General features: G+C 38.0%; 2 protein-coding genes across 14 annotated transcripts in view; both read right to left on the bottom strand.

Moving 5' to 3' along the window:
• Nucleotides 1-33,875, bottom strand: part of FREM1 (FRAS1 related extracellular matrix 1) — a 64,708-nt gene extending 30,833 nt beyond the window's left edge. For 2 of the 3 annotated variants that reach the window (XM_031507351.3, XM_085565995.1), the window contains exons 1-22: nucleotides 33,461-33,875; nucleotides 28,228-28,735; nucleotides 23,666-23,760; nucleotides 22,827-23,128; nucleotides 22,138-22,334; nucleotides 21,148-21,471; nucleotides 19,712-19,820; nucleotides 17,792-17,923; nucleotides 15,940-16,284; nucleotides 15,130-15,272; nucleotides 14,351-14,547; nucleotides 13,133-13,223; nucleotides 11,950-12,117; nucleotides 11,203-11,411; nucleotides 10,301-10,394; nucleotides 9,662-9,914; nucleotides 7,744-7,938; nucleotides 6,386-6,571; nucleotides 5,226-5,422; nucleotides 4,201-4,429; nucleotides 2,481-2,625; nucleotides 1-64 (exon numbers count right to left, since the gene is read on the bottom strand). The exon at nucleotides 1-64 is cut by the window's left edge and continues 78 nt beyond it. In XM_031507351.3, the coding sequence (XP_031363211.3) occupies nucleotides 1-64; nucleotides 2,481-2,625; nucleotides 4,201-4,429; nucleotides 5,226-5,422; nucleotides 6,386-6,571; nucleotides 7,744-7,938; nucleotides 9,662-9,914; nucleotides 10,301-10,394; nucleotides 11,203-11,411; nucleotides 11,950-12,117; nucleotides 13,133-13,223; nucleotides 14,351-14,547; nucleotides 15,130-15,272; nucleotides 15,940-16,284; nucleotides 17,792-17,923; nucleotides 19,712-19,820; nucleotides 21,148-21,471; nucleotides 22,138-22,334; nucleotides 22,827-23,128; nucleotides 23,666-23,760; nucleotides 28,228-28,542 (3,990 nt within the window). In that variant the 5' untranslated portion in view covers nucleotides 28,543-28,735; nucleotides 33,461-33,875. The other variant, XM_085565994.1, reaches the window with a different exon arrangement.
• A 31,157-nt stretch (nucleotides 33,876-65,032) lies between these two features.
• On the bottom strand, nucleotides 65,033-139,659 carry TTC39B (tetratricopeptide repeat domain 39B). Of its 11 annotated transcripts, XM_085566000.1 has the most exons (23): nucleotides 139,503-139,641; nucleotides 137,322-137,436; nucleotides 115,979-116,013; nucleotides 96,773-97,424; nucleotides 95,072-95,192; nucleotides 94,620-94,708; nucleotides 89,897-90,001; nucleotides 88,505-88,636; nucleotides 86,583-86,659; nucleotides 85,377-85,444; nucleotides 83,363-83,427; nucleotides 83,109-83,214; nucleotides 81,706-81,771; nucleotides 80,053-80,161; nucleotides 79,149-79,216; nucleotides 79,002-79,061; nucleotides 78,526-78,687; nucleotides 77,373-77,464; nucleotides 76,957-77,077; nucleotides 75,011-75,122; nucleotides 71,599-71,716; nucleotides 70,341-70,457; nucleotides 65,033-69,411 (listed from the first exon to the last, which is right to left on the bottom strand). In XM_085566000.1, exons 4-23 carry the CDS (start codon nucleotides 96,778-96,780, stop codon nucleotides 69,315-69,317), a joined length of 1,893 nt encoding a protein of 630 aa, XP_085422126.1. In that variant the 5' UTR covers nucleotides 96,781-97,424; nucleotides 115,979-116,013; nucleotides 137,322-137,436; nucleotides 139,503-139,641; the 3' UTR covers nucleotides 65,033-69,314. The 11 variants fall into 11 exon arrangements, with proteins under 11 accessions (XP_085422126.1, XP_085422122.1, XP_085422127.1 ...); XM_085565996.1 differs by having other exon boundaries at nucleotides 95,072-97,424; nucleotides 139,503-139,642; XM_085566001.1 differs by lacking the exon at nucleotides 94,620-94,708 and having other exon boundaries at nucleotides 139,503-139,640.
• Between the last annotated feature and the right edge of the window lie 4,520 nt (nucleotides 139,660-144,179).

Here is a 144,179-nt window from a genome sequence, read left to right as displayed (position 1 = left end):
TGCTGACAGAACAGCACTAGAAATTATTTGAGCTTCACCTATGTTCACCTCTATATCGTTCTTCCTGAAAAAAATAAAGTCATGTATTGACGCAATAAAATAACCTTTTCAACATGTAATTTCTCTGCCAGAAATAGAGATTAACCAAATGCTGACAGAAATTACAGTTTCAGAGAGAATAGAAGAAGGATGCCTATTTCAGTTCAAAGGAGTAAAAACAGCAAGCAGTGCAGACAAGTTTCTCCTTACAATGGTAAGAGGCAAAAGATACCTAAAGCAAACTGATTAAACACATCTCTTTTATTCCCTGTGCCCTATTCTGCTTACCTTCATACAATTTATAGGAAGAAGACAATGAAAACCAGTAGATTGCACTATAACTGCTAATATAGAGCACAGCAACACTGGCTCTAATGAACTGATTGTTTATTTAGGAAACAACTGTCTTTCAAACAACTAGTCTTCAAGGCTTTATCTGTGAGAGACACAACCATATCTAACTGGTTTCTCTATGCTCCTTCTAGCACCCACACCTCATTTGGGGAAGAAGCTCTCAAGAGGAATGTGTGACAGCTTTACATTCCCCAAGGGCACTCTCTGCTGCAGGACACAATCCAAGAGGTGACAGATTGAGGTTTTGGCAATCACTCTGAATAAGAGGCACTGTTTGCCAGCCAAAAACATCCCATCACAGGTTCTTCAGTCTGTTGACCATAAATAATGGGGATGAGGGCTAAAAATCCCTGGGGTGGAAAGTGCCCCAAGATCAAAAGGTTAAGAAAAGCTTTCAAGTACTGCCCAATATTCTCCTGTAAAACTGCATTAGCATAAGGAACTCTGTACCCTACAGTGAAGATGTAGTAACTGAATGTGGCAGCTAAATCACCTCAGTGCCAAACTGAAGATTTTCTTAAAGCACTACTGCTTAAATACTGGCAGTACACCTCATCTAAGTGGAGGGGAAATAGGCAAGAGGCAGTAACTTCATCTAAAGAAATAGCTTTTATTTACTCCCAAAATAGACATTTTGGGAGTAAATGTCTCAATCTATGAAATTGTTCACCACAGGAATGGCAAGTAGTGAGACCTAATATTGCCAGACAAGGAAGCAATATTCTGGATCTAGCTGGGCAAAGCTAAAAACACTTGACTTCTTGCACTTCATCATCTTCTTTCACAGAGAGGGGGTGGAAAATGGCAGATCAAGCTGTAGCATGTGAGGAACAAATATCTGTGCATGATATATGCATATATAAATTATACTCTTTATTTCCAACTGAAATTTGACGTTCTCTCATGTGAGCATTATGTGGTCATTGAAAATCTTTTAACTAAGAAACTGACCTTTTTTATTGCAGGAAGCTCTGTCTGGTAAAAAAAATAATATCTCTTATCTGAAAGTAGGCCAAATATCCCGAGGGATCAGAAAATCCCTCCTTAGTGGCAGTCTGCTTAACATGTTGTGAGTCTGAAATGCAAACTTTCTGAGCTATACCTGCAAAACCTTTGGTCTCTTAGCTTCCTGTCTGTCAGTCTGGGGCTAGGAAAAAAGTATGGAGGTCCTGATGCTCTGTGACAAGTCATCAGAAATGATGGAGATCCCAAGGGATGAGCTCCTTTTTAAATGCCCAGGAGGTTTGGCTCTCTTGCAGCCAGCTGCCTATCTATAAATGGTTTGCCAGGCAATTTCTGATCATGTCTAATTCATTTATGACTCCTAGCTATGAAGTGTAAAGGAAGCTAGTGTGTGCTTTCGCAGCAGTTAAATTATGGCAGAGAAAAAGAATTTTAGACTATAAAAGAAGAGAATTATAATTGGAAAGCCATTCTCCTGCTTCAGCCTTGTGGATCTTCTCATTCCAAAATCCAGAGCTGCTTTCAGAGAGGTGCTTTAGACAGGTCTTTGTCTCAGGGAAGAGAAAAGCAGTTCCATGGTGGTCAGTGTTCAGCAGAGGTACAACACCTGGCAAACACCTTGAAGCAACTTATGAAAGAAAGAACTAAAATTTTTCTCCACACACTTTTATTTTTCCTCTATTTCCTTAATACTTAGCATGCTCTCCTTTCAGTATTTTTTTTTTTTTTTGTTAAACAGGCTGATAGAGAGAGACCTATATAGAAACATTTTACTGACATTAGTCTGTTACTAGTTATGGCTTCCTCTTTGCATCAGACACCAAAGACATGGTTTAATGGTAAACATGGTAGGATGCTAGACTGATGGTTGGATTTTATTATCTTAAAGGCCTTTTCCAACCTTAACAATGATAAGATTCTATGAAGCTCATAATGATATGATACGATATGATACCTTAACAACAATATGATTCTATGAATCTCGTAATGGGGATGCCAGGACAGCTGACATACTCTATTTGTCCACATACCAAAACATTTGTCCATGTTTTGGTGTTTTGTTCTCTTTTCCATCATTTTGTCTAAACACATTCCACTGTCAGGAACAGGAACATATGACTTACTTGCTCAGCACTGGTTTCTCATCATTAACTGGAATGACCTTTACTGAAATGGTTCTAAGGACTTTATGTTTTCCATCTGATAGCTGGATTTTAAAGCTGTCAGTGAGATTTTCAGAGTTGTCATGCATGTACATCAGCTTCAGTCCTATGTGAGGCAAAAAGAGGGAGAAAAATAAGAGAGAAAGAGAGGGAGAGGGAGAATGGGTGAGAGAAATGGAAAAAAACAACTTAATCTGACTCCTACAAAATCCCTCTCATAATTTCATTCTGCTTCAATCACCTTTCTTCCATCTCCCTTCCTTGTATGCTAGGGTAACAATAAACTTGCTTTAGCTATCAGAAGGTGAGTTTGATAAGCCACTGCTGATCAGTACACTGATCAAGGTCACCAGCCTGACCTAAGTAAGGAGTGACTCTCCAAAAAAGGAGTCTCTGTCAATCTGAAAAAATTACATTTCTTCTCCTCTCCTTATTCCAAATCACTTTGATGGAAATCATAGAGAGGATGAGACTGTCAGGCAATACTTTTCTGTGCTTTAAATAATCCTCAGGGAACTTTGAGGAAGCCTTAGGAAGGACAGATAGCCTTGTATCTATGACCATAGACAATCAGAAGTTCTAGGCCAAAGATGGCTTGTTCACCATTGTGTATAACAACAGGAAAAAGCCAAGAAAGAAGTCAAAACAAAGACTTGGGAAGGCAGAAGAATTTGGGGTGGACACCTGATATTTCTGGAGGTTCATATTAGGCAGATAGAGAAACAAACAATCTTTCCTCAATTTTTGAGGGCTGAACTGAAATTTGAGTGACAGTATTGATTCCATGCCCCTCTTTATACTGATAGATTCCTTGTTTTACTAAATAGCCACAGCCAGGAGGGATGCACTGTATTCCTTGCACTGCAAAATACACTTTTTTATTACATGTACTTGAAACAGATTTGCTGCTTTAATGCAGGCTTCCTGCTCATGCTAAGCTGTGGAGTCCAAATTTGGTATATTGCTATATAGACATATGCTGCTTTTCAATGCCTAAAGAAGGTTTATAGGGGAGATTTTTGACAATGCCTGTAAGTGACATAACAAGGGGCAAGAGTAGGTTTAGGTTGGAAATAAGGACAAAACATTTTACGGCTAGAGTGGTGAGACACTGGAACAACTTGTCTAGAGTGGTTGTGGAATGCTGGAAGTGTTCAAGGTCAGGTTGAATGGGGCTTCAGGCAACTTAGTCCAGTGCAAGTTGTGCCTGCTCATGGCAGGGGAGGTGGACTAGTTGAACTCTAAAGGTCCCTTTCAACCGAAAATGTTTTAGGATTCTATGATCATTTGAAGAAATACTTAACCCCACGATTACTTAATGTGTTTTTAAATCAGTCTTGTTTTCTCTCTAGTCTAAGTACTGTAAAACATTTACAAATATATTTGATGATGTTATATTATGTTACATCTCCCCCCTTTTTTTCAGGACAGAGAGTTTTCCTACTAATTTTACTACACTTTTTGATACAGAGGTCTCTCAGGATGATTTTATAGACAATTCCTAAAATCAAAAGATAAAAATAGCATTAAATAGGACAACTTCCATTGCTAAACATTGTCTTGAAAAAAAACCATAAGGCAAGTGAATGAAGAATTAGGCAAATTATGAAGATTTCTTTTAGTGTGCCACTTGTTTCATTTAAATAATGAAAAAGCATTGTCAGAAGAATGCTGCACCTACCATTCCTCAGTAACTCCATGGAAAAGCCATGAACAATCAACCCATGGCTGTGGTGATCATGGTTAATTAACTCTTTATAGTGTAGAACATCACTGCCATGAACACCATTAATAAGGAACCCATATGAGGGCCTCTGCACAACCCCAAATACCAGAGGGTCTTGAGGCACATCCAAATCAACAGCATTGATAACAGATAGATCCAGCTGTTTCATCTCCCCTTCTTGAACCTGAATGTGAAAGAAAAGACATCAAATTCTTTTACATAAAAATAAATAATAGAATTCTAGCATGTTTTTTTGAATGTTTTTGTGTAGAAGCGCATCTCTTGATTCATCCACCCCTTACCCAGTAGCTTTTTAACCAGCTACTGATTTCAACCAGTTTAAGCGACAGAGAAAGTAAGTAGTTACAGTGATGAAGAGAGAAATTGTGAAAAGGAGTTCATATTTGCCCAAATTAATAGAAAATGCATAAAGTAAGTCAAGGCCAAATCGAGCGCTCAGAAATGCACAAAGGAGAAAGTCTTTTGTAAAAGTATCCAAAGGTATAAACATATCCAAAAATGTGGATGTATATAAATTCATGCATCCACTTTTTACTTTACAGTAAGAGTAAGTTTACATTCTGCTCATGAAATTATTCATATTAAAAACAGTCTACAGAGAGGGGAGAAGCAATGCTAGAAATATAAAAAGATATTGTATTAAAAATGTGAAAGCTCTTAGGAATGCAGAAAGAGAAAAAGGATTTCTCTGCTTTCTAGATCACATATCTGTTTGTAGATTTTATCCCTTCTTTTTACTTAAATGCAAATTTCCAGGAGCTATGCACTGCTCCCATCCCACTCAAGTTCTGTCTTATAGGTTTACGTGGGATTTCATTGGGCTGTTTCCTGAAGTAGGCTAAACTACACAAAGTAAGGGAAATATGCAAAAGAACAGTATCAGGATAATGTTCTTATTTATATTAGAGTGGTTCCTGGTTAAAGTAGTTCTATGGTATGCATTTTGCTTATTTCCTTACAGTAATATTCCTAGCTATGAATTCTGGAGCTTCATCATTGGTTGGGCTGATTAGCACAAAAAATGGAGTCTCTGCTGAGCGATGTAGCCCATCAGTGACATAAAGTACAAACTTGTCTTCCGTTGGCTCCATTCCCAAGTGCCTGGCTTGAACATAGTTTACACTCATGGCTTTCAGGTGCTTCACCTTAAATGAACCTACAGATTTTTAAAAGAAAATTAGTTAGCACAATACTTTCATGCCTTCTAGTCTTACCCATTACTTTTAAAATTGAAACTATATCTTTTTTCAAAGAATAAAGAATTTTTTGACTGTAAGAGTTACATTGTGCATGTTGCTCCAGTACACAAGCCTTTCCCCCCGCAGAAATGCAATATTTTGCTTCAGGTGGGACTCTGAAGCTTCTCACTTTTCAATTCAAACTAAAAAACTGAGCTCACATAAAAGCAACTCAAATAAGAGGTAGGAGTAAATATCAAAGGTCCAAGATTCCTTGATAGTGCTAGGCTAATCACTGGACTCGATGCTTCTTCCAAGCTAAATGATTCTATGATTATATTATTCTAATTACACTTTGACTGACAGACTACAAAAATGAGAATTTAAAGATTCAGGTATCCAGCTGAAGATACTGATAAAAGCTGGTAGCATTACAAAGCATGTCACAATCTGGTCTGCTGAGGGTGAAACTGCCTTACACAGTTTGAAAGTGGACAAGAAAAGTCACCATTTAAGTCAAACACCACTTCTATCACTTTTGTAACTTTGCCTTGGAAACTAAGGTCGGACCCAGGCTATTGTATTTAATTGACAGATGTCTAGGTGAAGAGACACTGGAGCCTTTTGTGGGGGACTGAAGAGGAAGGCAGGGAGAGAAGATTAATATCTCATATAGTGACTCCTAATATATCTCAGCTGGTTGCATAACACAAGGATTGCCTTATTTGCTTTAAGAGACAGTTCTTCACATTTGCATTGCTTCAGTCTCCCTTTGAACTCCTCCACAAAGTCCCACTGCTCTTCATTTGTCAGCACCTGTGATCCTCAATAAGCCCATATTAATGCCCACATCTGCATCTGCTCCACCAGAGCCCACTGCAGAGCTTTCCACAAGCCTCCAGACCTAATCTGCTTGATTATCCTGAATTGTTAATACTCACCTATGCTTATTCCAATGTTGCTCTTCTCAAACCCAGGAGAAGGCAGTATGTTTTCAATGTAACCAAACTGGGGAGGAGAAACCAACACAAACTCTAAGTCATCTGCAGTGGTGTCAGGGTCAGTGGCAAATAAATGTTCGGCAGTAAGGGCTGCTGAGGAGCCCTCCTCCACCACAAAGCTTGCACCTGTGCACAAAAAGCATGTTAAGTATTATTGGTCATGAGCTGATTTTACTGTTGTTTTTGTTAATAACAATGGAAATAGTAACTAAGGGGGGGAATATAACAAATACTGAATTACTGAGGGGTTTTGGGTTAACATTTTCTTCTTTGCTTTCACCAACATCTCTGCTTTTTCCATCACAGAGGTAGAGAAGAAGGGGATCATGAAATTATTTTACCAGTTAAGTTATTAGCTAAGGTTTATATACTGTTCAAAAACAGTTGTTACCTCTGTTTGTCAGAGGATTAATTACATGAGAGCTGTTAAGAATTGCTCATAATGAACAATTCTTCATGCATCACTGCTTAATTTCCCTGCTGGGACAATGCTTCATTTCCACAACATTACTTGGGTGAGTGCCTGCAAATTACAAAACTACTCATACATATGCTTAAATATTCTCTGAGATACATACCATATACCTGATACTTACAAACAAATGACAGTGAAAGACACAAGCATATAGAAAATATACTTTTAATATGTATACTACAAACCACACTAAAAAACCCAGGAAACTGATGGAAATTTCACATAATGGGCTGCAGTTGGACTAGATGTACATTATGAACTCTATTTCCATTTGAAATGGATTTCTTAGATTCTAAAGAATTACGTGTATTAATGTATAGCTTTTGTCTTTATTTGCTAACATAATTAAATATAATGATGCTGTTCCTTCATGTAAGGCCGAAATTTCTGTTTCATGCTCTACATACAAAGATAAATAAACATCTCTATGTTTATGCTTTTGCCCTGTATAAACCTGATGCCATTAGTTCAAAGACAAGATATAGATCACTTTTACCTAGAAATGCTTACATATGCAGCAATCAGCATGTAGACATGGTAGGGAGCAGATCTGAGTGCTCTCATCTCTAACTGCATACTTTAAACATGCAGCTGAAGAGCAACAAATTCATACTTGCAGTGGCAGCTGGATTAGGTGTTTGCACTGTACAAGTAAATGAAAATAAAATTGACAAAAATTCTGATACAAAACTTTTGTATGCTGATCTCAACTAACTATTTCTAATTCTAAAAATCAAACAACAAAAAAAGCCACCCTAAGTCTTTAGCCATTACAGTACTGGGTAGCCCACTTTGTACTCCTATAGTGAGAGGAAGCTTTTACCAGTTACAATAGATGGAGGCTGGTTGTCCACTGGAAGTACAGTGATGTTGAGGTCATAGACAGGAAATGGATCACGTGAAAGTGGGGGAGAAGGAGGTCCATCATAGCAGCAGTCTTTCACATCTAGGCCAGCCTCACCATCTGAGACAATCAAGGTTAATATCTCAGTTGAAGGAGTCAGGCCAATCTCACCACCTGTGAAAAAATATTTAGAAGAAATTACTGACCAAAATTTCATGATGACTTATTTTTATCCTGCAAGGACAGTCTCCAGTATCAAGTCAGAATCAAAAGAAAGAAGCAGTAAAATTACTGGAATTCTTAATTCTGACTGGTGGGGTGATGCTTGATTAGAGATTTCGTTTGTTGTTCATAATTAATTTTAACCAGCTCACTTCTATGATATAATAAGAGGGTGTAGAAAAGAGTCTTAGCATTGTTATAATAATTATAATGTTATGATATTATGTTACATTGTAATAAAAAGGCTAATAGTCCTCAAGATTCTGTTCTTTGTGTACTAATGTATGTACAAAATTTATATTGTGTGGGAAAAGTGGTTTTTTCTGCATTCTTTCTCAAGGAATGTAGGAAAAATCTTTCTTTTATATGTGTGCTCCTCTATGACAAGTAGTAATATCCATGCTCTTTCAAAATAAAGCTCTTTAGTATAGCAAGTAATCAATCTATTCCTAGATGCTTCTTATCCTTACAAAATGGACTATAACAAGGGCTGTATTTTATTGCTGTTCTTTATTACTCTACTGTATATTATGCCTATAGGCAATCACATTTAAAATGTGGGCTGATACAGGACTGGGAACAGCCACCTCTTGCAAGAAGCATCTGTGGACTCAGAGTATTCCAGCTGTCAGCACTTCTGGCAGCCTGTGTCTTGCATTGCTGCAAGATCTCATTAATAAGCAGCCTGCAAAGGAAAGGCAGTGACTCCCAGACTTCTCTTGTGATATCTCAGGGATAGCTACAGACATCACATTTAATGTTAGAAATTTGGAAATAAAAACCACAAATGCTACACCCTTGAAAGTAAAACTTCATTGCCCCTGCAAAATATTGTCATTGAAATACAGTTTGTGATATCTTTAGAACGTAGAAGAGAAGTTTGTTGGTGGTCACAATTAAGTACTTCCTTTTCAAATACCAGCTGTTCATTTTAGACAGTGCCAAGCTTGAAAATATCACATCTATTCTCCATGCTAACACAGAATTACAGAATAATTAAATAGAAAACCAGAATGTTTAGGGAAAAAAAAAAAAAAAACTAAAGCTGTTATTCAGAGATGTAGAACCTCTTTAATCCAAACGGAAGGATCAATTTAAGCAAGAAAGGGAGCTAACCAGCCCTTGATTTCTGCCAGTCATTAAAAAAAAAATACACTAACAATAAAATGACAAAATAAAACCTTTTTAAACATTTTGTTTCTCATTAAGAAAGTCAGAACTTCCTTTATCTTGTGGTATGAAAAGACTACAAGCTTTCCAAAGTAGATAGCCTTCTAGATTGGAGAGGCAAGCAAGAAGTAAAAATGGGGTTTTTTACTGTCATAAAACACATCAAAATACTCTAGTTTGTACTTAATAATAATTTTGTCCTAAAAGCCCAAGATATTTTGTCAGCAACAGGGACAGAGTTCCTCCTGGATTATGATGTTTTCATATACTTGTCTGAATATAATTTTCAGTTCAAGCAGGGATTTGGAGAACATATTAAAACATTTGGTAATTGTCTAACAGACAACTCTTTTTTAAAGCAAATTTATCTTTTTCCCTAGTCAAAACACATGGTTTCTAAAATGTTCCTACTGAAATTCTGCAAAGGCATGGATTCAGGTTAAGATTTTTTTACTATTACTTGTCTGACCACCTTTCATTTTAATTCTGTCCTTAGCTCACTTACTAGTGTGCTTGTATGTGACTAAACCAGCAATGACATCAGCTTGGGAGAAACTATCCACGGCAAGGCCAGCTTTCCTCACTACCCCATGGTAGGGCTGGCGGGCCAGCATGAATATCAGTTCCATGTCATCGCTGTCCACATCTGTGGCATAAATGAACTCCGAGGAGAGGACTACTTCTTCACCCTCCAGGCAGTGAAGCACGGGAACACGGCCTGTTTGCATAACAGGTAGCTCATCATTCACAGGCAACACCTAATCAGAAAAATAATTTAAGATTTTCTTAATGTTCATTTCAGTGGAAGCTTGGTGTTTCAGTGCACTTCTTTGCAGCTCAAACTAACAGTTTGACACCACTGTCAGAGTACACTGAGCTTTCTCTATGAGCAAAAAGAAACCATCTGAATTAAGAATAAAAGACAAAAGTAAACCAAACTAGATAATTATAGTTTAAGTACAAAGTGCAAGTCAAAGTTCCTCTTAAATTTGCCACATGAACCTGAAACCTAGGGGTGAAATGGAAGCCTAACATATCCATTATCTTCCTATTTCCAAGGTAATGCAAGGACTTTCATAAGCCAAACTTTGAATCATTTGCCTCCACACAGACAACTGCTCTCAGAAACACTCAACACACTGACCTTGACCTGCAGAATGAACTCTACAAAATGGATGCCATCTGTGGCTGCAAAGAAAACATCATCAATGAGAGTCTCAGAGTCGTCATGACGATATCTGTGGAGAAAAGATCATAATAGAGCTACACAATTTTTTCACAGATAGAAAGAATCCATGATTTCTGGTCATGCCCTACAATGTGTATCCCTCCCAGTATAAAAAGCTGCTCTATGTGTAAGGATGTCCACTTAACACTGCTGATTCTGAATCAGAGTTTCTCCAAAGGGCTTTTGGGGTCACCTACAAGAAGAAAACTCCCAAAGCAAACCATTTCATCAGTCAGGAAAAAGGTTTCATTAAGGATTTGTCATCTACATCTTGGATGCTTTTGAGGTGTTTACTAAAACATGTATTTCAGGACTGTGGTTATTGCCTCCTTTCTAATAGATGGAAAAAGAGACAGGGAGCTCTAACCCTGCATGCATTTGTCATGTCTTGTTCTTGCCACAAATAAAGAAGCAAAATTTTCTTCTCAACATTAATTAATGTTAACAAAAGTTTTCTTGTAAACAAACCAAGCTCAATAAACACACACCTTCCTTAAAAGAAAAAAGCAGGCACCAGTGCCTTCTTCACAGGAACTGCATGGCTGAATATAGAATTTGTCTCCTCGCCTGCATGGAGCAGCACTTTTATACAGAAATCTACTTCAAGCAGGCATGCTGACTCCCATTTCCTGGCCACTCAACAGCTCATCTCATGGTGACATTGCAATCCTAAGGTTCAGCCAGCAATCTTGTCCTGGAGCAGCTCTGCCAGAGCTCTGGTGAGCACTGCAAACCTCTACACCCTGCACCACTTCAGGCTTTAGCTCATTCAACTGAAAGCCTCAGCCACTGCAAAAGACAGCCACCACTCTTCTAACCTGACTGCCAGGGTACGCAGGTCCTCACAGGAAATCCTGTCACCTCCATTCATGGGAATGTTATCCAGCTCCACTACTCCATGCTGTGGCTGCCTCTGCAGGAGCAGGAAGAGATGCTCTCGTTTCGTGTCTGTATCAGAGATGAGAATGTGTCCCTCTGTAATAGGGGTCATTCCACCCTCTTGCACTCTCACATGGGTTGTAAAAACCTGCAGGGAGGAGAAATGCTGAGCTTTCTGTGCTGCTGCACCTCTAAACACACACCAAACAGAGTTATTCCCATTTGTTGTGCTATAAAGATGTGTGACATATTAAAAAAATATGACAAAGGATATACTCTTTTCTGCTGTTTTAGAAAAGCTAAGGAAATCACCAACAGTGGGCTATAATATATGCATCCTAATTCTCATTCCATTCCTGAAGTCTTCTGACTTCCATAGGTAATAAGAACACAAAATATAGGAATGCAGTTTTGCTAACCAAAATGCAACATACATGTTTTTGTAAAGATATATCAATGCTAAAGATCATCCTCAGCTTAGTACAAAAAAATGACATTGCACACTCGCAAGACTTTACCTTCTACTTCTATCCCAATGCAAGCTGTGTGCAAGATCTGAAACCCTGATCCCATGGAAAATTCATTTTTTATCTCAGCAAAATCAGAACATTTCTCTGATTTTGTTTCTACCCAAACCAATTTCCAAGGCCTTCCTTCTCATGTTCTTACCCTACCCACCACCCTACCTCTGGGGCTTGATTGTCCACAGGAAGAATTGTAATATTGAAGCAGATCCCATACAATGTGCCTCCATGCTGATTGCTGACGGAAAAAATAAACTGGACTTGCTGAGGTTCAGGTCCGATGTCCTGCAGGGGTGGCATGTAAGCAACTTTCATATAGTTCACAGCATGCTACAAAAAGAGAAGAGGGGTGCATTTAAGAGGAGTTAATGGGGTATCCATAATCCATTACATTAGGGATCTTTATCATCTTGTCTTTAGGTGTTATCCAGCCATCAAAATAAATTTTAGAAATTTTTCATATACTCTTTATCTACCAGCCATACCTTGATTAAATGCATCTTTAGGTACAAATTAGGTAAGTACAGGTTGGAGTACTCAAACCTGTAGCAAAAAATACAGATACAGTTTAGAAGCGATCACAGAGGTGATGGCCTGAACTTCTTTATGGATGCCTTTCAAAATGCTGGTCCAAGGACCTTTTCTAACTGTGACTTTTAAATAAACAATTCATAAAAGCTAACACCTCCCATAGCATCTGAAGTTTGCACTCATCTGTATGAATAGTAACTGCATGCCCTGTGTTTAACGGTGAGGACAGGCTGGTGATAGGAACATCAAAATCATGCATTCAGATACCCATATTAGGCACATGGTTTAGGATCTGTAGGGTCAGAGCTCTCATGATGGTACTGCAATGATCATTATGCAAGTTTATCCATACAAGCAGGATATAAAACAGAACACTTCAGTGATGCTTATTTGTCAAATTACAAAAGCATGAAAATTGAACTACAAAATCCTGGAAAAGTCTCTTCCAGCCTGTTCTATCCTGTACTACATCTACTGATGAGACACTGAAATGAAGCAAAAAAATGTTCAAGATCTCATTTCCACATTTTGCATACTTTTTCATTCCTCTTTCATCATGTGAAGCCAAATTCAGCCTACCCAAGCAACTGTATCCCCTGCTGGCTTTTAGGACATATTGGAAAACTGAAACATTATAGAAATTAGTTTTAAAATCTTATATTGGAATAGTAGAGTTTTGAGCTTCTTAAGCAGAGATTGTGATAGTACTGCTCCTCAGTTTTCACCTCCTGTTTTCCTGTCAAATAAAAGCTGCACACTTGTAACTTTTGAAAATTATTTGAAACTCCTTATGGTATCAGGTAACATAACTCACCTGAGTAAATGACCGAAGTGCAAGAGCAGCAGGATCCTTGACCAGTTTGGGGATGGTGTCCACCATAAACAGCTTCCCAGCATCTGAGTAGCTACACAAAAAATATGTGTCACATCTTGGCTAGCAAAACCAAGGAACAAGAAAAATAGCTCAATCTTGCATTTCAAATTAGCTTTGCATTTCCAACTGCATTGAAAGGAAAAATATTTTCCTTTCTTCCATTCTTGTTATCCATTTTAACATTACCACAAAAGACTTACCAAAAGAAATACTTTTCAGGATGATCATGAAAAATCATCTCTTAACCAAGCTCTAGAATTACTGCAAGTGTCTCTACAGACCCCAGATACTATTTACACCATCTGCAAGTCTAGTCAATCACAGTGTTATTATTACTTGTACACTTGCATTTATCTTTAAGGGGAAAAATTAATTATTTCTAGTTTCATGCATCTTATAAACTCTGAAATTAACCCGTTTCCAGCAACCCAGTACAACAGCAGTAACCAGCAAACTGGATAACCATGTGGCTATTTGACTGATTAGAAAACAGCCTTCTTCCCCAGCTATATAATGATCCTTTGCTGCTTGAGGTCAAAATTGAAAGTGTTGTTCTTCAGCTTAAACCATGCAATTTCTGGATTTAAAACTTTTCATTTAGCAAATTGTTGCTGATGCTCTAATGAGATTACAGCAATTGATGTAGACTGCCACTGCACCCATTCAGTCCATACCTCCCTTGCTCACACAGTGTGTTTTGTCTGCTCTCTGCTCCACATCTTCCTAGTCCACAATCAGGAGTGTCTGATACAAATTCTTGAAAAAGCTGCAGCACCTCCTGGTCCCAGTCTGGGGCAGGTCAGCCCCATTCTAACAGGAGACGTGCTGTGACTTGTGCTTGAGGCTGTACATGATCCCACAAGCCAGTAAAATTCATATCAAACAGAAGTAAAGGAAGTACTTCACAAAATTTACTGATTCTTATTTCTTGTTCAACTATGAATTACATATTTTTTATTACTCTGTGTATTACTGTTGCTTCAGGCTCTAGCTTACCCTTAATCATCAACAGGAGAGCTGCATCCAGCTATTGTCACCTGCACTTTCAACAAACAGAGGAAGAACTTGAGGGACAAATATGTTACTGCCACTCAGGCTGCTCCTCTTACATGGGTTATTCCCCTGTCCCATCTGAGAGGTATGTCAGGTTGCACCTACCCATGGGTGCAAGAGAAAAAAGGGGAAGTGGTTATGGTGTATGTGAGTTCCCTGTCTTGCTCTTCCACATCTATGAAGTGGAGATGTTTCTTAGTTAGGTGAGAAATCTCAGTCTCCTTAACAACCAGGTGACGGGTCACTCCTGGAGCTTCTCTGGGTAGCTGATCATCCACAGGGATAATGTGAACCATCATCACCTGGAATTGGGGAGACAGTAGAATCGTCAGGTCATTGCTCTCAATAAGAGAGTGTCCCAAGCAGCTGTTTACCAACATGCATGTGCAGAAGGGGATCACTGGACTGTGAGATACAGGATGTAACTGTTGTGCCATACCATCAACACATGAGTAATGGAGGTATATAACAGTTAAAGGCAAAGCTTTTGAATCTTAGAGGTTTCCCTTTAAATTAAATGCGCAGTTAAATTCAGTATGTTGGGCTCTTGCATTAAAAAAAAAATAGTCTATTCTCAGTTGACTTCAGATGGGTTGTTTAATTTTTTTATGCTGTACCCAAATGCTATATGTTCTCAACATTTCATTTTATAACATAGGAAGATTTTTCAATTAACTTGTCTCTATTCAGCCAGGGAGGGAATTACCCCATTAAAAGTAAGAACAAGAAATAGCCCTGAAAAGAAATAGCACCATTGTTTGTGGTGATGACAGTCATCAGAAAAAATCTATACCAGTTCTACTTGAAAGCCTGTCAGAACATGTAAGATATCATGCATTTGAAGAAAAAAATCAGAAGACTGCAAAGCTGCTTCCATTCCGTACCTGTGGCTCTGAGAGATTTGGAGGATCATGGCTATCACATAGCACAAACTCAAGGGAATCTTCAAATACTTCTCCTCCCAAATGATGATAATAAATCATTCCATTAAATAGATCCCTCTGAAGAAAACTGTTGACAGAATACCCTGTTGAAATGAAGAATTCATCTCCTATTGAACACTCCATGATTTTAATACTACATTAAAGTTTTACATTAGCTGTCCAAGTAACTGGAGAAGTATAATGTCCTCTTTTTCACCCTAACTGGAGCAAGGCCTTCTAAATATTCTGCCATTGTCTTCCATATTGTCTGAAGATCACCATCAACTTCTTTTCTGTGTCACTTGAAGATCATTTAAAAAATGAAGCAACACAGCAAACAGGCTGAAAGCCGTGTTCAAAAGCCAGAAGAGAATTTGCAGGACTAGCAGCCTCTATAGCCTGTGTTGTTATATGGAAGAAGAGTTTTCTCATCATTTAGCATAATTAGGATCATGTCTTAGCTGTGACTTTATCACAGATCCTTGCATGTACACTAACTTCTGATTAGCTGAATAGTTTTTCCAGAGTAAAGTACTGCAGGGAAATGGACTCGGAATGGAAGAATTGCAGGATAAATTGTGTACACAGGGACAGTTATTCTAGTACAGAGACCAACATTAATTAATCAAGAGGTTTTACACTACAATGAAAGAAGTCCAAATTTGCCATTATTTGTCCTGAGCCAAAATAAGGCATCTGACTGTAACATTTGCTGCAATTTTTAAAGGAGGGGACAAAGGAAAGTGTGCTTTTGTGAATGTGCTTCATTACCTAACATGTTTGATCCTGGGTTCTTCAAGACTTCTCCAGCCTTTGATGGTTTGGTAATATTGAATAGTATGTAGTCATCACTGGAATCCATGTCCGAAGCATGAAGCATGGAGCGCTGAATCAGGATTGTCTGTCCCTCATGAACTTCAATGACCACGTTGCTGATCAGAAATGGAGGGCTATCATCTTTAGGGAGGATATTTATTGGAAACTTGTGGCGAATACTGTGGGAGCCATCAAAAACTCTAAATACCACAAAATCCTTAGTAGAATCACTGTCATCATGATGGTAGTGGACAACTCCAGCCTGAATGTCAGAGACAGTGAACATGAATCCTTTCCCTCCTGTCAAAATAGTGGAATAAAGCACATAAAAATGTGTGGTTCAGCTGAGAAAAGTATCTTTCCACTAATATGATGATTATTGAAGGAGAGAGATGAACAACTCTTGCTAACTAAAAAAATCAAATGTAACTTCACCTACCAAAAAAGTTTTTAAGACTTGGAATAGCTGATAAGAATGCAGATTTTGTAAGTGTGAGAGCCGAGAAAATCCTCCAAATGTCACTAAAGATAACCAGAGACATCAAGGAATTTTAACTGTGATTGTTTCCAATTTAATTTCAACCTCTATTTTCTTATCAGAGCATTTTACAGTCATTTCAAGCATCAAAGAATATATTAAAATATATTTATAATTGAAGATCAGGATTTCATTTCAAGTAAAATATAATGATGTAGGGATTTTGGCATATTAAGGTTATGATCTGTAGTAAGACAGTTTTATACCTCTGCTTCACTAGAAATGTTATGCGTACAGACAAATATTCAGGCAAGCTAAAGGATTCAAGAACTGCAAGCTGGCACTAAAAGGGCCACCAAGAAAAGAAGCCAAGCATTCCTCTAAAGTTTTACAAAAAAAATAGAGGATTGCCAAAAATTGTGGTTATGTTTTCCTTGGTGTGAGGAGAGACAAAAGAGAACAAGGCACAGTCACTGGAGATAAAATCCCACCTCTGCTTGGTGCATGGTAGGGGCAGGACTGCAACCAGGAGATGGGCCCTGAGTGGCTGCACAGCCTCCCTAATGCTGTCTCTGGGGCTGAACACACCCAGCACTGCTAACAACACAGAGTTCCTGTCTGTAGTTTTGCAGGAGGATGATCTTGCAGATACTGGACTACTTGTCAGGAGTTTCCAGGATTTAAGTTTACTTCTGAGTAGTTTCTATGTTTGCTCTATGCAAAACACCACCTTTTTTGTTCTTTAAATAGTTTCTTCATGTCTTTAGGTTACATGAACACATTCAACTATCAAAAAAACTCAGCATTCATAGTGGCAACATGTTCTCACCCTGCCAAGAGCAGAGTGATTTCCTTTACATGACCTTTTACCCAAGCACTGTGGTGACTGATATGCTGGAGAGAAAACTAGTAATATTTATAATGCAGAAGGCTAATGAGTTAGAAGTCTTATTTAATTTCAACTTTTTTGAAATAAACCTTAAAGCTGCCAGTAACTACTATATCCAAATGTTGTCTGCATTTGCCAACAAAACAAAAGCACTTGATATTCCTTAACATCTGCAAGCAAAAATGTAAGAACTGAAAATTCTTCTGTGATTCTCCCAAATCGTGTTTCTCAATGAAAGCATAGCTAATTTATTTAAAATTTTGCCTTTGGAGTGTAATCATATGTTAGGAAATTAAAGGTTTAAATACTTAACTTTTTGAACATTCTTGTTTTAATACCTACACCTAGTATGGCTGTAGCAGGGGAAGGTGGTCAGCAGAGGGAGCAAAGTTGCTGTTTTATCATAGAGATTTTTCCAGTCTGCAGCTGAAATTACCTACCTCTGACTGACAGTCTCCCATGTTGTAAACCATCAACTGTGACCAAGCGAACATTCTGGATGTCATCATTGTCTACAATTTGGAAGTGCTGCCATGTGATGGGTCGGGATTGCCCCTCTAGAAGGTTGAGGCCTGCAAAGAGCAGAGAGTTACGTCACTGTCAGCACCTAACATTTCTAAAGGTGTTTCCAGCCAGGGAAAAAATCCAGAATATTTAATTCCATTTACTCATCTATGTGTGAAAGACATTCCAGTGAAGGTTTAGATCTTAGGAAAAATTTCTACACGCACAGAGTAATTTAGCTTTGCAACAAGCTCCCCAGGGCAATGGTGGAGTCACCATCACTGGAAGTGTTTAAAAAAAAAGCAGACATGGCACTTCATTATATAGTTTAGTGGGCATGGTGACCTTCAGATGAAGATAATTTTGGAGGTTCTTTTCAACCTTAATACTTCTATAATGCTATTATTCTAAGGCCACCTAAAAATATGATAACAGCTTCTGACATATTTGATTTTTTCATTTTCTTTAAGGAACTTTTTTCAGAGAAATAACCAATTCTGATGTTGTAGAATGCACCTAGTGCAGGTAGCTTCACATTTTGCCCTTGGTCAGGGGGAAATATCTGGAGGCCTAGGCAAAGAACTGTCAATGGGCCCTTTGTTTGAAAGAGGGAATGGGGTGTGGCTGCTCACCCAGAGACTGCAACAAGAACAAATATCAACACTGGAACAAGTACACATAGATTGTGGGGGTATAAAAGTCAAGAATTCCTTTGCTCAGGGTTCCTCCCTGGAGACACCCAGTTTGAGTCAACTTTGTGTTGCTGAACCACATAGAGGAAACAGATAGGTAGGATTCCAATATGAGAAACCCAGGTTGAGCCAGTAACAGAAAGATGTCTGTTTCTATGTGTGTGGTGAGTGTAGGAAGTCAAGCAGGACATCCATCAGGTCACTGGAGCCGCCTGCTGTGAATGGCTTCAGTCCCAGCAGTGAAAGTCTTGGGTAGTGCAATTGTGGCTCACAGAGAGGGATATCGAAAAGGTGAGCAGGAAATTTCATTGACATCTGGTTTCTAATTATCTGATAATCTAAGGAGGCCCATTTCTGGACATTTGCACTGACTGGAGCATTGCACTTGAAATCTCACAATGTCTGTAAGTGGGTATTTGGATTCTTTAGTGAGTCTGCAGTTAAAAACATATGTTGATCTTCCTGTCAGAGGACAGTGCTCCTTCTTAATTAGAGAGCCATTTCAGGTGAGGTTTCTCTGGAGGACATGGGGATACCTTCTTCTCAGCTCCTTTCCTTTTCTACTATAGGAAAACTTCACTTTCCCTGGTGTTAACTTCTAGACATGTTTGATCTTTTGTATTTTTCCTTTTGATGATTAAATATCAATGCACTCTACATGAGAGACTGTTTCCTTTCCAGTGCAGGCATTATAAATCTGTTTGAATTATACCTAACCCTGTAAGTTTTTCAGGCTTTAAATGGCTGGTTGTATATCAACCCTTTTTCCTAGATGTTAATTTTTGCACTTTTACTTTAAACAACACCAACAAGCCTTGGTCTTTCCCACATGCTACCCCACTCTTCCTAGTCCATCATATATTTTTACTTAATATTCATACATTTTATGTACAGTTCATTCTTCAAGAAAATGCTGTATAAATAAATCACAGTTTTCCTGTAACTCCATTTTTATTTTTCATTCCAGCTAAGACATTAGATCTTTTTCAAGTTGTTGTAATATGTTCCCTCCAAAATGGATATAGGGGAAAATAGATTACTGCTCCTTCAGTTTAATTATCTGTAGATTCCATGTGTAAATCTGATTTTTAGAGCTTTGTCGAATACGTGTGTCAAGATATTATTAATTCTGAAGCAAAATTAACTTAGCATAAGAGATCCCACCTGTATTCCATGAAACCCGAGGGGCATTTGTATCTGTGGTTCTGATAGAAAGATGCACAGTGATTGGTAAACTCCTTTCAAAGTAGAAGTCATGCACCTCAAACTCCACCTGTTGTGAAAACAGATAAACTGCTTATTGAAAACTGGAAATCCAAAACACATAGAGTGCATTCTCTCCTGGGAGATCTTACAGGTATCTGATAATATGTTAATACCTGACTTAGTTTCTAAAAGGAGTCATGAAAGCTATGCACGAAACTGAGTATCTACCTTCTTTGCTCTTTGCAGTGAATTCTGTGAAACTTAGTTTGTAGTGTGTGTAATTTTCCGTTTATTTGGCGTTCAATCATCAGCTAATGTAGAGCTTTTTTAAATTAGTAGTAATAAAAAGTGGAGGAGACATTTCCTGCTCTTTTAAGATGATTAGGACCAGAAATAGAAATGACAGAAAATACATTCACTACTACAGAAAAAAATAAAATTTAAAAAAACTCTGGAGTTTTCAGGTTCCAGAACTGTCAATTTTTTTGAAACTGCAATCAGACAATGCTGAAAGCAGAACTAAGATGAGGCACTTAAGGAGCAGATGTTTTTGTAGGATGTCTGGTCCCCACTTTAAGGAAACAGGGAAACGAGGTTCCTGTGACAGCCAAGAAAAAAAAAAAGTGAGACAACTCTTGTGAGCATTAATTGCCAGTTACTGTTGCTGTTGCTCTGCTTTCCAGGTAACCATCTCCTTGCTCTGATTTCCTGTTTATTCAGTTTTATTACTTTAGTACTAACCATTTTGCTTTGATTGGATAATTCCTTAAGTAACTTATCAGACAGTTATTTCATAACTTACTCAAGAACCTGCAGACAGAAGCCTGATCTCATTCACTATTTGCATCATGCTCTCTGTGTTAGTGATATGCTTTTACTACTCACAGCAGGAACTGTTGGGAGCCCCTTTTTGTTATCCCTAAACCACTATTATCACAGCAGGTAGGCTGTAAGGCCAAAGTGCAATGACTTTAAATATGTCACCTCTAAATAGGTCACAGGGATCAGTAACATCATGCAGGGATAAAAGCTGTGTGTAAAAGGCACCACTGATCCTTCCAAAGACTCTTGGGTAGATGTACAAGCACTGTTATTTCACTATTTCTCTTACTAACCAAAAATCCTGTTTAGATATTTCTCAGTCAGAGAGGATAAAAAGTTTTCAGTACAAAGAAATTCTTATGTAGTGAGCAATAAACATCTATTTTGTGTTAGTTAAGATGATGTGTCATAGGAGAAAGTGGTAAAAGATTTTGCCTTTGCTCCTGTATTGCATATAGTTTTAAAAACTTTTTTCCCTGAAAAATATCCATTACATACAATTACATTTATTTCCATTTTACTTAATCTTAAGGAGGTGAAAACTAGCAAATGTTGACAAATCCCACTGTTACCTCATAATTCCTCCTCTCTGTGTGGCTGTTGTTTGGAGGCTGATAAGCAATGAGCATGTCACTGAGATCCTTCCACGTGAAGGAGCCAATAGGTTTTGTGTGGTCAGAGAGGTGAGTGATAAAGCCTTGTGGAGGTGGCTTGGTAATGTTGAATATAAGCAGGGACTTTGGAGTTTCATTGTCTTCAGCATCAATAGTTGTGGTTGTAATAGGAGTTAAAATAAATTGGTCTACTTCGAGGATGAACTTTGCCATTGGGGCAGCTTTGGGTATTTGGTTGGGAACAGCACCTCTAATCTGAACAGGGAGCCATGCATACTCCGTCTACAAAAGGAAAAAATGAGACAACTGAAAAGGCAAAGTAAAGTGAAAAAATAAATCAAATTTCTTCTATCTTCACATAGCAAATCAGGTTACATATTGAAACAATAATTAATTTTAAAAGAAAAACTAAAATATTTTAATTAGAAAATGCCTAGACTAAATATTGAGACATTATGAATATGACTTTCAGGTTTACTAGTCTTATTTGTGTCCTTAATTTGGGTCTGAAACTACTTACTTAATTTGATGTGAGTTTAATGAATAACTTTATCTGACGGAAACATGCACAAGCTATTAATTATTATTAACTGAATATGTTCACAGAGCTCTTAACTTTAATTACTGTGTATGCTGAAGTCAGTGCCGATCATGCTGTAAAAAAATGTGGAATTATGCCAGAATTAATTTTTCTCTTAGGATAAACTACTTACGTCTGACAGTAATCAACCAGAGGTGTTTCTCTGTGGCCATAATGGTCTAATCATAGAGGCATGAAGATAATGCCTATCATTAGCTTAGCTGGTACATTTCTAAGAACTGAAAAAATTTAAGGGCTCCCTTTCTCTCTTCAAACAGGACAAGGAGAAAAAAAATACTAAAAGAGAAACAACAATGACAGAAACACAGGATGACAATCAGACATTTTAAACTTGCATAAAAACCTACCTTGTGCAGAGTTTTGCTTCTTCTGTCTGAGAGATCCAACCTCACAGGAATATAATCAGTGTGAGGTGAGGGGGGGTCAAGGTGTCGGTACTGAATTCCCATCCTCAGAAATTCTTCACAACTCATCTTTTTGTTGTTAATGTCTCCTTGGCCCAGTGTACAGCTCCCGTTTCTGCACTCTTGGCCCAGGCTGTGCTCTGTAACACAAAAGCAATAGTGAAAGTTACCAGAGCAGAAACCACCATGGGGAACCTGCCCATGTAGTTAAAGTAACCATGAGAGAGACAGTGTGATGAGGCTCCTTTCCTGACTTAATTTCTCCTAGAGGATTTTGTTTTCATCTGATGTTTTCCAGATACATCCTACCTTGGTGTTTTGGTTAGGTGCTGCTTCCAGCAACTACCTGTGCTGTTTCTACTGAGCCTTGGCACACACAAAGCTATCACATTGGCCCACATATCTGTGGGCCAGAAACACAATCCAGTCAAGGAATTATTGACTCAGATCTGTGATCTACATGGTATCTTACAAAAACTTCATGTCCCTTTCACGCCCACAATAGCTGAAGATGTTCATTAAACTTCTCATGACCCACTGTTACACAGCATGTCTGAAACAACCCACTGCTGCAGACTTATCTGCTGTGTCTCTTTGGAGGTGCTAATGCAAACAACAAAAGCACGTCATACTAGTGCCAGGGAAGAAGCTCCATGACTGATCTCCATGAAACTGCCCTTGCTGCACTTTCCTGGTGATAAGCTGGCCATGAGCAGGCAGGTGAGTTTCTGAAGAGATTATGGAAATGGTGCAATCCAGGTTTATCTTCCTGTCATAATCAAAGGTGAGGACATTCTTGTCAATCACCCTAGACAGACCGTAGTATTCAGGGACCTCCAAAGCATGGGAGCGCATTTTTATGATGTTACAGTCTGGCTCAAGTAGCTGCACAAGAAAGGTGAATGTTTCTACAAACGTTTCAGTTTCTGTAAACCTGCAAGGGACACAAGAAAATTAGTTATGCTTCTTCATGCCATATTCTGTTGTTTTGTGATTTGGGCATTGTCCGTCTTCATCTTCAAAATGGAATTACTTGAACTGATTTCTCTCGTGTTCTCAAGCCTTAAATCACCATAACCCAGATCTTGCTGCCCAAATTCCCCTACTTATAATGGTGTGTGTGAAGGAAGAGGTTATTCTCTGTGTGTATATGAGAGTTCTGTCAGCAGGACAGCAGGGGACATGCAGTACTCTGAAAGTTCTATTGCCACTTTCCATAGCATAATGAAAAATCACTGGTTTTTCAGCAATACATAATGAACATTAAATGAGTGTATCTGCAATACATGGTGAGAAATATTTCTGTAAACAGATGGTCACTTTTTGACTAATGATGCAGCTACTGAATCTAAATAGTTACAACATGTACAGCAGAACATGCTTTAACTGTAAAAAATGGACTGCTTACTCTTCCTAAGGTCATCTGGGCTCCTGGTAAAGGAGTGAACTGTGATCTGCTGCTGCTGCTTACCTGTACAGCCTAAGCATGACCATGTCTTCATCTAGAATCGGACATCCATTGTGGGTATATTTGACTTCATTAGGAAGGAAGTGACAGTCAAAAACCTATGAAGGAGAAAGAATAGATTGGCACCACATTGCCAAAGATGTTAACTTCACAGAGTTATTCCAGAGTGCCTGGAATACATCAGACTGACAAAATGTTTAATATGTAATTCATTTTTATGAATAGGTACTGTATTACCTGTAATATCTACTGGGAGATTACCTGTACTGTAATCTCCCAGTGAGAGTTAGAGCAACTACTTAACATGGGGCTGCCCACACTCCACAATTAGAAGGGCAAAGTCATTGTGATTGTTTCATACTGCCAAGGCCCTCCCTAATACAACAAATAATTTGACCTCACCTTCTCTACTACTGCAGCCTGTGGAGTTAAGGGTGTAGATATATCCAGCAGTACATACAACTGCAGTGGTACTGAAAAGCCAGCAGCTCCAGCATTATAATTTGAGATTTATTGGCTTTTAAAGTTGCTCATGACAATAGCTTGATTATATAATAAATCTTGCTTTATGTCCACTATAATTATACCACAAAAGTACAACAGTGAAATTTCTGTTAGAAACTTTGCTAACTTAGAGTTGTTCCCACTCAGTAAAATGCATTTCACTGTGAATCTAAATGTAGTTTTCATTGCATTTTTCCAGGGCAGTATTCACAAATGGTTCTATGGACTTCCACACACTAAAGTGAAATCTGTTCAACACTCACTCACAGACATAATGAGACCATAACTAATAGCAATTAATATATGTATATGGCCGACTGACTAGCCATTTATTTTTTAAAAAATAAGAGGTAATTTCTTAATGATAGTAATTTTTAAAAATATGACAAAAGAATCATGAAAATTAAGTGCCTTGCATGAATTTTCTTCATTTCCCCAAACACTTTAGATGACAGTGAAATGACTGAGGGACTTTAGTGAGGTTTTAAAATTTTGACTGAAAGTGTAGCTCATAGAGAACATTTCTGGATGCTCTTTCAGTGTAAAATTGATGTAATAATTTAATTCTAAATTAATTGTTAATACTTATTAACTGAAGCACCTCATTACCACCTTGTGGATTTACAGTAAAGGATTTAAGAATTATTGAACTTTGTTTCTTTCTCACTATTGCACAGAATAGAACTTACATTCTTCTATAATGGAAGAATAGTTAGTTTCTCAGTTTTCATTATTAGTGAAAGGGTCTACTTCCACTGAAGGCATTTTCAGGTGCTCAAGCAATGTGATCATTTTTATACATTCCAAGCAGTTTTAAAATTAATTTATTGCCTGCTTTTAACTTTCATCAAGAAGTGCATTGTACAAAGTCTTTCCTTTATTTGGTTGTTTTGGGGTTTTTTTTAAGTGATGAGATGTTTGCTTTTCAGACATATATACATGGATTAACCTCTTGGAATAATCTGTGGTGTTATGGAAAGTACGCTTGGTTTTATTTGTTGGGACTGTTTAGAAAGGAAGGACAAAACAATATGTGAAAAACAAAATTACTCTCATACAATGAAAGTTTTGACTATTTTCTGGCTTTTCTGTTGTGCATTATTTTCAAATGCCATAGAAATATGTGCTCTTTTTTTTTTTTTTCCCAAGGAAAACCAAAAAATGTCTTTTTCTTTGTCTTTTCTATGTCTTTTTCTTAGTTAATGTCCCTTCTTTTTTAGTACAAACTAACATAAAGGACATAATATTTAAGTAATAAATTGGATTACTTATATGATAGTCTGCAAAAACAGAAAATAAAATTAAGAAGAACTTATGTGGTACGCTATCTTAAAGCAAAAAAATATATTTTATACAAAACTCACTAACATTTTCAGAAGCTTAGTGTTGTACAATGAAAGTAAGATTCTTCACTGATGTAAATCAGTGTAGAGCCCTCAGAGTCAATAGGATTTTGGTTACATAAGGGTGTTGTGGTGGACAAGGCCAAAGGGATTACAGAAGTCCAGATAAAAGACATCCGAGCCCTTCCCTTGCCCGCTGATGGAGAAAGCCATCACAGAAAGCCAATGGGTTGATCAGGCAGGACCTGCCCTTGGTGCATCCATACTTGCTGTCCCAAATCACCTCCTTGTTCTCCATGTGCCTTAGCACAGCTTCTAGGAGGATTTTCCCCGGCACAGAGCAGAGGCTGACAGGTCAATAATTCCCAGGAAAGATCTACCCTTTTAAAGGATGTGTACTGTATGTCCCTTTTCCCAATCTGAAAACCAGGATTTCACCTGACTGCCATTACTTTTCAAATATCATGGAACAGCTACATCATCCAGTTCCCTAATGACTCTGGGATGCATCTCACTGGGTCCAATCATATCAAAGAATGAATGTTCTTGTTTTTAAGACATTAGTTCCGCATCTTAATTGGCAACAAGAGATTGGAAAATTTAGAACGTTTTCACAAAGGTTTGGCACCACTGACTGACAGTCAGTTTATATGTGTATAGAGACACAATCTGCTTTGCAGAAAAAAACATCTGTTTTATGTTTCCTGATATGTTCTCCTTTTGTATGAACAGGCAACTCTAATTGTCTATAAATTCACTGGGTGAGACAAAGGAAATCTAAATATTTTCCTAATTACTGTTGAGTTTGAAATTTTTCCACTTCAACTGCTTTTTAATTACAATTTATAATTAAATTGTCATACACTCCTAGAACATTATTTAATGGAAGTGAACCAGAGACATTTTCTGGCTGCAGAATTTCCTGTGGAAAGATCGTGAGTGGCACTAGGAGATCTGGACTCTGGCACCTTTTTTCAGGAATGGTGAAAGCTCAGGCACCACTAGCAGGCCCAGCCATTGTCCAGCCTGGTGCCCTAGAGCCACCTGCCCAGCAGAGCTCTTCCCTCCACATGTGTGCCTGCCACTTCCACACCCAACTGCCTGGGCACATATTCAGGCCATGGAAGAACAGGTGCTCAACAGAAGTGGGGCTCGGAGAGGGGAGGTAGTTTGGAAAATAAGGTGCAGGGAATGCACATCTCCTGCATCTCTTGAAAAGGGCCTCTAGCTACGTGCTTGAAACATGTTGGGTTACACAGGACTAAGTGGTATTTCAAAACACCTGGGTCCTACTGCACATAGAAGCTGAGGCAGAAATTAAAAGCAAAGCCAGACAGATTGCCTACAGAAGAGGTTCGCTGTAGGTTTCACATGCATGTCCCTCTTTTCCTCCTCTCCTTTAGGTTGTATATCATGAAATATTTCTTTACTGAAAAGTTGGTCAGGCATTAAAACAGGTTCCCCAAGGAAATGGTGGAATCACCATACTTGGAAACATTCGAAAATTATATATAGGTAGGTCTTAGGGACATGGTTTGTAGTGCACCTGGCAGTACTGGGTTAATGGTTAAACTCAATGTTCTTCAAGATCTTTCAGTCTTAATGATTCTATGTTTGTATGAATCAAGGGCCAACAATACTGGGAAAGTAGAGGTGGGGTACTATGGTCAGTGTCCCTGCACTGGCAGAAAACAAGCCCTGGGTAGTTTCAGCAGATGCACTACACTACTTACTACCAGTCTCTAAAGATCACACATTGTCTTGTCTATCACCTTCTGTTTTTCCTGATATGTCTCTGCTCCTTAGGAATGCTGATTCAGCTGAAGTACTTGTCAGTGGTTTGCAAAAATAATACTGATAACCAAGTCAGAAGTTTTGAAAAATCTATTGAGATTGGTGGTTCTTCACCTATCTTCACAGAAGCCACCAAAAACCCTGGAAAGGAGGTTAAAAAATAGATTTGTATACAGTCACATGAAAATATATGCTGTGGCACAAACCAGAATTTTTCAATCACCAAAACCTGCTTGGTTATGAACCATTAAAATCATTTATCTTCTGTCTATAACATTACATCTTCATGACAACTGTGTTCAACTCCTTCTTGCTATAACTCAGGTGGGCAATTTGTAAAGCAGATGAGTAGCTGAATGGTAATATGTGAAATATATTTCATTATTACTACAAGCTCAATATTTGAACAGAAGACAGGGGAATTTTAATGTATTTGCCATCTGCTAACAATTTGGCTGTTGCAGAGCAGAACAAACAATGCTGCACAAAATGTGCTTATTGTGTGTGATTATTTTTTTCTTAATTGCTCCTTAAGTAGTGGCTCCGTGACTAAAATTCAAAATGCTGTAGTGGGATATGCATTATTCAAGGGGCACTGGTTACCCTCATGGGAGAAAAATAAGCAGCTGAGAGATTGGAGGATATCTCCTAACTGGAAGTTTTAATACCCATTCTTCACTTGTGAAAGGAGACTCTGACTGCACTGTCTTCTGTGCAGCTGTGCTATTGACCTCAGCTTTTGGATTTCAGGGTTGCAGTTCTCTGCCAGATATCTACTTAAGCAAAGGGCTGAATCCCACACACCTTTCAGTTCCATGCCTTTTAGTCACCACCCAAAGAACAAAAATCAATCAAGAAACTCCTTTTAGTTTCTCCCAGACCTGCACACACTAACACTCAAGGCAGCAAAATAGAGTCAAATACCTGTGGAGTAAGTTTTCCAACCCTCTGTGTTATTGGTTCATTGATTACTTCCACTTTACAGGCATCTTTCTCTCTGGGGATGGAAAAGTTGAGGTCTTCTTCTGATAGAAAGACAGACTGTCCTTTCATCACTTTCACCCCAAGGTTCACACTAATAAAGGAGGAGTACACAATTCTTAACATAACAGGCAGCAGTAGAAACAGCCAGCTTTTCTCAAAGGGCTTCATATTATAAGGGAGTGCCAGCCTTTTACACCAGTGAAAAAATTTCTTAACAAAAGGAGTTTTCTTCCTCCACCAGCAGACTTTCACCATGTAATGAAGGCATTATTAGTCACAGATAAAAAATGTATGACATGTTTTCTATTAATAGACTCTACTTGACTGAAATTTGGGCAGTTATTGGGCAGATATTTTCAAAATATCCTTAGGTATTTTATAAAATCCATTGATTAAGCCTGACAAAATAATGAATGTGTTCTCCAAGTCCTTCCAAGGTTTGTAAATCCTGAAAAAAACAAGAGAAAGGAGATTTCTATAAGTCATCAGGCAACTATAGGGATAAAAACAAAACAACTTACATATATAAAATATTTCCACCATTTCTCACAAATGCAGCTCATTTCAATACCATTCAGTGACACATGATCAGAAAACAGCAGACAACCCCAAACTCTGAGAAAAATTTGATGGAAATGAAGAAGACAAGATAATATGGAAAATAAATTACACAAGTTTCTCATGCCCCTAATTACAGTGACTCTTCATCTTTCATGTTCATAACCTCATAAGAATTTTTTCTGACATTAAACAAGCACTATTGAAATCCTTTTAAAAGCCTAATATCTACAATCCTCTAAAGTAACTGAAGTTACAAAGAATAGGAAGTGATATTGATTTAATTAAATTCGAGATCATAAGAATTCCAAGACAGTAAAGTTTTCGTTTTTGTAAATTTTTAATGCCCTGACTACTTATTTGCTACAACCTTGCAACCAACAGTGAAGTTTCCTGAAAGTGAATTTAAAAAAAAAAAAAATTCCTTGTATGTCTTTATTTTCTTTGTTGTTAATAGGTAAGTGTTCACCCCACTGTTTCTGGCAGAATAACTTTCTGAGCAGCCTGTAACTGAATGCACATATCTACCCAGTTTCAAACTTCACTGAAAAACAACTGGCAGTTCAGAAGTTCTGTAAAATGATTCACTTCCAAAAGTTAAACAAGACAGATCCACTTACTTTATCCCATATTTAAGGTTGAAGACAATGAGTCTCACATACATATAAAGTTAGATGTATGTTGACTATGTAGCTGGAATGCAAATTTTTACTTTAGTTTTCTAGGTATTTATCTGAAAGTCTTTCCATTTTGGTTTAAAATATTGAAATCATACCAGGCTAAAGAAAATCTGAGAGAACATGTAGAATTTTAGCCAGTGGGAATAAAATGAAATCCATGGTAGAAAATTCAAATAAGAAAACAATTAGAAATTTTTATTTCAGACTAGGACTTGGCAAAGAGCTAAGAGGTCGTTAATGACTCTGACACATAGACCTCATAGTTTATATCTCATAACAATGCCACTAACTCTCTGCTCCATAATAGCAGGCTGAAGCATAGAAATATGGTGCAAAATAGCTTTATCCACAGGCATTTTCTTACATGGCACCTCTTCAGAAATTATAAAATTAAAGCCTGGATAGTTTTGAATTTCTCCACTCCAGTGTGGATAGCTATCATAAAACAATGTTAAAGTTGAGAGACAGCTTCATCAACAGGTTGAAAATTACACTCATGCAGAAACATCTGCATCTTGACTATGCTACAGCCCAGGTTCATTTGTTTCTGGCGCCCGCCCCATAAATCCCAGCATGGAATACAGCTGTAAACCTTGGGTGCAGCTAGTGGTTTCTATGTTGCCTTTTCCTGCATTGAAAACAGAACAGAAAGTGTTCAAGAGGAATCAGGAGCATTTTGGTCTATTTAATGGTGGATGTATGAGACATTCTCTGCTACAAATTTGGTCCTGTTGTCACTGTGTATTACAGTCTTGCAGACAGAGCTCCTGTATCACTATATACTTGTCCATTATATTCCAGCCACTGGCCTCTACTTAGATACTGTAGGACTGTCTCTTGAGGTGGCCAAGTAAAGATCTTGGGAAGTACAACCTCACTTCCTTAATTACTTTCACAACCATAGCAAGATGAAATGGCAAGAGATTCTTTTAGGACATAATGACAATAAAAAGGTTTTGAGGTGAGTGCCAAGGTATTAACATCCTCCCTATCTGTGAAGGTCTTTGCTTCAATGAACTCATGTGTGTGCTACATGGTATTTATACTGATTGACAGTGTTCTGCTCTTCAGCAGATAGACAGCTGCTGGTGATGCCACTGTCACATTTTGTGGCTGCTTTGAGCTTCCTTACAATCTTCTTACTTCTCTGCCCTTAATATCACAGCTGAACCTGATTCTCCTCTGCTACTCATTGCCATGCCACCTGTGTATTCAGAATGGACATAGAGCTAAGGGACTATTTAATTCTAAATGTACCAAAATATTTCAGATGTACTTAATGGCCTAAAGAAATAACAGCATTCACAAATGACATAGAAGGAAATTATGCTGAAATTAAGCTGTTTTCTCATCAACTTCCTCAGGGTCTGTCTATAATGCCAAAATAACTGAAACCACTGAACAACTCCAGGTGCATATCTCACAAAAAGCTACCAGCTTTGTTCCCAGAAGCAAAACTGTCATGTCAGTTCCATGATATATCATATGCTAGTTGTTATTTCTCAGTGGGGATGGAGCATATGATTTATGAGGAGTGGCTGACACAGCTGGATTTGTTCAGCCTGAAGAAGAGGCGGTATTGCTTATTTTTAGACTTCTAACAGAGGAGCGCCTGGAGCACAAGGAAGAGACCTACAAACCCAGTAAAATATCAAGGTTTATTTAATAAACAACCAATCAAGGCCTGAGTTGTTTGATCAAACTTTGAAGCCAGATTTGCCATAAAACTGGCTTTTAATGGAGAAAGAAATGGGTACAGTTACCTGCAGAGGTCCTTTTCACCCTAAATCATGTGCTAACTCTAACCTGAAAAGACACAGCCATCTGACTGCTAGGATCTAAATTAATTACCTGGTATATTTCTGCAAAACACAGAGTTATACCTTGCCACCTATCCAGTAATTCCCCTGATATCCAATACCCATACTAGTATAAAAAATTGTGGCAACAATCAAGGAAATCTCCTTTCCCATACTTTTAGGCAATTGGCCAAGCTGGCTCTGAGATTTGGAAGTCTGGAAGGTAAGACCCAAAGATATGCTCAAGGCATTGAAAAAGGGACACTTGGCTAAGGAGCTGCTCATCTGCTGGAACTCCTGCCCACTCAGCAGATGAGGCTGGGGGGAAGGCAGAGGAGAAGGGGCCTCTGAAGAGGTGGTGAATGCGACTCTGCAGAGCTGACAGAGGGACGTACCAAACCAGGGACAATGAAGAGGATGGTTTCTGTTAAAATTTCCTCCAAGTGCCAGAGGTGGTTTTCCCTCAGGGCTGCTGTGCACATGAGAAATGATGCAATGGTGAATTACAAACACAACAAGCTAGTGAGTCTGATTGTGAGCAGAGTTACACTGATGTAAGTTAAAGATTAATACAAATTATTTAGATAGCTATCTACCAACACAAAACAACTGAAAGTAAAATATGGAACAGCACTAGTAAGTCTCAGCTTTAATAACTAAACCTTGACTAAAATACCAGTAATCACAAGTGACTTTGAGCCAAGTCTCAATGATGCCCAAAGCCTTCATTGGGATTTGGATGAGACTTCAAGAGTTTCTCTGTATGTGACAAAATCTCTGGTTGTCTGGGATATTTCCATGAGCAGATAGATCAAAATTGCCCTAATCTTTTGCAAAGCTGGAAGGGGATAATGGAGAATGATTTGCTTTCATAAATACCAGAAAAAGTTTTCAAGAAACAGAAAAACATACATACAATTTTGAGGACAGTTTTAAAGAAAACAAGTAAGAGCTTTCCATGATTTCTAGGAAACAAGATGAATATTATTACAGCAATTAAAATCTAGCCCAGGGCAATGAATCATGAGCTATTAAATTAGGGGGTTATAATTTCTGAATGTGTACTTAACAGATGCATCCCTTGGACTGCTTGCTATTTAATAGTTTTGTTCCATGCACTACAAACAAAAATTACAGGTCACCAAGAAGCTAAGTATTTGGCAAGGTATTTGCTGAGTTAAGGAATGGCAGATAACACTCTGGAAGTAGTTACACCTTGGACGCATGCCAACAGCAGAGATGCATTTTGCCTAAAGTGCAATCCTGAATTAGTTGAGATTGTGACTAGTAAAATTCCCTAACTAGAAAATAAATAACTTGAAAAATCCCCTCTTAGTAACCATTTGAAGAAACAGTGTATAATTATCTGCAGAATTTGTTGGAATATCTCAGCAAAACACAGTAAAAGCAACATATTTTTAAAAGGTGATGATTCCAGATAAATATATAGAAATTAGCAGGAAATATAAAACCTTTTTAAGCACACATGTGTTAGGGGATACATGTAAACTTTTATACATGCATATAACTAATAAGCCTCTGCCTAGTTTAGATGAATCAGCTGTCTGAATGAACATGAAAATGTAAAATTGCTGACAGATTCTTACTGCAAAATAAGTGTATAATTTTAAAACATTCATTTAAAAATAAGTTATCCCAAGTGACTGAATTATATCCTTTTTAGAGACTTATTAATATCAAATGTTTTTAGCATATGTCTCAGTGCTTTTTATCACATTTCTTCTAGTGTGTCTCATTAATGCTATAACTTTAAGCAAATAAATCTTATTTAGCTCTTCCAAGCTTTCAAAGCCACAAAGTTTTATTATATCTGAATAAAAAAAAAAAAAAAACAGCATAATTGAGAAACATATATTGACTTGAATATTAGGATAAAGGAAGATGTTTGGAATCCAAACTTTCAAGTTAACATCTACTAAACCACTGGCAAAACCCAGTGCCTGCTTTCCTCAAAGTTAGAAAGAGCTTTCATCTATCTCGAGCTCAAAAATTACTGCCTGGCTGCTCTACTGCAACATTCAGCAACAAACTGGACTCTGCAAGCGGTTAAGCACTATTACAACCACAAACACCAAGGCATTCAGTGTGTACAACAAACTTGAATAAGATACTTACAGGTAGTAGTGTTTCTGCTGGAGGCTGAACATGAGATCAAACTAGAAAAAGAGGAAAAATGTATGTCACTGACCCAGTAATTTCTGTTTTAAAAGGCTGGCAGAGAAAGAAATCCAATGAGTGAGCGACAGAGAGAAAGCAGAGGGGGGAGGGGAGAGAGATAGATGAAATTCCAGTCTTTCTGGTCAGCTTGGCTGTAGTTTTCTCTGTACTGAAAATCCACAACAAGCACTCCTTGCTTGCAAGACTGCTCCTGACTGGAGAGTCACAAATTACAAATACTTTCAGGCTCCGTATGATAAAAGCACTCAGAGAAGCCTTGTAGTGTTTACACTCAGCAATGTTTCTCTGCTAGCCAGCCCTAGATCTTCTTTTCCCCTTCTGCTAGTTAAGTCTGTTGGGACCAAAAACTAAGCTGCTGTTATTAATGTTCACTCTTTTTTTTTTTTCCCCCTCACTTTTCCTTGTTTATTTCCTTTGAAATCCACACAAACACTCTACCATAGTACTATTCAAATTATAATTTTCTTTTTTCCCATTCAGAAAAGCAAGAAAGATGAAGAGTATGAGCAAAATCCTACCAATTGTTAAATATCTCATAGGATTCAATCTCTCCAGCTTTCTGTCATGAGATTCACATGAGATTTAACTACCTGATGAGATTCTAAGTAAAATTTGTTACCATACAGTGGCTCTTGCAACCTGAGGAGTAAACCTGGCAGCCCTAATTTTCAGAGCACAAAGACTGTATTGCAAAGTCACAATACAAGGACAGACTACCCTACATCCACCTCAGCACAGGGACCCAAAAAGGTTTTTAAGTATCCAGAAAAACATTTTCAGCCCAGCAACAGGGCATTGTGACAATGGCAAGAGGGACACCATGGGGAAGAGCTACTGACTTCCAGGTTGCTTGTATAAACAGGAGTCAAATCTAGCATAACTGTAGTGCTGTAACATTGTCTCCCCTTGTCCTTCTTTGAATAAGCAAGCTGACTTTGACTCTCATATGGAAACAAAACCACAATATAAAAATGCAAAACTGAAGTCAATAGGAAGAAAGAAAAGAACCAGCAGATGTTCCTGTGGCATGACTTATGTACAGATGAAGAAAACAGATGACTGTTAAAAATTAAAACAAACTCAAAGCTACACAATGTGTAATACGATGCAATCTGGTTTATATTTCCCTAGGAAAAAAACACCATGCAAAAAAAATTTCTTTGAGGTACATTACTCATATTAGAGTAATGTACTCTCCTGGATTTCAGACCACACATTTTGTCAGGTTTCAGAAAAACCTGCAATAAATATTTGTCTCCTCTGAGTTGTGTAGATGGCTGTGGGTTAGCCTGTGTGTTTCTAGTTTTGCTTGCTGAAACATAGCTTTTAATTCACTGTGATGAATGGCCTGTCTGTATGGTACAGTGGTCTGATTAGGAGCATCAGCATAACTGTCCTTATAGGCTGATTAAAATAGTGGCAGCTTATTTTAAAGTCTGTGACATATTAATCAATAATATCATTGCAGAACCTGTCTTCAACCAGTTTTATTACTGCAGCAATGAACTGAACATCTCATTTCTTATTGCACTCCTTAACTACAATTAATTTTTGCAAAATATCAAGGTCCTGTTATCTAAAGAATAGAACAAAATTACCCAAGCTTTTCTTGATAAATGCCAGAGCATTGAAGAGAAGATAAGCCTTTTGTACAATGCTCAGTCTTTCCATTTCAAGTTTTGCCCACACAGGAAATAGAGTAGTTCTGTTTCCCATAGATGAAACTTATGCACAGGATATATTTTTTACAAATTTTTAGTAAAATCATGCAGTCCAGATTGTTGGTACGAAGGTAATAAGTTATAGGTTTTCTGCAAGCTTATGTTAACAAGATGCAGTCAAAATCAGCAACTTTTTTCACAGGCTTTTATTTGAAAAATAGTTTAAAAAGAACATACTTGAGGCACAAAGCAGGCAAGAGTACACACACACACCCTGACACCTCACACACAGCCCCATCTCTGCTCTTTCATTTTGACTTACATTGATAAGCAAAGGCCTAAACTCCTGTTGTCTGATATCTGCACATTCAGTCAACACTCCTGTAAGGAGGATGAGGTTCTTAAAGGAGCAAAATAATTGTTCCTGTCCTAATCTGAGGTCTGTACAAGAACGTGATCTTCTGCATTGTGAGGGGAAACAATACAATTCTTTTCCAGGCATTTACTACATGACATAAATTTTATTGTGTGAGGAAAAATACCTGGTAGCATCAGTCCATTCTTCATGCAACTTTTAAAGAAAATGTTCTAATGCATCCATGTCTTACATGTAGTACAGCTGTCAGAAGATCAAATATACTGGGTTATTGCCAGCTGCTTCACTGGCAAATACATGCAGAGAATCTATAATAGCAAAGTTCTTGACCAAAGATAAATCATTCAAACTTTTGACTGCAGAAGGGGCATTAGGCATACAGAATGGCATTATGGAAAATCCAACAAGGCAGCACAAATATATTTGGTTTGTGTCAAGCAGATCAAAAATGTTGCCTGAATATCTGAGACAAATATAAGTGGCATTTCCAGTAAAATGAGTAGCTTCCTTGAGAAATCCATATTTAGTTCTATTATCTCAACTTTTAAAGACATTGATATTTTCCCAGAAGACTTTGTATCTTGGGCTCGACCCTCAGACATTGCAGAGGACAGTGAAAGGACATCTTCAGAGACTTTGGCATCTTGGCAACCCCTGTAGTCCTTTGCCTGAATGTATCTAGAACACGTCACCACTAGTAAGGTTTATTCAAATTATACATCCGTAGTGATTAGCATACATGCTGTAAATCATAAAAATACCTCTTCATGGCCATGGTATACACTAGGCATAGCTGGATAGAAAGCAGCAAAGTCTTCCCTCGATGCCCTCCAGGCCAGCCTCACTGCAGCATGCATGGCCAGGGCTGTGGGACTGTGTGACCAGAGAGGCTTGTCCCCCACTGGACCAGGATAGTAGAGACACATAATAATTTTGTAGGAAGAGAAACTCAGCTATCACCATTCTTCAAGACACTTTCTGCAGCATTAAAAGATGTGTTTGTGTATGTAAGCTTCATCATAGTATTTCAATTCTAGAAATCAGGAGTATTTGTACTTGTGCTCCCAGCACAAGTATATACCTATATAGGTATTAAATCTTTGTCTTCAAAGCTGCTGCCATACCCTTCTCATCTGCAATAAAAAGTTAAAGGTTAGGCTTTTCAAACCTTCAGGTGACATGGTATGAAATAGGTGGCAGCAGCTAAGATGACCATCAGCATTTCTAACTTTTGAGGGTGGCTGGGGTCTGGTCTGCCACACAAATATTACACATGAGGTCACAATAAACCCTTTCTTACCTCTTCCTGGCCAAAGAGATCCTAGACAGGTTGAGCACCAAGAAAAGCATCAATTTGGCACCACTGGAGAGCAGCACTTAATGAAGACCTTGCAGGAATGGGAATGTCTCTGTGGTAGAGGAAATAATTATATTACCTCTTGCAAAGAGCTGGCCTGTTCATTAAGGTACCTAACAAGGGATAGAAAAAGCAATTTTTCACACATCAAGAAGCATAGGAGAAAAAGTATAAACACGATGTGTACAAAATTTAGGCTAAAAAAACCTAACAATAATCCCAAAACACAGGAAGGATTGGCTCATGTTGGCAGTCTGTCAATTTCTTGTAACAGTGCTCACAACCAGGCTTCAAAATGCATATTTAAAATGCCTGTGTTTTCCCTCTGTCTTTAAAGTCTGTTGTTACCTGTCCAATCATTCCACCAAAACCCACAGACCATGTGTCCTCATTATTCAAAGGGGGAATTGTTTCAATTGCAATTTACTTCAAACTGGAAGACTTTTAGGAACATTACCTTATTGCCATTAAAGCAATATGCACTCAGGAAAGGTTCCTTGAGATCAATCAAAGTGAATTTAATGAGACTCTGGAGATTTTTATCCAGTCTTTGAAAACTGAGCCTTTTGTGGGGCAGGGCCTTTATTTTGGCTTTAGACCACATATGGATTTAGACTACAGCTGGTACAAATGGATTTTCATCTCAGTTCATGTTTCTAAAGTTTCACTGACTTTCCTTATTTAGCTCACTCTGGCACTGGCTATGAAAGATTTGCAAAAATAATTTTCCAAACAATGTCACAGATTTTATTTTTCTATTCTACAGAAGGGTGTAAGTTCTGCAAAGGCAGAATATATCTCAGAAGCATAATATGGTAGGTCTAACACATAGTAGATACTGCTCCTGACCTTAGCAGTAGTTCAGAAAACCAATACTTTTTAGAATATTGAAATCATCCTATGCTTATCCTTGTACATCTTATGTAGAGAATGGAGGCTGAAAAGCAGGAACACTGGTTCTGTTCCCTTGCCTCTGAAGTCTATGCGTTTACCTACAGCAGTGCTTTAGGTGTGACAGCATAGTCCCAAAACCACTGCAATCCCTAACTGTTCAGAAGGTATGCAGAAGTCTTTAAGCACAGAATAGTGCTTTAAGCTGATATAATCCTCTAAAAAGATTACTTCTGAAGAATTTTCATATCTTGGCATTTAGCTAAGGTGTTATTAAGATGAGAGGTTAATTAAAGAAAATTGAAAGAGCCTTCTGAGATAGAAGAAGAAAAGAAACTGCACTAGCTGGCACCTGCTGAGGACAGCTTAGGGAATTCTTTGAAGATCTGTTATGTTAATTCCAACAGCACCAGATATGATTCTTGCTTGTAATTAATGAAACATAGCGATGGGAAAAATGGTGACTTGTTCAGAATATCCCCACTTTACATGTGGTTATTCCTGTCATCTTTCTGCTCTAATATCAAAGCCCAGCTGTGGCACAAGCAGGACCCACTGTCATCTGGGCAGATGCAGACCTAAGGAAGGTAGAACAGAATGGGCAACATGAGAGGTTTGGGAGACAAAGCCAAAAAGAAAAGAAGAGGAGGGCAGAACAAATACTGGCTTGGAAAGGAGAGCCTGAAACCCAGACACCAGCTATGGAAAACAGCTTCACCTCACACAGCCCAAGGCACACCTTTGTTTCAACATTCTCACTGAACAGCATGCTAGTGTTAAGACATGATCTTATGAGACCAAGGAAATGCTTTCCCAGCCTGACACAGATCTGTATCTTTATGTGTACAAACAGATACAACTCAGCAAGAATTTTATAAGAAATTATGCAAGTAATGCAATTAAGTTTGGTCACTGGAAGCAAGGAAATATACTTTCCTTTTCAAGAATTTAGGATTATAATTGATAATACAAAGAGAAGGAGAAAATTCTTAAGTAAGAACCTCTAAATGTCTGAGAAAGAATCTCGAATAGATGTTTTGAATTATGGTAACTTCATGAACTTCCATATCTGAAAAAGGAAATGGCAAAAGACATGCTATGAAAAACAGGGAATTTCTAAAAATTCAGCACATAGTCACTGTAGTCAGTAGATTCTTCTTTCATTATAAAAAAGTCAGTTCTACCTTCTCTTCCTCTTTCATTATTTGCACTATTTTTTTAAGTCTTTCTTTTCTAAGTCTTCAAATGACCAAATGTAGCTCCATTTCAGTTTCACCTGGAAGTGCCTAGTTTTTATTCACAGTATATGTTTCTTGCTTGAACCATCCTTCCTGAACTGGCAAAAGGATGAACCCGTAAAAAAAAGCTAAAGGAAGTAAATATACTTCATTTAAAACCACTTTCCAGCTGAGGTCCTTTACAGAGTAATGGTGAATAATAATGTGAGGTGTCTTTTCTCTTGGCAGTTTGTCCAAACAGAATTTTAAATTAGCCAGCCTAGGTCTGAGTGAAAAAGTTTTTGAGGAATGTAGGGTGTTGGCCAAAAAACCGGATGCTTGCAGAAAGAGCTGGGATATTGTGAAAGAACAGAAATATAAATGAGGGACAGAGAAATTTGTCCTGTTTTCTGACTTTCCCAAGCCAAAGGTACCGAAGGTTAAATCCAAACTGTGAGAGCACTAAATCACATATATTGAACCAGCTGCAGTATTTCCAGGCCACCAACAAGCCTCACAGATTTATAGAATGACAGAGTGTTCTGGTTTGGAAGGGGCCTTAAAGATCATCTATCCTATGCCCCCTGCCATGGACAGAAGTGTCTTTTACAAGATCAGGTTGCTCAAAGTCTCATTAAATCTCATCTCATAGGATGGATTGGGGCACATTTCAAGTATTGTTAGACTGAAATATACAATAACTTTATTAGTGCAGACCGAAGAGAAAGCCAAAGAGAGCCTGGGCAGAGCAATTAGAAACCTACTCAACCTTAACAGCATTACAGTGTACATGGCTGTAATTAAGAAAATAAGATATGCACACACCTAAATCTGGATTGCTCACAACTTTGGAAAATGGCATTTTCCAGATTGAGTTAAATGTTAGGTTGAATGATCTGAAAAAAATAATCTACCTTAAATTCAAGAATGCTAAGTTCCTTGAAAACATGTGTGACTGCAAGCCCAAAGGAAACTTCCTGTGGGACACCATCATGCTGAGCAAACACTGCCTGGCTAGTGTGGAAGGGGCTCACTTCACTCCAGCAGATGTGTGGCCATGTCAACATGGACCTTTGTCCTGGAGGATACAGCAGTACTGAGCTAAGGCACTACACGAACAGTCAGGAGAACTTCAGGGGCATCTGTTTGACCCCAGCTCCAGTAGATTGCAATTATATTTGTTCAGAGCTTACTGGGTCTGAAGCAGGGTCACCAGAGGAGCTGGCCTCAGAGCTCCTCAGCAGCTTCAGCACAAGAACTGAGATAGCCACCAGACTCTTCAGCCACCAGCTGAAACAGCTGAGGGTTTAGAAATGTAAACCAACATGAATAAGCCTTTTATTAAAAGCAGATAACTCTACCTGAATCTACAGACAGGGGGTTTTGATCTGACTCTGATTTAACCTCTACCCAAAAAAACCCTAGTATTTTGAGTATATACAGAGTTTTTCAGTGGGTGAATCTTGGTTCATTTTCCAGTGAGATGGAACATTGGAACTGAATTTTTTTATAGCTTTTGAGGAGAGATAATCCCTTCCTCTGCAGATTTAAGAACTGACAGGACCTACTTCCTAGCAGGTTAGACTACCTGCAACAGCATTACTGAATACTTAAGGATATTTCAAAACCTAAAAAAGACATTTTTTAAAATACAACTTGGTTAAAAAAAAAGTGTTAATTTCACAAATTTATAGACTGCACTTCAAATTGTCTGGGAACATAAAGTCTGAAATTGTAAACAGACATATTTAAATATGCATCATAGGGTCACCATTAAAAAGTGTACCAAACTCCTCTTCACTCGTGTTCAAAGTTGAACCAGGACAAGCCAGAAGAGTCACCAGTGGCACTTACTGAGATATTCAATCTTGCAGCAAGTAGCTTTATTTTAACAGGACAATGCACACATCAACAAAAACCCAGTTAAGAACATAGGCAAAAACTGTAGTTTGATCTTTTTAAATCATGTACTCAGGACACATCTGTAATCACACAGAAGGGAGAGGCAGTATCAAGGACCTCTTACCTGTGGTAAAGATTTATGGTCCTTATAATATAAGGAATTTCACTACGTTGAGGCTATTTTATTCTGTTAATTTTTCTTTCATCCTAAGAAAAGGTAGAAACAATGGTTTCAAAAAGACTTATTGATGTAAAAGAGTTTGAAAGCATAACACAAGAGAAGTTTGCCCTATTTTAAAATAAACAAACAAACAAACTTTGATCTCTCTTTCCATGCATGCAACATGAGAAATGAGAGCCTGACTGCTATGTTGAGGAGAGGGGAAGTATTTTCATAAGTGAGGAGATTCCTCAGCTGAAGCCACTTGCATGGCCATGAAGTTTACAGGAAAAGCTGTGCAAACACTGTTCAAGGATCCTTCTCTTACTGACAGTTTAGAGCACATGTGTGCATCTACAGTGTATATCCTCCAACACTGACTTCAGAGGGAAGTAGCACTGTTGGGTCCCAGTGTTGGAAGACACTCTGTGCACTGCTTATATCCTGGAAAAGCCCAGAACATGGCTGCTAGGGGAAATGTTTCAAAGAAATCAGACAGAATTACTCTTCCCACATGTGGTGCATTGGCTCCAGACCAAAATGGGAAATTCACTACTTCTGTGCCCACCAGTTTGGGCACAGAGAGAGCTGGAGGCTCTTGATAAATATGGACATGGTGCCACTGGGTGGGACCTGGTGGAGCTCAAGGTGGAGGAGCAGGATAGTAGCAGAAATCCCAGCTATGGCAGACCTAGCTCCTGTCAATGACTGCAAACAGCATTCCTTCCTCAGGCACAGCTTGGGCTGCTGTGTCTCCCCAGTATGACAAGGAAACCAGTCTCTTGTGAACTGGCAGGTCTAACGGGGTTGAGAGTGGAGTATGAGGAAACAACTAACAGTGAACATTTCTTTCCTTTCACCACGCCTATTCCCTCCATTCACAATACTGCCACAGCATTTCTACAGAAAATTGAGGTGTCAGAAAAACCTCATCCTACAAACATTTAGCACAGATGTACAAGCCATGGAATTATATTCTGCATGTGGCCAAAGAAGGCAATGATTTACATATGCTATTACCTAGCTTGTGCTATGGTCTGAAAAAAATAGTGTAAAAGAGCATGATATTTAGAACCAAATACCAAGACTACTGAATGGAGAAGAGGATCATTAGTACAACTGAGGGATGCATTGATAAACTGGTAAATACATACATTAGCAAATTTTGGAGAGTTTCCATATTTTTACCAAAAATTTATTCTTTACATTTTTGATCTCTCTCTACTACTGCATCTTCCTAATATAGTTGACTTCCTCTCCAAAAGAGGGACTCACAGAAGCAGGAAATTGCTTAGTCAAGCTTTTCTAGCTTCAGGGAAGTATAGCCAATTACATTTATAAGCAATGTTTAAGGGCAGTTCTTGAAGTTTAAGAGCGAGTTCTTGACCAGACCTCAGTGTTTAATTTAAACTATCTGTTGACTTCAATATTCAAAGTAAGTTGAATCTGTTGGCCAGCAGATATCACTCACTTTCCTCACATGCCTTTCCCTTTTTCCTGCCTTTCCCTTTTTTCTCCAGCACTATGCAGGATACTGACCAACAAAACAACTGACAAAAGAAATGATCTGTCTGAGAGAAAACATTATCTTGCCTTTATTCCCAAAGCTGACCTTATCAGGACTGTTATAAACAAGGGTGCAGGAAAGCTACAAAACCACAGAATTCTGGTCAGCTTTGAGATGGAAGGCCATCTCCGCTAAAATAAGTAAGACCTGACAATTATATGAATTGTTTTTTTCCTTTAGGACCAGGCTTTACTCCTTAGAATCCACCAGTTTTTATTGACCATTGAGAAGATAATCATGCAAATAGAAAAAAGACCTTTTATACTTAACCTGTGTTTTTAAAGTCTCTATATAACTGACATTCTCAGCCAAAACACATTTTATACCTCTATTTTTAAAGTATTTATTTGAGTAGACCAAACATGTTGTACCAAAACCAGAAAGTCACTGTGTATCAAACCAAAAAGAGAAGGGGAAGGTCTAACTGAAGTTATTATTTTAAAAAATTGAAAACCCTTACTCCAAACTGATGACCTGTTTCTTCTGTATTAATGTGTCCAGCACATGTTTTCTCCTTCCCAATCTTCATTTAAGTCATGGATGACACCCTCTGGAGCCTCATTCCTCTCAGTCCTGAACCTGTGTCCTGACAATTTTTAACATCTTCCTATTTGCAGAAATCTGTCATAGTGAATCCTGCTCAGTTGTGTCAGTACCAGACTGGGCCAGAAAATTCCCATGAAAACTGGGACATTTGACAATTATATATATGAATATGACAATTGGCTGCCCTGTGTTTGGATGTCCTCCTGCAATACCCTGATATGCAGAGGTGCTGAGCCTCTAGCATCCCCCCTTGCTGATGCCAGGTGTTCAGGTGACAACAGCACACCATCAGAGGCCTGATAGTAAGATCAGATGTTGTATTTTTAACAGTATATTCATTTTAACCATAGTCTATAAATGTGATTCAAAAACAATAAACTTCAGTTATCTTGATTTTAAACACTAGTCAAAAAGCTGCTTACCCTGCAGTCCAAGCATCCAACCTGTAATTCTGCAATGAATTATCATTGTCTAGGTGGATCTTTTTGCTTCCATGGAGCCTCACTGAAATAAATCTTGTTCTCCCTATTCAGAGTTTATCAGGGGATCCAAAATTCATCATTTATCAACAATTCAGTAGAAGCACTATTAGCAAACAAAGCAGAAATCCTGCCAGTGCCAAAAACCCTGCCAAATGATTGCATTTAAAAATTTGACACAACCACACAGCACTGTAAAAGAGAAATGTCTACTTTCATTTTCATGAAGTGTTGAAGGATCCCCTCTATCCTACCTAGCAGTCAGACAGGTCCCAGCAATGCAACAGTGTAGTCACTGCTCTCTCACTTTGCTAGGCTGAGCTGAGGCAGGCAAGAAACTGGAAAGGTCATCGCTTTCTGAGTTTGTTTTACAACAGATGGTTACAATCAACTTTTCCCAGTAAGCACAAATGAAGAATGATGTTTAAAATTTTTGCATCTTCTAGATAACATCTCATGTAAACAGAAGTAAATTGCATATAAGAAATGCCTTTAAATGTATTTAAAGGGACTACTATTATTTCAGTATTCCCCTCTGAAACCAAGACCATGGCTTCTTGAATAGTCACAGTCCAAGGGGCCCCAAGTGTGTTCTGCTGTATTAACCCAACCAGTTCTTGCTAAGAGCACTGCCAAATACTGGAGACAACAGCATATGGAGCAAGTATATCACCCTTCATAAACAAAGTAACTGCCAGAGCTAGTATTCATACTGGATTTGCACTATATAATTTTATTCTTTAATGAGAACACTCTTTTCACTACCCATACCAAATATTCTTAAAATCTGGAGGCCTGTGTTACATTCATATGACTACTTAGCATGCCATTCCCAGCCCTGCTAAAACAGGATAGTAGGATAATGAAAAGCATATTTCTGAAAGATGGGCTGTGGGAGGAGCTGGATAGGAATGTTCCCAAAAATAACAGACTGTTAATAATGGCAAGAGTCAATATACTTGACGCATGTTACATCATGTACAGTTTAACAACAAAATGAACTGTTTCTTTAGGAAATTAAACATAATGCTACTCGCTGCAAACACGTTTCTTTGCTAATGCTGCTTTATAACCTCCTGCTGGCTACACTGCGGAAGCATTTGCTTACTTTGGAAGAAATTTGCTCCTTCCCCGTGACAAAAGTGTTTCCTATAATTTTTGCCAGGAGCAGAGGGAGCTCAGGGGTCAGGGGCCCATCCAGAATATTTTTGTAGGAAAAGCCAAGTAGTATTTTGCCTGCTAGGTTACAGTCTTATTTTCCCTGTCTCTTTGTTCTCATCTTTTCACTCAAATTTCCTTTATGGGAATGTGGGAAAAAAAGGGGAAGTTAATTTCTTTTTTTTTATAATATCCTTTAACTAAAATTGCAAAGATGCATGTGTACAAGAGAGAGAAGTAAGTCTATTGCAGCAGAAACTCTTTTCTTGCTAGATTAGAACATTCAATCACAGTCACTTCAAATATAAGATACAGGGGAAACTGGAAAAATTGTTTTCTCACTGGAGTTAAGAAATGGAAGGCAAACAATATGGCAAAAAGAGCCTGGGGAAATTATCACGTTGGGGGCTTTCTAAGCTTTTGTTCACAGCTTTTTATACTGATTTTAATAGTGGTTGGCTAACACTTTGAAATATCTTCCCATCAGTCAAAGAATACACACAGAAAACACATATATGAGCCTTCTTTTCTGTCAGGACATCCTTCACCTGAACCAGCACTGGGTAGAGCAGCTATTTCTGATGCTTGTCAGGAAAGAAAACAAGCAAAGAGACTATTCTAAAAATCAGAAATTTTAAGGTTGAGTAGAAAGGGTCAGCTCTTTCTAACAGCCAGGAAAGTCAAAAAAGCAGATTTAAAAGCTCTTTTATGGGTTATATTTTGGTCCACCACAAAATAATATCATAATTGTAGTGTCAAGTCTTTTGTTTCCTGTTCAAAACAATTAAATATTTACTAGTCAGATTTCATTGCATAGACTCATTACAGTGCATTTTGTGTTTAAACACACAAAATTCACCTGTCTGGAAGATACTTGTTTTGCAGCAAGAATGTAGGTTAATAAAGTGACATGTTGATAACATATCTCCTTTGTGTTCCTGAACAGTGGATGGATGGATCTCTTCTGCCATAAAATAGGAGGAGTGGTTGCATTAATTCAACACAAATGTGTAGTGTACCCTCTTGAAAAGAAAAAAAAAATGCACACCAAAAACAAAAAAACAAAACAAACAAGCAAACAAAAAACCCACAAACCAGCAAAAAAACACACCAAAATACTTCATAATAAGATATCCAGTTTAAGTGTTGTACCTGTATGGTACATATGTTTTTTTTTTTTTCAAAACCATTAGTAGGTTAAATGAGTCATCATGTTCAATTCATTATTTCTACCAGTAGCCCTGGAAGATTGAGCAAAATAAGCATGAGGAAAAACCTAAATGTAGGTGGAAAAAGCACTTGTATTGCACTTCCAGCAATGCTATTAATTGTTTCATCTTGATTCATCTCCCTGTGACTGGAAATTTCAGGTCCTGCTGAAGAAAAACCCCTCCCATTTTTTCAAATCATGCCCAGTTTGTGTGATGGATGTAGATAGTCCTCCCCAGGACCATGGTCTGTCTCTCTGGACACTGTACTGGTTGTGATATCCACATCTAGATAAATGTCTTCCTAGAAGGTCTTAGCAAGTTTTAGAAGTCTAACCATACATCACAACTTACCTTGCTCAAAGATGAAACTGTGAGAAGTCACCCTATGGTACCCCTGCTACTAAATCTTGTCTGTGATTAGCATAGCCAGAGACAGCTGGAATTGAACAAACTGCTCTGAGACCTGCTCTCACAATAGGCAGGCAGTCACGCATAGTTTTTGTGTTCCCCAGACAATTCAATGAAATACAGATAACCATGGAACATCAAGTATATCTCCCTTAGATCGTACATTAATCTACTTAATTTGTTTTAGTCAAAACTAGCAGTTTTCTCAGTGTGACTGAACACATGATTTCCCTCCATTGTTTTTAACACACTGCTCATTCACCATTTTCTCCACAGGCAAAAGCAAAGATGTGTGTTTGGTAAGAGTGACAAAGAAACGGTGTTACACTTCTGGGGTAACTCAGCATACTGAGTCTGAAGGGAGTGAAAAAAGTTCACATCCTTTATTTCTTCTGACAGGTACTAAAACTCCCAAAATGGTCAGAAAACGTAACGAGGCTCCTTTAATCATTTTCAGTGCATTGAATTTTATTAATAAACTTTTGTCCCAGGCAAGCATTTAAGTGCTGAAAAAATATTCCACATTCTCTAATACTTTACAATATTTGTTCAGAGCTTTGTGCATACAGAAAAAAAAAGCTAAAATAAGGCCCAACACGAATTAAAATAAACCACAAACTGTATTCGCATCTACACATTAAAGAGTTATAATCAGTTTGAACCTTAATCCTATATAAATGAAATACTGAAAGAAAGAAAAAGCCAACAGTGAATAAAAGAATTAGAAATTAACATTTGGCAGACTTACAGAAGACAATTAGGGACACATGTATGCTAATAGAGAACACATATCTGTGTAAAACAATTATGTATTAAAAATAATCCACAGGTAACACAGAGAAGTTAAGGTTGCCAGAAGCTGCCAATACAAGTTCTCTTCAATACATGGTGTGGTGATATCAGCGCTTAGACATGCTCGGAAAGAGGATCCTTAATGATCCTTCATTAGCCTACATGAGCAAATGTCTCTCTTCCCAAACCTCTTGTGGTTAAACAAGTATGGCACAATGGTGTTGATGTGTGTTCTACAAAATCATTGCTGTTTTATTTCTAAAACATTAGAAATTTTTGTATGTTGGATTATTTTTGAGCTCTTAGGACTTTGCTTCAATGGAAGTGGCGAAGGCTACTGGAAATGGCAGGTCCAAGTCATGGAGTTGGGATCTCAGTCTAGTCTTGGAGAAATGCAAAGCTCATGGAGAAAAATTTTGTGTGGTCTCCAGCAGCCTTTGACTTACAGGGCAGAACTTCTGACAGGAGGCTGAACAGGAAAGTAGCTGTCTGCTCTTCTGTCCTTGCGAGCTTCATATCAGTTCCAGAAGAGACAGCTGCTTTCCATGCCAACAGAGAGATCTATTCATGTACAAAGATTTGCTATTTACCTCCATGCATGACCTTTTTAGTCCATGAAAGCTTTAAAGGGGAGGAAAGAAATACAACATTTACTTATCCCTCAGGAATGTATTTGTAAAATATGGCTGCACCAGTACCTAAGCTGTGTTTTTTTAAAGAGCTGATATGTTCCTGCCCTGAGGAGATAACCCCACAGGGGCAAGCATAAGGGCAATATTCCGCCATCAAAACTTCTAATCTACTTTGTTCAGTGTCATCATTGGATCTCCTATTCAAGTGTATTATGTAGTACTACATGATTTCTTACAGAGTTTATGTTTACAGAAATTCAACTTTTCTTTAAAGAAATTAGATGGAATGTTGCCAGTTTTAGTAGTCCAGTTCATTCTAACCCAAAATTATTTTCTTCTACAATGGATGATAAGAAATACTATCCTTTCTAATACTAAAATGCACCACTGCTAAAAAAAAAAAAAAAAAAAAAGAAAAAAGCTGACACAGGCTTCTCATTAATAACAAAAATCCTGAGTAAGCACTCTACCACATTCTATGTTAAATGATCCTGAAAGCCTCTAAATAAATATTGTGAACTGATGCATTTTCTTGTCTTTTGCTCAAATTTATAATTAGAATAAAACATTAGGAATACCAGAGTGAACCAAACCTAATAGTAGTAACTTGTCTAAGGCAGCTGTCTTTTCACTCCCTTTCACCAGAATTGACATACAAACATGAGATATTTCAAGCATGGACTGTGCAAAAGCCTATCAGGCTGACATCTCTGCCCATAACTTGTCTGGTGCAGCCATAAAGCAATTTGTTCTGTGTCAGTAACAGCATTCATAGCTGATAAGGGAGCCTAGGATGTGATTTGTTCCTAGAGCAGCTGAAGATGAAAATCCAGCTGTGTTACATTCTCTTAGTTAAACCAGCTGTAAATTACAGCCAGATCCCTGAAAAAGGGAGAGAAATACTGAAAAGATAAAAAAGGAAAGCATGTCCAGAAATACAGTATCTCACAGGCTCCAGGATATTTGGCAAAAGGTTTGGCTTGGTTGATGGTCTTCTGTGTGACAAGGAACATATGGCTTTCACACTTAAAAAAAAAAGTTTTTGAAAAAGCACCTCAGAGAAGGGAATTTTAAACCTCAAGCAGCTACATTTGGTGAGAGGCAAAGGGGGTCAAGTGCTGTATCTTAGCTGGCAAGAGCTAAAACAACACCAAAAATTCTTACTAGATCTGGAAACTGAAAATTAGAGATAAATTAAATGAAATTTGGGCCATGAATTCCCACCTGGAGAGAAATTCTTCCAAGAGTCATAGAGTTGGTAATAAAAAAACCTCTAACCCTGTGGTGGGTTTTCACACCTTCCCTACATGGTGAACCCAGGTATAAAATGATCGTGTGTTTAGCAAAATTATATGGCCACATTGCCCTTAGGAACTGCTAAATATGAGACAGAATTTGCAGTTGTCAATTGTCCATGGAAGGCTTGGACAGAACAGAGGGCAGGAAGAGGAACAGAAAAGGCTGAAATACATGGTTGCCTCTCTTTTCTACCCTTTTTCCTCATCACCTGCTTTTGGCACTGTTGGAAGTGCAGCTGAGGATGAAGCATTTCACAGATCCAATGCAGATCCATTTGTAAGTTTTTGGAAAATACACATTTAAGATTAGAATGAGAATAAAAATAGCTCCCAATAATGACATTAATAACAACAATTCAGTTCCTTTTTTATTAGGATAAGTGTTTGTTGTTTTGTAGAAAGAGGAACTGTGTCTTTTCTGAATAAGTCTTCTAATTTTTATGGAGATATTTTACATCTGGAAATGTAGCTGCAAAGTCACATAAACAATGTCCAGTTGCAGTAGTTATCCAATAAGAACATACAAACTTTTTTACTCTCCTAAACAAAATATTTCAAACAAAAAAAAAAAAAGAAACAAAACAAAAACCCAACAAACAAACAAAACCAAACTAAGAATGAAACAATAGAAAACCCCAAAATAACCCAAAAAAACAACAATACAAAAAAAAAAAAAAACACCACAAAACTCAAGTAAATTGCAACTGAGTTATTTAAAACACTGCTCTTGGCAGTGTTTAACTGATTATGCCTATTTTCAAGATTCTTTTAGAAAAAAAAACAGAATTTTTTTTCTCAATTTCTTGTTAATCTACTTGCCTCCATTCTCCAAGCCCTATTTAGTTTCAAAAGTTATCTATTGAGGGTAATCACAAGCTGGCAATTAAAGTGACAGAAAATCGCTAAATTGGAACTACAGAAAGATACACTTTTGCATCCCAACCTGAGTACCATTTCTGGTCTCTCAACACATATGACCACAATGAGGACATGAACATTTGCTAGAGTTGGCTGCATTTGACTAAAACTGCTCCTAAACCTGAAAGATGCAAGAATAAAAGGCAAGAGAAGATTCTTGGAATCTCAGCCCCACCGCACCATTCTTGCTCTCTGTTTTGTGGACACACACAGACTCAGTGGTAAATAGATTCCAGTACTCGTTAAGGGTAATATTTTTACTGTAATAGGTTCAAATAACCCCAATGTATGTAATAAGATTCAATGTTACTGCCTCAACTATTTCTGAGTTTCTGCCTTTAAGTATTTTTGAGATTTTCCAGATGGGTATCATTGGCCAGGCTCTGAATAACAGGTATTATGCAAATACCTTGAAAACTCCAATAATCTCAAGCTTGCTCAGAGACAACTAAGAAAAATGGTGTTGTCCTGAAAATTTCTGCATGAAAACTCCAGTTGTCACTTTATCTTCTGAAGTGAACAGTGAAATAAGTGAACACTGAAATATCTGCCATTTAAAAAGCAACCATCTGTGACAGACCTTGGAATGAATACATTATACTTGATACCATAAATTTTGGTAGGCCAAATAAAAACTTCTGTAAAAGCACCTCATTGAAGGGCTAAACTCACTATATAGCACAGATTTCATCAACTGATGAACAAATCCAAACAAAATTATGGTGCAGTTGCAGCACTTCCTAGAGGCATACAGTGAGCAAAGTGAAAAATCCCACAGACAGGGCAGTGATTCCCACTTTACCCTGGAACTGGGAAAATGTGTGAGAGAATAATATCTCCAGGTTGTAATGAAAGAACAATGCCAACAAGAATTCCTCCTCCTCCACTCTGCAGACCAAAAAGCACTTTATTAGCTAATCAGCAAGACGTCCAACCAGTGGGAGCTGAGGGAGTAAAAGCTGCAAAATTACATTGCCAGTCTTCCTGGATGACTGAGCTTGACTGCTTAATAGCAAATGGAATTCTGATTAAAAGGAATGAAAATTTATGGGTAAACAGGTTGAACTTTGGCAAACACAAGGCTTGTTGGCTATAAATTTTGTCTTCATATCAGATTCCAGGAAGTGTTAAGGCATACACAATGACAGGAGGTCAGAAAATCAAAAGGTGTCAAATCTTACAAAGTTGTTATTCTGCATTTCACTATGGCAAACTGGGTGCATGTTGTTTCTTCACAGCAAATTTCAAGTAAAATATACTGGTCAAAATCAGAAAGATGAATAACACAGAAACATTTTATCTCACCAAGGTGCACAGGTTAATAGCTAAAGAAAAGTGTTCATATATTAAGTGTTAATTTGTGAAACTATGATTGTGAAGTTATTTCTTGCAGCAACTTCCCAAACTGAAAGTGAAACTAGGCCAATCAAATCAATACCATAGTGTACTAACACTAGTTTTGCATTTTGTCCCTAAAAAGCACCTGTACAAGTCTGCCTTTTGAGTAGTGGTCCCTAATATACTTCACCCCGATACACCTTTAGTTATAAGTGTAACACTGACTCTATTCCCTAGGTCTTTCCATTCAAACCTACCTATATTTTGAATAATTACTAGTTATAAAATATTTTTTAATTATCTAAATAGTCATAGGGAGGGTCACAAGAATTGATGCAGAGAATTCACAGAAAGGTTAACAGCAAAGAGTGCAACACAGTGGAAAACTGTAGCTTTTTTATCAAATGTGTGCTGAACAAAACCATTCCAGAGAAATGATAAACATTTGCTAGAACACCTCTTCCCAGTGAAGAAATTACTGGTATTCATGGGAAGACATTTCATGATGTTCTTTCTGAATTTATATGTAATTCCTAGTTCCTCTACAGATTTTCTGCAAAGTGACTTTTTCTGGTCTTTGTATGAGCAAATGAAATAATGAAATCCCACAGGCAGCTAAAAATGTTGCTTACAAGCCTTCTATCTTATAAAAGACCAGCCAGGTGCCTTGTGAATAGTTTCATTACTTGAATGATGCATCTCTATCACTAATGGATGAAGAGCAGTCAATTGAGCCATGGATAACAACTGCAACTCACAAGAGAAATTATGACCAGACTAGCAATAAGTTACTTGCAATTGTGCTTGCATGCTTTAAATTCCAGCAATGTAGCCAAATCAGATTTCCAACTGGGAGATGAAACAGGATCATGAAACCCCAAGAATGCCACGGCAAAGAAAAGGAGGCATGCTTGATATTCACAAGGAGAATTGGCAGTCAGTTACTTGCTATTCTGAATTTGCAGACTGCACAGCTAATAGATAAACTAAAGGATGAGGATTAGCTATTAAAAACAAACAAATAACACTAAATACAATAAGCCAGACGAATATATATATATATAGAGAGAGAGAGAGCTTCTGAAAGTCATATAAATTAAAAATACTACTTTGAAATATATTTGAACAAACACCACAGATGGTAAAAGGCAGCCACAGGTATATGAACATATTGATTTCCACTGTTTCTCTCAAACAGTAACACACAGAGTGGAAAAGACGACTTAAATACCTGGGATACCACTGAGACATACATGAAAAGACTATTTACATCAGAGTCAACATTCATTCACCTGTATGTCACATTACACGCTGCCAATCACATGGCCACAATAAGGCAGAAAAAGTCCTCACTGTGCTGCTAGTTGCATTTTCTGTGTTCAACCCTCATGGAGCCAGGACTAAGCTTTCCTTTCCTTCTGCATGGACCCTGTCAGATTGCACAGGATGTCAGTAAATACTCATCAACATTACTCAAATGTTCTTTCCTTCAGTAAACACATTGGCTTCACTAGGCCAGCATGCAGAGGGAGGAGATCCTGGCCTGTGAGATTAACGTATATAGCTTCAATTTCTTCCATCAACAGGCACAGGTTGCATGGAAACCTGTGATGGATGCACACTGTTGATGTCAGCTGTAAAAATTAGCTCAAAGCCTGTGCCACGGTAAAGGGAGGGCCAGTCAAGCCAGTGCTTTGTGAAGCTCTGGTTGTCTTGACCCATCAAGCAGATCATGGTCAGTGGGACAGGAGACATGCCTAGACCCTTGAAGCCTGATATGGCTTCTCATACAGCAGGGAACATGGGACTTTAACTCTGGTGCAGTCTGGGTGGGCTGATGGCTCCTGTATCCACAGGACTATGCCGTGAGGAGCTGGAACTGCAGCCTTGGCACTGTGCGGCTCCCCTTGTTCTCACCACTGCCCCACAGCTGGCCTGTGTGCTGCTCAGTGTAGGTACACGTGGTGATGGTGGCTGAGCTTGGGTAAACATCTAGTCAGCACAGTCCTCTGGTCCTCATCCCAGCCCTCTGAGGGACCTTGGGTTGTGCCTGAAAGGGAAAGAAACCGATTACTTTTGGTTGGATATCAATGGGCCAGTGCGTATACTTCAGCTAAATTCTCAGGTACATGTCCTCTGCCACCATGGTCCCCACCCTATAAATCATATTGTATTTCCCAAGACACGTGCAACTTCCCACAAGACATAGTGCTCTTCAACATGAGCTCCATATTAGATGTGCCTCTTCACCATCTTCTTTCTTAGCATTCAGTTTGACACACGTACCTCAATCTTCTTCCACCCTTCCCTGAAATTTACCCCAAATATTTTTCCAACTCCCTGGCTTTGATGCCCATTTTCCACATACCCCTAAGCATCTGCTTTGTCTTGCCTGACAAACTGACTGCATGTGCTAAATCAGAGCCAGATGGCCCTCCTCCTTTCTTTTTCTAGAGCTGGCTGCAAGGGATAGCCCTGAAAGGACTATCCCTTCTGGCTTGGTGTCTCAGAAGCTTGTGGACATGTCAAGCTTTGATATCCAGGCATCATCTCTTCTTTCCACTTCTTCCCAGGTGATGAGTTATAAAGTTCAAGCTTTCTCATTCTTCTTATAACAACAGTCAGAAGCAGACCTTAAGGACCATGATTGCAGAACCTTTCCACATTTCTGTGCTTTGAATGTCTCTTATTGATTAGGAGAGGAACATTTTCCTTGCAGTAGTATCTTGTAGTTCACATACAATACTGTTTATTCCTTACTGGAATGCAGTCTTCCATTTTAGCCCCAGCAGAGCCAGTGTGCTAGCACAGATCCCTGTGCCTCCTCAGGAAAGCTACGAGCTCTTGCTATTTTCTTTGCTTTGTCAGGGGCTGGTTTTCCCCCAGGACACATAACTCTCACATCCTAAACTGAGGGCAGAGGTGAAAAAATGAGGAGTTAGTTGCATGCAGAAAGTACATGGGGAAAAAGAGGAGGAAATTATAGGGCCAGAATATGAAGAAAAAACCTTACCTTAAACCTTGAGAGATAACATGATTAAGAACAGTAATTCAGACAGGATCAAGAGGTTATATGGGGAATATGCAGCGTATAGAGAGAGCACAAATGAGGAGATAGAAAACAGGGTATTGTATTGTGAATATGCTCACCACAGGTGATTATGTTAATAGATCTACTGAGCCTGCTGGTTAAAGATGAAGAAATACATGGTGGGGAAGAAGGAGGGGGCAGGCGAAGGCTGCAAAGGAGAGTGAAGACTTGATCCAAGGATGAGAAAAGTATTAACAGAGTTCTCCCACAGCAAGCCAATATGCTTTCCTCAGTTTAAATGGATACTGAAAGTTTGGTCCTCCAGCTCAAAAAGTAGATATTAGGTTTTAAAACAACTCCCATCATTGCTTCAGGCTCTCATGGTTGAAAAGCAAATAAACATGCACAGAGTAATGAAATTATCTGCCACCGGATGTATGGCTTGTCATCATTACCACTCAGAAGAGCAAATTCCAGTTTAGACCACAGTTCCTTTCCAACCTGTTTTCAGTTTTTCCCCCACAACACACTTCATTCTTGCTAATGAGGAAGCAATCTCTTTTCACACACCCAGAAACATTCCCACAGAGGAGTTGCTTGCAGTGGAATAGAGGGCCTTTGTTCTTTGTCTAAATTCAATGTCGTTAAAAACAGGCTGAACAGCTGCAACAACAGTTTCAACCAGTCATCCCAGGGACTGAACCTTCCTGGCTCTTTTCAGATCTTCATTAAAATCTCTCTATTACTTCTTGTTTCTTTCCATAATTTTCTTCACTACCTCTTCCTAGTGAAGAAACACCAGAGGAAAAAATATCCACAGAAAAAAAATATACACATTACATGCAAAACATCTTATACTGTGAATGTGACCACAAATATTTCCAGGTTGTTTGAAAAGAGGCAGGTCACAGCCACTTATGCTTTCAGCTCTTTTCTGTGCCCCTGTGCATCAGATATCCACTTTTTTCCTTCCAAATGCTCCCGAGACATAAGGTCCTCTGCAAAGCCCATGGATGGTTAGCAGAAATGCCTCTGGTCCATCCCAAGAGGATGCTCTCTATTTCACCTGCCTACTTACTCTGTCATTGATGGAATTGGATTCCACAGTTTCTGAAACTGGAGTAATTTTTGTTACATGCCAGAGGGACCTCTTAAGTTTCTTGAAGATGACCCTTGTTTCTGTAATATGAAGAATTTCATGTGCTCCCACACACTTAATGATACTAAAAAAAATGGTAGCAACAGAGGATAATTATTATTCAAAAAAGGGAGTTCTTCTTTCTTATTTTAACTAGTGCTTGATCTGTCATATCAACAAACCAACAAACCAGGCCTGTGTTTCATGGATACATTGTTTTTCCTTTTAAATAGCAAAAAGGACATATTTTCCCAGTTGTTTATTCACTGATCTCAAAGAGCAGTACACACAGAGAGTAAATACTTCATTACAGCAGCTATACAATTTTTCACAGATCAGTTCAGAAGAGAAAATGTTTGAATGAGGAGCAATAATGGCTCCTTCTTGGCAAGTGAAAGAAGGCAAATATTATTTGGATGAGGTCCAAGCAAAGCTTTCCAGCACGTTATTTTATCTGAGGTCAAAGGCCTGCAAAAAAAAAATCCACCCAGCTACAGCTTGTGAAGTTTGCCACCTACTGAGGAAAGCACAACACAGCATTACCAGAAAATACAAGGTGAAAAAAATTTAATTGTGCTGAAGATATTAGATATTACAGACATATTTGCTCTCATAGACTGTTTATAAAGGCTTCTCAATACCTCTATACAGTTTCTAAAGGACCAAATAAACAAGAGAAATATGTCTCTTTCTCCTCCTAAAGCTCTCTCCACATAAAGCTCTAAAGGCAGTGTTTTACCCTGAATCAGTCCTAGATTTTGCCTTACAAACCTAGAAATTACTGAAAAAAATTACTCCCAACTTCAGCAAGGAACATAATTTCTCAACCATCTGAGGTGTTGAGATGTCCTTAGTCACAAACTGCTAGGTAATAAAATGTCACGCTGTAGCCATTTCTAGAATTATACTGGTAATTTATATTTACCTCACAGGCCCATTAGAAGTACTGTTAAGAAACTAAGAGTCTGCCTTTACAGCAGGATCATTGAGAAATACTACCTGTTAACAAGTTCAGAAGGATCTGTTGAGGTTTGGAAAGTTCTTTCAGCATGCTTTAGTGTGAAATACATAGAATATAATATGGCCCTGGAGAAAGGCAGAGGGTGCTCACACAGGATGTGGAGACATCACTGAGCATGACAGTGTTGCTTTCATTTCACATTCTCTTAGGTAAAATATGTATAAACACAAAAATGCTATTAATAACCTTAATGGAGACATGGAAATTAAAAATCAGAACATAAAAGGTAGAGAAGACTCAGAGTGCATCTTGGTTTTCCTTAGCATGTGGTCAATGAGGGTAAAAATAAAGCCTCATCAAAATATTACCTCCCTGCTAACAGATGAATTTGCTGCCTGGCACAGCAGAGAGCATCAGCTCCACAACAGATTTCATGTGCCTCCTGGTGGAACAAAAATCATTGGCTCTGGCTGCTCACAGGTGGGTGCTGTCCATGAAGTGGGAGCTTCAGACAAAGTCTATTAAAGAAACCCTGCCACTGAGTCACAAGTTGCCAAAAAATCCCCCTTGCTTTCTTAACTCCACCTCACAGAGGGGAGTCTTGGGATCTCATTGTAGCCTCAGACTGTCAACAGTTTTTTTTTTTTTTTTCATAACTATGAAGCAAAGTTTTAAAGATGGCAAATCAGATATATTTATAAAATATGAGTTATTTGTTTAGAGAAATAAACAGAAGACCTGTATCAGAATTACTTACAGTACAAAAGCTAAAAAACTAGTTATCTATTACATAAAATGGAAAAATGCACTATATTAAAGCAACTATTTATTAAAGCTAGCAAAAGAAACTTTAAGTAGAAGTTTTGATGTATCTCACCACAATTCTCTATGTGGAATACTTCTTCCTCTTTATATCAGTCCCTGGGAAGCAACCATGAAGAGGCATCCCAATCCATGAGAGAAACTCCATATACTTCACATGGAAGAAATGAAAGAAAGTACTCTGGACTTTTATAACATAAAGGATTTGGCTATGAGACATATGCCTTCAGGTCAGTTTAGCATCTTATCTGTCAAATTTTACTTCAAAGGGTTTGAAGATAGTAAGTCAAGTAGGGCTTTTAGGATATCCAACACAAAAAATTACTGGCACCTCCAGTAGCTCACAACAAATAGTTTGCATTGTTTGTATCTTCCGACCGGATTCCAGGCCAAGCAGGTAAGCTTTGTCAGGGTGAAGTATTCTGCCCAAAATGGGCCCCTGTTTGAATCTAGAAATCAGAGCTACCAGGCTCATCCTGCACCAGAAGCAATCACACCTCATCTATAGCAAATGAGTATCTCTGCCTGAGCATGTGACAGTGACCCAACACCCTCTAAATGGAGGGAGTCAGCTGGGCTCACCTCCTTCAATCAACCTCTGTGCTAGTGCCTATGCTGCAGCTGCAGAGCAAGCATTAACACAGGAGAAGTGCTCTCCCAGCACACAGAAATTCATAATCCTAAGGTTGACACTGCTATGTGAAATTACGCCTAAACTGAATAATTACTAATTTATTTTAGATACATTTTAAAATAGCACACATATATATGCATGCATTTTCATATGTATGTCTATATCAGGAATGTGTATTACACAAAATGGCTACCAATGTCAAACAAATACATTTTAATAGAGATGTACTTGAAATACATGTACAATACAACAAAGATGCTGAACAAAGTCCCAGGCTCTGGTAAATGGGTAACGTCATTCAGTCTTCATCTCTGACAGAAGTAATTCTGCAGAATAATATCCACGTGCATAAATATGGAGATAGGATTTCATCCTACATAGATAGAAAATCTCTGTTTATCTGATACAACCTAAAACTCAGAAATACTTCTTGACAAAAAATGTTACTATTGCAAGGCTCTGGGAATGGCATATGCAACTCTACCAATGACTGCACACTCAGTGTGCATTCAGACCCACACAAAGGCTTAATTCTCTACACACTGATCTGGTGTCCACTGCTGTCAACTTCTGTGTCAGCACTTTGAGAGCCCCAGAGTCATCAGGGCTGCACAGAACCCATGGGGCTCTGACACATGCAAGGCAAGAGTACTCTGCTTGCCAGAGCACCACTGGAAAAGGGTAATTGCTGGTCTTACAGCATGTAGATTGAGAAAGTAACTTGTTGAGTGAATGCCTTACTTTTTTGGGAGGCAAATTGAATCCCCTGCTGAGATGTTCCTAGTCAATCAAATTGTAATGCCAGAGCAAAGCTGACATGTTCAGTTCACGCAGTGTTGAAGAGAGCAGTGGCTTCTGGAAAACTTGCTCTAAGAAAATCTTATAATATTGGCCCCTAATATAAAAGTAATTGATTTTAAAAGCATTGTCAAGATTATTATATAGATTTGTACATGCTACATTACTTTGGGTTTCTTTCTGGTTTTCTAACTGGATAATTAAGAGAGAATGTTTTGTTTTTTAAGTGCATTAAAATCTTTATGTACAATTGGAAGTAATTTGCCACAGAATGTCCCATAAAATCAGCTGTATGGCCATCTGGCTCTGGGGCATTTTTAGCTAATATTTCTTACAGGTCTTTATTTCTTCCAAGGCACACAATTTGGTTCTCATAGCAAGAGCAGCAAGGAGTTGTCAGGATAACACCTCTGGTTACTGCTATGCTGCCCTCCATGCTCACAGCATGCACAGCTTTTTTCTCAGTAACCCCTGTTTTACATTCCTTTCTCATTTTCAACATCTATCTGCAATCTCCTACCAGGAAAGTTGCAGATTTGAAGCTTTGCAATGCTTGCTTTCTCTTCTCTGGGTGGAGCAAGACATCCATGCATTAGGAACTCTAAGCCCAGTGACAGCATCAGGCTCAGTCTCTATGTGTCCACCACAGTTGTGCTCTTGCTCTTCTCCAAAATGGGAAAAGACCCCAAGTGTGAATCGCATGAGATCCAAACAGGCAATGCACAAGACTCAGAGTAGTCTGACAACAATAAACATCCATCTGTCTCAACCGCCCCTTCAGATACTTCTTTACCCTTCCCACCCTAAAGGTCTAAAGAAGGTGGTCCAGCCCCCCATAAGAGCTCCATGCTTTGGATCTGTCATGCACTGTACCTATGGGCCTCCAATCCAAAGTGCTCTCTCAGCTAGTATTTTGGCTGTCTACTCTGTCATGTACTCATTCGGGCAAGGCAGCCAAAAAGGCAATGACTGGTTTAACAGTTTCTGGAACACCAAAGCCATGACACTAGTTTTTAAAGAGGTTTTACCACCGTGATACCAATAGTATTTTTTCAGTCTCCATATCTTGCTTTCTGCCTGTACTGCTTTCTGACTACTGTTTCCTTTCTCTATAATCTTCAGATGCCTGTATTCAGTCCTCCAACTGATTCTCCAGCAATTAGATTGTCCTTAGTAACATTGCACACATTTCTCAGCTTCTCCTAATCTTATTACAGGCACAGCTATTTATTTCATATCTTGGAAAATAACTCCCACAGCATTTTGTATTCCCAATTCAATTAGATCCTATAAAGAGCAAGCCCTCTGTTTTTTGGTGTAATTTCAGGATCCTTTGTTTTTTGTATTGTCAAGAGTGAGGTTAGCTTCTGGTAGCCAATGCCCTCCCTGAGGGCAAGAGCCTTTCACTGCTGATCTGGTCATTGAAGTTATTTTCTGGAACAATATAGTAGAGGGGAAGAAAAATTAAGAGGTTGCAAGATCCCATTACAGGTGTTATTCCAGAGTCCTTGTCCAGTCATTGCAATTCTGGGCCAGCACAATAAGCCTGCAGTTTCTGCTGTACTAATATTGAGCAGCATGTTAAGCAGTCTGGAACATCTCAAGCTCAAGGTTCTGTTCTTACACATATGAATGTGCTTATTGCTTTTACCATCAGTTAACATTTTGATTACAACCAGCTCCACCTGCAAATTGTGAGCAGAGGTCAGCAAGGATGAACATTTTGTCATTGAGGACTCTGAAACTGGGACATGCCAGGTTCTGCTGCTGTCTCTCACTATCCTGGACACAGAGGTGGAGGACTGTGACTAGGTTATTCTCACCAATGGTGGCTTGTCTCACCTTCAGCAGAAAATCTCATTTTCTCTGCTGACCTATGGTTCTGGCCACCCTGTATCTTGTGCTCTGCAATTGAGCAAGCTCACAGTGTCATTTTTTGCTATTGCATTCTCATTTTAAATGCTCCAAGTGCGAGAAATGGCTTATGCAATGCACCTCACCTCCAGGCAGGTGCCAAAACAGCAGTTCAAGACTGGAGAGACTGCCAGTCTGGGGTGCTCTGCTTAGAGGAATGTTTCCCCATAGAAACCACTTAGCCCAGTTCCCAGTGTGCACCCTCTGGCCAGCAGAAGTGACTGTGATCCCCCAGCTGCTAGAAGGCTCGCTCCATACTAAGGTTTGCAGATCAGCCCAAGACCTGGTGAGTGTCTAGTCTCTTGCACATGTTCCTGTCAATAACAATGTCTGTGATGGAGAACACAGGGCTCTTGTTTGCTGGGGCTTTTTTCTTTAACAAGAGCACCTTGTGGGGTTTGGCATCTTCTCTGTGTTCTCACTTGTCCTTGCTCATGCTGACCATGTACAGCTGCCATTAACCAGGGTCACTTCCACACATAGAGGCAATGTGAGCCAATGGCAGGCAAAGCCAGGTGCCCAGGATAAGGGCTGCTCCCCTGGCTCTACATGGTACCCCTGGTGCATCTGTCTTCAATACACCGCGCCATTTCCCTGCTCTGTGAGCTGCTGAACTGTGTCACTGTCTGCACCCCCATTCAGCTGGCAAAGAGGGAGAGCTAGGCAGAAACCAGCTGATGCAGGCTTGAGTTTTCAGAGAGCTGGGAGAAGAGAGACAAGATAAACTAGGTCCTGCTAAGGGTGGGCAAAGGCAGTGGGGCAGGGGAGCAGGAAATTTTCTTTGAGCAAGATCACCACCCCTCCCAGCTTCTCTTTTCCAGATCTGAACCCAGTCACAAAAGGAGGGTGAAATCTACAAGTGATGAAGGACCTGTTAGGTACAGAATATGGACAAGATGCCTACAAAATAAGATTGAGCAAACAAAATTTTGTTTTGTAACAATTATTTTCCTGCCAAATATTTCTATCCTCTGTGCATTCTGGTTGGATTGAATTGCATAGTGCTCAAACTTGTGCCTCAAGTCTCAAAAAAGAGGGATTTTATGCCGCATATGTTCATGGTCAGCTACTAGTAAGGTAACTTCACGTTGTAAATAAATAAGAAACAATGAACACTATTTGCACTGCTGTTTTATCTTACTTTGTTTAGAACATACATGCCTTTCTCGCATCTATGAGAGCAAATTTTAGTGGTTTTGAAGGAATCGAAATGCAAGTCTGAGACTTTAATTTGGTCCTGAAAACAGTTCTAATTTGGCCCCTAAAAAGCTCAGACACAGTATCATGATTGTTAATAAACACCTGTTTCCACAAACACTGTTGGAGTCAATCCAATATAAGCAAGCCTTGGATGATGGTATATTGTTTCTTAGGGCCTGACTGACAGCACAGGATCAGACATGTTGCACCAAGCACACGGAAATCCATATGGACACACTGGGTAGAAAATGGTGCATTGTTTGGCACATACAGATTAGGAGTTACAATGCAGAGTCTTCTGTGAGATCCAGCAGGGCTACTGAGCCAGGCTTCTACCACACAATTTGGGCAGCAGCTGCCAATCTTAGTTAGGACAGTTTAAGTGTTCCTTCAATGTTCCCTAAGAAATAGCTAGGAGACAGAGCCTCCAGCTACACTGATCTATTTTCTGACAAGCAATGCTTTTGATTATAATAGTTAACAATACAGTTGTTATAATTTTTCATTTTATTGTCATAGCCATGCTACAAAAACAACATTGTAACTAAGAACTTCCAGATGGAGAAGCTATTTCTGAAATTGTGTAACACCCCGGCAGGTCCTCCCTGTTGCAAAGTGAGCAGTCTGGGGGTTTTTGGTTCGTTGGTTTGGTTTTCTTTTTGGTTTTTGTTTGTGGGTTTTTTGATTTTAATTTGTTTAGGACACCACCACCTCTGGATTACATTGCCTCCATTTAGTTAGCAAGTGAGTACTCTGCACTATAATTTCTCTTTCTAGACACGTTTCTGTCAATCCTTGTGATAACATTTCATATTATTCTATTTGGTCCCACAGTCTAATATGACATCAATTGTTCATGCGCCACAGAAACTCCTACCCAACATATCCTTATCCATCACACATGAATTTCTCTTGCATTTTCTCCCTTTCCTAGTGGGTATCCTCTTTCCCATCTGAGTGGGGGCAAGTGCTACAGCCAGCAAAGACAAGCAGGTATCTCAGCTGCACATTATTCCAGGAGTTAGACATTTGTGAAAAACAAGATTTTTATTTGAAGACTCCTACCAATTTCAGACAGTTTAGCAAAGAGGTGAGAATAGGAATCCAACTTTGCTGTCCTAGGAAAGCAGTAAAAAATTCAAGGAAAAAAAAAATTAAAGGAAAGCTCCTTTTTCAGCTGCAGAATTCTCCAGAAGGAAAACAGATGCTGACAAATTCTCTCTGGGGTTTCATTCAACAGAAATACTGGGGATGTAACAGTTTCCAAAGTCTACCAGGATAAAATTTCCAGATGACACATTAGAGGATATTCAGACTGGTTGACCTAATCATATTTAGTTGCATAGGTAAGATTCCTGAAGAAAATTAAACTGCTTATTTCAGAAGCCAGAATTCCATTTTTTGTTCTGCCAATGTCACTCAGTAAAATTTGAATTCAATTTTGCAGTGAACCCAGTACCAAAACTTTCACAGATTTCCTCAAAAGACTTGTTCAATAAGAAGAACTGTTATTACTCAACAGCATACAGTGTTTTGGGTTGCAGGTTTTATTTTTCAGGCAAAGTTTTTTTTTTTTGTTTGTTTGTTTTTTGTTTTCTTTTTTGGTGTTGGTTTTTTGTTTGGTTTTTTTTCTGCCTAAACTATTAAAATCTCAGCTTGTAGAAAAAATAGCCTGTAATCTGATATTCATTAGATGTATTCTCATAGGCCTCCAGAATACACTGCATTTAAAGTATCATCCTGATGTAACTGTTCATCTTCTATGGCCACTCTTTCAAATCACAAAAATCTATTTAAAGCAGCTTCCACACCAAAAATTCATTATGAAGCAGACACAATTATTACAGTGTTATTAATATTATTACTTGCAATAAAGGAAGTAAGTTGTTTCCACAGCATATGAACAGTCTAATAAAATTAATGTAAACAACAGGAGGAATACTTTCCATTTGCATTGTGAAAATAAACTGATCTTTAATTTTATGCATACTATAGAAAAAAAAAGTCTAAACTTTCTTCAAAGGGTAAAACTAATTAATAGTAGGTGAAGGAACATCTGACCCTCTTTTCATTGTCAGCAACAAGTTTTCAATGCTCCTGTTTAAAAACTAATACAGATGGATTTGAAGCAACTTTACTGGTACAACCAGAATTTGGAGATTTGAGCCACGCATCTTTTCCAAGTAAAGCTTGAGCATGCATATTCTACACCATATGAAATTTTTAACTACAGCTAGATTCCTTTGTAGAACACTGCTTACATAAGATCATTCATGCATGCAACACAGAACCTCTCTTAAAAGAGAAACAATTTAATCAAGGTTGGGGGTGGGGTGCTACAAATGAAAGTTTTATATCTGCACCTGAGTATATGTAGACAATGTGTTTTGCCTAGATGTAATTTCCACAACCTTGAGCAAAACTGTAATGAAAATAAAATCATACTTAAATTCATACTGCCTTCTTTTCTACAGCCAAGCCTAGTTGTGAAGATCACTAATGCTCTGGGAACAAGTTATGCCTAACATAAGCTATATAATTAGCATTAACCTGATTTTACAGATCACTCTACTGACTGTAAATACTGACATGCCATTTAAGCATGTCAATAAAATTATCCTTATATACTCTTACATCCACTGTACAGTAAGAATATTGAGTTTTGAGGTCCACATTTACATGCTCAAGCAGATAAGGCCATTAACCTCTCAGACAGGATTTTAGTAAAACCGTAACTTTTCCCAGAGTCATATGACATGAACACTAAGTATTTTCCATGCTTCAATGGCACAGATATTGAATCTCAACTACTGTAATTTTCCTGGAACAGAAGACCTGACTCAGAAAACAGAAACATCTCCTATTGCTTATGTGTTTGAAGAGTTCTCTCTTTAGATCTAGGAAGATGTTCCTACCTGGGATTACTAGTTGATTTATGCTCCTCTACAGACTGGAAGTACATGCTTACACTACTACAAAAAGTAAAGTATTTAGTCTTGCAATCACTAAGCATTAAATTTGTTATGCCAACATTGAACTCTTGACTTTTATTTTCCAGAAAGGTACTCTTCTACCTATTGTAAAGTTAAGAGCCACACTGTTTCTTCATGAAGCTGTCTTACAGCATTTATTACCAGATTAAGGAAAAAAACAAACCAAAACCCAAAACACAAAAATTCCTAAACACAAGTAGCACCACAAATGCCCCCCAAAAAATCAAGAAACCCCACAGCTTATTTTACATTTGCTATCTACATTCAAAGGATCCTTTATTTACTCAATTGACTTTAACAGCTTTGTACAACCTCTCAGTCTGGACAGGTTGTATAAGAGCTCTACACTTAAGGTTGCATTTATAAACTAGAGATCAGGCTTTTTTTGATTATAATGCCTTGGTAAATCTTAGCTGTAGGTTCTTGATGTACAAACAGAATACAGTGCAAATTCAGCACTTGGTAGCACAAGCAGATGTGATTTATTCCTCTGAAGTGTAAATCCATTCTAGTCCATCACAATGAACACTTTTATATGCTCTTTAAACCAGAACACACTTCATTCCTCATTTTCTGTTTTTCTGCCCTCATCGTTTATTCATCAAGTACCAGATAAGAACATGTGCAAACCTCAGTAGATTAGAAGCAAAGAGACTGCAGCACCAGGGCAAATATAAACATTCTTTGTTCCACTAGGCAGTGTAAGAATATACAGAAACAAAAGACATGAAACATTAGGATTAGTAATAAAATAAGTGCAAAGTCTAAGTTGAATTTGTTACAAGAAATTACTTGTTTTAGACATTACTTTGCAAGATGTTTTACAAACTTACTAAGATCTGATTATTATACATTTCTCTGGCCATAAAGTGCTACATACAGCTGCTACCCCATATGTATTAGAACAGATATATAACAATCTTGCTTCAGCTTTCTTCTAACATATCACTTCCACTTTCTGTTAAAAACAGAAATTTATTCTTTATTCTGATGAATAAAGACTTACAAACCATAGTACAATGATCTTTCAACAGATTAAACATTTGATTGATTTGCACAGACAAAGTTTTTTGTAATAGTTTCTAAGTAGGCAATTCTTAATCAAAGAGAAGCTTTGTCCTATAACCAGGCTAATTTATTATTGCTTATTAAAAAAAAACCCAAAACATCTATTATAAGAAAGAACTAAATGACTTTTTGTCATAATGTAAGCTCAGCCTTTCTTACTTAAACTAACAACTTAAATTTGCTCTTGTATATATTGTAATTCCTACTATTATCAAGAGAGGCTATATCATCATAGGTAAATTATCAGCTTTGCTTAATTAAGTCTCAGCACAATATTCAAAATTCCTGTGGAAGATGAGCATGTGCGGTGAATATTATAAACAGCAGTTAAGACTAAGAGCTGTATTTAAGGCCCAGTACAGAATACAACAGATAAAAAAAATATTTTAAAAAAGCCACAGACCCTTTGTCTGACTCTTAGACAGAAATCAGTTAACTCAGGTGTAATGTCCTAAATAATACTGCATCACAGTATTGTGTCAAGGATACGTGCACTTTTCTGAAGCATTTGGAAAACTAAGCATCTCTTGCAGCTCTGTGGAGACCTACCTTAACTGAAGGGTTATAAATCACTCTCACACATTTGTATGTCCACTGTTAATAACTTGAAAAAAAATGTTCAGAATAAAGCTTAAAGTAAGAATTCTGTACAGTCAATCTTTCTAGCAAAGTCTGGAACAGCAGCACAAAAAAGAAGCAAGCTCTAAATACTTAATAATGGGTCCTCAAAACAATATGGAGGGTACTGCAAATTTGTGTGGATGAGCCTGTCCTCTGCAGTAGTGCAAAAAAGGCTGATCCCAAAAGAAACACAGTACAACATACAACAGAACTAATATTACCTTTGGAAGGCTGAACTGAATAAAATATTTCTTTTTACTCTCTCTTCAGTCAGTAACATCACCCATGGAAAAAAGTACACAGCTTCTTGAAGCTTTCTAAACTTTGAAAAAATCAGTTTCTAAGGAAGATAATTGTTCATTTTTTGTGAATTTTAATTTCTATCTCAAATCATCCCTAAATATTAGCTGTAAGACACTCCCCTCAAAAACAAGACAACAGAGACTACATCACGCTCCGCCCTGAGAATCTGTAGTCCCAATTATATAAACCGAAGTACTGCTTGGAACACAAATTACAGAAGTTTTACTGGCAATTGTTCCCATCACCTTCTACAGAAAAATGAAGCAGATCCTAATCCAATAATCAGATTAAACCAAAATAATCCTAGACTGAACAAACAATGCCCACAGATACATTAAAAGTATTTTCTGAAAATATATGAGTTTATGCTCACTACAGTTTACAATCAGATATATATAAGAATGGATAAATCTTTAGAGAAGTCATTCGACAGCATATGCTAATCTCTGTTTTGAGTTTTAGCTACAGTCAATTGAATACATTTGAAAATAAACATGCATATTTTATCAGTAATTCAGTGTCTTGGGTATTTAAGTGTCAAACTTACATGTGCATAATTTTACACAATAACTTAAGTTACACATTTACAGTAGGCACAAATTCAACAAAGAAACACTTTGGATCAGGTTTCCATTTTGAAAGACCCATTATGTTTATTTAGCTAATATTTTTATACTCTTACTTCTCCTGTAAATATACCACTCTATTACAGAATTATAAGCAATTAAATGTATAAGTTATTATAAATTTATTATATGTATAAGTCATAGAAGAAAGCTGTGTTCTCAGTAACCTGAGGAGAAGTGCTATAGCATTTAAATGATATTACTGTTTAATTAGAAACTTCAGTTATTTATTTACTAAGGACACAGTTTTCACCTATTTCTTTCATCCTGATTTTGCTTGGGTGGTAGTTAAGGGCAGCAAATTACATACATGAATTATGTAATTATGTAATTCATAATTAGGTATTATGAATTTACTGCACAGAAGTAAATATACTGAACATGGATAAAATACGGAAATGGCAAGTTTTGCAATAGCTAGTGAAAGAAGAGTTCCTGGGTGTATATGTAAATTTAAAAAAATGCATTTTTATTTTTAAGAACAGACAGGTAGGATGTGTGTATCTATAAGAAATTCATAGGGAAATGGAAAATTCTATTTAATAGTGCTGATTGCATATAAGCATGACAAGAAAAATACACTTATAAGCATCTCAATTTTACTGCGCATTTTTGGTAGAAATTAGACTAGAATATGCATATTTTCTTAATGGCAAGTTTAAAACTGGATTCACTTTTTGATGCAAATCAACTTCTGTTAATATGAATTCTAACTCATTATTAGGAAAATACATAAATCCACCAATATTTTATTTACTTTGGTTGGGATCCAAAAACAGAGAATACCAACCAGCGTGCTAATCTACAAATACTAAATGATTGCTTAAAAAAGGGAAAGAACAGTACTTTCTCCAGATCCACAACAGGGAAGCTGGGAAACAATCAGTTTCATTTGTGTCAAGAACTATTTGGGGTAGACATCAGGCAAAATTTCTCCATCTTTTCTCGCTGGGAAAGACCATCCTGTGTAACTTAGAAAATTACTTTCTCAGTGCTTTGGTTTTTTTTCTTTTCTTAAACAGGTGAAATGAATCTGTCAGGATCAACTTAAGACTGCTGATTCTACTTTAGAACAAGGACATAATGCCCTTTGTAGCTCTGCTTTTCTACAAGTGAAAAATATCCCCTGTATGCCCTTCTTTTGACTGAAACAGACCTGCAGAGACATTGTAACTGTAGCCCTGCTTAGCTTCATCTGAAGCCCTCCTTAGATTCATCTGACAGAGCAGAAATATTGCACTTCAGACAGGTTAATTTTGTTCCCAAAATGAAATTTAAGTTAAAAATCACTAATTCTTTCCTCTGGAACACAAATTTCAGAATATGGTACACCAAAAAACATGGTTAAGGTTATCTGCAGACATTGCATTTTTGTTCCAGAGGGAAAAATGTCTTAAGTGTACTGCAGAAAATAAAACTTTCATAAAATACAGAAATTATCACCAGTTCCACTGCATAACCTGCATCTGTTCTCATATTAAAAAAAAATAAAGTATTTTCATTAAATTTTATTGCACCATCACCATTTTTTTTAAAAATATCCCCCATTCAAGTCAAATATTAAATTATTTTTATCAACAAAATATAAGGTCTTCTTTAAAACAGCACATAGATACAGTATATGCGCTATACAGAAAAGTCTAAAAGAATTACATACATCAAATCAGAAGTGACAGAAAACAATCGTTATGTTCTTCTCTATGATTAAAAAAATATTGAAAAAAGACTTTGTAGGCTATTTATTGTGTGCATGAAAAGCATCCCTCCTCATTCAAGGTGTAGAAGCAGGTGACACCTTCAAGCTGTCAAGTGCTGCATGAATTCTGAAGTGCAACCTGGACTCCATAGAGTATTCCTTGTAGTTGTTTCTGCAAAAAAGACAATTTTTTTAAGAAAAAGATTTTTGGACTGAATTATTTATACTTCATATGTTTGTAAGGTGTCTTTATTCCTTCAACACGAAGCAGAAACTGACACACAGATGAGTTATGAGACATTTAAAACTACATCCACAAATTGAGCAAAGAAAACTTAGACCAGTACTAAAATTAATGTCCTGATAAACTGAACCTGTGTCTTAGCATCTTTCTTTTATTTTGATCCTTTAACAGCCCTCCCAATTACTGAAATTTGCTGTGAAGAGACAAGCCAAAATACTACAGAAAATACAACAGGTGTTAGTAGAAAATGTATGCTTCAACTCAGAACACAATTCAGCCAGAGTAGTAAACATCATAAATTGTATTCTGTAAATCCCATTACCCCAAAACAAACAAACAAAACCCCATGAGGGGACACTATTACAAGACTGGGCAACTTCCCTATAAAGACAAGGCACATTCTGTGTTATACTACAATCTACAGATGATGCAAATATGCTCCTCTACAGTAAATTAAACTCTCAACTGGTCTTCTACAACACAATGTGAAAGGAAAAAGGGGTGTGGTCAGACTGGTGTACTAGCTTTTGACCTTCTCTTATGGACACCTTTAGTGCAACTGATTTAATTCCCACAGCTGCCCTCTGGGACAGAATAGTACATATCCCTTCCCTGGACTCTCCAGCTTCATCCCATGCATGCAGTGGACCCTCAGCCCATACAAAAGGAAACATTTTTCCTTCATACAGTGTCTTAACTGCAAAATTCAACTATATTGGACAAGTCCTGCAAATCAAGAACAGAGATTTATAATTACTTGGATTTTGCAAAGAAGCTGTCAGGAAGAAAAAACAAGTGTCCTCATTGCTTCAAATATACAGTTATTCTTGATTTACAAAATGATAAAATCCACTTACTTTGCAGTTTCTATGTATCTTATTGCTTTTTCTCTCTCATCCTGTTGTTTGTACAGAAGACCCAATTCATACAGCGTGAATGGCACCAAGTAACTGTCATATTTTATTTGCTTCTCACTAGAATACCATAAAAATACAGAAATGGTTACTTGCAACCCTGTCTTGAGTGACTAGTTAGAAGTTTAAAAGCAGTGACTGCCTATAACAGCACATAGCCAGAAAAATCACTGCCTGTAACAGCACATATCCAGAAAAAACATTCTGAAGCCTTTTTTACTGGTTAATTCTGTACACATTGATAAACAGTCTTAAAGCACCAAAGCAGCCCTAAACATGTAGAAAATAAAATTGAACAAAATGTAGGTAATCCATGCACCAGCAAACTTTTACTCTTACCCATGCAAAACATACAGTTTATGAAGAACTGCTGTCTTTAGATTTTTTTAAGATCTCTCAGCTATAAAAGCCTGCTTGCTGCCAACTACCTTTGGAAAAAGATGTTTCAGAAATGGTGTTCCTTTAACTTGTAATGAATCAAACCCCTCTGCCCTGTAACTTGCAATGTGCTTGAGTAAACTCACATGGGATCTTAGAAATGGTAAGAGAAAACAAGATGGCAAGAGAACTAAAACACACATAATTCTCAATAACCAATTTTATTATCAATTATTAATTTTTCTAAATCACTTGTTAGAAACATTGCACATGTAAGTATGCTTCTTCAGTCCAAATACCTAAAATCTTGTAAGAAGTTTTCAACTACAACCAGTACCTGACTCGTGTTTTATAAAGAAAAGCTATTACAGCTGATATGGAGCTTGACACCTGAAAATCTGTAACACAGGAGAAACCAGTCTTCAGCTGAAATATGTAACAACTTCTCATCTACATGGAGGAGCTTTAACTACTGAAGTACTAAATACTGAGTAAAAAAAAATAAACAAAACAAACAGGACACCTATCTGAATTGTCCTTATAAAGGTAGCTCTGCAAATACAATTACAAATGTATTTGGGTATGTTACCTACCAGTTAGATTTATTTAGCCTCAAACACCACATATATAAAGCTATAGTAAATGTTAAATTGTTACAGAAAAATACCAGCAGTTTTCTGGTTTTCTAATTACTTTCAGATGTATTTTAATTCCAGGTCCTTAACACAATGTTTAATTAGTCAAAATTCTAACATGACAGCTGCAACAGGAATATCAAAAATGTCACCAAGAGCTATAAAATCTATTTCTGTTATTTTTTTACCTTTGAATTACTTTGCTGAAACACAGTTCAGCTTGCATCAGTCTTCCCAAGTTTTTCAGACAAAGGCCTTTCAGTAGCTGCAACATGCACATATCGTCCACATAGTATTCATTGTGATCTAACAGCAAAAGAGAGATATGTCAAACAATTTGAAGACATCATGAAAAGAAAAATTTGATTTTCAACAGGGAATATGTATTCAGACATAGGATGTTATTTCATATATTCTAAATTTCAAAATGTACATAACCTTCAGGCATGACTTAAAATACTGTCTACTAAAGTAGATGTGTCCATGACATCTAAATCTTTTTCTTACAAGACAGGCAAAGAAGAAATAAGAAGGAATTGAAACATCCAACAAATAGGCATAAACATCATTAACTGAAGATTAAACAGTCATTAATTAAATAACTTACATTACATAAACAGTCATTAATTAACGATTTCTTACTTGCAATAGCTAAAACTACAGTGAGACAGAAACCATCATATTATCTTAACAGCTTCCCTGCTACAGAGCACTGGCAGACCTCCAGAAGCATAAGTAGCATAAAAAACCTGTTAAACCACACCACGACTCTCTAACAGAACACTTCAGAAGCATCATTTTGCAGTACAAATTCAAGAAAGCATGTTTCCTAGTGTTTTCATCATCTCTAATGTTTGAGAAACCTCAGTAGTAGTGTATAATATTTGAAAAATATTTGAAAATAAGTAGTAGTGTATAATATTTAAAAAACTATAATGAAAGTTTTATGTTCAATAGGACTAAAAATACCAGATGAAAGAGGGTAATTGATTCAATTCAAAATTTACTTAACAAGTGTGATCCTTTTTAGTTCCCTTAGTTTGTAGCATTTGCTGGGTACAAGGAAGGAAAAGAAAGGAAGGAAAACACATATGGATAGACAGATGGCACCACATACATTAACAATTCAGGAAGCAAAACACTCTCCCTTCAGATCATGTTGTTTACAACTAATTACCAGCTCTCTAAGGTCACATTAATTTTTTCCTTAATAGTCTGCCAAAGAAATCCTACGTAAACAGTTCTGAAACATGCAAGACAAACGCATTTTAGGATTCAGCAAAGTGCTTTGCCACCATGTTCAGCCTTATTTCTGTCTGTGTTTAAACCCAGAAAGTCTTGATAGATTGTAACTGACAGACTGTGCTTTTAGTGATAGTAGAAGTGCAGCGCATGAGTACTTTGCATTCTCTCTAGCCTGTTTTTTGCTAGGCTAACGTACTGGATTCTGTGACTGTCTCCTGAAGGACTCAATCATTTAAATTACTGGAGGCATGCACTGATGTCAGTAAAGGCTTGCCAGTCTTTACCAACTTCAACTAGTACTTTTATTTCCCAAAAGAATAAAGGCTATTATGCCAAAACATTAACACTAAATGCACAAACTACAAATGCACAGGCCAATTTAATACAGATAACCTTGCAATAAATGTGGGACAACCATCTTTGCACCTGCAGTGGTCTACACCAAAGGAAGTAACATTACCAGGACAAAAAAACAAACAAAAATTATTTTTTCTTGAAGTCAAATATTCTTTTTTTATATATTGGAAATTAAATTAAAAAGATTCCCAGAAATCCTTTTGGGAAAAAAAAAATAAAAACCCCATCTCTAATGTCTTCCATTTGTTTCTTCTATCATCTCATTCAGTCCTTGAGAGATTCCATGCTGTGCCTGTTCATATGAAGCAAATGAAATAAAAACAGTTCTATTAAGTCTCAATTCCTATGTGTCCTTTATGTATAATTAACACCCTTTTTTCACAGCACTTTTGCAATCCTTTGATATTACTACCACTAAAAACTGTCTCTTAAAATTACATTGTAACCTTCTTACACTCTGCTTGCAGCCTTAATCTCGTTTTTTTGTAGGGATGCAGCAGCAACTCTGATAATCAAAGTCTTTATTTTCACCGATTCTGTATCTTTAAAAGCAGATCAAAATCACATATGTGATGTCCAGAATAAAATTATATGTAACTGAAGTTATTACCAAAAAAACAACACAGAAATTATATGCACTTTCAGACTATATTCTATTTGCAAACATTGAATTTCCGTAAATAAAACAGAGTGCTTTTATTCCATTGCTTTAATTTTGGTACCTTATATGTCTTTACTCAGTGATTCAATAGGAAATTTACTTCACTGTTATAACTGATGAGCATTTCTAGTACAAATCTCTGCACAATACAGCACTGGATTTCCAACAGGTTCTGCCAAAGCCCTGATTGTGGAGCTCACAGGAATTAGTTTATTTGCAAATATCTTGCATATCGCTACACTTTTGTTTTAATACAACAACAAGAAAAAAGGAAAATGCTTGAGATTTAAGAGGCATGCTACTGATTCTGCAGAAAAGTGAAGGGCAACATAGAAAATAAAGAAACTCATTTCAAACATGGCCATACAGGTTACTCTCATTTGGTTTATTATATCATCCAGATTTGACCATTATATATTTCTTGCATGTCCCTGTATAATTTCTTATGCATCGTGTCAATTTACACTGTAAATCATACTTAGATACATATTATGTTTCAGAAGTGCTGTTTTAACCACTGCTAAATTGTTCGTAAGTGTAACTAGAATCTGGATTCAATAGAAATTATTTTAGTTAATTATAATTTTAAAAGTTTCACATGCTAAATATTTAATTCTAGAAAAACTCAAAAGAGAATTCTCCCCAAAAATTCACTTTAAAGGTGAAAGAACCACCATGAAAAAATATTATAAAAATCAAGTACTTGTGCAGTAAACCAGTTATAATAAATGAATTTAATTCTTTTAGGAGTAAATTATGGGCTGATTCTCTAAAAATTACTCCAAGATGTAAAACCACGGTCAAAGTCTATTTGTTAAGTATGTTTCATTTTACAACTAGCAAACATGTTTTATTTTGCCAGAAAGTAAACCAAAAAAGATCATTCATGCATAGCACTTCATCGTATCTTTTATACTTTGCCATATTCTATGCAGCATGTGTCCTATGCAATAAAGCATGATATAAATTGGTTAAGAAAAAGACATTTTCTGACATTTAAGACATTAGCAGATTTCAGACATTTAAGACATTAGCAGATTATGGTCCAAGAACACTCTCAAAGACAAGAAAAACTAACCTAGACCAGTCGTGTTCTGTAACTAATAACATCATCTCCCTGAGTTTTCTGTATTCGTCTGCAGCATCAATCACACTACATAAAGAACGTATAGAAGAACCACTCCTAACTTTCATGAGGCTACAAAATTTCCATACTTAGACTTAATTAAATCATTGTCAAAGCAACATTCACCTCGCAGAATATCAGAAGACAAAAGCATAGAAAAGTATCAGCATTCCTTACAAGAGTATTCATTCCATCTTAATTGATCACTTACTAGTTTCATTTTGTAGAGCGGTTTCTTCTTTTTCAATTGTTACCAGTAAGTTATCAGTGAGGTCTGCTCTTTTGCCCACAACTGCAAATCCATTCCAGACATACATCATTTCCTGATCAAAAAAAAAAAAAACAAAACCAATTACCAACCAAAACAAAAAGGTGAGAAAAACTCAAGGAAGTGCATAAATATTTAACTAAAGAGTGCCTCTGAAAAGGCTGCTGTGGAACATTTTTGAGTACACTACCAAAGTTTGTTTTGGTACAACATATCTATGAATAGGAAAGGAAAAATTACATTGAACGTGTGTTGAGAAGTTAACATATAGGTTTTTAAGATTTCAGTGTTTTGATGCCTTTTTAATGGATTCTACTATGATATATTTTCACAGATATTCAGAAATTAAACTGAACAGATTTTATCAGGACAGTTTACCATCACTCATATAACACATCAGCAAAACTGGATGCATTATATTCAACTTGTGGCCTCTGCTGCCTAAACTAAAGAAGGAGCTAAAAGTAGTATCTGTCTAAAGGATGATACATAAATTTGAAGTGCATTTGAGTGTGTGCTTGTATATACAGTATACTTATGTAAGTATGCACCCAAAAACATGCTCTGGTGTTTTTATATATATATATATATACACTCTAATCAACAGCAAAACTGCAAGTAGATACAACTTTCTAGATAAAAATGTGATTCTGGCAGGCATATCCATTATTTGAGTATCATTTCTACAAAATTTTGCTGGAAAAAAAAACAAGGCAAATCTTGGAAACATGCCCTCCCAGATGCCTCAGTACAACAGTAAGCAAAAATCTTGTTTTGATACAGCATCACATTGTAAAACTTGAGGACAATGCATTAACCAACAAGGATGCTAACCAACAACGCTAACAAGTAACTTTGCCAAGAGCTTTACTCAGTCATTACAAACTAGAGTACACTTGTTCTACCATAATTGAAATTACACCTCTGAAATATGAAGCCTAATGTCATTCTGAAGCTGATACAATACAATGGTGAAGTATTTCCACTTGCATTTATACTGTAAATATGTACCTTTTCAGACCGAGAAAAAAATCTTGTTGTATCAAAATCTGAAACAGTGTTATTAACATCATCAACTACATCATGCTAGATTTGTTTCAATTCTGCAGTCATGTCTAACTTATACATACTGAAATAAACCATACATGATGTTTGGTTATGCTCAGTCCATGATGAAAAAATTCCTAAATTACAACATTAGATACTTGATTCAACAGCAAGACCAAATATATATACTCACAACTTAGAAGCACTCTGCTGTATAAGCCCAAGACAAATTTTGCTTAGTCCTCTACATGGAATTTAATATAGAATTAATTTTAGAACCTGTGGATTAATTTTCTTTGGACTCCTCTTTCTATATCAATGAACTTTAACGTAAGAAATTTCTTCTTGAATTAGGTTTTTCATGTTGTTGGTAAATTATGCATTTTAGCATACACATATGAAAAGTGCACATAAAAACAGACTGTGAAATACTTCTGCATGTTTTAATCAGACTCAATACAAGGGGAATAAAAAATCACAACAAAAACTGACCACCACTCTTCATTTTCATCAATAAAAGAAAGTACCAAAGTACTCTTCAACTTCCTAATGAGTCTAGGAGACAAGGACTAAAATCCTGCCAACCTAAAGGATGTAGTTTTCTGTATGCTGAATTTTTCACATGAAAAATAAGTCGCTTGTTTCAGACTGCTGCTTAGTTGGTAGTATGATCCAGTCCCTAACACTTTTCACCAAAATCACATCACATTAATGCAGTATGTCCTTTAAAAATTTAAAATGCAAGCATATAATACCTGACAATATTATTCCTTCCCTGTACAATGAGCTATTCTGATTTCTTTTCTCCTTGAAAAGAATGAAAACAAAGCAAGAACAAATACCAAGGCAGGTAAGATCAGCTTCACTGGCTGAGGACATGCATAGCGTCGAGCTTTCCTTACTGCAAACTTCTCAGTCGGGATAGATTTTCCTGCAATTCTCTGTTTTAGACCATCCACTTGTCTACAAGAAAGGAAAATGGGAAAAAATAAGTTGTTTATTGTTTTTTTTTTTCATCTCATTTCAGTTAGAAAGATTTACTGTTTTCCTCTGAAATATAACATCTTTAAATTGTTTTGCGCCATGAAGACCAGAGGTGTAGGATATATCTTTGCTGATAAAAGCAATTCTAATGCTAAAGGCAAAGAGAAAAAATGGAAAGTTTATGGTTATAAACACGGGGCATATCATGGTTATAAACAAGATAAAGACATAAGAGGAGAAAGAGTGCACGTTCAGCTGCTTTATAAAAGTTTACCTGAATAAAGACACTATGTCCTCACCAGTCCTCTTCAAATCATCCTCTGGAAGCATACACAGAATTGCTGCCTTCTGGAATACATATATTGCCTATTTCAAAAAGAAACAGCAACAGATTACCACATCTAATTTTGTTTCATCAATACATTAAAGACTGAAATCTCTCCCTCCAATTGCTACAGCAAAGTATTTCCATAATTCTCAGGCAGATATAACTATAAAAGTTCAGTATTCCCTTTGTCACATAGTTTATGCTGTAATTTTATTTTTTATGTATTTATATTAATATTTTATATTAGTCAGAAAGTTAAAGGTATCTCCTGCAGAGAACAGCAGAATTTATTATGCAAACCACTGTCAAAGAGATGAGGTTAAATTACTTAACTTATCTAAAAGTTTTCTACTGTTATCATATGATCTATTACATGTAGAGACATGCTTGAAAAAAACAGAAAGAAATATCTGGGTACTGATTCAAGGAAAGTTTAATAACTCGGTTTTGCAGGAAAAAAATCTGTAATTCTATTAAAGATACTTGCACTTAATGTTAAATATACTATTCTCGTCCTCTTTTGCCAAGAATTAGATGTATACCCTTTTTTATTAAGACAATAAAACAGTAATCTATAGAGGAATAGATAATAATAATGCATAAAAGGTCATTGGCACATTGCGCTTGGTTCATACTCTGAAAAACATTGTTACAGGGAAAAGTTTATCTGATAGCCTAGCTTTTCTTGTGAGATCCTGTCCCCAGCAGCCTTTCTCATTTTGTGCCACAAAGCATCTGCTGAGTAGGAGTGTGTGTTTATAAGCACCAAACACAGTTTCTTCAGCCAAATTTTACTAGTGAATGGTAGAACTTGACTTGAGAGAACAGTTTGCAGTTTTCCTATCCCTCTTCTTTCTCCCAACCCAGGTAAGTACCAATTTTTGGAGGGGCCAAAGCATTGCTGCTTATGCTTCTGCTGCTTTGAAACATGAAATAAAAAGCCATTCTTAAGCACCCAGTAAAAATATTTTGGTCCCATTGTGTCTTTGTTTATGAGTTTCTCAGGAAGGCAAACATTACACTTGTTGTGTGAAATGAAAAGTAACTTTAACCGTAGAGACCACTGGCATATCACAACAATGTCCACCTGCCTATTTACCTTAGACCACCTGCTCTCTTTGCTGAGCAGGTCTGCATACCGATATGCTTGAAGCCAGTCCTGCTGGAAGGTGTAGCACCACATCAGTTCCCAGTAACAGAGATGATGAATCTGTTTCCACTCTTGCTGGGCTGCTATGCAGTCTTGGAACGTCAGTTGTGCCTATGAGTGAGCAGTTAAGGAAGAATGATGAAAACTGTCTCAATTACAGCTCCGTGTGAGAGCAGTGTCTAATTACAGGACAAGTTCTTACCTAGCACACAGTTGGAAAATACCTGACAAGTAAAATAAGATAAACTTGCCTTTCAGTCTCACTTAGAGAGACAGCTGGAATCAACATTGACAGTAAATATGAACAGAGATAACAGCATACTCATCAGTCCAACTGATATGTAGATGAATTAATTATTTTTCCTCCTAAATTAGTGCTTAGGCTAAACACTAAACAAAAATCTTAGAAAGAAAACCTGATTTACCTTTTCAAAATTTCCTTTCAGTACATCTATTCTGGCAGCATAAAATAGAATAATGGAACCCTTGAAAAGACATGAATAAAATAACCAGTTAGGAGTTTGAGCATAGGGAAATACATTTCTGTTATAAAATGTATTAGAAATACGCACATTTGGGAATTTCTGGAGGTAGGGTTCGAGGAGACTGTCTGCTTCCTGAAGGTTGCCTTCCCCTGTACCTAGAAAACATTACAAACCAATCTCAATGTACTTAAAAGAATCCAAGTTTCATGGACTATGATTTTGTTTTCACATCGTATTTGACAGATCAATGGATGACTGCTTTACGTGAACTCAGAATTATTTGGTCATACTCTGTTTCTATAAAATTAAATTCTTGTCCCAAATATACTAAGTTATTTAAAAATACTAAATGTCTGTAAGTAGAAACAAATTGGAATTATATAAATATTTTTTTAGGCTGCTCCATTACTGATCCTAGTTATATTTTAAAATCCCTTTAATTGCTTTAGCGAGATAGGAAAACATTCCTCAGCTGCCTCTTTTCCTAATTTTGAACTCAGTAATGAAATACGAGTGATACTGGAAGAAATGAAGTTCTCCTTAATTTCCTGATGAGCCTGAGGGACAAATACTAAAATACTCAAATATTAAAATGTGAAAATATATCATAAAGAAGCATATAGAATTAATTATGACTTCCAACTCTAAACGGCAAAAGCAGCAATTAATTCTGGTTGTATAGCTTTTTTCTGGAGATAGTTTTTACAGCATCTGTTGTTAATTTATGGATAATGATTTTTCTGAACTTAATAATGTTTTCCAATATTTTGCTTTTCAGACAGCCGTGAAAATGGAGCAAGATGCTAATATAATGCTATCTACTCTCACTGTTTCTGCAGACATATCTATGTCATGGATATTAATCTTAAATCATAATTAAGTATACAGCAAACTCCTATTTGGCCACAATTTTGAAACTCAGTTATAAAAATATATCACAATATCTATCATAAGGTGTAGCACGACTAAAAAGCTACACAGTGGGTCTCACCAAGGATTAAGGAGACGTAAGTATGATAAACCAACAGGGTGAAAGTACACAGAATGGCCCTCAAACTGCTGCCAGATGCGCCTTCCCGTAGTTGGTGGAGGCCCAACTCCTAAGAAATATCACAAACACATGCAGAATTAACTATGAGTATACAGAGTTACTACCAATTTTTTCTGGCTAACCAAAATTCAGCTTTCCTTTCAGATGTAACTATTTAATAATTCAGTACTTACCTCAAATCCAACACAACCCTCTACCAAAACACTTCTGTCACAGCTAACAGCACTCAGGAAGGAGAAGACTAATCTAACTCTTAATAAAATCATGCATTTCAGTGCTCTGGTGAAATGGGAACACCACATGAACCATGCAGACACACAGGTCTACAACCCTTTCTCCATTATGTTCTGACTATGAGCCTTTCAGAATAACACCCTTCAACCTATGTTTGGTGGGAAACTCTCCCAGCTGTTCCAGTGCTACTTGTTCGTGTGAGAATTCTTTCATTGAAAACCCTGGTTATCCTCAATTCTCTTCCATCAAGTCAGCCACTACCTTGAGGCACTGACCAATATATTACCTCTGCTGATATACATCAATGTCTAAAGACAGATCCAGATTCATGGAGCCTTAAACAGATCTTAATATATGAGATTTATGTTTCTGTTTAGACCCATTACATAACAGCTTGACTGTTTGAGTGGCGTTGAGCTCACAGCCTCCCTGATCAAAAGCAATGACTCCCCAGAAACATAATTTTGCCTCAAAACAAATATTAAAAGATCAGTTTTATTGCATAGCAACTTGATGAATTATAGGACAATTCAAGCACCACACAAAAAAATTGTGATGATATTTCTTTTTCTTTCAGCCTTTACTGCATTTTCAGTCATGGAAAAACGTGTATTTTGGAAGAACCTCAGCAAGAACCAGGTTTTTCAGGGGAAGAAACTGAATAAACAGGTCTCTACTGAAGTCTAATTTTACAGCAGGAGAGCCATATTGTGGACAATCTAACAGTAATAAGACCATATGGTGACTGTAGCAGTAATAACTTGAAGTTAAACTGTGTACTGTTCTGTGGGTTACTTTATTACAGTTTTTTGCCTAAGTTTAGTTTGGGTTTTTCTTTTCTTATGGGCATCGAAAAAAGTTTTAAAGAGCTGTAAAATTACTTAAAAAACAAGTTACAAATATTTTTCTCATCCACAAGAGGAAGATGTATCTAGATTCCAGGGTGACACATGATATACAGAATTTTTTTTCCAAAGAAATGGGCTCAGATTTTGGGTAGAAAAATGTAGAAATAGGATTCTTCCCTCAGTTACTGGTGAGGAATGTCAATTTCTGACCATGTCAACAAGAAAAGAAAGCTGATATCCTCAACTTAAGGATCAGCAAAAGGAAAGGAAATTGCATTGGCAAAATCTCATTTTAAATAAACTGGTGATTTCCAATGCATGTTAAAGAGTAGTATATCACCATATGTGCTTCTATGCCTGCATCATCTAACCTATTTATCTTTTTAACAGCTCTAAAATACTGATAAACAGTTGGTATTATAATTCAAGTGTGGAATATATGGCATTAAATCCATCCAGTATTTTATCTGAGAAAAAATTAATTTGAAAAAGCAAGTATCAAATCAAATACCCTATTGCCAGAAAATCCAATAAATTCTAAAAGTCGAAGGATCCTTCCTGGCAAAAGTGACAGCATCTGAAATACATTTAAAATAAAAAGATAATTAAAAACATGCACACTTCAAAAAAAAGTTACATTGCTATAAATCTGAACCAAAAAAGGCCAGCTATTATGTTAAATGCACATAAGTAAACTTATTACACATAAGTAAAAAATTAAAACATGAAAGAATTAGAAAGTAAACATGCATGTTCAGAATTCTGATGTCCATCCAGCATGAAAATAGACAGAGTTCAGCTGTGCTTCTTCAGATAATGACAGATGTTTCTATATTCAGCTGGTCAGAATTGCTTGAAAATTGTGGGTCTTTTGGAACAGTAGTCTTATCTATTTTATTATTACTTACAACCTATAACTGCCATCTTCCTATACCATTATTCCATTTTCCTGGGAGTCTCACAGACATTCTACTTGTTCCTCCTGTGGGAGCACTGAAGCAGCAGATCAGTGAGCATAGTGGTTTTAGAAATTCTAGCTGTTGCTATCATCCTTTAGCCCTCTATTATAGGCATTTTTGTTCCCTCTGTAACTGCATCCTCCACATCCTACACAACAGAAAATGTACCAACACCATAACCAACTTTTCAATGAGCTTTAAGAAGCAGATCAACTTGAGGGTCAGTTTTTTATATAGCTCCATTCACCCTAATACATTTTGCCCATCAGACACTTTTTCTGTTAAGCCTTCTACTGAGAAGACTCCGTGAAGAATAGGAGAGGTAAGAGTACTTATGAACACAGTTACTTGAATTTTAAAGTCTGGTGCAGATAGACCTGAGTTCTTCTGACCATATTTAAAATTGGCCATCTCCAATCTAGAATGATACAGAAATTAACACACTGGCAGAAATCAACTTTCACCATTGCCATGACAGATGTGAAAAGGGAACTGTAGCAAATTGTAAAGAAAAGGCAATTCTCTTTTGCACAAACGCAGTAAACTACTGTTCATTCTTCCAACTATAATTACCCATGTGAATCTAGAGTATGTCACTGGAGCAAAAGAATGGGATACATGGGGGAGTTAGAATTAAACAGTCACTCTAGGCATTCTGTAACCACAGCGTAAGCATCTTTTAAAATCCTGCTACACACAGGTAAATGCAGCTACTTTTTCATTTCAGAAATACATCTATTAGTTATTCCCAGAGAATGAAACATTGCATAATAAACATCCCAGAAAGTATGCATGCCAGAAGTTGCTGCTGGTTTCATATCACATAAAACCTCCAAACCCTGTATCTCTATTTTACAAATGTGTAAATGTTAAATCAGTTACAGTAATGTATATACAAAGAAATACAGTCCTACAGAACAACCCAATGGCCTTTCTGTTGTGGAAGAAGTCATACCAAGTTGAATGCTCCAATTCCAAGTTTTACTCCTCCTTCAAACTGGCAGTATGTTTCATTTTTGCTTTTGTTCCCCTGAGTTGCCTGTAGCACCTGATGACATTCCCTTTTGATGGAGAAGAAAAGGAGGAAAGGGGAAACAACACAGAAGTGACTATGATTGATACAAAAATATTAATTTTTATTTTGGTGGCATTAATGCCACTGCAACTGTTTATATTAATGTTGAAGTCAAGTGTTTTCTAATAGCTTACTTGTATATTTGGTAACTTGTCCTGATTTTCAGGCCACCTCTGATAAAGTTGATCATATTTTCGTCCTGGAACAAAAAGATTTAACTGTAAAGTACTGTGCATTCATATTACACAACATACACATAGAAATCCTCCAGCTACATTTACATTTATTTATTGGTTAATGTCATAGGAAACACTAAAAATGTTTTTCAGTCACTGGATGTGTCTCTAAGACTGACATTAACATGTGCCCTAAGTTGTCAGGGTAACATTTCTTTGGTGCACATAACAAATTTTAAAACTGAAGAGAGATGTGAAAAAGAGAGTTAAAGTGTTACTTATAGCAGAATTTGCGAGGTATACAAATTACCCAAGAAAGCTTTCCACCAGATGGCGTTGCAGGAACCGTTTCAAATATTTGGGAATGACGATTCTGACATACACAAGGAAGTGCACAGAAACTGGCAGACTAACTCAAAAATCCCCTAAACAGATGAAATTCCACTGCTGATCAAAAGTAACTACCTGTATTACTCAATTTATGTGCTTACTAACCTATAGAAAAACCAAAACAAACCCAAAATGTATTTGCCATCAAAACAAAATTCCTGGAAAGCAAGACATCCGTCCACAGGATGAATTTTTTTCTCCTAGAATTCACATAAAAGGGGAACATGTGCTGGCACTTCAGAAATGCAAATTTAAATACTTAGGAACAGTATATACAACGTGGAAATTAAAAAGCAACAAAAAAAAAGGCCTCAGAAGGATCAACGAAAGGAAATTCTGGCATCGGTTAAGATTACCATTTCAAAAAACCTCATCTCTCTTGTCTGCAAGTTTGAACACCCAAATACAAGTGTTTCAGTAAAAGAATTCTATTTCCCTCTGAGCATTTACATTTTTGTTATCATCATCATCCTAACATGAATCATGGTCAGTCAATGTGGGGCAGCACAACAATCAGCAGAGAGGGGTATCACAGTTAAAAGCAATACAGATGTGGTGTTTCAGAGAAAATATACATCTAAGGGGTTTTTTTATTATTTTATACTGTCCTAACTCACCTCCATCAACAACTGTTTCAAAATTATTTTCATGGTTAACATAGACCCCACACACCCAATAAAAATAAAGAGGGCTGCTTCCACTTGGTTAGTAAAGGAGCAAGCCAGTTACAGGAAAGACTAGCATTCCATTAATAGTATTTCCTGACACTTCTGGCCAAATCAAGTAGTTCATAAGCATTTGCCAAAGGAACTTAATCTGACCTTAGTATCTATATGCCTCACTTCTTTCTTATAATTAATACTGGAAAATATTATCTAAATTATATTAAATAAACGTCAAACATTCACATACCCTAACTATGACTAACAACTCCTATTTTCAGGAATTAAATTTCAAATTGAATTTGAAAACTCCATAGTATGAAGTCCCTGAACCACAACCTAAATCACTAGCACCACACAGTATAAAATATCAGAACTTTTTGTGAGCTGAATTGTTACCTCAGCAAAGTTAAGCATGCCCATTTTATAAGCATTCATTACTGTATTATTCCTGACACCACATACATAGATCTAGAGCAAGACTGAACGGGAAATTATATGTGTCTATCAGCTGAAGTTTTGTTAGCTGGAAAGCGTTCTACCCATTCATGCAAAAAATTACTTGCACTTTCAAACAACACATTTCCTCATACTTGAAAATATTTTTATACAGGTACTGGGCACTGTCCAATGTGATGCAAATAATTTAAACATACCATCTTGTATAACACAACAGGTATGTTTAAAAGGTGGTATGTTTATACCTTAGGGTAATGCCTTGGTATCTGAGTATCATCTTTGGTTATTCATACAAACAGAGAGAAGTGGCTGAGCAGCATAAGATTTCAATCACTGCCATGAAATAACATTCACTAGCAAAAGGTTTTGCTTTAAATATCACATCTATTGTTGGAATGATGTTTTATAAGTACTAATCTATTTCTATTACTCTGTCACACAAAATGAGAAATTGACTTTACCTGTACAAAGGTGAGAGCTGCTTTCTGCAATAAGCATTCAGCATAGCAGATTTCAGCATGCATTTCCTCTATATAAGAAAGAAAAGTTATTTACTATCAGTGAAGTCATTGTCAACATTGTCTTCTTGGGGTCAATGGAACAAACAAAATGCTGCCAAGACAAGAAAGAAAAAGAAAAGAAAGGAAAAAAAAGCGCAAAATTCTGCTGTTGCCATTTCAATAACTGCTGAGTAATAGCTATAACACGCAAATCCCAACAGAATTCTTCTATTTCCCTTCTTCTCAGACAAAACATTGTCAGAGCTGTCCTCAGTCTATGGCAAAAGCTACTTGACATTCTGGTAGATGGTCTCCTGTCCTTTTCATTGATTCTAAGCTTAACAGCCCACAGCAACTTGGCCTTTCAGGCCTCCTTCCATGTCTTACAAGAAATTTCTGTAAATGAATAGTGACCCTCATGGAGGTTCAGGCTTTTCCAACATCCACTGAGACATTATGGACAGGTTTTCACCAAGTCATGCTTAACAAACTGAAAGCCCCAGGCAGACTTTCTGTCTTCATGCAGCACTAAAGTACATTTGATTTAACACACATGACACAAGTTGCTCTGCACCCATGCTGCAAGACCAGCCACATGCACAAGGCTGCTGTATGTACAGTGCATACGTGGTGAGTTTGATGTGTCCAAGTATTAAAGAGGATTCTTGTGCCAGGTTAGAAAAAAATGCATACTTGACTCTGCCTGAATCAGAAATAGGAGATCAGCATTTTCAGAGCCATGAACAATGTACTGATACCATTTCCCAAAACACCTTAAGGCAAAACAGACAAGCACAAAACTTGTTAATATATTCAGATTCCAATGCAACTAATGACAAGGATGTACTCCTCCGCATCAATGGTTCTTAAACTTTTGGGAGCTCTCTTAAGTCAAAAAAAGGAAATTTCCCTTCAGTCCTATAATGAATGTGTTGTGAAAGGCATTCAATTCTTAATTCATGCATGCTCAGAGAAAAAAAAAATTAGAATGAATTTTCCACTGAAGCTTTGCATTCAAATTAGAAAAGATTATACACATCATTTGTATGTTTATTACTGTAGGACACTAGTCAAGTCACAGAGTTAAGCGTATTTGTACACATTAATAGGGGCAGTTTTGAGCTTTTTTCACTTTTTTTATTTTAACTGTATTATTTAACTACTTACCTTCACTCAACTGATCCACTGGCTGTTTAGAAACTAGACTGGACAAGGATTCCACCACTGTGCTTCTTTTCCTGAATCTACATAGATTGTGAATGGAAGAAAAGAAAGCCATACATTTCAACACAAACTTTAATTACTGGAATTCTTAATAGTTTCCAACCAAAATTTACAGAGATTCTTAGCAAAATTATCATTTGTCAACTGTTTCAATTCTTTCAGTAGTCTAAGGACTTGTATGCCTCTAGGCTAAAGAACCTATCCAACATTAAATGCATGCTTGCAACTTCAATTCATCTACACTAAATATATGACAGCTTCAACCCCACTGTCACTCATCAGCTGCAGAGGTGTCTCTGATGCTGGGAAAGACACTTCAACTGGACTTCAAAGATTTATTAATTGCTTTTTTCTGTTACTTAAACTTGCACTCAGAATTAGAATGACAAAATGAAAAGGACTTCTGTTTTCACCAAAAATGCTTCAGTATTTTATGGTGGTTTATGCCAGATAAGGTGCCAAAACAATCAAACACTTCACTTCCAAGAGATCTCAACTCTACATGTTTTAATTCCAAAAATTATTTATTGACAACAAATTAAGAACAACTCAGCTTTATGAAGAAGCTAGAGAAACAATTCTACATTCAGAAAATGAATACACTCTGTAAACCAGGGAGACACTGGCTTATAAATACTAAGCATTAGCTTATCATTTTACACTACGCATGGTCAGTTGTGGGATCCTGAGAACAAGATTATGACACTACACATTAACATAATGCATACAAGAAAAGAGTCAATTAAGGTACATGTAGTTATGGTAATTCTTCAATTTTGAACATTTAATTGCCTTTCTCTTGCATTTTTATGAGTTTTGCAATACACTAGACCACAGTATTCATGAATTAAAGTTTATATCCTGCTGAGATGAAATCCTGTACTACAGCTGTCTAGACTAGAGGGACATCTAATCTTGAGACACACTAAACAAAATAGTTCAGATGAAACTGCAAATTGATAGCACACCTGAAAAAAATGCAAAAACTGCTGACCCCTTCTCTTGTTCAGATAGCATCTAATAATGTTTTCTCATTTCTTTTCTTTTTTGCCATGGCTAAGATGATGATGTTAAATGTCTAAATTAATATCTGGCATTTCTTGGGAGATCATTATGATAAAATATAGACTAACCAGTGTGATGAACCACCCACAAAGCAAAAATAATTTCTATTTTTGTCAGAGATTTGTTAAAGCTTCAGCTTTCACAACCCATTTTCCAAGGTTTTTTTTTCTGTTCAAAGAAAGACCAGAAGCAAAATATTCAGCCCAGATAATTTCTGATATAAACAACAGAAATTGCTCTTAAAATCTTTCATTTTAAGGTAAACTAAACACACTTGTAACAACAATAAAAAACCAATAAAAACAAACGTAAAAACAACAACAAAAAAACCACTTTGTTTTCAGAAGAAACCTTAGTAGAAGCTTAATTGTATTAGACTATTGGTTCAACCTTTAGAAACAACTTTTTAAAGAAGACTGTTTTCATGCTGAGAGGGGAAAATTCAAAATATAGGCCTTTAAACTTTTAGAAAAACAAGAAGTCACAGCAGTCAATGGCTCAGAGAGTTCAATCATGTGATGTCAGTTTATGCGTAGGTATACACAGGGAAACAACCATTTAACTAACTGTAGTGGCTATTAATACCCACATAGGACAAGTCTGTTGTTGCCACAATACCACACAGAAAAATATGCTCACCAGTAATAATTGTGTAGTGGGATTTACTCCACCTTTACAAATTTAGACCACTCTCACACAGACAAGAGTCTGCTTTAAAGGCATACAGAGAACTGGGGTGTTGCACAAAAAACACTTTTTGAGTTTAGTATCTCATAACAGTTGGGCTTGCTTGGGCTTACCTTTGGCAGGTTTGCAAAGCCTCCTTCATTGTAGAAATTCCCATTTGTATATCCTGCTGTTCAAAGGTCATGGCAGCTTGCATAACTAAAATAGTGCTGTATCCAAGTGCATGGTACATACTGTCTTTGGACCTAGGGAAAACATGAATCTTGTGCATTTAAGCAACACTTTACATTGCAATACAAAATTAAATGCAGAGGCACTTGTATTAATTTGTGAAGACAGAAGAATTAAGCAGGAAAATAACAGATCTGAGAATATAACCTATAACTGTTTGTTGGATAACTGGGACTTAAATAGCCTTGAACAGACACCATTTTAGCTCACTTTCTTGACTTGTTAGTGAGTGCGCACATCTCATGAGTTTGTAATAGATAAGGATAATAAACTTCAGCATGTGACTTCAAAAACAACGTCTCCCAAGTTTTATTCACCCTGACCTTGGAGCAAGAAAGAGCCTGGTATTCCAACAGTAATATCATCTTCCAATGAGCCTAACTATAACTAATTCTAAGAGACAATATCTCTGGCCTACTGCCTTCCTCACTTAAGCTCTCCAGAGCACTAAAAGCAAACACTTGGTAGCTGTGGCATCCTTCTGATGTTTCAATTAAAGCTGTCCTTGAACTTGTTCATGCAACATCAACCAACACATCACTCTCAGCCCATTCTTACTAGCACCAAACTGCAGAGCGAGAACATTACTCCACTCTATTAGTGTGGGTTACATATCCCTCTTGCTAATGCATCCATCAATACCACGTGCTCCTTTCAGACATAGACAAGAGAAGAATGGTGGATGGGAGTCAGGTCCCAGTCCTAAAGATCAGCCACTCAAACTGCCTCCCCATGAAGTCACAGATAAAGACAGGTTTCACCTGTAAACTTCTCCATATTCTTTATTCCCTATATCTGCATTGTCATAGTTTTCTTCTCAGTGGAGGAAAAGCAACAGGGGAACAAGAAAAATAGTCAGAACATAGAAAGATGAGCTTAAAGATAAACACCAGACTCGAACATAATATAAAACATAACAAAAATACTATTCTGGAGCTTTGTTCCAGATTTTATGTATTGTCAAAAGCAGTTTCATTGTGCAAATTATTTGATTGAAGATTCATTGAATAAGGTGTTGCTCCCCAGCCTCTCCCCTCTGCATGAGGAAAGACAGCTTGAGCGATCAAGTCTAACATAACAATTCAGTGCTTCATGAACAGTTTTTCAGATTGTTTTAATGACCTAAAGATAAACTTAAAAAAACACAAATATGGAGAAATGCTTCTGGACAAAAGAAAATAAATTAAAACTACTGTCTTCAAAAGCTTTAAATTAATCTTCAGGTACTAAATACTGCCTGTTAACAACAACTTCAGGAAATAACAGAATCTCACCATGGACGAAGTAGTTCCAGCGCTTCAGAGAACTTATTGTTTAGAAATAAGTTCAGTGCCATTGAACATTCTTCCAGAGCACACTTGAGATCCATCTTGGATGCCCTAAAAAAACAGATTCTTAGTTTACTCAAACTGTTAATATAAACCAAAAAATTTAAAATGTCTTTTCCCTATGTAATGCAGAAGGTCTGTTGTGGTGATTTTGTTTTCAAAATTTACCTTTTAAAAACCAAAGTATATGCCTAACATTTTATCTGTGTTACACAAGTGCACCCTCTGCTTATTTAAGCAATGTTTATAACTTTGTCCTCCTAATCTTAGCAGAGAAATTCTCAAAATTTATCATTGTATCCAAGCTCTCAATCTTTTCCATCAGTACAAATACTGTTTCAGGCTCTGTGTTCATATCAGAATTTTGAAAGAGGTCACAAGGTAATATTTTTATCAAAAAAAGCAGTATACAGACCCTCATTCAGCAAACAGGTATACTACAAATAGTCCTGTCAGAAACCTGTAGCTATGCCAAAAGCTTTTGTTTGGCCTAATTCACTTCAAGTAAAAGCACTTGCACTTGCTTAAGCAGAAGCCATCCCAACAACCCATTCTTTGGCCAGTTCTGCCAGAAATAGGAGTGCTTACAAATGATTCCATGAGCCAAAGTGGGGACAAACTGACAATCATGGGAGTGACATACAGCTAGAAGCTACACAGCCATCAACATCCACAGATTGATCTGGAAAAGATAATCTCTCTACAGCTTTAAAACAACAGGTTTAAACTAGATAATGGGCTTTCTCCAAGTACGGTTAAGCAGTGGTAAGCAACAGATCATGTCAATGAGATAAATATTTAAGTACTGACGAGTAGTAAAGAACTCTAAAGGAGGAATTTAAGAAGAGAACAACTGAGGAGTACAGCTCCTCTAAATCTAACAGTAACATACACACCAAACAAAGAGTGAAGTGGACATGAAAATATGACTGGACAGGGGGCTTTTTTGCCCTCCAAAGAAGAATGTTAAAATGGGTTATAAAGACCAAAATTTTTGCTCGTAAAGATCAAAAATTTTTTTAACCATTCATTTTTATTAATTAATTCCAAGAACACCATCTGCTAGCAAAAACATTCCAAATAAGTATTTTTTAGCTAGATTTAAAGGCTGATGATTTTTCTTCCTTGTACACATGCAAGGACCTGAGTTAGTCCCTTACTAACATATCATCCCTACCGCCTGTGTGTTCCTAAGCTTTTATATTTTCTTTTCACATTTGTGTCTAATGGAAGTATTTCACTTGGTCCATACCTAGTTGGATTACTCATTCCATTTGTTCTGCAAATGGGTTAGTTGCTTTCAGAAGTTTTTCAAGAAGGTAAAAAAAAAAGAGGTGGGAGAGTGGGGGAGGTAATTTTTCTTTCCTTTAAATACCAAATTGATACTAGTTGTCTTTAGTGGCAAAATAAAAAAATCCACCAGCACATCAGTAACTGAAGTTCATATCTACTAGAAACAAAGAATGAGTTTTTATTTTTTCATACTTGCACACTACAATTATTTTGTGACTAGCACTGAAGCAGTGGCCTGTTCCAGGTCTCTTCTCAAACAAATGCCAGGGTCAGTACTAAGGTGTGTGGAATCTTCAAAATTACAGAGAACAAATTGACCTTTTGGTCCTCTCCCCCTTGCAGGCATGCTTACTAACTTTGTGATGGGCCAAAAGTCAACTGTCAACTTTGGGAACAGAAAAATCCCATATGAGGCAATTTTCTGCTTCACAGACTATGGAGAATATGAACAGTGATCTGAAGTCAAGAGAGTGGCAAGCAAGACATGTAAAACAATCTGCGGAAGCGCAGACCACTGGTAACTCCAGGTAATTTAACAGCTCATGACTGCCAGAAACACTTAGTTTCAAAGTACTGGTGTTCAGCCTCAAAAGAGTATTATTCTCATGTGAGAAGCAATAGCAGAGAAGTAGTATTACAGTACTCCACCACTGTAGCACTTCTCCTAAAGCAAGGGTCTAGATGTAAAAGCAATGTTTTGTTTTCAACTGCTTTACTAAGCCTCATCTTAGTGAACAGAAATATGTTCTCTGTACTTGTATGTTGTAAATCTGCACACTTCCTACTCTGCAATCAGAAACTGCTGGAACTTCCCCTGGACAGAAAAGCTAATCTTTATTTCATTATAGCACCCATGGACATGACAGCGTTTTAGCTGCAGGTGTGGATGGTTTGCCATCAGGCTCCCAAATCCCAGCACACCACCAACTCAAGCATCACCACACTATATATCAGTATTTGCAAACTGATCCCATAAACCAGTGTCCTTACACAATCTGGCATCATTACAAAACTGTATTTTCCCAGTTAAATGAGTAAGCAGCATGTCTCTCCAGCACCTGGCTATCATGGTTTTCCCCTCTATTACAGACGAGTTCCCCTGATGTTGCCTATATATGACCAAAGTCTGCAGACAATGCAAACAGTATTCCTTAAGTTAATGTATTTACTGTTTCCTGCATCAAGCATGCTTATGAAGTTACTCTGCCACTTCAGGAATAAAATTTGGGTAGCCAGTTTTCTCAAACTGTTATTCTGGTAAGTGAATTATATTCTCTACCAGAGAATTCCTCATTCCTGTTTCATTACTCTTCATGTATATTTTCTATTGTTTTCCGACATACTGCAGCAGAAGAATGTAACCAAAAGGATTTGTTTCAACTCCGATTCATAACTTGGTAGCAGAATAGTCAGAAGACAGTTACTGACTTAGAAGCAACTTTGTTATCTTTGCTGGCATGTCTATGCAGAGTTTATTTTTTTTTTATCTCTTCCACAACCCATCTTCCCTCCAGAAAGATATCTTCTGTTAATGGGCCTTTGAGTCTCACTGCATGACTGATAAAAATCACATCATCCCATTGTGACATGCTCTACCCAGGGGGAGAAACCAAGCATTCCTACTTGGATAAAATCTGAGATTTGGAACACCACAGGCAGCCTTTTCCCACTGTATTCCCAGAGGAAGACCAGGCTCATCTACACCACCACAGGACTTTCAAAGGAAACCTACAGCCTTCTACAGCACCACTACTTCAACAGAAACACATCTGTCACTCCAGGAGGACTGCATCCACCATTTAATCAGACTGCAACCAACACCCTGACCCACAGGGTGTCAGGTCATATTCTGACTCTGTCAGTGTTGTTTTTTATTACTGCCTTTTTATTTTTGTGGTTTTTTCTCTTTCCTAGTAAAGAACTGCTATTCTTACTCTCATATCTTTTCCTGAAAGCCCCTTAATTTTAAACTTATAATAATTCAGAAGGAGGGGGTTTACATTTTCTATTTCAAGAGAGGCTCCTGCCTTCCTCAGCAGACACCTGTCATTTCAATTCAAGACACCTTTCCAACCAGGCAGTGATGTTTTGCCACAACTTAGCAGCCCAGATGGGTTTACCCCTAGGTTGCCAGTTATTCTGCTTCCATTGCTGCCACCAACCCCACAGAGCCACCACCCATGAATCAGTACAGATGTAAAAAAAAAAAAAAAAAAAATTGGCCATTTCTCTTCTTCAGCAATGTCTAAGGCCATTTGGATGGCTTTCATCTCTGCATATTGACTCAATTCATGTTCTCCTCCAGCAATTTCTGTGACTTGTCATAGGGGACTCCATACGGCTGCTTTCCCACAAGACAGAAGGATTCATCAGTTAACAAGGCATATTGCTTCTCAGTTTCTGGGAATTTATTATACAGTGGGGCTTATTCAGCACAAGCCTGGTGATATTCCAAAAATCTTTGCCTTCTGGCCAGTCCATGATTAATTCTAATTTTACTGGATGACATGGGTTTCCTATCCAAACTCTTAATGTGATCAATGCACCTCCTTTACTCCATACTGCATCTGCTGCATGATGTGTAGAGGAGACCGTCCCTTTGAGTATTCAACTCAACGCAGGTAACTGTGGTGTCAGAAGCTGTGTGTCAGTACCAATCATCTTTGAAAGCTGCCAGTATCTCCTTTTCAGTTAGAATATAGTGGACTTCAGATCCTCTGTATGCTCAGCTCCAAAAACCTAGAGGTCACCCTCAAAATTCCCCTGGTGCTTTCTGCCAGAGGGTCCAGGTAGGTCCATTCTCTTCAGCTACAATAAAAAGCATATTTTTTACATCTGCCCCTGTTCAGACTGGCCTGAAGGCTACATCATTTGATTTGCTCAATGGCTTGTTGCTCCTCAGAGGGTTATTTGAAATCTTTCTTCTTCCAGGTAACTTTATAGAGAGGACTTACAATCAGACTGCAAGTTGGAATGTGCATTCTCCAAAATCCCACAACACCTAGAAAGTCTTGTGTCTTTTTCTTGTTAGTTGGTGGAGGCATCACTATTATTTTAATAAAAACCACTGGGATCTGACAATGTCCATCTTGACATTTGATTCCTAAAAGGTGGATCTCTGTAGGTCCCTTTACCTTATTGTTTTATGGCAAAATCAGCTTTTAAAAGGACTGGATTATTTGCTTCCCTTTCTAAAAAACTTCTTTTGCTGTATTCTCTCACAAAACACTATGACTAACTGTTATGGTTTGAAAGCAAAACTAGTGAGAGACTCTAAGTCAGAAATACAGTTTATTGGGAAAAGAGAAAAGAAACAAAATACATGCAATAATATAAAAGGAAAACCACTGTCAAAAGTCAGAATTCAACTGGACACCTTTTTGGCCAGCGTGTTGGTAGCAGTCTAAATTGGAGTGTCTGCAGTCCTCCTGGAGTGGCAGATGTGGTTCTGTTGGGGCAGTGGTCCTGTAGAAAAGGCGTAGTCAGTCAAGTGGAAAACCTCAGGTGTGTTTTCTTGAAAACCGGTGGGAAGGCTGACTGCTCTGTCCTAAAACCCCAGGATATATCTAGGTGGGGATGCTTAGCTCCTCCCCCCAGGCAGAGCATCTCACTGATGTCATTGTGTCATGCAGTGTGTCCTTGATCACCTGTTAAACAGAACTGGCTCTGGAGGGAGTTAACTCTGAGTCATGTGGGGAGACACTGATGGGCCCATTAACAGGAGGTAAGGAAAACTGCCCAGAGGACAACTGCTGCACAGATGGCAATAGAAAACATCTTGCTTCTCAATCTGGACACTAACACACTGCAGGTGTACCAGAGCTTTACCTTGTTCCAGCCTTCATCAGTTTGTGTCAGATGATACAGTAGCTGTATTTCCTTCTGGCTGGCAGTCAATTCCAGGTACTGTGGACACAGCTCCACACAAAAGCAAACTGTGGCCTGCACTCTATCCCAAAGGGATTGATAAAAACACAATAGCATTATTCATTGAGGCACCACATGGCTTCTTTTAACTCCAGCTCGTATGAAGTTCCAATACGTCCAGTACTTCAGGACTCAGAGGTGGTGTGACTTCATTCAGGCCGCAGTTTACAATTAGCCTCCCCTCTCCACTGGACTTTCATACTGGCCATAAAGGGCTGTTAAAGGCTAAGCAGGTCTTGCTGATCACTCCTTGGCTCTCTAGGCAACAAATTAGTTTATAAATGGGAATTACAGAGTAGATTGTGAGACACTGCTTCTGGTGCATTGTTGTGGTAGCAAGTGGCACCTGTTGTTCTCCAGCCCCAGAATAAAAGGGATGTCTGAAATTTCTTCCATCTACAGGGCAGGTATACCAAAAACCCATCAAGAGCCTTTTGAATACTTGAGATATCCTCTCCTGAGATAGTCTATGCCAAGGATGAATGGAGCCTCTGCTCCTGTCAAGATGGAGTATTTCTGCCACTCATGCCAGTCGGGTTAGTCTCAGCTTCCAATATAGTCAGCTGTTTGGATCCCTCTGTCACTCCAGAAATCCAAATGGATTCCATCCCTATGCAGTTTAATGACATTAGGGTACATTGTGCACCAGTGTCTACTGAAGCCTTGTACTGCTGTGGGGCTCCTGTGCAAGGCCATCAAACCCACGCAGTCCAATAACTTGGTTATTTCTCTCCCCCTTCCCCCCTACACCCAGGTGGAGGCAGGGCCCCTCCAACTGGTCACAATGTTCCCCACTAATGCCTTGCAGAAATGGACTTCTGCTTCTCTACATAGAGTTAGTAGTATGATTGGACCTTTCAGTCTGCCTGAAAAACTGTTCACTGAAGACTGGAGCAACAACTTCCAATTATGGTTATTTTTCCCTGCAATTCCCTCACCAGTGCATCTACAATTGAGGTATTTCAATCCATCCCATTTCCTTGTATCATCTCCATGGTCCTGCAGGTAAAACCATAGGTACCCTGTGATGTGTATTTTCTATATCCTCTCTCTCAAAGGAAGAGGATACCTGCTTTCAGTTACTGAAATACAGGCCCACACAGATAGGGAGTATGACACATTCCCTCTGAATTGCTGGAGCTCCTGAGTCAGCTCATCGGTTAGCTTCTCCACAGATGCTGTGATGGAGGAAGTAATACTGTCTTCATATTACCTGAGTTGCCAAATTGCATCATCTGCTGTTGTTTATGCATCATCTTTCCAAATTACTGCTGTCAAAGGGTTTCATGTACCCTTGCAGCACTCTGTAGAAATTTCTGCAACATGGGTAACTGACACAAGACATGGTCTGGATTAATGTGGACCAGGACATTGTCCACATCAAAATAATTAATTTCTTGAACAGCTAATTCCCTTAGGAAGTGAGTCACTTTTTCTGCTGCAGTCCATCTGCCTAAATTACATGGAATATCATCTTTATAGGGATATCTTTCCTCCTCACACTTGATAAGAATCGCCTCCAGAGAATAAAGACTTGTCTTTTTCCCCATTACTTTGTCAGTGTCTGGGTCCTTAGCAATTGATCTCAGCCTGGCTACTCACCCTCTCATTCCACACTGTTGGCTCCACTGTCCCACCAGCAGACTAGACAGGCAGTAATACACTCATGGATGATTGCTGAAATCTTCTTGTGCCTCACAATAGCACACTCAGGCATAGGGATCAAGTCATGTCTCTTCTGTCTCCTCTTCTGGTTCCTGTGATGGCCTTGATAATGGCTCTGAAGAATCACCCTTGTGATGGTTCTGCTTCATCATCTTCACTCTCCTTGTCCTTGACTGTTTTTGCTAAAGCATTTTGACAGGGTAATTTTCATGTACATTTCTTCTACTTTTGTGCAGGGTCCACTGCTACCAGACCATGCTGCTTCAGTGGTTCCAGTGGCAGTGGAGCAGTCACAGTGTCTTCAGGTGGCTGGAGCAGCTGCAGGGCCTGTTGTCATCTCATTGTCATATTTAGAGACCTTTCCCTCCTGCAGGTACCAAGCAGTGTTGAACACAGTGACAGAACAACTTTTTTCAGTATTTTACTAATTTTTCTGGATTCTGCACTTGTTCAGGAGTAAGGTGTAAGCATACTGAAGGTGCTCTAGGTAGTGGCTCATACAACCCAAACACCTTGCCATTGGGCAGATGTTACGTTATTAGTCTGACCTTAAACAAGACTTGAACCATATGCAACAACATGCTGGCTCCTAGCAAAAAAAAAAAAAAAAAAAAAAACCCAGGTTGGTTTCAAGAGCAGTCAAAGGATATTCAAAAATCTTTAAAATCCTGACTACCAGCCTGGAAGACAAGGAAGAAAAAATAAAGGAGAAGAAAAATACATAGGAAGGTGTCTCCCTCATAGGCTGTTCCTCTGAGGAACCAAAAACACAAAGATGTGATTAATAATTGTTCCCAGCAGGTGACACCCAAAGCACAAAGGTGCCTGCAGTCTTGAATATAGACACACCAGACTGGTGACCAGCGACACTATCATATGATAAGCCCATTCCATAAAATAGACTACACAGAACATGTAATTCAAGTAAGGAATTATTTTTATAGTACAGACAAAATACCAGCAGTATGAGAGCAAATAAATCTACATTCTAACCAGCAACTATTAAACCAATATAATAAATGTTTGTAACAATTTTATTCTAACACACTCTGGTCAGGTATCTCCTGATCTCAACCCTTTGTGCACTACATTGGGCACCAAAAGAGACTCTTGTGGTTTAACCCCAGCTGACAGATAAGCCCCATGCAGCCATTCACTCATTCTCATGCTGGAAGGATCAGGGAGGGAATTGGAATGGTAAAAGCTAGAAAATTTGTGGGTTGAGATAAAGGGGATTCAATTGGGAAAACATAAGCTGTACAAACAAGCAAAGTAAAACAAAGAATCAACTCACTGCTTCCCATGGGCAGGCAGGTGCTCAGCTATCTCCAAGCAAACAGGGCCCCATCACATATAATGGACACATGGAAAGACAAATGCTGTCACTCTGAATGTTCTCCCCTTCTTCCTTCTTCCCCCCACTTTATATACTGAGCATGACATCATATGGAATATCCCTTTGGTCAGTTTGCGTCACCTGAACCATAGAACCACACAGAATTAACTAGGCTGAAAAAGGCCTTTGAGATCATCAAGTCCAATCTATCACCAAACACCATGGTGTCAGCTAGGCCATCACACTAAATGCCACACCCAGTCTTGAATCTTAAACACTGGTTTAAGTGTTTAAGTGACTCCACCACCTTCCTGGGCAGCCCATTCCAATGTGGAGTCAATCCTCCTGTGAAGAAATTCTTCCTAATGTCCCCTGGACCTCCCCTGGTGCAGCTTAAGATTATGTCCTCTTGTCATGTCACTGGTGGCCTGCAAAAAGAGCCTGATCCCCACTGGCTACACCCTCCTTTCAGGCAGTTGTAGAGAATGATAAGGTCATCCCAGAGCCTCCTCTTTTTCGGGCTAAACAACCCTAGCTCCCTCAGCCATGCCTCATAGCATTTGTGCTCCAGACCTTTCATCAGCTCCACTGCCCTTCTCCTAACACACTCCAGCATCTCAACATTTTTCTTAAATTGAGGGTGTCAGCACAGGACTGGCCTCACCAGTGCCAAATACAGGGAGACAATCCCTGCCCTGGTCCTGCTGGCCACACCATTGCTGGTACAGCCCAGGATGCCATCGGCCTTCTTGGCCACCTGGGCACAGCTGGCTCGTGTTCAGCTGCTGTCAGTCACTTCCCTGAGGTCCATTTCTGCCTAGCCACTGTTCAGCCACTCTGCCCCAAAATGTAGCACTGACTGTTGAGGCCAAAGCACAGGATCTGGCATTTGACCTTGTTAAACCTCATTTTGTTGCACTCGGCCCATTGATCCACCCTGTCCAGGTCCCTCTGCAGAGCCCTCCTACCTCCCCTACAGCTGATCCATACTTGCACCCAATTTGGTGACACCTGTGAATTTGCTGATGAATTTGCTCAATCTCCCCATCCAGATCATCAATAACAATATAAAACAGGATGGCTCAACACAGACCCCTGGGGGACACCACTAGTGAGCAGCCACCAGCTGGATGCAGCACTGCTCACCAGCGCTCTCTGGCCCGGCCATCCAGCCAGTTCCTAACCCAGCACTGAGTGCTCCTGTCCCAGCCGTGGGCTGCAGCTTCTCCAGGAGTGTGCTGTGGGAGACAGTGTCAAAGTCTTGCTGAAGTCTAAATAGACAACATCCACAGCCTTTCCTGTGTCCACCAGTCGGGTCACCTGGTCATATAAAAGTCCAGGTTGGTCAGGCAGGACCTGCACCTCTGAAATCCATGCTGGCTGTCCCTCTTGTGTGCCCTCCTAACCTGTGCACTCCCAGCCTTCTCATCAATGTGGCATTACAGAAAGCAAAAAAGGCCTTGGCTGTAAGTCCTGCTCACCAGTTTCAAAAGCATCTCTGTACTATCAATCCTGTGCTCAGCACAAACTCAAAAAGACAGCTGCATACCAGCCACTGTGAAGTTAATGCTATCCCAGCCAAAACCAGTAAAATCAGGTTCACTTCTAAATGAAATAAAAAGGAACAGAAAAATGTGCAATATTGAATGCTACACAAAGACAGTAACATCACATTACAAGGAGAATAAAGAGTAGAATAAAATTACTACTGTGTTCCAGTCCTGATATTTTAGGGGTATTTTTTCCCCAACACATAGCATGTTTTAAGTTTTCCTCTCACTAGTATTTCCAACTTTTTAGAAAAAAAGAGGAAATGCTGAGAATTCCAGCAATAGTTTGCACACCTTGAGCTTGCTGCTAAACTAATGAAATTATTCCAATTCAGTGGGGATATACTGTCAATAAGCAAGTTAATTATTAACAACTTTAAGTAGGTTCTTCTAACAAACTAGTTGGAACCACAATAGAAACAAAGCATAAGAGTACAACCTGACAAACCTGAATTGGAATATTCACTTATTAGGATGATAGTCCTCAAGATGTACATTGAACAAGAACATTACTAATTTAAAATGTCAAAACAGTTTACAGCTTAAGTTCCTTTCCTTTTCCCCCCTTGGTATACATTAATATAAAAAGGGAGCATAATTACTGGCCTAAAACAAAGGAAAAGTCACTGAATTAGTATTTAAAAATTAGGTAAATATGAGTAATAACTTAGGCAATGACATCTATCTCTCTACATCAGGGCTTAGTGTAAGAGTATTCTTGAAAATCCATTATAATAGCTAAAGTTAAACATTAACTTGGTGTATGTGGCTGTCTTCGTATTTGCAGATTTAGCAAGCTTTTAACAATCACCCCAGGTGCAGTGATTTACCAATTCTTCTCTTAGAAGGGGATTCAGAAGCTAGAAATGGGAGAACTGCAGAAAAAAATTTACCTGTAATCTACCAATGCTTTTCACCATTTATATTAAATATTTAGGACTAAGTCCCACATCCCTTTATTAATATCAGCTAGACTCAAATGTTAAACATCATTTAGCATGAATAGGGATTGAAGAATTTCATTCTTAAACTTCTGCAATACTCTGTAGGCTCTTTTTACAACACAGCCAAAATAATCAGCCTTATCTGAATTGAACTGCAAACAAATTTATTTTGTTCTTATCAAAATCCAATTGTTCTTAACAATGGAAGTATCACCACAGTTACCAAAAATATTTGTAATTATTAGTTAGAATCAAGCAAAATTTTAAGTAATTAAGACCAAAAAAAAAGTGAAACTATCAATAACAGCTTTAAGATAATCATATTAAGATGCAAATCTGACACAAACTAGAGGAGGAAAAATAAGGTCTTCTAATGCAGGGGATATGGGGAAAATGCTATTTTGAGTACAAGTATCAAGAAAACAAGATTCATTACAATTAAGAGAACATCCTCCCAGAACATAAATACTTTAGCAAACCAGTGACACTTAATATTTACAGAAGCTTAATCAGAAGGAAAGTATTTAAAAGGCATTTACTTCCATAAACTTAAATACAAATCACCTAGTGTGTGATCTACAGTATCGACAGGTAAGGCAGCAAGAAGCTATGCAGTACTGGTCTTGAATAACATTTATGCAAATGTCTGCTGGAGTATTTACTGCCAAACTAACAATGACAAAACAGCTTTAAAAAAAACAGCTCTCAGTTGGTTCTTGTCTTCTGCAGGAAGATTGTTAAATCAAATAGTTGTAATATGTTGTCAAAATCTGATATTGTCACTATACAGAATGTTTATATGCTTCCTGATCTTTCCTTTTGCAGCAATGAATTGGTTCAAGAAAACTCAATATTGAACTGTTTATGTTCTACCATATCAAAAAGAGTAACTATCTGGTTGTCAGTCTTAAAATAGCCACAACATGACTTCTTAATGGGAAACAGGAATGGGAAATGGGATCCTCAGTAGAATCCATCCCATAGTTCCATTTTCTTGGCTACAAGGCTCTGACTGTACACTGCTCTCCTTCAACTTTACTGATCCCTTGGAATGTCCAAGAGCAGTGGCCATTCTATTGCTTCTTATTTTATAGGATTCCTCTTCCCCTCCCTCCACGTATCAAGGGGACTATGTGCAGACCACACTATGCTTTTTCCACACATCTGACCCTGTGCTGTGTACTTCCGTGCCTACTTAGCATAAAATAAACTCAAATCCAACCCCTCCCATGTAGAGATCCAAGGGCCTGCCACTAGGCATATAAAGCCCAGCCCTCAAAAAGCCAAAGCAGGCAAGGAGAAACACCCCTCTAAGATTAGGGTGAGAAGTGCCTCCCTCCCATAGGTCTGTGCAGGCACACATAAACGTCTTAAGTTCTATTGGTTTGTACAGTTACCCCACTCCAGTTCAGCCTTCAGTTCACCATAATTATATATTCCCTGGAATGTTCTCCCCTCTCCTGATCCCCATTGGTCCCAGTTTGCTGCAGTGTTCCACTCTTGTTACCCTGTTGGTTCTCCTGGTTGGCTGTCCTGCCTCTGCACAACTTTTACCTGTCCCCATTGGTCCTTGACCTTCAGATCTACCCCTTTTTTTCCCCCATATAAAATCCTGTGCCCTCAGCACAAGTTCATCGTTGTCCCTGGACTGCCTTGGAAGCAATAATCAGCTTTTGAATCTCCAAAGAAAGACCTGTCCTTTGCCTCTTTCACCAGCCATTGTAGCAAGCGTGCTCTGGGCCCCGAAAGCACTGGTCGCACTCAGAAGAACCCATTAAACCCAGTGTCCTTGAAAGACTTTCTCCCACCCAACATCAAAAGCTGTCCTAAAACCATAGTATCAAAGGTCACAATTTACAGGTCAGAGAGATATTAAATTATCACTTCCTGTTCATGTCTCGCACAACTTTACATTGCCAAAATGCACTTGATGTCCTCCTGCCTGGTTTTACTATACAGCAAAGATCCAAAACATTTGACAAAACTGTCACCACCATATTACCACTCTTTTTTTAGATTGAAATGACCCAAACACCTTGTATTACTGCAACAAAAGTCTGTTCCTGGCATAATTCTGTTTTGCTGTTTTAATTTTAAACTACGCTTCACATTAGAAGTATGTCACTACATCCTTAATTCTGTAACACTTAAAAATCTTATATTAAGAAAAAGTAAATTGTTAAGGAATGGTTTCTTTGATGTTGATTTCTGTCGGTCCTCAAACATTTAAACACTGGAAGTCCTGTTGTAGTGTACTGTTACTTCAATCTCAGTGAAGCGGAAAGAGTCATCCTTTACTGTGGCAGAGACATTTTCTTTCTGCCTAGCTCTGTAAAATACCACTACAAACCCCATCTCTCTTATTTTCTTGTACTATTTTATCTTCCACCAACACGTGTCAATTCCTCTTGTGATTCAACACCTTTCCACTATAAGGTTTCATAGTCTTTCAATAACCTTTAAGTAGAAAATGCAAACTGTGTGTCTGTGCATCTCTACCGTATTTATTTAAGGAAGCACCAGTGAAGTTTAGTTCTTAGTACCTATTTAATGTTCATCCAAATAGAGAGCAGCCTCCTATGTCTGAAAAGCTTGCAGGATAACTTATCTCCTCGTGAACATTTTTTTTTTTTAATGTTTTGTCCATGAAATACCTATTTTAAGACTGCATTTGATGTTTTTATATGCATGGCTAGCAACAGCAAAGATTTGAAATGTCCAGCAGGAACTACTTTCACATAAAGACTGGCATACATCCATGTGTATTCACTGTACCTGAGCAGTCATATAGACAACACAGATATTACTTCTGCTATCTGGAAATATTCCTTCAAATAACTTTCTTCATGTTTTGAAAGCAATGGACTTCTCACCACTAAGTTTGTAATTTGAAAAGAAAAATGGCTTTTGCATTTTATCTCTCTTACACATCACTCATATAGGAGACAACAGTAATACTGTAGTTTTTCTGTCTAGTGCTGTACCCCAAATTTATTTTCAATCCCTTCTTAAGGAACAGTATTATCTGCTATCACTCTTATTAGTCATTTGCACAGACATACAGTTGCAACACTAGTCATCAAAGAGGTGGTGAAATACTTGTAGGAGTACTACCTTACCTACCACAGAGCAGTGGGTTGCACTAGTTTTCATGGCAAATGACCACAAAGAGCATCATGAAATGAAAAAAATAACTTGTTGCAAAATCCTACTGAGATACTCCGTTAGGTGTACATTTTATGTTCTAGATTGTTTAGTGAAGGATGGCTGAAGGTAATATAATCTACTGACACATTCAGGAAATGCTCAAAAAAGCAAATGGAAATAGCTTTTTTAGTTGTGTTGGATTTTCTTATACAAGGGATTACTCTTATGTCACAAGTCAGAGACTTCTGTATGATTTGGTTTTAAACAAATACAAGCAGAAATGTAAAACCTTCAGGAACAAGTCCTGTGTCAAGTCTGAAACTAAAGAATTCTTATGAACGTGCATTATTCTGAGGGACTACTGACATATGCAAGAAACTGCACAATCCCACACTATGCTAGAGCTGGCATATATCTTTCAGTATCTTGTTGGACAGATAGAGGACTCAGCGTCTGAAGAGCCATTAGGCAAGTCTCACGAAGCTGAAATTTTATTATTTCACCTACAGGCATGCTTTCACCCAGAAAATAATTCAGAAATGCAGAATCAAATTGAGTAACCTGTCTCACAGTTGAGCATTTCTTGCTGTAAAGATATTAAAGTATACCTCATCCTTGAGATTAAAGGGATCACAATATTTTAAAGTGGCCTATCACATCCAGTTTATGAATAAACGGATCCTTAAACCTTTTGTATTAATTTAAAATAATCCTGGAGAAATATAAGATCATGTGATCAATATTTTTTAAATGAAAACAGAAAGATTGTTGTGAACTCTAAAACTCAGTGTTCAACACCACTTATAATCACACAACAGAAAAATGGCTAAATGCCATAAGAAAAATGCTTTAAGGTATACCGCTAAGCATTTGAAATTATTTGCAATTTAAATAAAGCATTTCCTATTCCAGGCTATTACCATTAATATAGAAAGTCTGAAAACTTCAGTCAATTGGTCAGTATAGTAAGCAGTAACATATTTTACCCATGTATTGTATATACTAGCCATACCACCACAGCAAATTCTGCATTCATGATGCATACACCCCATTTTATGACAAGCATGAATTTTAGGTAAATAAATTATTTATAGTAAGCAGTGAAAAAAAATTCTTGCCAATGCAAGGCAGACTTTATTCCTTTGAAGGTTCACTGTCTCACTGTTCCAGAACTTCACTAATGTATGCAATATTCTGTATGCTGAATGTTCATTTTAAAAAATCCAACTGGCAGCAAAACTATGCAGTACTGTGCTAGCCAAATTTGCAAATGGGCAAAAATTACTTTAAAAGCTCACTAAATAAAATATACCAAACATCAGGCAAATTTGAAAAGAAAGAAACAAACAAATAATAAAATACCCCACCAGAAAACACACAACTGAGTAACAAAACAACCCCTAAACAGTCATTTATTTTAAATTACATTAGGCTATGTAGCTTGGTATTCAGGCAAAGCCATCAGGGTAGCACACTTATTTTCACTTATTCCTCCCTTAGGACTTCCTCACACTGTATTTGAAATCTTATTCTATAGCAGAGAGACAAACAGCATTGTTATTACCCAAGCCCTTCCTTGGTACTACCTTCCGTTTGAATTTTTCGAGACAACTATCCACCCACAGAGCTGGCAATATGTGCATGATGCAAACACCATGGTAGAAAGCAATTCAGGTCAGTGTTGCTGCACCTCCCTCCTCAGCACTACCTGACTATGAGATAGCAGCATTTAACCAGCTAGTTGTATGTATATCAGTGAATTTCTGGATCATTGCTGCAATACCAATGGACCTGCCTATACAATCCTTTGAATGATCAAGCCAACTCACCACTGGGGCATTTTCCTTTCATTTAATAGCACTGGGAGGTTTCTTTCATTGTTTTGGGCTTTTGTTTATTTTTGGGTTAGGATTTTTTAAAATGTTTCTTCTCCCTCATCTTACATCTGCGTCAGAAAAGATAATTCAGAGTAAAAAGAAACAGAAGCTAGCTGATATTATGCATTTGTATACATAAAGAGAAAGCACTGAAAACTATTTTTCAAAATGAACAGCTGTGGAAAAGGAGATGGCACTCAGAAAAACAGTGAGAAAGGAAGAGGTAATTGAGGGAGAAAAAAGGAGACAGCTGCTCCTATTGCAAACCAATTATTACTAAAATAATATACACTAAAATGAGCTGAGAATGACTTCACAGTTTTTAGCTATACCTTAGCATTGTCAAAAAGGTGAGGCTGATAGCTTTTCATAGACTACTGGAATTTCACTAAGAGAGGATTTTAATTGATCCCTTGCTATACATTAACAGCTATAATGTTACATGTAATGTAACAAGGCAAGGGCAAGGATGGCAGATACAGCTCTGTCTTAAAGACCAGAAGCTGGGAGTTGGGGAAACCTGCTAGCTAACACTTAGGAAAAGTGTTTGCCCTCTCTTTCTTTTTAGAACTAGAACTCTCGGTCTTAGTTCTTCTAAACTAAACAGATTTACCTACAAGTGACAATGTTCTATTTTAGGAGTTATTACTGCTCACAGCAGCAGTAATGCTGCTGCATTTGTAATGCTGTCTTACAAATGAAATGCAATAGAAGGCCACCAACCAAACAAAACCTTTCTGTACAAACAAAAATTCTATCTTGGAAGTCTCATCTGATCTTGGAAATTTAAATTCAGATCACCATGTGTCTGGAGATGAATGTTTATTTGCTTTACGCTCTGCATGTAAGTTTTGTTTGCAATCTCCAACTTAAGAGAATATGCACTGGATTGCCTTCCAGTCAGAAAGCAGCCCAGCACCCACAGCGCTGCCTCTCGGGAATCTAACAGTTGACTACAAGAAAGATCAAGAGGTTTAGCTTCCAAATATTTCAATGACTAAGGGGGTGGAGATGGATGATGAGACAGGGAACTTTCCTGGTCATCTGTCTTATTTAAAACATGGATTTTGCTTATCTGTATATCTCTACCAATGCAGCAGCTGAACAATGCAAGAAAATACTGGTTGGTGTCTCCTCACATATTGCTCTAGAGTTGCAACAAAGCAATAGAATAAGCACAAAGGAAGAAAATCTAGACTAAGTTGACCATCTGCTTGAATCTCAGGTGCCACAGGATATAGTGCCAAGATGAAGCTCATCTTGCTGGCTCACCATCAATCCACCATTGCCAATAGAATCTACTACACTGAAAACAACACAGGCTGCATTTCTTGCCACTTTATTATCTTGTTCGTATTTTAAAAAATATACATGAGCATAGCCAAGTGTTCCAGATTTTGACTGATCATTATTCAGATTCAGTAAACTTTAATTACTTAATTGATTAAGTAATCCATTAACTTCAAGTCAGGTGTTTTTTTTATCATCTGAGAAACATCAGCAGCTTTATATAACAAGTTCTTAAGTTCAACAGCAGATTGCACATGGACAGAAGGGGAGACCCAAATTTCCAGTAAGGACTCAGCCATATTGTGAAAGCAAGACAGGCCAATTCCTTAAGTTACTATTTACCCACCTGAACAGGCATGCATAGTTAATCTGATCACTAAAATGATTACAAAATAATCCTACTTAAGTCACTCCAGCATGAATTTGACACTAAATATATGAAAGCTTAAAACAAAAACACAGGCATTTAGAATCAACAACAAAACAATCAGATCACAGGCATTTAGAATTGACCAGTCTGACTGCAAAGGCAGAAAAATCAAGTAAGAGTCAATATTGGTTAACAAGTAGAAGAAAAATTCAATTTACACTTTTCTGTTCAACATTAATGGGAATACACAACACTATAAAAGATTATCAGATATATTTAATGGAACTCAGTGTTTAGACAGTATTTTCAGATATAAGTTTTAAGATGAGATCTTTGCAGGTAAACTGAGAATTTACTATGTTTGTATCCTCCTTATCAGACTAATAGCTTGTATCAAATAAGCTGAGGTCAATGCATGCAATATGGTGTACAAAAATGATCACCTGAATATGGCAGAGAGTAATACTGCCAAAACTTAACATATTAGCATGCAGATACAGACAAATAGATGTTCACCTTAAAAATTACATAATTTTGATCTGTTCTATATTTCTACTAGAAAGTAGGTCCAAATAAGGCATGCTGACAAGAAAATAGGTTGAGAAGGAACCTCCTTGAAGAGCTAGCATATATGAAATAATTACAGTTCACTGGCAGTTTTATATTAAATGAATAAAAATTTCACTTATCTTGCTATAGAGGAAAAAAAATCATGCTGCAAGTAGGACATCAGATCAGGCCAGATGTTTTTGGGACTAACACTGCGTCACACAAATATTGGCCCAGATCCAAAGAGACAATTAGGACACCATGATCCTAGCAAGACACTCTTCCTAAACTTCAAAGCAATTTACTTGAATTTATTACATAGGGAACTTACAGCCTATGCTGGAGGTATATTCTGAAATAACTAAAAAGCACACTGCATTATACTTAACATTTAATACCTTGAAAGCACTGCACTGCATCCCATGAAATAAATTATTTACGTTAAAGTAAAAAATTATATAACCTCAAATGGTTAAACCAGCACAGCTACCAGGAGCAGAAGACAGTCTATAAATGGAAAAAGTAGCTCTAAGTCTGATACAGTCCTTAAATTACTACATTTTAAAGAATGAAAAATCCCAAAATACAATCCCAAAATACACACCTTGCAGTGTTCTGCAACCTACAGTATCTGAGCTGATTAAGCACTGACATCAGCAGAGAAGCTTCTGCTCTCTAAAAGCATTGTTCACCACTGCAAAGTGCAGAGGAAAAGCAATTATTTCATAATCCCATTGTGAATATATCTTTTTCTTTTATCTAAAAGGAAATCTATATAAAATAACAACAATGTTGTATTTTGACACACATTCCAAAGCAAATTTTCACAGAAAAAAATCCTATAAATCTTACTAACCCATTACTGATTTCAAGGACTATTAGACAGAGATAATATACTTACAGGATTAATTCAGTTAACTTCAGGTATGTAAATACAGTCCTTATGTAAAAATAAGTGCTGCTTCTTTCACTCTTTTCCACCGTGCGCACACACACACCAAAAAAAAAAAAAAAAAAAGGCAAAAAGACAAAGAAAAGCATAAAGAGAAAAGTGATTCTGTTTTATTTCTCAATATCCATGAGGTTTCATTAATGAGTTATCAATCAAAAAGAATAAAAGTTTCCATGCCAGCAGCTAGCAACAGAGGCACCAGAGGCACTCTCCATAGCCGAATTCAAAAAAAATGTCAGTGAGAGTGGCAGCAGCTACAGTCAATGCTGGAAGCTGATGCCTCTGCAGGAAGAGGATGCTGGGAGATTCTACCAATCTGTGCTGCAGCCTAATTCTAATCCATCACTCCTAACTGCAACGGGAAAATTGAGACATGGGGAATACAAAGTAATTTATATTTAAAGACAAAAAAGGAGACACTTTAGTATTTCCTGAAAAACAAAAAAAAAACAAAAAAAAAACACAATTAAAGTCAGACAGAAAAAAAAAAAAAAACTATGCTAATGAAACTGCAGTAAAGTATGTTAAAGCCACTGCAGGAAAATAGATCAAATACATGAGAGTTCATAGCAAGGAACACTGAAGAAAAATAACTCATGTTTGATTTTCTTTGACAGTACTCAACATCACTTTTTAAAAATTAACCCTTCAACATTCTTTCCCCCAGAAATCCAAATTTTCAGCTAGAGTTCTATGACCAAAATAAATCACTAATACAGAGAGCTGCTAATAAACAGTTCTCTTCATGAATATCAGCTGCAACAGAAGAAAGCAGGAGTCAAAAGCAAAACATACAACATCAATAGTTTTATCCCCTTGGTATAATCTCTCTAGATGAGATATGATGAAAGCTCAATACAAGGGAGCTAAGCAGCAGAAAATTAAACTGTCTTCCACTATTAGCTTCAAAAGGTATTCTTTAAAGCTGTACCAACTGGACTAATAGTACCTAGTTCTAGCTATGTTTACAGTTATGAACTGGCTCAAACAAATCTTTTAAAGCAAAATGCAGGAAACCACAGGTTTGCATTTACTTATTTCAGGTACATGCAAAGTAGCATCACAGTAATGCTTCAAATCAATTTATTTAAACAATTTACTTTTGTTAAAATTTTCTTATTTGTAACATACTGGAAAAGAATTGCCCAGTATTTCCTACACCACCTGTGGGAACCAAGGGCTATGATCACATGAAAAAGGTTTCATAAATCTTGTAAACCTTTCAAAGAGATGAGACTGACACCTGTAATTTATGGACAACAGCACCTTCAAAGTCAGGACATTCTACCTTTTCCATAAAACTTGACCCCATAGTGTTAAAAACCAAGGAGTTCAGACCCAAGTTCTCCATCATGTAATTTGAAGCAGTGCTTATGCATACTGTCAGTTAATATACTAACAATATTAGGGGCAGGGAAAGTAAAAGTGCCAGGATTTCTGTGACCTTGCCTACACATGAAGAATAGACAAATTTCAGTCAAGTTTACCCAGTCACAAAGAAGTCAACTCAATTTCCCTACAAAATATACGGTGTTCTGTTTTTAATGCAGTGTAAATTTCAGACAGTCCACATTTCAGACAGGCCAATATTCAAGGCTCAGAAACTACTTTCTACAAAAAGCTGAGTGAATCAGAAGAACATTTCCACAAAACTGACAAAAATAAGCTTTCTGTCTCTGCAAGTATCAGCCCATGCTCAAAAGTTTTCCCCTGGACTGATTAAAGGAAAATGAACTTATACATATACACTAAACCTTCCACACAGATTGATTCCCAAAACACTCTGTGACAGCATTTAATCATTAGGGAAGGGAAGGAAGGGATGGACATGACATAACCAAATCAAACAACGAAAGCAACACTATTAAAAAACAGGAGTTCTTTTTTTCGTTTGATAGCTTAAAATAAACAAACAGGCAAATCTGGGTTTCCATCTGTTTTCCTTAAAAAAAATCCTACTTCTCAACAATTTCTGACCAATTTATTCTTTTCTTCAGTGATGAGTTAAAACTCGTCTTTCCATTTTCTTATCTGAAGCACTTACATTTTAACAGTTGTACCACAAATCCAAAAGTCTACATCACTTCCCAAGTCTCAGAAGTTATTCAGTGAAGGCAATTCCTGAGCTGCAGGGCTACAAATAGCATTATGCAGTCTTTATTAAAGCACAGAACAAACATTATTTTCCTGAAAGACCTTTAAAGAAAGAAAACACAGATATGATCACATATTCCAGCATAATATCAAGATTCCGACATGATACTTAAACAAATTCCAGAAAGTCCCACCCTAAAATATTATATGAATTTAAAGCCACAGTGTTAATTAATTTGTAATGAAAGATCAAGTCACAGAACAGCAAAGAAATATTTACACTCAATTAAGACAGATTTTTTTCAGTGAACATGGAATAAAAGAAAAACATGCTGTGGTATATTTTTGTGCTCTAGACTTTCAGCAAAGCTTGCAAAAAGAATAACAGGGTGGAGAACATATGCAGAGTTTTGGGCTCTTCTATGTACAATGTCTCTGAAACTGTTTGTTTGACTTTGGATTTTTGTCTACCTCCTCTCCTCACTTTCTAAGGAGCTACGAACACAAGTGGAAATGCACATTTCAAATAAACAGAAGATACCAATGCAAACAATAGCACAATGTGGCCTGAAGTCTTCTACTGAAATACAAGCACAAAGAAATCTTACAGCACAGGCAAAAGATGTATTGGCAATAAACACATGTTTACACATGAAAATGTGTAACCATGAAAATGTGCAACCAATGGAAACCTCCCCAAATTTAATCTATAATCTTAGAACTGTTTGGAGTGGAGAAAGATTAAAGAGATAAGGTTGCTGTATCATTACTGCTGTTTCAAATCTTGAAACTCAAAATATAAAGTTGCTACTGTGTCATATTTTTATATTTATGCACCTATGAAAAAATCTTCTAGACACAAAAACTACCTTTACTAGACCTTTTTTGCACTAAACATAAGAAAATAAAATTTTGATCATTTAAATTGTCACAGCTGCTTCTCACCATCTCAAGACTGTCAAAATGTGAGTTTAAAGTCATGAAGACAGGAACTGTTCCTAAAAGTTGTTGGCTTCTTTTAATTCTTGTTGAATTAAAATTTGAATTTAGAGCCATTTCTTTAACTGTTCAATTTCATTCACTGACAAAACACTCACATGTGCAGGTGTAACTGAAATCTTAACTACACATCTAAGATTACAAGGATAACCTGCTCTAACTTCCTTAAACACTTCTGACCCTTAATCTATCACCCCAGTAATACCACACAGAGCTGCTTTGGCAGGATCAAGGATTAACAGTACACAGCTTCGGGTAGGCAAAGAAAATGCAAAAGAGAATCAATGAAGTATGTCTCTTTTTGCTTAAATTGAAAATGACAAAAAATCCCAGGAGTTCCATTCTTGATCAAAAATCATCTGTCTGCTTTGTTTACAGAATGCAAGCTCCCACTTTTCAAATACTTAAAGTTTTAATTGTGTTTAAATGAGATCTCCCTATTTTCCACTGATGCCATAACACAGGGTCTGGTGTCTGAAATTTCTATGAAAATAGCACAACATGAAGATTTCCTCTGCATATGACTTCTTGCAGCAGTTCAGCAGACCAGTGTGTTTCTTCCCAAAGACAACCACAGAGCATCTTCATACAGAGAGTCTACATACCCATGCTGTTATCATAACACAGTTGCTCTAAATGCTGCTATTCATTTACGTAAGCCTCTGACATTGGGTTAGTAAATAAAGGCACTATCTTCGCCTTTACCTCAAAAAGAAAGGCCACATGGCAATCTAAGAAGATTGCATGGACAAACATAAAAACTTGATGGCTACTTATTCCTTTCACATACAGATGACATTTTAAGGAACAGTTAGTAAAATGAGATGGACAGAAATACCAACAGAAATAATATTTCATATATGTTCTAAAGAAATTGAGAACTTCAGAAATCAAAATAGCAGTGGCAAGGTTAGTACATGCTAAGCATAATACAGTGATGGTTAAAAACTGTTAAGAACTCAAACCACTTTCAATCTAGTTGAAAAGACAATATAATTTAGAAAATTACACTCTGGCAACAGGAAACATGAATATCTACATTCTACAAAGAGATTTTCAGAATTATTTGAGTAAAACTTAAGACAGCAGAAATATTTTGAAAAAAAATCAAAGTAGAGAATGATCTTGTTCAGTAAGACTAAAAGTTCTAGTTTTTCCACAGTAAGATTTAAGTATTGATGAGGCATTTTTAGCAAGCATTAAATAAAATAAGAATCACACACAAATCTGTTCCATCTACATATGTTTTCGTACTTGTAGATGATTGGCAGCCACTAGGTAACTTAGTCAAACACATCCACCCAGGCCAAAACTTGGAAGCAGGCACTCCAGTGCAAAAATTGTAAAAAGCATCCTACCACCACAAAACTTCTTGTCAGAGGCTTCAGTTTCCACAACAAAAATCACAGTTTGCCACTAGTTACTCAGGTCCTTTTACAAAAGATTATGCCAATCAGAGTAGCTCTGAGTTAACACAAACAGGTAATGATGAATTTACTTTGATATATATTCCACCTATTATGTTTGGAAGGTTGAAGATGGTCTATCAAGTGTTACTATCAAACCAGAACTTTGAAAACTCAGTTTTGTTGGCAGAGAAGGTATTAAATGCTAGTGCTTGCTATAACTAAAACAGCAGAGTTACCTACTGTAATAGTCTTTCTTCAGCTTTAGTACCAGTGAACAAAATTTACAGTAAATAACTCTATTTAAAGGCTTCTTAATGTTTATACAAAGCAAGTATTTTGTGATCATTACATATTTTGGAGTTGCTGTTTATAGCTACAGTAACTACCACAAGTCGAAGATGACAAACAAGTTTAGACAGAGAATCTGAAATTTAAACCACTAGAACAAAAACTGATTTCCTCCTGGGCCTGTCATCAGACGTGAAAGCCAGCACACGAGATTTAAGGAAGGATTTTACCTAAGGTAACACATTGCCCTTTCAACATCTAACCTGCACAGTTTGGTATCTATCAGTACGCAATAATATTTAAATAATAAAGCCAGTTGAAGCAAAGTTGGATTAGCAAAACCATTCACTAGCATCTACTGGCACAAAATACAGAGTCGTGTTACCCTATACGTATTTTACACTAAGAATTGCAGAGTGGTGTGTGAAATACTATGAAGATCTGGTTGTTACGCTCTTTCCTAGTTCTCTAAACCAACATGATGATCTGACAGAATCTGAATCCAAACTGATCTCAGAAGTAAATGTGAGTCTTTGTTGACCCAACTCCCTATAAAAAAGGTCCATTTTAGTTAAATTCAATAGGATATAACTAACTGCAACAAAGCACTCAAACCAATGCCAGGCATATCATCACAGAGCTCTAACAATGCTACCTTCCTATCCAAAATAAGAGAGAAAGAAACACCGACACGGAAAAATTATGAAAGTGAATATTAACAAAAGCAAAATAAAAATATAGACACAGCTCTCCAGAAGTTTAAATCTCTGGCCATTCATTGTTTCAATATAATAATGAAAAAACTACAATTAATTCTCTGTTCATAGATAGAGAAAGGTCATGAACAACCAGTATGGCATTAAATTTATGAAAGACTTTCCCTCAAGCAAACTACTAGCATAATCTGAAAACCACAATCAAAGCATTTCAAGAAAGATAAGATGGAAGACTTTCACATAACATTCCAAAATTTTTTTTCAGTTCCTTAGGCATATTTTTAAAAATAGCCATATCTTTGAAATAATTTGAGAAAGAGGAGTCTAATCCAGTGAAGACTCCTGCCCAGATACAAGAGAATATATACATTCACTATGTTCAATGTGATGTTAAGTAACAACACAATTTTTTGTCCAATTAATATTCTCTCTATCATCTTTCATTTACTCTTCTAGACAATGCTTATTGCAGGTGGAAGCAATACGAGCCAGAATAAACTGACATCTTAACTTCTGTTATAAAAACTGTATCTGTAAGACAGCTACGAACACAGAAGAGACACTTGGAAAGAACAAATCAAAGCTCAGAATGCAAAAAATAAACAACCATGCCCAGCTCAGACATCAACAGAAAAAAAACAAACAAAAAAAATTTAAAAAACCACACATTCTCATAGAATGAATGAATATTGGATAAATATTCTCAAACAGTATTTCAAGTTCCTCTCGTCCCTTTCCCAGGGGAAAACAGAGGCCAAAGAGATAAGTTATACATAGACAAACTGCTAAGCAGTGAAGGAAGAATAAGCAATCATTAACATAAAGAATTCTCAATGGGAACATATCAGGTTCTTGTTTCCTTCTGAGTGTCAAGAAACAGTGTTTAATTTTTCTCAGTTCTACACAGATCAGACCTTTCTATTCTAGGAAAGATACAGAGGGTCTTGTAATCTGTAAAATACAATTTGCCAAGACCATGGATGTTTTGGCCATGAAGTTCAGTCCAAACCTACAGCTGGGTCGAAAAGTGTTTTAGCAATCTGAGGATATCAGCAGAAGTCCACTCCTCATGTGTTTCATGGCACAAAAATGAAATAAAATCCTGGAGAAAAACTAAAACCACTTACAAACAGCATAATGTGTTTTCATCACAGTTTAAGAAAGGTGTTGCTTCAGCATGAGATCTTACACCAGAGAAGTGATGATCTCACTTCATTAGGGGAAAACATCTGTGCAGCAGTACATTATAAAGACATAGGAACTTCCATTTGAAAATCTTACTTAGATGGTCTTACATAATGTATGATCCAAAACTTTCCTAATGATGTTAAGTGACTATATTTTCACAATGCAAAAGTGTCTAGAGCTATCAGTATGTAACTCAGTTACTAGATTTCCTGGTTTAATTGTTCACAATTTTCACATTTGTTGGCAAATATTTCATCACATATATCAACCTAATCATACTTCATTTCTCAGCTCTTGAGGAACTTAACTGTTCTGAAAAATGTGAATGTAGCCAGTGCATATAAAATTATGCTTCCCTGTAATGGTGTGCACACAGTATTCCATTTCTCTATAAGGAGTTTCAACAAACACACATTTTAAAAAATTCTACTTACACAGGGATGTTTTCATAGGCATCTTCAAAGTTTTCCTGCAGAAGAAAGAAAGAAGTTTCAATCTAATGTGTATTATGTTTTGTAACACAGGAGAAATTTACCATTACCAAGTAGCACTTACTTCTGCAATAGACAGTAATCATCAGAATAGTCACAGTCTACTGACCATTTACTAAGCTTTCACTGCAAATCATTATACAGACAGATTTCCTATGGGCCCACTACATCAGACTACAGCTGAATGAAACCAAAGATCTTTTCCTTTTTAGATCCTAAGCTTCTACCATGTAAATCACAGAAGGCAATACAGGCTTATGCCTCAGGAGTTCATGCTGCATACATGACATATTCAGGATGCAGTAGCTGAACAATATAATCTACACATGAAACAAAAGGTGCTCTGTGCATATACCTGGTACTCAGAGTACATACAAATGGTCTGGAATGTATGACAGATAGTATGCACATACAGCCAGCTCCCACATTAAAAGCTGTTATGTGAACAGATTAGTCCAGAAATTTAGAAATTGTTTCTTTCCACCTAGATTCAAAGCTCTTTCAACCTAGGTTCAAATTTCAAATTGAAATAAAGGAAGAAATGCACAAATGTAAAAATGGGCAGAACAGCTTAGCTCTAGGATAATTAATTTCTGTATCCAGTTTAAAAAATTGGGCTCTAGAAGTGAGTAGCAAGGACAAATGGGCTACAACACTCCCACACATATCCCTCTCCAGTTCACTTTCCAGTCTCTGGCAACCCCATGTATTCAAGGCCCAAATACAGTCTGACAATGCTGTGATTTTCAGTAGGTCTCTGTTCGAAATACCAGTCCAATTTCCTCAATCCCATGTAGACTTTGTTTTATTCATGAATTATAACATTAGTAAGGAATTCCATGAGCCTGATACCCATTTTGTGCAAAGTAAGAATTTCTACTTGGACCTGGCCCCAGCTACCTTTGTTTAACAATTCCTAGTTGTATTTATTCAAAAACAGTAAAGAATCAATTAGTATTTGCTCTTTCCTTGACACAAAGGACAAGAGTCTTTTTTCAGACATTCTACTCAAGAAAAACAAATACCTGAACACAAACTAGTACCAAGAGAAACAGTTTGACAACTATCTTGCACAATACGATGCTGGTTAATGCTGCAAATATGCAGATTTTTAGTGCACTTTTTCCAGAGTACATATCCATCCACGAATTTAAAACATATATATGTAAAACTGCCACTAGATGGCATGACTCAGACTTTTACACAGCCGAAAGTCACAAGATTTAGCAAAATAAAGCTGTCTCAAAATTATGTTTCTTGAATTGCATAGTCTTCTGTTTTGTTTGTTTCATAATTGCGTTATTTCTTTAAATCTTTATGATCTATCCTTTTCAAGATGCAAACAGGCTTAAAAACAACTAAGTTTACATAACTCAGAGATACTAATATGTTTTGTGAAGCAAAGAAAGTGAAAATCAGACAGACACATAAATGGACACAGTGTACTAATAAGAAAAATAGAAGAGTTCCTGCACTCTAGCAATGAGATCAGAAACCACCCACAATTCACAGACAATTCACCTCTCAAGCTTCACAAAAGCAGCATGTAAGGGAGATTCTTTCACTAATACAAGGACCTCGATCAGTACCTAAACTTCTGTTGTGATGCACTGGAAGAAAGAAGAAACAACTTCTTGCCTTATTAGAGATCCTAGCAACAAATGTGAACTCTATCTGCTTCCACATTCATCATAAATCAACTAGAAGGGAATTTCAGACTACATCCCGTGATACTGTTATTTTAAGTTCAGTATACTCTACTGTTGTTTTAAGTTGAATAAATGTTTTATCAAGCTAAGTGTTTAAACACTGCTCTTTTCCAAGTGAAGCTGGCCAATTTGATCAATCTAAACTATTCCTTTAAAATTCAGATTTATGATAAGCTATGACTACCAAGTAAAGTATGAAGCATCTAGGTTCTCCCCACTGAAAACAACATCACTTCAAAAAACTAAATTCAGTAGTATCTAGATACACCAGCTACAATTTGCATACTGATTTGGCAAAGGAAACAAAGCCCCACCAAAAGTGTTAACTCAAAACTACAAATATAACATGAATAAGGGTCCTTTTGAATTTGACAGATAAATAAGACCACATAAAATAATAATGCATTCCTACCCAGCATTTAATACTATTGCTCAACCACACTGTTTGTCCTTTTCACAGCTTTATTTTGTCAGTATTAAATAAACAATAGTTTTAAGGTGACTTGAAAAACTACAAACTTATCTGTAACACCCTCTTTGGGAAACACACATATTAAGATATTGCAAAGCATGGAAATCTATGAAGACAGTTGCATATTTAGCAGGCACATGCACTTCAAGATGTTTTTGTCAAAACTTCTGTTCAAGTATGGGTACATCCTAACTACTATTTTATCCTTTTGTCTTTTTGACTCACACAATCCTTCTTCTCAAAAGGGCATTGAAAATAATGCACAGGAAACCCAATCTCTGGCCTCAGGCATGCTGCCCTGCCTATTCACTGCCTGCAGCTGTCTATGGAAAGCTCAGTTACCAGTTTGGAAGTTTGTGATTGAATTCTACATGAAGAGAAAAAGGCTCCACTAAGAGGGTTTAAATTTTCTCAACCGAAAAGAAAGGATAACACACCTTTCACTGCATTCACATTAAAATTATCATTCTGCATGTGGATTCATCCCACAGCACTTAAGGGATTTTAAATAAAACTAACAAGCTCAGAAGCAGCTTCCTAAAATTACAGGAGAGGCTTCCTATTGACCCTGGCTAAAAGTTGGCAGACTCAGCTGAAATAGCACTAGCATATACATTGCATGTGGGAGTATGCATTAAACTTCTTTTCCCTTGGTAATACTGAACACAGGAAACACATGCAATCGTGAGAAGACAATGGGCGAGGTATAACAAGAAACTGACCTACAATGCTAATAATATCAACAGAGGCTACAGAAGACCTTCCATATGGTCTTTGTTTTGTTATAGATGAGTAATGTAATAGTTGGCTCTCAAAATTAAGAGATAGATATTATTTGGATGTTAGAGGTCCTAGCATCAAATAGCAATGTTACTGTAATATGTCCTCCCACAGTCCTCTCTCCCCTCCCTCTGGTAATAGCCTTAGTAGTCAGGGCATTTGGAGAAGGCCAGCTTGTTACCCGGAGGCGTGGTGCAACAACACCTGACCTCCAACGTAAGATGTAAGAAAGTAATCTCCACCAATGGATTGCAGAGAAGGAGTTGATATATTTTTTTTTCCCTTTTCTGTTATGAAATTTTGTGACTATTTTTTTTCTCCTTAGCCAGGACTACATTAAAAATCATTCAAAGAAACTCATTGCTAAGAATTTTACATTTCAGGTCCACAAAGTGATAACTTAAAATCACTGCGCATTTAAAAGTTACCAAACATTACAGCAATATGAAAGCTCCTTAGAATATTACATTACTCCTGAATACCAAACAACAGCATACAATCTCTCCACTTAGCTGACTTGACTGAACTGAGAACTGCCAATTGAAGCTGGAAAATCACAAAGAAAGCAACACAACAGGCAAAACTCCCAGATGTACAAGTCAAGAAGACCCTTGCCCAGGTGAAGACCCAGCCCTGTGATTATGGAAATCACTAATTAAATAGAAGGGCCGTACTTGGGAGGTTGCTAACACTGAACTTTCTGTCTAAATAGCATAGGAATAGCATAGGAAAGTATCTAAATAGCATAGGAAGCCTGCAAGGGCATACTTGACTTGTGGAATGCCTCTGAGCACCCAGGCTTGTGCAACTCTGAAATAAATAATTAGTGTCTCTCTTGTGGAATTATTAGCTTGTTGTACATCAGTTAACAACTCTGATTTTTGTGGACATTTTTGTGGATTTTTTGTGAAATATCAGAAATTACTACTTCATAAAAAAGAATGACAGAGGTGAACAACAGAGCAACTCATCAGTCTTAAATAACAAAAATTTAGCTTGTAAGACTGTTCAGTCCAAAATAAATACATTCAGCTATGAAAATTGTGTTTGATTCATCTGCAGTTAAAAGAAGTAGAGTAACACAGCTAACACACATCTACAAACTGCAGATACTACCTGCATGAACTAAAAAAAGAAAAGTAGTTCTGAGAACTTGACTTATGAAATAATCTGTTAATATGCAGGAAAGGTCTCCATAACAATCAGATGGCAGTGGACAGAACAACTGTTGCTTAAATGGCCGGTTGCATGAGAAAACCCAACTCAGGACTACATATTTTCCGATATGTTAGGAAACAAAATCCCCAGCATTACAGCAGGACCCGAAAGCTAATTTGTCACATATCTTCAGCTAATTTATAAAGTATTGATGTAAAGAATAAGTATTTTAAAGTGCACTATAAAGTGCTTAAAAATCCTAACTTTTTAGCTACTGTTTCATTAGACTTCATAGCAATTTCTTACAGAAAAGAGCAGTCTACTCTACAAACCAGCAGAAAATAAAATGGAAGTTAAACTACATCTTTATGTTTACCGACAAAAAACCCCCAAACATAGGAGAGAAACATCATTTCAATGCTGCCTTGGCAGAGAAACAACCTGGAGGAGCAAAAGAAGGAAAAGATATCTCCATCTCTTCATCCCTGCCACCTACACATGCCTTATTTGACACTTCAACACCAGATCCTGGTATTAACAATTAATAGCCTAGGAACAGAAACAAATGAATAACACTCAGTTCAAAGGGGAAGGAGATGATGAAGCTGTTACAAAACAGGAAAATTATTTCCCCTTACCAGAGACAGAAATAGCCTTGAGGCAGCAAGAATGGTATGAAAAGGCAAAAGTTCTGCTCTACACGGTACAACCAATTTTCACATGAAAAGCAAAAAATGAAATTAATTTCTCTAAAAGAAAAAATGCACATATTTTTGTGGTTACATATTATTTCATATTTATTGGTTTGAAATATAACCACGACTCATCCGCTTTTTAAAAACTCTCAAGATTATTTGCCTAAAATAAGAGTGTTTTTTCCAGAGAGCTGAGTGGCCAGACAATGGTGGTGGTTTTGGAGAAGCTGTGTTTTCCATTGCAGAAGAAGAACTTCAGTAATCAGAAGCCAAAGATCAGACTTAGTAGTTCAGAATTACTTATTCACTCTCATCTAAATAGAACATGCCACATTCAAGACTTGACTGGGCGACATGCTTTAACAAAAAACACCAAAACTAAACCACAAAAACAAGACACCAAATATCACAAAAAACACATTCACACACCAAGAAGAAATGAGGAACTGGTAAGGTAAAACTCACTTTTGCTAGAAATTAGGTTAACTAAAGAGCTGATAAACAATTAGAAATTAAAACAAATTTCTGTGTCATTTAGCCCAAAAATTAGATGCCAGTAACCACAAGAACAAAGGTTTCTCCATGACAGTCTAGAAAGCAAAGGCCTTTTGATGCTGCTAGTTACCCAAACATTTCCAGAAGATACAAGAAAATTGAGTCTTAAAAAAAAAAAATCTACCCTCCATTTTTTTACAGAGAACAGACATTTGCAATGGAAACAAGTGTTATAATTAAGAGCACATGTGGACAGTTCCTACTCTGACTTCAGATGCATGCAGCCAGATGATTCTTAGACAGCCACACTGTATAAAACAGGGCAGGACCAAGAACAAACCTCAGCCAAATGAACTGCAGTCAGACGTGGCTGGCTGCATACCAGAGGCAGCCTCAAAATGACAGTTTTTCTGAACCTACTTGTAATGATGGGGCACCAGGCAGTCACATTTTAATAAACTGATATCACTCTCACCTGCTGTGAACAACTGGATGAGCTTCTACTGTTTTAAACGGCACCCCTCCCTCATGACTGAAAAGTGGAAATCAGCAGATTCAGTTACACACTCGCCAAGTACAGCATTATGATCACTTTACTTTGATTGACATACAAATGGATGCTGTCAACAGTTATCCATTATAAGATTCATCTCCAACATGCTGCACAAGAAAGCAGAATAGTTTCAGTTTAAAGTTGGCTAAACACCAAGACAACTTTACTTACTGTTTACAGTGGCACCTTCTTGCTATTCAACCTGCAGTTGTTTCTACACAGGAAGCACTTCTAAGAGGCAGAATCATAGGGTAGTAGCATAGAACTTCACTGCAGCAATAATGCTTTGATCTTCCTAGCTGATCACCTTTCCTGTTGGTCTCACACAAACCTCCTTGGTCACCCCTAAGACCAAAGGAGTGTAATATAGCTTCTATTTGTTTGAAAGCGGTACCAGAAAAAAAAAAACCAAACCAAAATAGAGACAGAACAAACAAACTACATACTCAATCAGGAGTTTAACATTCAGTACACTTGCACCAAAGTGCACTCTGTTGAGTTGTAGGGAGAGACGCAGCAGCACTCCTTGTAGAAAATCTCTGCAAATACTGCATATGATTCTACTCTTGGCAACTTCATTACACAAAGCTGATTGCCAAGCAATCCTAAACTGAAAGACAAATATAAACAACCATCTTGTCTGGATACGTCTTCTTTTTCCTGTTGAAGGAAGAGAGATTTGAGAAGAATGCAAAGGCAACTAAGGAGCCTGAGAAGACAGAAAGAATACACAAGCATTCTTCTCAAAATAGATACTACTACACAAGGGAAAACACTAAATTTTTCCTTCTTAGCCATAAGAAAGATTATTCAATCAAATTAATCCTTCTTGCAGCAGACAAGCCTCTAAGTATTGCAAGAACTTAGTGTCAAGCTCATCAGCTTTTGTAAAATTTTGTACCATCATCCAGCCATTTCACAGAAATTGTATAAAACCCCACTGGAATAAAAAATAATTTTAGGAGGCTATTTATTATATTTATAAAGTTAGCAAGAGTTCTACTACATCTTTCTCATCCTAATAATTCCAACACCATAACCAGTAAGTACTAGTTACAGCTGTATTTTCCAGGACACTAATGTGGATGAGATACCACTGCTGAAAGACCATTCTGATAAATATTTTCCTACTTCCAGCCATATGGCTTAACAATAAACTTTCAATAAACTGTTGGCTTCCAAATAAGACAAATCAGTTATTATTTTTCATTCAGTGAAAGAGGTAAACACAACGTAATTTCAGAGACACAGACAGAGAGTACTTTCAGACACTAACTGAAGGTAGAGCAGCAGAAACAGAGCAAGTGTTTACTCTCTCAACACAGGCAGTCAAGACATGAGCAAATTGAAAGCCTCTAGCCACATAGCAACTCAAACCAAAAAGCTTGGTCTTTCTCAATCTGGCAACGTTAGTATTGTGCAGCCAGTGACTTACCACCTACTCTAGTTCAGAACTGGCTCTCTCTCATCAAGTTTAACTTTCCATGACTCAGTAACATTTACAGAAACTTCAATTCAGTTTAGTCAAAGGATCACTAGACAGTTTGCTGCTAACAAAATATTATCACTTTAAGAGACACAGTATCAATAGATAAGAAGCCAAGATACTTTTTTGCCTTCACTTGAGTCAACACAACCTACCAAATAAAATAAAAAGTTACATGGAGAGGAAAGAAAAACATGACTGGAAGATCTATTTAACACCAGAACAAACAAACACCAGAGCTCTTCTTGGAGGTGGAATATCTTGCTTCCTGTCTTAAAAGGGCAGGTCTATTTAGGGGTCTCATCTAACCTTCCCATCTTTAGTCCCATAATTCAGTCTTCGTGATGTGACCGATAAGGCACAACCTGAGAGTTTTTACTTATACATAACACATATATCAGGATGGATTAAACACACAGACATATCAGGATGGATTCAACACACAGACATAATGAAAGTTAAGCTGCAACTACAATTAAGAGACAGCCTTGACTCAAGAAACAGACATAGTGGAGTCTACCTACCTCCCACTAAAGTAGATATCTAGAGGAAGAGCATATTGTGTTGTCCTGGACTTTACTAAGCAATTTCATATAAAGTTGCTTGATACTTCCTGCTTCCAACGGATGTCTAAAGATACCTGGAAAAACCCTAATTATGGTTCACCATGCACTTAATATAGACTATGCGGACAAAATCAAATTACAGCTTCCTTAGAGAGATATTTTGGCAGTTTTCCAGAATGCTTATCAACTACCATGTAACCAACAATCCTACATTAACTCTCATTAAAGACACAATACCTTGCCACTGGTAATATTAATATAGTCCAGAGATGACCCCAAGCTAGGGAACAGAACAGGCTTACCTCATATTAAAAACAATCTCCCTCTAACTAATAAAGCCTAGCTTCGTCTATAACTAATAAAAGAGGATGAAAGGGACATTAAAATTAGTATCTTAGGTTTTAACTTCCTCCTGTCTTCCTCAGGTTAAGTATTTGTTTGACTACACAGCTGATCACTCATTTGTAAATAAGCATTATAATAGCAGTTACCACATATTTAGCACCAGCAGGTTCTATTTTATAGTGAAAAGCAATTTAAGTTATTTTTCTTAACTGGCTCATTTCCTTTAAAAGAAGACTGCAGTGATGCTAATTCCAACAACCCTATTTTTGATAAAGTTGTTCCTACTTCAGAACTTCGAAGTCTCTGTATTTTCTGATCCATTAGCAGTACTAATTGCAGTAACAGAAGAGACCTTTAGAAATCAACATTATCTGTAGTTAAAAGTGGCTGTAATACAAGATGAAAGCAGTGACTTTTGTCCAGAGTACAGCTTGTTCTCTCTGTGCAAAATCAGCTTCCATCTCTTCCGAAAACTACTTTATATATTTTCATTAACAGAAAAGCATTGTCTCAAGGTTGTGGCAATTTAACTTCATTACTAGTATAAAATTAATTAATTATTAACTGCTTTATACATGCTTTCTAAGGAGTTCATTCTTTCCAACAGAAAAAAAGCCAAACACCTAACACAGAAATACAGTGTCACATTCAGACCAAATGTCACATTAAATTACACTAAGCAGAATCAGATCTTGATTTAACCACCCAGTAAGCTAAAGTGTTCGTTCTTCCTGGGCTACTTACAGACAAACAGAAAAAGAACACATTCTCATTTGAAGTTACAATAATTCTTACAAAAAAAAACAGAAAACCCTAAAGTAAAACAGGAAAACCCTACAAGTAACACAAAAATTTCATTAACATAAAGTACTAGTTAGCCTATTAATGTCCCCATAATTTTTGGTAATGTGGCAAGTGTCCATGTAAGCCTACAGCTTTCCTTCTGTCATACTCCCCCAATGTCAATTCTTCATCCAGTCCACCCCCAAGCAGAGCATGGTATTTCTTCAGGTATTGCAGGACAGCTGCAGAATCCAGAATAGAGACCTACCAAATGGACTACACAGGTGCTCTGAAAGCAGCATGTGTTTCCCAGTCAAAGTTGTAACATTCAACAGACATTTGTAGTTCCAGCCCCCAGGATGCACACCCTCCACTACAGCTTACTGACGTAATGGGGAATTTATAGCCTTTGAAAAGTCCAGATGGCATGTAATAACAAGGACAGGATTAATGCACAGTTGTTACCAGATTTGTCACTCCTTCTACTCAAAGGGCCACTTTACCACAAATGTAAGTTTACAGTATGTAAACAGCATGTACAGCATGCCTCTAGGCAGCTGTTTATGCACACACACTCCTTCCTCCTACTCCTGAGTACTCATGAGCAATCAGAGCACTGGTTCCTCTACAGCAAGCCCACACCACAGCAAGGGTCTCTGGCTCTCATGACTCATACATTGCCAAAGGAAATCCTGCACATCCACACGATGGTTCAACCCAAAGCACACAACCTCCTCTTACACAGTTCTTCCTTCTGCCAGCACCCAGAGACACAGAACAGGAGAAAGCCAGAAACATTACATGAGGTGTAGAGAACTTCTTTTAAATTATGGAAAGAGAAGTATCAGATAGACAAATTTTCCAGGCTGCCAGGAAACTACTTATGTCATAGCTGATCTCTACCTATTACTGGCATCCTTATTCGTTTTCACTTTAGCCCACAGTCTACTAGAAAGTTTTTTTCAATTTGTGAACACTGTTTCAAAAGCTTTTGAAATTTCACATGGATTTTTAAATTACTTTTTCAGACCACACAAACATTTACCAAAGGGTGAGTTTTTTTTCATGTTAGAAAGACACAATTTAGGCCAAATTCTGCAACTATTAAAATCTAAGGTCAGTAGGTATCAGACCTCGCATGCATAAACTGAAAAGACCAAGTGGTATGGTATGATCTACCACAAAACTGATACAGAGTTTACCTTCCCAGCATAAAACTGCTTTATCTCATCTACAGCAAAGACCAGACCTAAAACAAAGTAAACATATCAGACACAAAACCTTCAGTCAAGGACAAGAAGAGCATGTTTCAGAGACAACTGCAAAGGCAAGCCCTGTGTCTATGGTTGCCATCACAAGATGTAACCTCAGCTTCCCCTTCTTGCACTCTACCTGTCCTCCTAACACCAGAGGTCTTCCACAAACATCAAACACAAAGCAGCATGTTATGTTTAAAAAATAAAAAGAAACTAAGCCAAAATAGCCACACTGGATGTCAGCTCTTTCAATGATGTCAGGTGACTTCCTTTCTCTACTCAAACAGAAGAACACACACACTGACAGGAGTTCAAGGCAATACAAATCCCATTGGCCAAGACAAGCAGCTTTTTACAGAGAAACTACAGGACCACAAACTGCGTTCCATGTTGCAACTCAAACTATTTGGAGAAAGTACATAAGCCGCTTCCACTACGCAATCTCTAGTCTTTATCCGCATGATGTTTTCTTTACAATTCCTTCAGTTGTGCCCATGCACAGCTACTTGTGATGACACACCTGTAAGATGAACATCCTGGCTGATTCAGCATGAAACCCCCAATGCAGGGCACCATGAACACACAGCTGTACAGTCTATCAACTAACTTCTTGCCTACGTTCCCTTACAGACCTCAACACCCTCCTCTTCACTCACACACATTACTATCTAAAATCACAAGCAGTTTTTCAGTGCTCCAGTGTACAAATTCACAAGACTAACTAAGGAAGCAGTTAGGAGGAGTCTTTCACAGTGGAACTCTGAACTGCAGAAGAGAATAAATACAGAGCATGATTTCCAGGAAGACCCTCCTATATGGGACCTGATTTGTGGCACTGACATGACCCTGTATTTCTATTTCCAGTTCACAAAAAAGAACAAAGCTGGGGAAACCTGCATTTAGTTTGCACTTCCAGTCCAGATATAACTTAATGAACTCAGCAGCTAAAAATCACACTGTTCAAAAAGGTAAAATGGACTTTTAAACAACCTACTTTTTTTTTTTTTTAACTTGGATTTTAAGATTCCTTTGGTGTCACTTGCTGAGAAATATATTCACTCTAAAGCTTAACTATACAACTTCGGTCATCCCTTCATCTCGGCATGACTTGAAATTACATAGTTCACATTTAGCAGAAGATACAGCAATTTGGCAAAGCATCAAACCAAGTATGCTGTCTTCTAGAAGTGAATGGCCATGAGCTACCCCATATTTTCCAGAGCTATAATCATGCGTGGCACTTCAATCCAAATGACATTAAAAAACAGACACTGAGCTGCTACTGAATGTCTCTTTCCCCAGGTTTTAAGAAAACTTTACTTAGGTTCAGTAGACCACCCCGTAACTTCAGTGGTGTCAAGTAGGACTATACAGCCAGCTACATTTAACTGGATTTCTCAGAGCTGCATGTGATTTTCTGCCTAAGATTCTCCATCTGGACACGACACAGATTTAAATATTCTTTAGCAATATGCTTACACCATCAAGTCTTACCTTAAAATTCTTTCTCTGGACCAAACCACACACTTAAATTTAGGCAGACTGCTTTGTCTCCAAAGTTTAGTTCCTAAGCTTTTCACTCTTCTTTTGAAAAGGAACATAATAATTAACATCATAATCTATTAACATTAATATAATATTTAGATTAAAATGGCTCAAACAGTGCTGTTCTCCCTCAATACAGTTAACAAAATTACTTTTCAAAATACTCTTCTTACTGAGAAGAGCCAGAAAAGCTGTACTTCATTAAGTACTCAGTTATGCTACAGTTCATCAAAAAAGTCAGAAAATACTTAAGTTTCATATCCCATATTATATATTCCTTTTCTCAACATCATTATTTTAAATTGCTTTTGTAAATTACTGATTCCTCAAATTAAGTTGGGAGGGTTTTATCAAAAATTACCTTCAGTTTTTGCATGTTTCTTCAGCTCCTTCTAGCCAGCTTAGCTAGAAGAACTTTGAACATATGTGTAAGATGCCTCACTCTGCTGGTTTTGGCTAGGGTCGAGTTCATTTTCTTCACAGTAGCCAGTATAGGGCTGTCTTTTGAATTTGTGCTGAACACAAGAGTTGATACTATAGACACATTTCTATTATTGCTGAGAGGGGCTTACCCACAGGCTTTCTGTTTTCTGCTTTTTGTATTCCAGTTTGGGGTGCATGGGAGGTTGGGAGGGGACGCAGCAGGAGCAGGTGACCCAAACTGACCAAAGGGATATTACAGACTAGGTGGCATCATGCTCAGTACATAAAAGGGAGGAAGAAGAAGAAAGTAGGACTGTCAATGGAGTGATGGTGTTTGTCTTCCCAAGTCACTGTCACCTGGGATGGAGCCCTGCTCTCCTGGCAATGGCTGGACACCTGCCTGCCTATGGGAAGCAGTGCATTAACTCCTTGGTTTGCTTTGCTTTTGTGCACTGCTTTTGCTTTCCCTATTAACCTGCCTTTATCTCAACCCATGAGGTTCTCTACCTTTTACCCTTCTGATTCTTTCTCCAGTCTCACTGGTGGGGTAGTGAGCAAACAGCTGTGTGAGCTGTCAGCTGGGCTTAAACAATAATATACACCTAAAAAGAGATGGATTTACTAAGTCCACAACTAGTAATTCTACCTCTCCCCCATATTTCCAGTGGCAAGCTTAGGTTTTGCCACAGGATCTTAGAGTAGCTGTTTAACCATAAATAGCTATATATACTAAAGAGAAGTGGAAAAAAAAAAAAAGAAAAATATTCAATATTCTCCAGCCCTGGAAACTTAGTAAGTTTGCAGAAGAGGGAAAAAAAACCAAACAAACAAAAAAAAACCCCAAACAAAACAAACAAACAAAAAACCAAAACAACGACAAAAAAAACAAAACAGAAAACCCCCCAAAACAACAAAAATCCCCACCACCAAACCAAAACATAAATATCAAAAACAAAACAGAAAATGACACAGTCACAAAGCCATTACCAGCTTTACATTACAGTTTTACCAACTGCTGCCCCACTGGATTTGATAACAGTCCTAAGGGAGAGAATCCAGATAAAACATCTTCATCTTAGTCCATTATTTCTTGGTGAAAATAAAAGTCAGTGTGATATACTCTACCATCACTATAATCCCACTTTACTCAACTAAAATTAATATAAATATTTTTTCTTTCCTCTGGCCTACTACTAGTTACATACAAGTATTCCTACTCACCTATCAAACACTACAACTTGTAGAAGAACCATTGCTGTCAAGAATTGCCAGATACACATTTATTTTCAGAAACAGGTTTTCCACTAACCTCTTCTCTGTTTGGATGACAGACTGTCCTCGTTCACCCTTCAATAAGAGGATTTCTGGAGAACAAGAGTGCGTGTGAGGTTGACTTCTGGGGATGACAAGAAGTCAAAAGAGTGATGCACATCCAAACACTGGCTTGCAAAAGTTTATATACCACTCTATTGCAAAGTGAATGCATAAGAGAACTGGAATAAAAGCATGATACATTCACTGCATCACAACAAAAAATACCATTGCTACTAAAATATTAGATTATCTTGCCATAGTATGTGGTAACAGCATCACACTTCCTTACTCCAGAATATGATGACAAGAAAGTCTTTACTTGCTTGATAAGAAAACAAACATTAGCACTTGGTGTTTGGGCCTTGGTGTTAAGTCCACATGTCCGTGATATTTACTTACTGTTGACTTAGCAGAAACCTTTTTTTTTTTAACCTGAGAGGGCTTAGAAAAGCAGAAGGAATTTTCAGTTCTTACAGATTCTCCCATTTCTGACTATTTAAGCAGATAATTGACTAACTGTGGCACACAGGTCTTGGCCATGTCCAGGCTCTAATCAAAACACATACTAACAGCAACATCTATCCAATTCTCAGACTGCTTCTCAAGTCTTTAGCTGCACAGTTTTGCTCCTTTTTCAAAATGAGAGCAGTGATCTATCATTTCTGTTCCCTCGAATATCATACTGTTTCTATTAATCCAGAAGAAATAGTATTTGTTGAAATTACTGCCCACTAGATGGACATGGTGTGCTGGGCAGTATTCCTGCCAGCCTGCCACCAAAAACTGTGATCTTATCTCTACCTCCTGTGCTGGTGTCACACAGAAAAGAAAGTCATACTAGTTGCAATAGCAACTAGTTGCAGTATGTCCTTATGGTTAGGCAAGCTATGGAAGACTTACTTAAGACAGGAGGCACAAGATCAGACATGTCTATGGCCTACTCCTATATTGAGTCATCCTGGTCCATGCTGTGAAGTAATGTATAGGCTGCCAAGAAACCAACTCCTTTTCTCTTTCAACACACAACCACTTTGCCAAGAGAGGGGGCCTAGCAAGAACCTTTATCCAAGCCTAGGCATCAACTTCTGGCAGTTTCAACAAGCTCATCTGGTCTCAAGGGTTTTCCAAGCACATTGGCACCAATATGCAAAAGAAGAACAAACATTTGCAGAACCAAACCTGTTTCCACAAAGTTATAACTCTCACATGGATTTACTGGAACTGAAAGAAGAAAACCATCCCCCTTTAAGCTTACATATGAAACAGAACTGGCTTCCCATGTAGGTTGTGTAAGAAACAGAGCTGTCTTTCTTGAGTTGTGGATGGCTCAACCCTGGCGGTGTTCAAGGCTAGGATGGAAAAGGCCTTGAGCAACCTGGTCGTGTGGGAGGTGTACCTGTCCTGGGTGGGAGGATTGGGTCCAGATGATGTTTCATGTCCATTCAATCCCTTAACATTCTGTGATTCTACAGAGGCTGGCAAGTTATTAGCTACAATTACTAAGGCAGTTGTACAATTTAGAATTGCAATGACAGTAACTTCCACCGCTCCAAGAAAAGGCTACATTAAAAGATATTGGATGCTACTTCCCACACCAGAATAGCAACAGTTCAATATACAAACAATACCCAAAACCTTAAGGAAAAAAAAGCTAACTCTTCCTTTTGGTTATACTGTTTTCCATTCATATACAAGTATCACCACCTCACACCCCTCCTCCAATTAAAAAAAAAAAAACAAAAACACCCAAACAAACAAAAACAACCCAAAAACCAAATCAAACCTCAGCCTCAGAAAAGAAGTAAAGGCAAAATTTACTTCCCTTTTAAAATTCACTTCATAGGTACATAGCTTTCCCAGTTTACATCAGCTCTACCCCCCTAAGAGGCACATGGTGCTTTCTACAGTGATCCCACATTTTCCCATATCTTCTGTACATTTTATCACTTGCTCTGTGGAGAAACAGCTCACAGGTTAATAATAGTGAATACTAAATAAGAAAATTTAATTGGAATTCTCCATACTCCTTTTTCCCTCCAGTAAATCAACAAAGACTCAGGGTTTTTTAATGCAATCAGCTTTCAGATTTGGCCGCAGTCAGACAAAGAATGCAAATGCGTGACTCTAGGAAGCAAGTAAGAAATAGAAAAACACAAAAAACAAAAGTAAGCCATCTAAGAACAGCATAGGTAAGATAAAATTGGAGTACACATCCTTATTTTGAATAGTAGTCACAAGGAAACACAGACCTCTCAATAGTACACCTATAAGTAAAGCTAAATTTTGTTTGAACTTAAGAACTTCAGAATCTTGGAAGCATATATAGTGACCTAATTTTTTTTAATAAAAAAGAAATTACTAGTCATGTCTAGTTTTCCATTTGAGCTCTTGAAATAGAATGGTCCTTATCTTAGATGCAGATGTGCTCTGACACTAGGAAAGACCAACACCAAGAACCAGGAAAAACAGATGAGCCATGTGCCAAAGCACAACACTTTGGGAAAAGAAGGCAAGAGGAGTACAAATTTTACATTATTCAGTTGACTAAAGTGTATTTCTCAAGGAAACAAAACCATACAAGTTAGATGAGTTAGATTTTTTTTTTTAATTATCCTTCAAGAGAGAAAGCACCCCTACTACTGCTTCCCAATTCCAGATTTCCAACACATCTGGTTTTTAAGGTAAAAAAGGCACCACAATAGCTTGCTTCCAGTTTCTCAAAGTCTCTGTGGAAATGCAGCTACCACCATCTTGAGACTGCTGAAGAATCCTCAGCATAAACAGGAGAAAGAAAATAGCCAGTGCTGCACATACTATAACTTATTCTAAAGTACATTATTATATTAAGCTACTGATGTAAAGAAGCATACCACTAGGAGGTTCTTTCAGCATAAGAGCAGCAGCTGCTGCAGCAGTGGATGAAACTCTTGAGTACTTAAACCAAGTACTAACCGGCTTTTGAATTAAAGATGATGCTGGTTTCATTTGAAATTAGCTCTGAAGATCAACTGTCCAGGCTGGTAAAGCCAGCCTATACAGTGTTTATCCCTGCTTGGGCAGTTCAAGAGAGTACACCATGCATCATAAGACCTTCATTACCTAAATTTTCCTTAATAGCTTAGTTTAGAGATGAGGCACAGATTAGCTGAATTGGTCAAGCTGTCCTTAATACAAGCCTATCATGGCTTGTACCTACAACTAAGCCAGCAACTAAATACCACACAGATGCTCTCTCACCCCATCACACCTCGTGTTCCCCATCCCATCCCCCTGACCCCGGCAGGGCTGTGTTTCAACCCTGAGGCAGTCAGTTCCAGGTGTACTTGACACCTCTCTAAGCAGAAGTGAAAGCAAACTGTGGCCTACACGCCCGCTGCCAAAGGGATTGAGAAAAATACACTAACAATATCAGTTGTGCCACCACTTGGCTGCCTTTGACTCCAGCTGCCATCGAAGCCCCAGCACATCCAGTACAGCAGCACTGAGAGGTGGCATGACTTCAATCAGGCCACAAGAGTCTCCTGTCAGATTCCACTCTCACTTAGACTTGACTGCTTATATGGTGCTATCAGAGGATAAGTGTGTCCTGCTGATCACTCCTTGGCTCAGGAGTCGACTGATCAGATTCTGGGTGAGAATCATGGCATCTCTGCTGGTGCTAGGCAGAGAAACCAAGAGCCCACTGGTACCCTTTAATCCCTTGAAATGTACTCTCCTGAGGTAGCCTGTGCCAAGGATATACAGGGCCCCTGGGGCCATCATAGTATGGTGCTTTTGCCACTCATTCCCAGTCAAGTTCACTTCAGCCTCCAATAGTCAGCTACCAGGATGCCCTTGTCCTTTGTCACTCCAAAAGTACAAATTAGTTCTTTATAGCTTCACTCTGCACTGGTGTTTGCTAGAGCCTTATACACCCATGGGTCTGACATGCTAGGTTATCGGATCCAGACATGGTTGCCCCACTCCTCCAACTGGCTGGAGCATGCCCCACACCCCCTCCCCCGGTCACTGGACTGTCCACTTCATATAAAGAAAATGAGATTAGAATTTCTTTCCCAAAAATTAGGAGTAAGATAAGACCTTTTACTCTGGTAAACTGCCCACAGGATACTGGAGGAACAACTTTCCTGGTAAAAAACCTTCTGGGATTCTTTCCCTACAACTCAGGTACCAGTGCCTCTAGGGCTGAAGATAGGTCTTCTATCCCACTTTCTCACATCTACTCTGTGATCCCTCAGATAAAAACACAAAGCAACCCACTGAGTCTACCCTCTACATCCTCTCTCTTGAGCAGAAGAACATTTACTCTTAACAGCAAAGATACTGGCCAATACAGATGGGGAGTAGGATCTATATTTTGTTGTTGTTGTTGCTGGAACTTCTTAGAACAGTTTTTCCCATTTCTCAACCAGTTTTTCCACAGCAAATCCACAGTGACTCAGTATTGCCAGAGTTGGCAAGCCACTTTGCCCACCATCACTGCCTCTTTGTCTCCCCAGCTACCCAGTTTTGTCTCATTACCACCAATAAACTGCCACATAACAATGGTGCATGGTGCGTGTTACTCATATTACCACCCCTGTCAGTCATGTACACAGGATTTCACCTGGATCTGTGAGTAACTGCACATTGTTTTGGTCATAATAAATCATCTCTAGCATGGTTAATTCTCTCAGGTACTGGACATGATGATCCCACTAGTCTGGGTGGCATATAACATGTCCCTTGAAGGGATACCTCTCTTTCACACTTGACAGGAGTCACCTCCAGAGGCTGATGACTTGTATCCTTTTCCTAACTGCCTTGTTAATGCCCCCTTCTGTAGAAAATAATCCCACCTGCTTCTCTACTCTAAAATTTCAGGCTACTAACCCTGTTACTGCAGCACCAAAGCAGGCAGGTAACAATGTGCTCATCTGGAGGATGGGTAAAGTCTCTTCACATATTTCACACTCACACATAAGGTATTGAATTGTTGTCTCTTTTCTGTCTTTTCCTCCTACTCTTGCAATAACCCTGCTTCACCCTACTTTACTATGAGCTTTCTTCTCTGTTCATTTCTTCTTGTTTATATGAGTGGCTGATACCTGTAAGGGTTGCTCCAGTTGCAATGCCCATCAATGGAGTTAGAGCCTGTCACCTTCTTGACATATTTAAAGATCTTCTCTTCCTCTGATGCTACTGAGCAGGACTTTCCCTTCATGAAGCCATACTGGCTCTGATACCTGCACTGTCCTTTGGATGTTTTTCAGTAATTCCCAGAACAATCTTCTCCACACTTTTACTGGTCACTGAAGTGAGACTGAGAGGCCTGTAATTTCCAGAATCACCTTCATAGTCCCTTCTCCTGGGAAAATGTTAGCCAAGATTGCAATTGACTGGTACTTTTGATATCTGTTAACATATCACTTAATGCAAGGGAGGTAGCATTGAACTACTTACTCAGCCAACACCCTAATCGGTCTAATTGTTTCAGTGCTACTCCTGTGGCATCAGAAGGGCTGTTGGGATTCTTTTTGAGGGACCCCAAAGTATAAAATTGTCATTACAGTCTGGTTTATAGTGATGAACATATTCTCCAGATTCTCAAGACCATTTAAAAATTATTGAAAGAGATCTTGTGATGAATGACATCAGCCAGCTCTTTTGAGTAATTGTGGCTGAATCCCATCAGGCCCCACAGACTTCTGGGGATCCAGCTAGTTTTTCTTTCTTACAGCCATGGTCCTCCAGCTCAGGGTGCGGGGACATGCTTACCCCTTTTTCAGTATTGACAAGAGAAGCAAAGAAAGTGTTAAACATCTCTGCCTTGTCTGTGTTTGTTTGTGAAGTGCTCATCCTCATCATGTAATGGGATAACATTATTTCTGCATTGCCTTTTGCTACTGACATATCAAACGGCAAAACCTTTTTTTAATTCTTGTGACAGTCCTGGCCATCTTCAACTCCAGCTGAGCATTGAACACACAGATTTTCTCCTTACAATGGGGAGCAGCATCTCTAATCCTCTCATGTCACTAATATAACAAATGCTTTTAAAAATTTGTTCTAACATGTTATAGTCAGATTTGTTATTACCTGAACTCATCATACCTCCCATTTGACATGAGAAAAAGGTTTAACACCAGTCATCAACCAAGTATCACACAGCCACTCATTTGCTCTCCTCTCTTACCAGTGAGATGGGAATAAGAATGGGTGGAAAAGGTAAATCCATGGGATGAGATAAAGACAGTTTAATAATTGAAAAAAAGTAAAAGTAATAACAGTATAAAACGGAGAAAGAGAAAGGAAAATAACCCAAGGGAAAGAAGCGATACACAATACAATTTCTCCCTGCCTGCTGACTGATACCCAGACTGTCCCCAAGCAGTGATTGGCTCCCCCCCCAGCCAACTCCCCCCAGTTTATATATTGGGCATGATATTCAAGGGTATGGAATATACAGGTCACCCATCTTGGCCATGCTCCCTCACAGCTTCTTGTGCACCTGGTTGCTGGCAGCGCATGAGGCACTGAAAGTTCTTGGTTTAGGGTAAGCACTACTTAGCAACAGCTAGAAATCACTGTTGTTCAAAGGATGCTCATACTAAATCCAAAACACAGCATAGCACCAATTAACTCTATCCCAGAAAAAGTCAGGACAAACCTTAGAGTTTACCACAGCAAGGGCACCAAATCACCTTCAGATCTGTAAATAATCCTTAGTCTGGCTCCCTTCAGCCAAGCAAGGAATTCTTTTAGCATCTAGATGCTTCTTAATCATAAATCTTTCTGTCTTGCCACAACCCTCAGATAAACAAGGACTGTGACTGGGTTTGTGGGTTAATTTTTTTTTAATTGATAGGGAATCCCCAAGTAACCAATTAAGCTGGCTTTAAGACTTTGAAAAACCAGGGCAGCAAAGAGTGAACTTAATGGGAAGCAGATCTGGTCCGCTATTTTAAGTAATCTTCAGACAGTGGTGGGGGGGATGGGAAAAGGGTGGATGGGGAGAAGAATTAAAGTTTTGCTTGAAGACTCTCCAGTGGCTGGGAATGCTACTATGCCCTTAAGTGTATCTGTTCTAGATTGCCAGCCCATTCCAAAGGAATACCAGTGTGAATTCTTTTAGGTGATGAAGTCAGTGTCATATAGCAGTTTAGGTGATGGTTTATCAGGTTTGAGTTCACAACTAGCCACACCACAGGTGAACACTTCGATTGCATATAATCAGGAACTGCTTCCTAGCAGAGAATGACCACAAACACATTTCAACACCACAGAAGCAACACTCACTCAGGAAAATCCTGAATTTAACAGCTATTTGTTTTCCCAGATAGCATACCCTTAACATTATCTCATTTATACAGCCTCTTAGTCTTAGGTCTCTGGTTCCTCTTGGTGGGTTTCTTTTCCTTTAAATAAAAAACCACCAATGGACTAATACACTTATGTTAGTTTAAAAAAATCCAAGGATTTATTTACGCTTCATGCCATTTTCTCGATGCTCACACTGGAAAGCTACAGCTGCAGCCAACAAGACATAAATCAGAAAAAAAAATAAAACAACCGCCATAAAACCCCAAACAAACAAAAAGAAAAACAAAAACCCAAACAAACAAAAACCCCATGGTATCTAGCACTTCCTTGAGCTGCAAGAAGCATGAGGAAAAGCACAAACTTTATTCAGGGACAGACTACAGCAGGGGGCAGCTGCCTGGTACCTTATGCTTGGACTTTAGAAGAAGGGTTCTTGCTGTTAAGTAGAAAACAACTTCAAGGTTTAGATTAACACATTCCTCTTCAAAGCTTCAGGGGCGAAGAACCATTCATAAGTCCCTGCAAAGCAAAATTCTATGCTAAAAGCTATGTTCATATAGTACTAAGCATGCACACTTAAATCAGGAAGAAGAGCTCCCATCTGCCATGTTCTATGTAAACAATACTATTTAGATGCACATAGCTCATAAAGGCTTATAAGTGTTCTGCTACTTCTGTATCTCAGCATCACAGCCACTGCAAACAACAAAAAAAATGCTGACTCTTAAAAACAACTACCATGTGCAAAAAATCACAACAAGCTTATTAGTAAAGAGACTATACTGAACCTGTAGGCAAAGAGAGTCTACAGTAGTCTAGACAACTTCTGTTACAAAAGCAGTGACCATCCCCTCTCCTCCTGAACTCTGGAATGTGACCACAAAACATCAAAGTACTTTCTGCATTACCACTATAGGTCTGTTTCAGATTCCAAAGAATCAAGCACTAAGCAAATCAAGCACACGCAAAGAGCATGAGATCTTTTAGGTTTATACTAAGTAAATTTTACACTTTTTTTAAGGTATTGCTCAAATAACGCCTCTTTCATGGGCTTTTATGCCTACCTTTTAATTCTATATTTTTTTTTGCATGGCAGCTTCTTTTCCTTTAAAAAAATATTAGCATTTAACACCAAACTTAATGAAGTATATTCTTTCCTACTGTTCATACAGAACAGCTGGGCTACAACAAAGTTGCTGAACACCTGTTTCAACAGCTGTGAATTCCAACTATTTGCTTACTGGGAGAGCTGCAAGAACTAGTTAATAACATTTTTCTCCCTCCTCTGGAAAAAAATTTCAGCTTCAGAGGGATGACTTTATCATTTCGCAGTGATTCACTCTGGTATACAATGAAATTCAAGCATTTCACATCCTCTTCACTGTTGCCACATATAACCTTGGGAAGCAGAAACTTTCACAGCATGCTCTGAAATACAGGCTAACATATATTGCCATTCCCTAATCAAGAACAAGCTAGTTCCACTGAACTACACAGCGTAGCAAGTCCTACGTAAACATTAGTCACTTACCACATCGTACAAAATACTGCCACACCTCAAACACTGGGCTCTGAAAAAAAACCCAATCTATTAAGTACTCATTCATAAAGTGTCTTCAGCAAAATTTGGGCTGATTTGCCTTGCCAGTCTTCCTGAAGAAGCTGCTGGATGCACACATCATTCATTCCAGACTGTGCAGTCAAAAATCAAGTCTATGTTGCCACACGTGCCTGCCAGGACTGCATGTATCTGTGTATCTGTGTTTAAAAGCACGCCCCAGTTAAAACTGTCACAGTTTGGCGGTAGCATTCTCAAAAGCTCAGCTAGGACAATACTTTCCAATCACCAGTTTCCAAGAGGTGTTGTCAAGGAATCCTGCTACCGCGTTCTCCTACACTGACAGTGTAACAAGGAAAATCTTCAAGTTCAAGCGATCGTTTGAAAGGGTTTCTGTCTGGGCTGTTTGAAGGACGCTTAATAAAACAACAGTGAAATTAAAACCACATTTTACATAAGCTACAGCTCTGACCAGCTGCATTTCGCAGGCAGAGAAAGTGCCCAGGGCAGACCCCAGGCACACGGGGCCCTCTCGGGCACCCCGACAGCGAGGCCTGGCCAAGCGCACCGCGGGGTCGCCGCTGCCCGCGCACCGCACCTCGCCCCCGGGGCGCACGGCGGAGCGGCGGCGCGGCACCCGCGCACGGAGCAGCGCAGGAGCCGGGGGTAAACAAAAAATTAAAAAAAAAAAAAAAAAAAGAAAAGAAAAGAAAAAAAGGAAGAAATCAAGAAAGGATACTTGAAAAAGAAAAAAAGGCAAATGAGAGGGATGTGGGAAGGGGCAGCTTGCGGCCCCGCTGCCGGGACAACTCTCCCCAACTCCGGGCGACGGACTCGCCTCTAGAGCGGCGGTCAGGCCTGCCCCTATCCTGTCCGGCCGCCCGGCCCCGCCGCGGAGCAGGTGGGTGACCGGACGGCGGGCGCAGAGGCGCCGCTGCCGCATCTCCCCCGCCGCCGCCGCGCCCGCGAGGACGGCCGCTCGCTGCCCTCCCGCCCGGAGCCCCTCGGCAGCCGCCCTCCGGTTTACCTCCTCGCCGCCGCCGCTCTCCTCCGTGCCGTTTCCTACACTCGCCATGTTCCCTCTCCGCTGCCCGCCGCGAGAGATCTGTGCGGCCGCCGGGCGCCGTCCGCGGCTCACAGCCCGGTGGCGGCACCGCCCCCCGCCCTTCCCGGCCGCCCCCGCTCGATCCGGCCCGGTCTGGCCCGGCCCCGCTGCTCCCGCCCGGGCCGCCCGGGCCGCGCTCGCCGCCCCGTCCCGCCCCGCCGCCCCGGCGGCCGCGCCCCCTCGTTTGCATGGCAGCGCCCGCCCCCGCCGGTCGCGCCCGCCGGCCCTCGGCGCCCGCCCGCTCCGGGCCGGGGCGGCACGGCGTGCCCCGGGGCCGCCGGACCCGGGGGCCGTCCGGGTGCAGCTGGACGGGTCGGAGCAAGCGGAGCGTCGTCCCAAACTCATGCCGAAGCCCCCGTCCTTCCCCCACCTCCAGCCACGCTTCGCGCCACCGTGAGCGGCTTCACTGACCGAGGTGCCGCAGAGCTTCTCGCAGTCCTTCCCGCGGTGTCCTTTGCAGTGCCGGGTTACCTGAGCGGCAGCCCGGGCCAGTTCAGCGCCCCGGAACCAGCGGTGGCGGACTGGCGGTCTGTGCCGGGCGCCAGCAGCCTCGGCCGGGCTCTGCCGCGCCGGCTGGCCGGCTGCTCCAGGGAAGGGCAGCGCGGGCTGTGCTCGTGTGCGGAGGGGAGTGCAGACCCTGCCCCTCCGATGTTGTCAGTGACTACAGGTATTCAGTATCTGATGTCTGGGAGAAACTTGCGCTTCGGCTCCCAGTGGCCAGGATCTGGGGAAGAACGGCTTCATCACCATACTGGCTATTGCAAAACAAGTCCACAAAGCAGCTCTCTGAAAACTTTTAGAGTCCCCCACCTGGCATTGTTCTGTCTTTGGTTCACAGTATCATAGTGATCTTTGCTCAAAATCTACCAATTTCCGCTTTTCTGTATTCTGCCAGCTGAGTTCAATGCCAACTGAAAGGCAGGAAGCATGATGCCCACTTCCTACTGGTTAGTTGTCTGTCACAGTCCTTGTTAAAAAAGTCCTTGTTAGTCTAGCTTCCATCAGAACCAGAGATAGATTACCAGAGAAAGAGAATTGAACAGATTCAGCTAACCAGGAGGAAGATACAGTCTAAGAGCTTTTTGCAAGATTTGGGAATATAGTCTAGATAGGTCCTTAAGACTAAGAACAGGCAGAAGTGTAGCCTTTCATTGTCGACTGACAACTGAAGTGTCCCTACTAACCTTAGACAGACGGATCTGCTATATCTGCTATTTTTACCCAGCTCAGCTAAGTAAAAAGGGGAGAGGAACCTAGCACAAATACATTCATCTTTCCTGCAAAATTCTGTTAGGGTACCACAGACACACTCTTCTCCCATTCTCATATTGCACTTGAATGACATATTGCATTTGAATGGCGTTCTCATATTTCACTTTACTGGAAACTTCCTGGAAGATACTCCAGTGATATTAATATTTTCTAGAATTGAACTGAAGCACATGAAATATACCAGTCATGCAAAAGCAGAAGACAGGCTCATACATGCTTTGTATTTGACTCACAGCACAGTCATTTCTGCCCACATCAGCTCCACCTGAAACCTTTTTTATGATGCTCACAAGAATTATTCTGCAACTTATCAATCTCTTTTGAAGAAATGATTCCCTTTCTGTTTTTCCACTTCAAAGGCAATCACTTTGAGGTATCTTTTAGCTTAAAGCAGCATACTACCTCTATTTCAAACCCAGTTTTTAACCATTATTATTATTTAGCAGAATACTGTGGGATATGCATTATATGTATAGGATAACAATTAATACATAAGGTCTGGATGAGAACTAGCTTTGCCATTCAGTAGAAGCCACACATGTAAGCAGTTATGCACTAGCAACAGAGAATAAAAACATAGCATGAGCATGATCAAGTTCTTGTAGAAACTGTTAATGTACTATAGCACCAACACTTCTACAGTTAGGTTGGGGAAATACCATCAATGTGCAGAGTGTTAAGTCATGCCTGGTTACTCTGTGTGTGGAAGACATAGCTCCATGAGTTAATGTACTCAGCAAGCTCAGGATCAAGGACTAGTTCATCACCATTTTGTCAAAATTAGCTCTTTATAGGTTTCATTTATATGATTATATTCTCTCTTCCCCACCAAGTCCTTTAGTTCATTTTTACTCTTGGGCTGATTGAGGGTGATATATATCAATAGCCTTTCTCCAGTCAGAACAAAGATGTATACTAAAATAATTGTGGAGGAGATGACTGCATCAAATCACATCTGATCAAGGTAGCTAAGGCAGGAAAATTACTGTTGAAGTCTGAATACAAGCCCTGGGAATGGCAGAGCCATTTGTGAGTTTTACTTGCTTTTTAGAAGCTTCCACAGTGCATGCTTTTACTAAAGTCATTTAATAATGTAATAATTGTCAAATATCAAAAAGGACATCTCAAAACCACACCCCAATTTGCTTTAATTGAGTTTAATTATTCCTCCCCTTCTCACTTGAAATGTAAGGATTAAAGAAAATCTTTGTAAATTCCTCTTACAGTTTTCCATTATAAAAACAAAACCAAACATATCACTTCTGAAGGAATATGAACAAAAATAATAGGTCTTAATCCTTTGAGAAGCCTGCAGCGGTTCTCAGCCAGGTCTTGTTTCTATCCATTTGACTGTAGGTGTCTTGCAGAAAGAATTAGGAAGATTATGAGTTTCATTGCTAATCTTTCAAAGACTATTAAGGGAACATTCCAGTGGATATGCTGAAAGATTTTGCTGTGATCTGACAGAGGAGGCAAGACCTTGAGAGTCTGTTCTCTGTCAAGTATAGCTGGATAGAATTCCCACACAAAAAAGCCTGCCTACATGTTCCCCATTTTCACAGCCACAACTTTCATGCTTCTGTGTGTTAAAATTGTTTGGACATTTAATAACTCTTCTAGTGTAGCCTTTCACAGTATAGCTATTCACTGTGAATTTATCTCATTATAAGAATTCATGGGACAATTTGGAAAAAGAAGTATCTTTCTTTTTGTATTGTTTTCAGTTTAAGCAGTTAAATTCAGATCTTACATGGATGAAGAGTCCTATTCTGCCCCTTATCATTAGATAATATAGAAGAATAAAATCCAGCTCAGTATAAACACTTGGTAGTGATTCAATTTCCTTGAAGACTAGAAAATTATCCATGTGAATAGGCTCTCTGTAAAAGAAGCCTAGGAAATTGCCCTAGCAGTGCTACAGCTACTTTCCAGCAGTGTTACTCTGTCTTAGACTCAAACTGCAAAGTTGTAAATAACACTCATTAAACAATTAGCAGGTTCCTGATGGAGATAGGGCAAGTAAGCAGGGCAGAAACCAACTCCCGCCTAGTTCCAGTAGTACTGTTTCATAAACTACCTATTAGAACAGTGAGTACTCTGAGCAGTACAAACTATGTGTGACTCTACCCACAAAAACACCTTGTGAAATATTTTTTGAGAGAGTCAGAATCACCATATTTGAGGAACACCTTTCAAGAGCAAGAGAATGAAATTTCTTACTGCTCCACTGAGTTAGAAGCAGGCAAAAAAAAAAAAAAAAGGGGCAAACCACAGTCATAGATATTTGAAGAAACTTGTCAGATATAGGATTCTGTTAAAAAAAAAAAAAAAAAAAAAAAAAAAAAAAAAAAAACAAGATGTAACAGCCAACAGCAAAAAAAATTGCTGACAGTGTATTTCCCTTTGGATTATAACTGCCATGACATAACCTCTAGGCAATTAGGGGTTTTTTAACCAGCACTTATTTTGCCAGTTGAGGTGAAGCAACACCTCTTCTTGATGGGAACCAGTATGAAAATATTATTTCTTTCCACAAGCCGAGCTACTCTGTGACACAAACAGTGTTTCAGCTATTACTATAGCAACAACAGTAATCCCTTTAGAATTAAAACACATGAGAGTGCATTGATGCATACATGTAGTGGTATGAGGAGGCTAAGGTAGATTCTAAGATAAATTCAATTTTTGGCACATACACACACACACACACACACACTACCCAATCCTGCAACAAGTTTTACCCTAGGCTCTAGGAGGAATATTAACTCACAGTCCCAGCATCCATTTTCCCACATCCACTGGAAGGAGGAGGTAGCAAGACACAAAGCAGCCTACCTAGCTAAATAAATGCCACAGTTAAAAGCACTAGATTAAGGCAAGTCAGTATGCTCAAAACATGCCGTCTGGCCTTGGGCACCAACAAAACCCCAAAAGGGCTGAACTAAGGATTTGAATCAACACACCAATACATAATTTTTATGAAAGACATGGAAGAAAGTTGGCTTTCCAAAACACCTGGCATGCATGGAGGCAGTACTACAGTAGAGTATTCGTGTTCTGCAGATTACAGATATAGACATCAAATAAAGCTTAAAGTACTACATTGTTACACTTAGGAGTGAAAATATTCTACCTGCAGTAAATTGCTTCATCTAAATCCTATTTGTTGGACCTCTCAAGAATTTTATTTGGAAGTGAAGAACCTTGGTGTTATTTCTTTCACAAATATATATATGCAGAGATTTTATTTGAACACTTAGACTTTCATACTCTGCTAGGCATTCTTTTAGAGAACCAGAGTGGTTTCAAACTCCCAGATCTTGTTTC

Source organism: Lonchura striata, chromosome Z (assembly GCF_050655825.1).
Source record: "Lonchura striata isolate lonStrDom1 chromosome Z, ASM5065582v1, whole genome shotgun sequence".
NCBI lineage: Eukaryota > Metazoa > Chordata > Aves > Passeriformes > Estrildidae > Lonchura > Lonchura striata.
This window is presented reverse-complemented; position numbering and strand designations above follow the sequence as displayed.

Coding starts and splice junctions, on each gene's coding strand:
- TTC39B (XM_085565996.1), bottom strand. CDS start 95,227: ATGCTATTGTGTTTTTATCAATCCCTTTGGGATAGAGTGCAGGCCACA. Junction 94,709..95,071: donor CTGATGAAGGCTGGAACAAG/GTAAAGCTCTGG, acceptor CCTTTTCTACAG/GACCACTGCCCCAACAGAAC. Junction 83,428..85,376: donor CAGCTCTCACCTTTGTACAG/GTAAAGTCAATT, acceptor TTTTTGTTCCAG/GACGAAAATATGATCAACTT.